The sequence below is a fragment of the Scardinius erythrophthalmus genome (genome assembly GCF_964197995.2).
Source record: "Scardinius erythrophthalmus genome assembly, chromosome: 19".
In the NCBI taxonomy this organism is placed as follows: Eukaryota; Metazoa; Chordata; class Actinopteri; order Cypriniformes; family Leuciscidae; genus Scardinius; species Scardinius erythrophthalmus.
This window is the reverse complement of record NC_138239.1, coordinates 24,964,996-25,092,539: the sequence shown is the minus strand read 5'-3', so window position 1 is coordinate 25,092,539 and position 127,544 is coordinate 24,964,996. Positions and strand designations below refer to the sequence as shown.

The window sequence follows — 127,544 nt, the reverse complement described above, 5'->3', positions numbered from 1 at the left end:
GCATTTCTTGGAAGTTATTATATAAATACATTTCCTTTTTTTTTTTTTGCAGCTACTGGTGTCAATTAAAATATGAAAGTACAGTACCTTAATTCATGATCTAGAAATCAAAGCAGCTTCTAAGACGATTGAGACTAAATAAGCTTTCCATGGGAGCTACTTTTACAATGAGACACAAAATATATTCATTTACTTTTTCCCATATTATAATGATATACGTTCATGAAAGAACCTGCTGAGAACTTCAAGCCCAATAGGTTTGATGTCTTTCCCGCTATAAACAGTTTCATGAATGAAATTAAATTGGCAACATTAAGTACTTTTTAAGGGTAACACTTCATAACTTTATCCACAAAATTATTATCAGAGTTTCAACTAGAGATGGATTAAACATTTCGGTGAACATAATATACATGTGAATACATAATATTCACATTTGAATGTGAGAACTAATGTGAAAAGAATTATACAGAGTTCCCACAGTTGTGGAAAACTTGGAAATTTCAGATAATCGATATGTGAGGTTTGGAAAAGGCACAGAAATGAATAAAATATTTGAAATTTTTAAATAATAAAAATACAAAATAAAAGCAATATTTATATTTCTCAGCTCTAATATATTTAATACACTAGAAAGTTCTATTAAAATGCATTCACAATTATATATATATATGAAGAGTTCAGATGCAAAAGCCTCTAAATGTCATCTGAAATTTTCTTCTAGAATGATCATTTTTATCAAGCTCGTATATTTAAATTCAATAATTTCACTTAAATGGCAATGAAGATTACCTATTAATTGTCATTTAAGTGAAATTACTGAACTTAAATACACAAGCTTGATAAAAATGATCATTCTAGAAGAAAATTTCAGATGACGCTTTTGTATCTGAACTCTTCATATATATATATATATATATATACACATGAAAAAGTCATGATCAAAAGTGTAGGAACTCCCTATAATGTCTGTTAATAAATTGGTGTACTTTTATTAAAAGTTATTCAGTGTTACCCAAGATTATCAAAGAATACATAAACTAGCTCTGTTATCAAAAAGAAAACCTTGCAAAGTTCGATATTCCCACATAAAGACACTGGATGTAGTCTATTGAGTGATAATATTAACAACAAACCGTTAAGACATGATCAGAACTGTTTCAGAACTGAGCTCAGCACCCCGGCCTGACGGCCATCTGTAAGAGCATCACCTGTCTGTTCTCTGTGGGGTGAGATTTGTTGATGTGTCTGGTCAAGCCTGGAGAACTGAAGAACGTGGAGGGACAGTGTTTGCATGAGAATATCTGCTGTTCTCCAGCGCTCAGAGTCAGATCGGGTCTGAGGAGCAGGTCGTCTCTGACCGCGTGCCAGAGCCTGTGTTTGTCCCTGATCTCCGCGGAGGGGAAGTGCGCTCCGCACAGGTGACACGGGAAAGTGATCTGCCCGCTCTCGATGTGACTGTACGGGGATGCTTTGATCGTCTCGTGCGCGGCCAGGTGTTTCCTCAGGTAGGCTTGCCTGCGAAACTTCTTGCTGCAGTAGTGGCATTCATACACTTCTTCTGGGCCGGGCGAGGGCAAGTAAGGGGTGGTGGACCTGTCGGGCTCATCGGGGCAGTGATCGAACAACCTTGAGCTTTCCGCGGGGCCGATGTGCATCTCAAAGCATTTCTCGGAGGATAGGTACCTTTGATCCAGAGGAGGGTCTTGGGAAACCCTGTGCATCATGTTGCTGTCCGGTGCTGATCTGTGATGCTGCTGGGAGCTGTCCGGGCTCAGCTGGTGCTGATTGTTTCCACTCATCTTGCTGGCGTTCTCCTTCCCCTCCACTGAGGTGTTCTCGTGGTTACGCGCCTCCAGCGGGGGCTTCTTCGCGTCTCCGGTGCTCAGACCACGAGGTTTGTGCCATCTGCGATGAGACGCGAGGTTAGCAGGACAGCTGAAAACTTTGTCGCACTCCGGGCAGCGGTATTCAACCCGCACGATTCTGGAGCACTTGTGCTGGGCCAGAGAAAACGGATCAGGGTATTCTTCCTTACAAAGCTGGCAGATGAACTCACCGAGCGGCTTCTTTCTGCCACTTTGCGGTGCCAGTTTTGACTCGGGCATTTCTTTTTTGATTTTAAGCCCGAGGACCGGTGAGGTGGTGACTTCGTCTTCAAAGTTGAGCTTTCTGATTACTTTAGGCTTTTTTGGTGCTTTGCTTTTGCGCTCTGTGTCCATGAACGCACGTTTTACGCATTGATGAAACGCGGGGTAGGTGGGCACCGAAGAGGGCACCGGTGTGCCAAACTTCATGTCAGAGTGGTTCATTAGCAGACGCTCGATTGAAGACACCGGGGTGGCCAAGGGAAAGGACTCTGCCATAGCTGGTGAGCTCAGACACCTGTCCAAAAACTCCGTGCTGATGGGTTTGATCGGGCTGTAGGAGTCGGTGCTGTTGCGCGGAGATGACGCGCTCTGTTCCGGGTGGCTGAAGTAGTTCTGCGCGTCATCGACGCTCTCTCCAACAACCCCAGAGTCCTCCAGAAGACGCGTCTGCTCATTTTTAGAGCTGATACCACTTGCCCATGATTCTCTCATAGGTTCCAGCACGTCCAGGACACTTGCATTTGGAGTTTGGCTTGGCAGGTCCTCTTTGCGCGGCTCTTTTTCTTCTTGCGCACGCACCTTGTAAGATGCTGATGAGGCACGTTTACTCCTTTTCACTAAAAATCCTCGTGGCATCTTCTCGTCGGATTCACCCAGAGTCCAGATGAAACTTGAAGAGAGGATGAGGGGCTGGACACTGTCACCTTGATGCTTCCCGCTCGCGTTTTATCCTTTGGGTCGCCTTCAGGTTCTGTGTGAGGTCACTGTCAATGACGCAGTCGTGCCCAATCAGCGCTGGCATTCGAACGAAGGGGCGGGACGGGCATTAATGAGCTGATCCAGTTACAGATTCATTTCTAATGGACAGCAGATTATCATCTCAAAAGGTCTCAGGGGATCGATGGGCTCTTTAACCTTCCCATGTTTTCAGTTTCCTGCTCGGTAATGTGAGATCGGTCCATCTACATGCACTGAACTTTCTTTTTATTATTATTAGAAATGTCCATCTATACCTATACATAATGCATATTTTACATACATTAATACATACATACATACATACAAACATCATTACATACATACATACATTATAGCATAATTTATTTTATAAATTTATATGTATTTATTTTCATTTATCCTGAGATACTATATCTCTGGATAAATAAATAAAAAATGGAAAAAAGAAAAAGAAAATACATATAAATTTATAAAATAATGTAAATAATATCATATATATTAATTTACTTTCCTACAAATAATAGGCCTATATGAAAATGTTCAATTTAAATGTTTTATTTAAAATCAATTAAATATATATATATATATATATATATATATATATATATATATATATATATATATATATATATATTAAATTAAGTTAGAATCAGTTTTTTAATGATCACATTTCATGTTTATCGCTATAATTAAAACATAAAAATTGTATTCAGTTTATCGTGTTTAGCTATCATTACCTTTATCTTAACGTTTTTTTAAGCCAGATTTTTTTTTTTTATTATAAATATATTTAATTATATTTTAATAATTAAAGTTAAAATAATATGTTGTCTCGGAGGACAGGGAAGCATATTTCAAATGAATAAACATGTTTCTAATAATATCATAGCTAATTCAAGCTAACTCGACTAATAAATAATCCCCTCTAAATATAAATTCATACTTTTTCTAAATCACTTTTAAGATAAATGTCCATATAGACATTGCTACATAAATAGCAATCTATTGCTGTCTTAAAGTGACCGCTTGAACAGGTGTTTTTATTTATTTATTTATTTTTACCGTATACAAGAACGAACTATTAATATTCAACAGTACAATACAAGAATAGGTTATACTGTAATTGGTGGCCGAGCACATGTGTCAGTGATGAACACATCTGTACAGTGAACGATGGGAATGTGTTCCACTGTTTTTCCCATGTGAGTGTGTTTGGGGTCAGACAGGCTGCTGATAACCCGCAGAATCTGCAGACGCTGATAAGAGACGCATCTCTTGCTCCTGTGGAGGGGGTGGATGCTGAAGCCACAAACCTGTTAGGATCCCATTATGTTCAGCTGGGATTCTCCTCCCAGGACACTCATCTGTGCGGCAAATGAGCGTGAGAAACCACTAGTGGAGACGCTTGGCCAGTTTGCTGAGGTTAGTAGCCTAGAAAGTTATGTATTTAAGAAGATCGCGCTACCTGTAATAATCAATGACTACACTGTAAAAAATTTGCTGTAGTTTTGCAGCTGTTTGCCAGTAACTTACTGTAGATTTAAATTTATTTTATTTACTGGCAACAGTTTGTTCAAAGTTAAATGAACATTAAACATTAACAAGTCTTTGTCTTTAAAGAATAAAATTATAAAATAACAATCTAATGCAAAGCATTCTGGGAACCAGAAATCTTCATCAACCTTTTTCTGTTTTTTTTTTCCTTCAGATTTTGGTTCCCAGAATGCTTTGCATGAGGATGTTATTTTAGTTTTATTCTGTAAAGATAAAGACTTGTTAATGTTTAATGTTCATTTAATTTTGAACAAATTGTTGCCAGTAAATAACATCAATTTAAATCTACAGTAAGTTACTGGCAAGTAGCTGCCAGTAATACTGTAATTTCTACAGATTTTTCTAACAGTGTATATTTATAACCAATTATAGTTTATCAGTATACAAAGGACATATTAGCATTTTATAAAAAGATGAATGGATGGATGAGGCTGTTCCGTGTGGAATGATGTTTTCACACAGATTCTGGCAGCTTTACTCAGACAGACTGTTGAATAATTCATATCATATCTAATTAGGGCCCGTGTTGTATTTATCACTAACACAGTTTTTGTCCATTAGCTCAAAATGATCACATGGACATCATTATATAATTAGAAATATTTTCATAATTGAGTATGTTTTAAATAAGCATTTGCAATTTTTTTTTTTTTTTTTTTTTTTTGATAGTAGCAATTTTATCATTTAGGCTAATAATGCTTTGTGCATTGGATAGGCCTACAAAAACTTTCGATTTCAATGTAATGGCTCAATTTTTTTAAAAAATAATTAATAATTACGGACAAAGTAACAAAAACAAAACATTGTGTAGCCTACATTATGCTTTTAGAAAAGAGTGCCTGAAACCAGTTGGCTATAAATCTGGAATAAATATAAATAAATCTGAATATGTAGATGAATCTATAAATCTGAATATGAAGATTATATTAAATATTAAATTATTTGCTAAAAACATAGTTTGAGAGGTTATTTACATATTTAATTGAGAGAGTATCTTTATCTTGCACGGAAACTGGTCGCGCGCTGAATCTGAATCCACTGTTTCTTACAGTCTGTCGCCATCTCCTGGAATATTCGAGTAGTCGCGCTTTTCTAATACAAAGAATGTTGCAAAACAGCCCAGCTTTTATAAATATATAAACAGATATTTTAAAATGTTTTACACACTCGTTTCGTAAAAGCAATATACAATTTTATTTAAGGACATAATATATGTATCGTTTTCGAGAATAAAATATTACTCTATCCAAAAGTATCAAGAGAATATGTATCCGTTAGAGGGCGCTGTAGGGCACTAGTGTGTGTAAAATCCTACATAGATTACATCTGGGACTGTTAAACTGCACCAAGAGTTCATAAAACTAAATATTTTTATAAATATTAGAGAGAGAGGAGAGAGAGAGAGAGAGAGAGAGAGAGAGAGAGAGAGAGAGAGAGAGAGAGAGAGAGAGAGAGAGAGAGAGTTGTATCTAGAGCTGAATTGTCTCTAAAGACAACAAAGGGAAACATCACCCACACTAAACACTCTTTGCGTGAGAGAAAACCTGTGAGGTAAATATGCAGGGAATGCACTCGATACAGCCCAAACTCTCCTGCTTTAAAGGTTAAACTACTCATAACCATTACATAACATGGAGGACTACTGCACCCTTTCAGGTGAGAAGTCACATTCCATTCAGTCTGATTGACCTGTGTGATTCATGGACTGAGCTTCAGGATTCCCCACTGCATGGAATGTCCACTGCTAAACACTGGGAAAACTGTGATGACTTGTTTAAAAGTCCTGTGCAGTGACACACACGGCAGAATCCCCATTGACACCTCTGGGATTTTGAACAGTATATGTCTTTTGAGGGAAAGATGGGGGACGCCTAAAGAGAAGATATAATCAGGTTAGTGATTTACCCTGTTTTCAGTTTTGAAATGTCATAGCAGCCTATATCTCCAGTGTATATAAGAAATGTAAGTGACACTAGAGGAGTCTGGAAGAAAATGGAAATTCCAGTGGCGTGTGGAGAGGGCGGGTCACACATGTCCTCCCTGTATCTAAACATTCAGTGTCATTCACTATGAGTCAGCAGATTGTGTGTCAGAACATGCTGTTTCATGTGAGCAAGTTTCATATTAAACTACACTATGCTTACACATGAGTGAAATGGCATTCTTTTAGCCTGACAAGCTATTGGGAAAGTCACCATCATGGTATACTGATTAACCAGTTTCAGACACTGGCATGAATTTATATCAGTTATACTGTTCAAAAGTTTAGGGTTGGCTGAATTTAATTGAACAAAAATACTGTACAAAGAGTAATACTGTGAAATATTATAGTGTCACGTGATTCTTCAGAAATCATTAATATGCTAATTTGCTCAAGAAACATTTTAACAATGTTGAGAACAGTTAAGATTTCTTTTGAAACCATGATCCATTTTTTTTAGGATTCTAAAAAGCAAGTCACCTAATAGCCTATTGTTTTTTGAATTGTTGTATAAAATCAATATCACATTTGGAAATGTGCTGGTATTCAGGAAAACAGCACTTTTGCTTGTGTGATATTGCTTATATTAAATACAAGAACTTATACAGACACTTTTTTTGCACCATATCTTGGTTTATGGAAGCATTTTTATGAATTTTAATGGCTTTTTTGCCCCAAGCTCCTTTTAATTTCACCCCTGGTGTGTGTGCAGCGTGTAATGGCAGAGGGCGAGGCTCTTTTTCGACAGATTACGGAGGCCTCTTCTGTTTTGCGAGTGTTTTTTCAGCAGTGCAACATTGCATATCAAATCAATATGTTACTAACAACAATTTTAGTCCTGTAATTTGACTACAATTTGTAAGTAATTTACCCAGCACGGGTAACAAAATAGGCTACTGGTTGTCCATGCAAGCTGACAAAACGTCTTTCCGGAAAGAAAAAGAAAAAGAAAAAATCCGTCAACAAATACTCCATAAAATAGTTTTGAAAGGTGCGAGTTATGAAAATTACGTGATCTAGGACCTTTTTTTAGTGCGCACTACTTTTTTTACTAAAAAAAAAAAGTTGCCGCCTTAATTTTTTTAAGTCATTTCAACTTAAAGGAACACTCCACCGTTTTTTGAAATAGGGCTTATTCACCTTCTTTCCTACATTTAGATAGGTGGGCAAATGCATTTTTGTCTCAGTGCATGCATTGTTTTAGTTTGACAGGGTCGGCGCTAGCTTAGCTTAGCATAATGAATGGAATCCTTTGTTGCCAGCTAGCATGTCCTCAGTAAAAGTGATATAAAAAATAAAAGAAACCCACCTAATTACTTCTTGTGGCCTGTGTATTCACAACAGGTACAAATAGCGATGCAGATTAACACTAGGTGATTTCCTATGTAGATATTGACTTGGGACTATATTAGGGGGAAGCACAGGCGAAGCACTGCTACTTGGGCGCAGAGATATCACGCCCAAGTAGCAGTGCTTCGCCTGTGCTTCCCCCTAATATAGTCCTTAATATATAAGTCAATATCTGCCTAGGAAATCGCCTAGTGTTAATCTGCATCGCTATTTATACTTGTTGTGAATACACAGGCCACAAGAAGTAAATAGGTGTTTTTTTATTTTTTGTATCACTTTTACTCAGGACATGCTAGCTGGCAACAAAGGATTCCATTCATTATGCTAAGCTAAGCTAGCGCCGACCCTGTCAAACTAAAACAATGCATGCACTGAGACAAAAATGCATTTGCCCACCTATCTAAATGTAGGAAAGAAGGTGAATAAGCCCTATTTCAAAAAACGGCGGAGTGTTCCTTTAAATTACGTTAAACTGATTTTCAAAAAAAAATTCTTGAACTTTGAAATTTGCTTAACCTATTTTGATGAGTTACAGCAATGTAAAAACATATGTCGTCATAACTCACCGATCATATAATTTTTCCATGCTGTAAAAACTGTAAGTCTATTCCTTTACAGCATCGTTTTCAATGGTGTCCAACCTGACTAAGGCCTATTCCTTAAGCTCCACATCCATATGTGAACTTATTATTGTTTTCTTTTCTATTTCAACAATGCTACATATGAAGTACATGACATACGGTAAATGATGAGTCAATGGTCATGTTTAAATGTGCTGGACGGTCTTTGTCTTGGCCTGCGCTCACTTGAGGAAGTGTGTGTTTATGTTGCTTTAACATCTGCCTCAGCAAAAGAGGTTTAGTAATGGTCAGCCCACTGTTCTCCCACCAAAGATTCCCGTTCATAAACACGCTGATGACAGCTATCTATGTAAGAGCTGTGTTTGGACAGGACGTCCTATCCGCACTGATCACATGATACCGAAAAGGAACATTTTCAGAGTTTCCAGTATTTGATCAGAATAAATGAGTTGGACTTCCTGATATATCACTGCAAAGCAGATGCATTGTTATTTGTAGGTCACTTTGCACTTATTCGTCCTACATTATCCACTCCACATCTTGTCTTACTTGAATTAATTATTGTATCAGAGACAAAACCCTTCATCAAGTCACTAAGCCTGTTTGTAGGTCACTGGTATAAGATTACAATAGTAAAAGCATTCCCTCATGGGAGATATAGCTTTCTGTTGCGCACAATGTACATTGCAAATGCAGTTGCGTTTTAGAGGAACACCCTCTGCCCTCGGGGTTTACCACGCATAGCTACTGTAACTATGGTAATTGTGTTTGAGAACAGGCAGTCTTGGAGTTTACACGCATGCGCCTCGAGTAAAACACATCTCGACACATTCTTTGCTTCTTCAGAGTAAATGACTCTGTGGGCAAACTCTCACGGCAGAACTACACATAGAGGAGTTTCCCATTCTTCAGACTATGAGGAAGCAAGATATTGGCACCATACAGTCTACTTCCTTTACTTTACATTGATGTTTAAGAACTTATTCTATTATATATAGATTTTTCCTGATTCCACTAAAGCACTTTTAGTTTTTGTTTGCTTGTCTATGCATTTACTTGACTATTGCTGCCATTTTATATATATATATATATATATATATATATATATATATATATATGTGTGTGTGTGTGTGTGTGTGTGTGTGTGTGTGTGTGTGTGTGTGTGTGTGTGTGTGTGTGTGCAGTGAATATTAAATTTAATATTTGACTAAAGTTGTTCATTTATAATTAAAGCAATAAAAAAAAAATACAAAAATGTAATCCCAAAAAATAAATAAAGTTGCTGCCTTAAATTTTTAAGTACAATCAACTTGGACTTTAAGTCATTTCAACTTAAATTACATTTAACTGACTAAAAAAATAGTTGAATATTATATAACTTAATGGTTAAATATATATATAAAAAATTGCTAAACTTATTTTAAAGTTAAAGCAATGTATATAGTCAAATATATTTTATATAAAATATTATAAATATTTGTATATTTTTATATTTTATTTTTATATTAAATGTATATGTATTTAACGTATATTATATGTTTTATATTATACAATATTTATACCATTTTCTGTTTTGTATAGTTTTTCATGTTGTTATGTCAAAATTTAATTTAATTATTATTTAAACCATGTAAAATCTATATGCATAATTCAATATCTTTCAGCAAAAATGGTAAACACTATTTAAAATTATTTATATTTTTATATCATTTAATTATACAATATATATATATATATTTTTAATTTTAATAAAAAAATACAACATATGTTCATAGTTTTTTATATTACACATTATATGTGTAATCATATTTTATGTATTATTTTGTCTTTGCAATGTCAGAATTACAGGACCCATTTGAAATATATGAATGATTCAATATCTTTCTGCAAAAATTTTGAGATGTTTGAAAATGGGACTTTTTGCAAACCACCAAAGTACACATTGTAGAGTAGTAGTGCACTAAATATTTTCTTTTCTGACATTTTTTGGTGGTGTTGTTACATTTTAGCCAGCCCTAACTGGATTCTGGAATATTTTGAAACTGGAAAAGACGAGCTTTCAGTATTACTGGTCTGATAGTGTGTTTAACGAAGCACAGAAAAATTCCCCAAACTCCTGGCGCAGTTAATTCCCTCTAGAACACAATTCAGACGTCAATCACACTTTGGAAATCCCCCACTCTCCGATAAGCTCCTCCTCCCTCTTCATCTCTTTTTAACACTCCTGAAACTCTCACAGTCCACAAGAGCTACACAGACTTCCGACACAAACATGGAGCTTTACCGAAGCAGCAACACCAACCAAATGGATTATAATGACGATGGCCGCGGACCCAAATCTGGGAAAATACTTGCGAGCAACGACGACCGTTTAGACAGCGGTTTGGATTCGCTAAAAGAGGATGAATACCCGGACGTGGTGTCTGATTTCAGGCGGATGAATGTGGCCGAGGACGAGCCCTGGAGGAAAGAGCGAACCGAAGACGGAGACACGTAAGTTTTTCTTAAAAAACAGTCTCGTGCAGATCATGCAAAAGCAATTTTGTGCATCTGATTTTTTCAAACAGTTTACATAATGCATGACGCATGGGAAAGACAAAACTTTTAGGTTGCAGAGAACTGTTTATTTATTTATTTATTTATTTATTTAATTAAAAAAAAAAATCTTTTTTTTTTAGCAAGTTATCAGTATAATACTAAAAAATGTGAAGGTTTATGATTGTTCTTTCAAACATTAAATGACTAAAATAATAACTTTTAGTTTGCAAAGAACTTTATTATAACTTTATTTATTTATATACTTAAATATAAAATTGTTTCACAGTACTTATTGTAATGCAAAAAAAAAAAAAAAAAAAAAAATTCTTCAGTGTTCAAAGTTGATTGTTCTTAAGCACAGTTAAAGTCCTTCTCATTCCATTCACAAACCGTAGTGCGCATGCGCAGGTCACAAAACCTGCAGTCATAATGGGCTTTATGTAAACAGAAACGCTGCATCAGTACGGACTGTTCTCTGGCACCGCGTCGATGTGGGCGGGGCTTCTGTCCTGGCGTCAATGAGGGCGGGGCTGCGCCAACTCGGAAAGTCCCGGGCAGCGTGCCAGACATTCAGACGCGCGCGTGCTGCGCATGCCCCTACTAGGAAAAATACAGTTCTCTGCACACCCAAAAGAGTTGATGTTTTATAAATAAAAATGTTCTCACGGTTGCATAACAACATTTTTTTATTTTTTTTAAAGGTATTTACATCTTGCCATTATTCACGAGGCCAATGATGCTGCATTAAAAATGATTGATTTATCCTATGGTGACCCCTTCCTCAACACACAGAACAACCAGAGACAGGTACATAAAGGATATTTGTTGTATTATTATTATGTGTGTATATTAGCATACTTAAACTCCATTTCTGGCTTTTCTTTCACACTAAACCACTCTCTTCTCATTTCAGACTGCCTTGCATTTGGCCGTCATCACAGAGCAGCCTCGTATAGTAGAGCGGTTACTGAAGGCCGGCTGTGACGCGTCCCTGGTGGATGACTGTGGGAATACCGCCCTCCATATCGCCTGCAGGAAAGGTTCAATGGCCTGTTTTGGCCTCCTAACGCAGGGCTGCCCGCAGCACCTCCCAGCCATCCTCCAGACACCAAACTATAACGGTAAGAGGGGGTTTGCTATGTACGTTTTGCTTGCGATCATCCTCTCTCCATTTATTTGGCCACATCTGATCTGACTTTCCTTTTCTCTTCAGGTCAGAAATGCATCCACGTGACCGCCGTCCAGGGCTACCTGTCGTTGTTGGAAAGCCTCGTCCAGCTTGGCGCGGACATCAACGCACAGGTAAAAAATGAGATTTTCTCTAGCTATCCAAAACAGTTTGCGCCTCACAAGTTAAATAACCGCATTTCAAAAGCAAATGGCTAAAAATGCTCGTTTGTCTTTAGGAGCAGTGTAATGGGCGAACCGCTCTACACTTAGCGGTGGACCTCCAGAACTTTGAGCTGGTTAAACTTCTAATCAGCAAAGGCGCTGATGTCCACAGCTTCACGTACGGCGGTCACACGCCTTATCACCTGACCTATGGCCGGGCAAACGCAGACATCCAAAAAGTCCTGTATGAGCTCACGGCGCCACACCTTAGGGAACTACCAGATAGTGAGTCAGAAGATAGCGACGAGGATAATGAAGACCAGTGTACATCTGATGATGATGATGATGAAGTAAGTAAGCTTATCTGATGGTCAATTTTTTTTTTTTTTTTTGAAAGTAATCATGCTTAGGTTTTCCTAATTTGCTTTTTGTTCATTTCACAGATGTATGATGACATTAAAATGATGGGGCAGTAGGAAAGAGGACTAGTAGGACTTCTGTTGAATGGAGAAAGATAGAGATGTTCTCACTCAAGGTGCCCAGGAACAAGCCCGCCGCGGAGCTCGCGGAGTCACAGGCGGCTCGCGGCTCGTTGGCGGCGCGAGTACAAGACAAATGTACAAAGGAGGCCTGGAAACAAAGGGTGTATTAGAGCAACACTGGAGAGAGGCCGACAAAACCCTACCGTTGGCTCTCTATGATAGACTGTACTGTCAGCTGAAATCAACGGCTGCGTTTCTGTTGTACTGTGATGTAAAATATTGTGTATACAGACAGATTTATTTTTATATTAACATGTAAATGTGTATATAGAAGATTGAAACGTAACGCATTTTAAATTAAAAACCTTAAACTTCACTTTGTGTCCTTCCTTGGAAATGCATGAGAACGGTTCTACCAGAGAAATGAGGAAGTTTAAATATCCTTTTGTGTCACTGAGGAGAAGTGCTTGTAAACCGAAGAACTCGTACTCTGTTTTCCGTCAGCTGAGTCGACTGGAATTTCCTGAGCAGGAAGAGCCATTCTGACAAAACTGGCAAAGCTGAGTTCCCCGACTTCCTGAATTCCCAAAATAAGGAACGGCGTGTAATTGCACAATGCTGCTTTATGCAGAATAGTTAGTCAACAATTCACCCACAGGAAACATTTTAGATTGATTTATTACTAGAAAGTTCCTCCCCTGTTGATATTCTTGGGAAAGGGTGTAGTGTTCATTTGGCAACATTGTTAACGCCTCTGGCCTGAAGAGAACTGGTGTTCATCTATTAGTATATTCCTAGCGTTTGCCATTTCGATTTAAAATGGACTCAAGCCAACAGTGTGAAGTGAAACTCCTCGAAAATTTCCTCAAACTTTCACATTCACAACCTACAAGTCATGCAGTTCAACTCGCAGTCACACTTTACTTTCTGCCTTGGCCTTTACAGTAAAGGAAAGTCAAGTGTGTGTGGTTTTCTTGATTTGAATACAAACCTGAGATCTTTAAAGGGACTCCACCTTCAGCTTAACTCATCTTATTTCCGAATGTGAATCCGGACAGCACGCCTTTTTGATTTTGAGATACCGTTGTGCCTCTTCAGTCCCTAAGACACCTCTTAAAGAGTTCCATGCAAATGATTTAGTCATAGCGCTCCATTTGCGAGCCCTGTGGAGTCTGGTTAGGAGACGCAGGGCTCTTCGCAGCTCCTGTGACTGCAGGATAATACTCGTATGATTCAGCCAGCTCCGAGAAATGACAGCAAGCCGGCGCTTGGAAAATCCGGCTCTTGTTTGCCGTCTCTCTATTAGGCGAGCAGCGCTACGTTTATGCAAATACCACGTCTGGAGGGGATTCTGTAGTAAGAGTTTAGGAAATGCTATTAACATCTTAAAGAGAGTGTGAGGAAACCAGACAGGTGCAAACGCACACTGCTTACCATAAATGAAGGGGATTGAGACCCCAGGAGGCTTTCTAGTGCTTTCGTACAGTAAATTCAATACTGGCCCTGAATAAAATACATTATAAAGAGCAGGAGATCGAGGCAGCAGCACATCTCCTCAAAAGGAAACAGTTTGCAATATAATATGGTGCGCTTAAGTTCAAGTTACAGATTAATGTGTGTGTGTCTGTATTTACAGTGCTGGTCAGAATTATTTGCCCCTTGGTAAATATGATCAAAGATGGCTGTAAAAAATAAATCTGCATTGTTAATTCTTTTGATATTTTATTAAAGAAATAAGCAAAAATCTAACCTTTCATTGAAGTAAAAGTATTGAAAGTGGGGGGAAAAATCACATTATGAAATAAATGTTTTTCTTGGGAACAATTATTTGCCCCCTTTTATTAAATACTTTTTGCAACCAGGATAACTGCTCTGAGTGTTCTCCTATAATGCCTGATGAGTTTGGAGAACACCTGACAGGAGATCAGAGACCATTCCTCCATACAGAATCTCTCCAGATCCTTCAGATTCCCAGATCCATGTTGGCGCTTCTTCTCTTCAGTTCAGCCCACTCATTTTCTATAGGGTTCAGGTCAGGAACTGAGACGGTCATTGCAGATGCTTGGTTTTGTGCTCAGTGACCCTTTTTCGTGTTGATTTTGATGTTTGTCTTTGGATCACTGTCCTGTTGGAAGATCCAAACATGGGCCGTCATAAGATTTCTAGCAGGTTTAGATTTTTTATCTGTTGGAAAGGACAGTGATCCAAAAACAAACATCAAAATCAAAACAAAAATGGGTCACTGAGCACAAAACCAAGCATGTGTTCTCCAAACTCATCAGGCATTATAGGAGAATACCCCCACTTTCAATTATTTTACTTCAATGAAAGGTTTGATTTTTGCTAATTTTTTTTAATAAAATATCAAAAGGATTAACAATGCAGATTTATTTTTTACAGCCAACTTTGATCATATTTACTGTACCAAGGGGGCAAATAATTCTGACCAGCACTCTGTGTGTGTGTGTGTGTGTGTGTGTGTGTGTGTGTATATATATATATATATATATATATATATACACACACACACACAGTAGTCAACATTTGAAGTGGATCAAAAAAGTTGCCTAAAGAACGGGTATTGTTCAAAATTTATGTATAACTTTGTTGAAAGGCTTTGATCCACTTCAAATGTTGACTACTGTGTGTGTGTGTGTGTGTGTGTGTGTGTGTGTATATATATATATATATATATATATATATATATATATATATATATATATATATATATATATATATATATATATATATATATATATATATATATATATATATATATATATATATATATATATATATATATATATATATATATATATATATATATATATATGTGTGTGTGTGTGTGTGTAAATATGTGTGTATATATACACATTGCCTTGGTAAGTCCCAAACCTTTTTTTTTTTTTTTAAGTCTCTTATGCTCACCAAGGCTGCATTTATTTGATTGAAAATACAAAAAAAAAAAAAACAGTAATATTAAATATTATGAAAATTTAAAATAACTTTTATATTTGAATATATTTTAACATATAATTTATTTCTGTGATGCAAAACTGAGTTTTCAGCATCATTACTCCAGTCTTCACTGTCACATGATCCTTCAGAAATCATTCTAATATTCTAATAATTCTTTTAAATACATTAAAACTCTTACCAATCCAAAACTTTTGAATGGCAGTGTATATACACACACAGAAATATATATAAATGTAATAATATACACACACATATATTATGTAAACACGCAAACTTTTCTGTTAGATGTGATTAATCACGATTAACTGATCTGATAGCACTAATATCTCTCTCTCATATACATATATATATATATGAAGAGTTCAGATGCAAAAGCCTCTAAGTGCCATCTGAAATTTTCTTCTAGAATGATCATTTTTATAAAGCTTGTATATTTAAGTAATTTCACTTAAATGACAACTAATAGGTAATTTTCATTGCCATTTAAGTAAAATTATTGAACTTAAATATATGAGTTTGATAAAAATGATCATTCTAGAAGAAAATTTCAGATGGCACTTAGAGGCTTTTGCATCTGAACTCTTCATATATATATATATATATATATATATATATATATATATACAACAAATATACATAAATACACATTAAATTTGAAAAAATAATAGTAACACCAGGGAAAAAAAACAGTTTTCCAAAAAATTATTTTTATTGTATTGTTGCAAGAAAAAAGCTACATAAACAGCAAAAAACAACAGTTGACCTGAATATTGATGACATGATTGTAGTTCTCAGACTTTTTTTGTGACAGGGTAAGGACTCGTGCAGATATTCTCAATCCCGTTCAGTAAGAGCCATGAGGTGGGTGTCAATCTCGGACTCTGACAAAATTCTGAAATATATAGAAATATACATTACTACAAAATGAAATTTCACAACTTTAATACGTGTAGTCAATCATTTTTACACAACATGACAAAAAAAAGTTAATGACCTAGTGGTTTGAAATAAATACACTTCTGTCATGACAACATGAGTGTTTGGCATTGGTAATGGGTCTGACAATGTTGATATATTTGGTCTTGGCGTAATAATGCTGTTATTGCTGCTGCAGAACAAGCACAGGACTTGCTACTGCCAAAACACACGAGAGACACACTGCTGTGAGCAAGTAAGACATGCTGCTGCCGTACAACATAGCGTACATGAATTACCCGTACCTATACAGGTGGAGCTGGGGAAGGTGGAGGGTTTCTGCTAAGGCAGATGCTGAACAGTATATAAAGGTTGAGCAGCGAGTTCATTGGCTACTGATACAGCAGGAACCAATCAGCTGTGCCTTATAGAGAATGATGCAATTGCAAGGACCTTTCAGCCTATCCCTAGACCATCGAGTGTTTCATTACAGAATTTTGTAAAAGAGTTAAAAAATGTGGGGTCGGTATGATGTTTTTTGTTAAGTCTCTTATCCTCACCAAGCCTGCTGTTATAACACTAATACTGTGAAATATTATTACAATTTAAAATGACAGTTTTCTATTTTTAATATATTTTTAAATATAATTTATTCCTGTGATGGCAAAGCTGAGTTTTCAGCATCATTCCTCCAGTCTTCAGTGTCACATGATCCTTCAGAAATCATTCTAATATGCTGATTTGCCATGATGCACTTTTTCAGGATTCTTTGATAATGAAATAACATTTATTTGAAATGTGTATTTAATTATTTATTTGAAATATGTGTATAAATGTCTTAACTGTCACTTTTGATTCATGCTTACTTGAATAAAAGTTAACTTCTTTAAAAAAAAAAAAAAACTATTTTGAACTACTGTAAGCAGATAGTATGAAAATACCAGCTTAGTACTACTAACTGGAAGTACCTAGCGGGGATTTTTCACCAATTATAGAGTATGGTTTGGCTGTTGACATACGTAAATATGTAAATGCTATGTAGTGATATGTAAATGTTACATCCTGTTTCACTTGCAACGTACAAACCCACCTGAACTTGGGCTCCTCTGTGGTCACAACCCCGATCTCCAGCTCTGAAGGCTTGAAGTCGATGGACAGAACGGTAGACAAGCAACTTATTGCAGTCTGTGAGGATGACAAGTGCATAGAAGAACTCAAAATAAGAGGACACAACATAACAAAGGGCATTGATTCCATCGGTGATGCAGAAGGAACTTATACCTCCACTGTTTGTTCAAAGGTCCAATCCAATTTCTTCTTCACCTTTTTCTCCAGGAAGCTTGTGGCCTCTGTTTGTTTGACGCCCGCAGCAGTGGCCTTGAAGCCGCAGTAGTAGCCTGCAGGATCACACTTATAGACCTGCGGCCCCAGCTCCTCATCCACGCCAACCACAATCATACCTGACATGTCCAAACAATATTAAGAGACAACATTAAAAACAAAGTTATTTATATAACAATAACATTCCATAATATTGAATTCTGAAATGTCCTGAATGGCCTACGATAGTACTCTTCTTAGTAGGCATGTTGTGTGTATACTTGCATAAATACATGATATACAGGTGCAGTATACAACCAGAGAACATTATATTTAATACTGCATGACACAATGCAATGCGTTAGACTTGATATTAGATACTATCTACTTCTAGGCTCAAGAAACATTTCTCATTATCAATGTTAAAAACAGTTGTGCCACTTGATATTTTTGTTTCTGGATTCTTTGATGAATAGAAAGTAAAACAAAATAATAATACTTGAAATAGACATTTTTGTAGCCTTAAAAATCTCTTTACTGTGACATTCGATCAGTTTAATGCATCCTCGCTGAATAAATGCGTTAACTATTAAAAAAAAATCTTGCTGACTACAAACTTTTGAACACTAGTGTATGTAGATAGTATGAAAGCACCACCCTTGTACTAGAAACCGATAGTACCTTGTGGGGATTTTTCACCATTAATATATTATGGTTTGGTGGTGGATATACAGGACATATGTAAATGCTATCTAGTGGTAAATGTAATATCACACAATGCAATTTAATAGAGATTACCAAATATTAGTCTCATGATGACTTCACTGGACTACTAAAATTTAGCATTTTACCCACACATATTGGACTAAACGGCAAATATGGCCATATTGATTTATGAGAGAACTGCACACTTCTTGCCGATGCTGAACAGCGATGTGATAACATTTTAACATAACACAGCATTTATTGTTGCATACTACAGATTAGGGCTGTCAAACGATTAATCGCGATTAATCGCACCCAAAATAAAAGTTTGTGTTTACATAATATATGTGTGTACGGAGTATAATTATTTTCTATATATAAATACACACACATGCATATATATATATATTTAAGAAAAATGTGTTATTTATATATATAATATAAATTATATATATGATATAAATATATATACACAGTATATACATGCAAATATTTCTTAAATATATACATGCATGTTTGTGTATTTATATATAGAAAATAATTATACTCCGTACACACACATATATTATGTAAACAAACTTTTATTTTGGATGCGATTAATCGCGATTAATCGTTTGACAGCCCTACTACAGATTGTTTCACACTCTACTGCATAATATGTCGTATGCGGCCTGTCTAGACACTAATTCGGTTAATGCTAATAAAAGCCACTATTGCTTTCTGTAGAGCTGCCTTTGACATTTTGACCTTTGCAACACTGACACAATTATTATAATGAACTGAATCAACGCTGAACTAAATTGAGCTGAATAATGACACTGTTTTAAATCAAAACCACTTTAAACAGTCTGTATTGTATAAAGCGCTATACAGATGAATGTGACTTGACTTGATTCGATTCAGAACAGCTTCATATGCAGACTGCAGACTTACAGCAGCCCAGAGGCCTCATCTCAGCGTTCTGTGTGTACACCTGTGAGATGTCTGCAATGCGCTTGCACAGCATGTCTACTGGGATCTCATAGCCGTATTTATACTTCCAGTTAGCAGCTTCATATCGCGCCCTCTGCACCTGCGACCTGCTGTCAGCTTCAGAGAGAAACATAAGACGTCACACGTGGTGTAAATTAATACACAGTTTAACATTTCACCACACAAAAGGAGATTTTCCAAACTTAACGCAAGCTGGACAATCGCGGTGTACAGATAAGTTTACCTGTCATGCCAGACATCACACAGCCAATGTTTTCTGTTATTCTGAATAGATGAGTGACAGTGGACTCATCGAGAAGCTTATCCTGGGTGATTAAAAGAGAAAAGATTACATTAGTATTGCTCATACAACTGCCATTGTCACTGAAACATTTTTTTTTTGCATAGTTAATATGTTACATGGAGATATAAACACACTTTTTATAAAATAAATTACATTAAATACAATAGTTAATATGTTACATGGAGATATAAACACACTTTTTATAAAATAAATTACATTAAATACAAACAGACTCACTGGAACTTTCTTTTGAGTTATAACAACCGCACAGTCTTTCCCTCGAACGGCTAATGACGTAAGACCTCCCTGATTAATGGCCTTGAATGCATATTCTGTGGAAAATAAAATGAACATTTTAACAATGGTCATAAATTCTTCCTAAAAAAAAGAAAAGAAAAGAAAAAGGTAAAATTCTCATTTTAACAACCAGATGTTTTATTATTAGTCTTTTACTAATATACAAGAGAAAATTTACCCATACGAGAAATACATATATATATATATATATATATATATATATATATATATATATATATATATATATATATATTCTATTTATTTTAATTCTAAATGTATACAGTTATTTGCACAATATTATATAGGGGCAAATAATTCATAACTGATAGTGATTTTGCATGCAAGACATAACCTAGATTTTACAGGTGAAACGGTTTCACATGTGAACAGTATTAAATAAACCTCTGCTTACATAATTGTTAACATTATGAAACCAAAAATACATTTATCCATATTGGTAAAAACAATGAGTTCAGATGGATATGTCATGTAAGTGAAAGCTAAAACGAGTATTGATAAACGTGTCAAAAAACGAATTAATTTTAACAACATATTCCACTCATACTTATTGTCGTCCGTTTTAAACAAATCAATGTTTAATGCTGCTGTAAATACAATAGCATGAGCTAAAGAAGGTGCAGAATGAACATGTTGCAAAATGACTGAGCATTTATTCTTTCGACTTAATAAAGACACATTTTCATCGATACGCACCGACTTGATAGAGTCTCCCCTCTGGGGAAAAGATGGTAATGTGTCGATCAAACCCCGCGCTCGAGCCTCGGGACATAATGCTAGAGATTTAGGGTTTAATATCTCTAGTTTGTAAACAGACCTAAACCACAGCTCTGTTGTACACCGGAAATGATACAACCGGCTCCGGCATTCATATCCGGGTGAGATGCCATCATGACGCGCCGCATGGGCCTGTGTGTGAAAAGCACTTGATATTAACAAGGACAGTTAGCTTGTAGTTTTAGAAAACTACAAAAAGCAGTTTATTACATTGTATTTTAGTACAATTTTATGAGGGGTTGAATGAGCGAGGTTATGAATACTGGTAGTTCTGACAGAGTGACCAAAGTTTAATTAAAGTAAGCATATAGTAGACCTATCACATGTAATCCTTGTATATGGCTCCTTATTAACACGTTTAAATCAATATAACTAGTTTAAATAAAAGTACAACCAGTGTCAGAAATTAAATGGGGTTTTAAGAAATTGTAAAATGTATTTATCCATTTGAACACAAATAGGCCGTTTTGATTTATTGATTTATCTAATAAATCACATTGAGAATTTCTGTTTTATTAGGCTACTAGCCTACGTGTTATTGTATGTCAACGTGTTAAAACCTGACAGTTGTGAAAAACACCCTTGTCCCGAGAACACAGTGCAAATTTTCAGTTGAAATCTATCTTTATAAAATAGTTGAACCTTGCTATAATGTATGCCATTAACTATACATGGAAAACACATGCTATTGAAAATAAGCATTTACGCAATCAGACTTCATATTCAGGTATAGTTACTTAGATATACCGGTTTATGAGTAAATATATGAGTCTCTGAAGATTTTTAGATGATTATGATTATACATTAGGAGCAGTCAACGTTACCTGCTAGTGCAACTAACATAAAAGTAGGTATGCAATAGAAGAAACAGAATTGGACATAATGGATAGCGGGGATTTTTGTGATAATTGTTATTACATTTATTTATTATTTTAGGACCATTACACACACAGACACACACACAAAGGTAGGGGTGTGCCCGAAAGGTACACATTGCTTCAACCCACATCCTATCGGAAAGTTTTCAGGACCAATTGTAAAGACCTTTCAACACTCCCATTACTCAGTTTCCAACAAGCAGATACCCACACTTGCCTCCTGCAGAAGTAAAGCACCCCGTAACAAGACTGACACACCTCCACGCTTGACCCTGCAGGGATAGTGTTCTTCTGGTCATAACATAAGCCATGACTTTTTTTATGCCAAGCATACTGCTGATCCATGGTTCTTGCAGGACTATCAAAAATTCCTTTAGTATATTCAAGCTAGCCTTTTATGTTCTCTGTCTGGCGTTTGCCAAGGTGTCCGGGCGTGAAGTCAATGATTGTTTGTGTTCTATTTATAGTCTGCAATGTTTTTTCCTATGTTCATCAGGTCATCGAGCAGGTCTTTGGCAGTAAATTGAGGGTTTTTCACAGCCGCTTTGATAAAACATCTTTTTCCTCTTGATAAAATTGTGCTTTTTCTTCCAAGCCTTGGAAGGTTTGTAATGGTACCATATGTTTTAAACTTAGAAACGATGCTGCCAACTGTGTCTCTGGGAACTTTTAGTGTCCAGGAAATGTTCTAGTCGCCATAGCCTTCTTCTCTTAGCTTTTGTGAGAGCTCTTTTGTCTTGGCCACATCTGCCACTCAACTTCAGCACATGCATGGGCGAAATTTATACATGCGTCAAAACTAAAGCTAATTAAGTTTTTCATTGAGTTTCCAAAGGGTTAATTATGTTTTAAAACAATTTTGTACCATATCATTCTAGTAAGTGATTTATAAAACAGCAATGATGAATAATGACATGGCTGTTTTATGAAAAAAATAAATATATATATATATTTTTTTTCACTTTTATATGCCACTAAAGTGTTATATACAGTGCTATGCATAAGTTTAGACACCCATGCTAAAGTTGACTAAAAAGAGGAATAAAAAATCCTCTTTTGGAAATTGAACTTAATGCCTTAATTTAAAAAATGAGGAAAAATCCAACCTTTAAGGACACCAATTTTCTTTGTGAATGAATAATGTATCGTAAATAAATAAATGTTCTTCCTTAAAATACAGGGTGCATAAGTCTGGACACCCCTATGTTAAATTCCCATAAAGGCAGGCAGATTTTTATTTTTAAAGGCCAGTTACTTCATGGATCCAGGATACTATGCATCCTGATAAAGTTCCCTTGGCCTTTGGAATTAAAATAGCCCCACATCATCACATAGCCTTCACCATACCTAGAGATTGGCATGGAGTACTTTCCATAAGATCATCTCTCAATGCAAATCAAACCAGCTATTAGGCTAACTGAAATAAAACCATGCCAGTCTCTAGGTATGGTGAAGGCTATGTGATGATGTATGGCTATTTTAATTCCAAAGGCCAAGGGAACTTTATCAGGATGCATAGTATCCTAAATGCCTCTATGGGAATTTAACATAGGGGTGTCCAAACTTATGCACCCTGTATTTTAAGGAAGAACATTTATTTATTTACGATACATTATTCATTCACAAAGAAAATTGGTGTCCTTAAAGGTTGGATTTTTCCTCATTTTTTAAATTAAGGCATTAAGTTCAATTTCCAAAAGAGGATTTTTTATTCCTCTTTTTAGTCAACTTTAGCATGGGTGTCTAAACTTATGCATAGCACTGTATGTATTTAGAAAAGCTTACATTTGTAATGGTCTCTGTGGGGGTTGAATCATTTTTATTGTTAGTGTATATGTTACCGGCAAAGTGTGTAATCCGGCATGCTATAGAATGCCTAGGTAATGTATAGAATTAGGTAATGTATTTTTGCCAAAAACCATCAGGCATTCTATACATTGCCTAGGCATTCTATACAATACCGGGATTTCACACTTTGCCGGTAACATATTGTATAAAATAAAAGTAGTTAAGCAGCAGAAGAAACACAATTGGACATTTTGCAAAGTATTTTTTTTATTGATTCTAATTTCAATTTTGAAATTGATTTAATTTAATGGATTTTTTCAGCCAGCACACTAGCAGTAACTCAAGCCTCAATGTTCTTGAGTGAGGCAGAGCCATTTCTGAGGAATTTCATATGAGGCTCTATCTCTTCCATTCTCATCGTACGGAATGTGCCAGGAGCTGCCGGAGGTCTGAACGATGGTGTCATAAGCAGACACCCTCTGAAAAACACAATCACGTCATCAGTCATCCTAATGATTACGAATGATTACACAATGTCTCTCCCTTCCGAAACCTACCTGAAATCGAACCCTTTTTCCTGGGGCATAATGACTGATTACCACCTGATGTCCACGTTGCCACTTGAAGAAGAGGCGTCTGGTAGCTCTGTCTGGCAAGCAGGCTTTGTGATCCCTCATCAGATCACGACTAAGAAAGTTACAGTGAACGCCAGAGTGCAAAGCAGCATACAGCAGAAACGGGTCGTCTTCAGACCTGTGGCAGTCATCCAAGAAAAACAGTGCACTGTATCAAAAATACCTTTCATGCTTAGTGAATGAAATCATTGTGGGGTTTATACTGAATGACGAAGAGAAGGGAAGTGATCGGGTACATGTGTTACTAACACATTTGACAGAAACTGTAACGAAACAGTGAGGACTTCTAGATAGCATGATAACGGAACAGAATCTGGAAGGATTACATAAGGACCAGGATTTTGAGTGTTCTATATAGGCAGGATTCTGAGGATCTGAGGAATTTGGAGGCCAGAGCAACACCTTGAAACTCTTCTTCATGTTCCTCAAATCATTCCTAAACAATGGGGGCTTTCGCACCGGGTAGTTAGTTATAGGAACTTAGTTCTAGGAACTAGCCACTAGGATGCTTCCCAGAGAACTAAATGTTCCCCTAGGGCCATTTTCCTGGTTACATTCGCACCGCCAGTAGGAACTCTGAAGTGACGTAAGCCACGCATGTTGTGACTTTTATTTTGACAGCGCTGAGAACGCTAGAGCTTGAGCACACAGCTCCCATTCTCTGTCTTCATTAGTTTACAATCTGTTTAACATTCCTGTCTAATGCGTTATTAGATAGAACTGTAATACAAAGAAAGTAAACAGTATATGAAAAGGTATTAGCGTTTGCTGTGTGGTTGATGCCTGGTTCCCTAAAGTTGCGTTGGATTTTCTCCTTAGCGTAAAAGTTAAGAGGCCCATCTATCACTGTTTTCCATGTTCATAGAGTTCGTGGAGTAAATATATAGGCTATAAACTGTGTGTACACAGCTTTTTTTTAAATGGCAGGTGCTGGTGTTTTGCATGCATTCAGCATACGATGTGCTGGGTCAGAGCCTACTCTGAAGTAGGAGCTAATTTAGTTCCCCCAAAAGGTGTTCCTAGAACTATTCCCAGGTCCTGCAGTGCGAACACACCAACAAGCGGGTACTTCCGTCATTAGTTCTAGGAACCATGGAAAGGTTCCTTCAGTGAGAAAGCACCTAATGTGTGCAGTGTGGCAGGGTGCAACATCCTACTGAAAGATGCCACTTCCACCAGGGAAACCATTGTCATGAAGGGTTGTACCTGGTCTGCAAAAATCTTTAATTAGGTGGAACGTTTCAAATTAACGTCCACATGAATGGCCGGACGCAGGGTTTCCCAGCAGAACTGCCCAGAGCATCACCCTCCCTCCACCGGCTTGTTGTCGTCCCACAGTGACCCTGGTGCCATCCCTCCCCAGGTAAACGGTGCACATGTACACGGACATCAACGTGATATAAAAGAAAACTAGACTCAACGGACCAGGCGACCTTCTTCCACTGACCCAAGGTCCAGTTCTGACACTCACGTGCCCATTGTAGGTGTTTTCGACGGTGGACAGGGGTCATCACAGGCACTCTGATTGGTCTGTGGCTACGCAGCCATACTATATGCAATGCACTGTGTGTTGTGACACATTCCTCCCATAACCATCATTCAAATTTTGTGGGACTTGTGAAAACCTTGGGCCCCCAACATCCTGTCACCGGTTTGTGGTTTGTCCCACTTAGGACCACTGTTGATAAATTTTCACTGTTGACCGGCAGCAACCAACAAGGCCTGAGGTTTCAGAGATGCTTTGACCCCGTCTAAGTTTGGCCCTTGTCTAAGTTGCTCAAGTGTTTACTCCTGCATCCAACTTGTTTCTACAAGAAATGATAGTTTGCTTGTATCTAATCTACCCAGACCTTGACATGTGGGCTAATTTGGAGATATTTAAAGAAACCTGCTTCACCTATGAGTGCTGCTTAATATTTTTGCGGAAACTGATACTTTTTTTTCCTTTGATGAATATAAAGTTTGAAAGAACAGCATTTATTTGAGTGGCAAATTTTTTAGAACATTATAAATGACTTTACTGTCACTTCTGAATAAAAGTATTCATTTCTTACTGATCCCTTAAACTGCTGCTTGCGTAGGCAGCTTTGGAACAGGGTGTACAGTATGCGATTGAGAAAACGGGGGTCATACTAACATGTTCTCGGTGAAGAAGCAGTGGGATTTCTGCTTGATCTTGTTCATGTTTTGTCTGTCCCAGTTCCGGGAAGGTTGTAGCATGTGCTTTCTGCCGAGGACCAGAATGTTCAGACCCTGACGTTCCAACTCCGATACGACTGCAAGCAACTGCGGAGATAATTCACACTCTCAGTGACCTTTTACCATTTCCATTCAGATGTTAGAAATAAACGAGGTCATTCATGAGTTTTTAATGAATGAGAGACCTCAGTTCATTCATCATTTTCTCTATGAAATGAGCTGCGACTTGTGACTTTCTTTTTTTTTTAAAGAGGAATTTCCCTTGGCACTACAGATGAATTTGGGACCTTTAGCAGGTCAACTGTGGGAAAATTATTCTTGCTCACATTGTTTTAGCCTACTTCAGTGCCACCCACTCACGCACACACACCATGAGGGGGGAGTTTCCTGATTACACAGGAAGTTGTTTTTCCAATACCCCCTGCGGTCAGTAAAGGTTAAAAGCTCTGTGCTAAAAATATCTAAGGTTCTTTGCATGTAGCTGTTTAGATTTAAGACCCCGTACATGCATCATGATATATCATTGTTATTTTTAATATATAATATATGATATTTTAAAATAATTTAAGTGTAGATATTTGTTTTTCTCACTCTTTCTTCCAGGAGATACACAAGTCTTTTGCAGCGGGCACCATGCAGGAAGTGACTAATTAAAAAAACTTTTCTGAAACCATGATAAGCATACATAATATCTCTGTAAGTCAGTTTTAATTTTAAAAGCATACAATTATTATACATTTAGGTATTTAAAGATTTACATCACAATTAGTGCACAATTCCATTTAGAAACTAAATTAGTACACAAGATTAGAACACTAGAACAGAAGTGAATTATAAGTATTACATTAATTAATAAAATAATATATTGGGCTTTTTTTACAAACATTATTTTTCAAACTTCACAATTTTTTTTTTTTTTTTTACATTTTAACAAAGAAATTGTAGAAATACTTAATTAACATTCACCTTGGACCCAGTTGGTTAAAAGACAAAACAATTAAGAGTTAGTTCTGCATATATATATATATATATATATATAAAATGTGTGTGTCTTTCAATTTGAAGCCCAATCAAAGTTGCAGAAAAGTTAATCTAAAATGAACATACATGCAATAGTTACATGCAATACACACACACAATTTTATATATATAGTTTTATATATATGCAGTAGAGTCATGTATATATATATATATATATATATATACATGACTCTACTGCATCAACCAGTTCCACGGTATTAACCTTCTAAATATATTTCATACTCAAATTTAGATTAGAGTATAATATCATCTACAGTTTGAATATGCAAAGTCAGTTCCAATGAATTCCAGTCTATCTTGTATCCTTTGTTATTTTAGACACAAGGAAGTACTAATTGGGGAATTGCAGGTGCGATCTTTTCTGCTAATTCATGATAAGGAAGTGGACGGTGAGCCACAGATGGGCTGGTTTACTCTGGAAAGCACCGTACACATGATAGTGTCCTGTTTCACAATCCAACTTTGACCTCTGCCTGTAATCACCTTTGCCTAAGCATTTCTAGATAAAGAGACACTTTTCCTTCCAGCATGTTAGTCTTGTAAATTTGCACTCGGTTTCATTTCCCTATGCTTCTTGCATACAGTCCGGTTACTTATCTTGTAAACAAAACATTTAGGTATACTTTGGCCACAAGTTAACTGAACTGAAGCTCTCATTTTCACACACGGACGGCCCTGCTCAGACTGTGTGCAGAGAAAACCGGTTAATACTAGCGTTTCATTGAATGTGCCAGTTAGCGAGGAAGTGGGGTAAATGTTACCACCAAAAATAAACTTGACCACAAAAGGCACATGTCTGATTTAAAATACAGACTTAGTCATATCAAAATGAGTGTAAAATCCCCTGCCTTCGTGCTACAATTGCTATGGGGTATGTTTGTGTTAATAATGTGTGACGCGAGTCTGAGGTGAAAAAAAAAAAAAAAAAAAAAGAAGTGCCAAAGCCATGGATGAGTGAGCAGAAAGAAAAAGGATCCTTGAACAGAAATGTCAAGGAAGTTTGTGTTACATCATAATTTGTAGATTAACGTCAAGTGAAGGATTTAATGTTAATCATATCCGTTGTGATAAGATACTAAAGCGAAACCATTGTTTTTCATGCACTGGTCAATTTTTAGATTTTGGCCTGTTTTACTTCCATAACATGTCTTATTTCAGACTTGTGAAAAGAAATCCAAAATGCACATTTAAGCGTTTATTTTATTTCATTTCACTGCATCTATTTGCACCAGTAGATATCAACTATCTTTAAACTCTAAATGAGTTTTTTCTCCTGCACTGAGCCAGAAATCTCCAGTTCAATACCACTTGCATACACCAAATGTATAATCTGAAGGTTTTTACAGGGATTGTCCATATATCTAATTCATAATATACTTTTAATTTATTATATGCATATTTCATTAGATAATGCCTGATTTGCATATTTAAACAACATTTCAGAAAGCTTAAAGTACTGTGATTAATCAATGGGGGAAATGTAGTGAAATGATCCTCTATCTGCTTTTTCAAGTCATTAGTTTTCCGTTAATGGGTGGTTGAGGGTGCAATGGGTGGGAGTGGGTACTTATCTAAAACTTCTAGCCTATTTGTAGGCAATAAAATCCCTTAGGTACTATTATGAAGGAGCATAACTAAATGTAAAACCACTACTGGGACTGATCACCACCTCGTAGGTGGGCTGATGTGTAACACATTCTGTGTAATATTATGGACATTGTAATTTCCCTTTTTTTCATTTGAGTAACTGTGCTGGGTTTTGTGGGTTTGGGGTCTTTTAGGTTGGAAACTATGAGAAATCGGGGCTGTTCCCTAAAGCTGTTTTATTGCATAAAAAGTAAGAAGTGACAACCACGCTCAGCATCGTCCCCCCCTGGTCGATCCTCTTGCACTCTTTTCTGTTTTCTTGACTTTAGAATGCCGACTGATGAGTTTCTATTTTCTGCCTTTAGTGCTTTAAATCAGAGTAGGTTGACTGTCTAGCCAGTTAAGCGATTTAAAAGGTCACCTATTACCCACATAGAAACCGGCCCAGTCTTGGAACATCCAAGCAGTTAAAGTGACCCGTCACTCACCGTCTCAGAGTGGGTGGCCTTGGGTGTAGTGTTAGCCACATTAAGACCGTCAATGACAATATCAAAGGGAGGCCTCTGCTTCACGAATGCTTTAAAGCTTTTAAGCTCCTGTACAGAACAAAAACAAGTGGTTATTCTCATAACCCTGATCACAGTGAATATATGCTACTGACAAATAGACTGGTACAGACAATATGCATAATTCTGAAAAAAGTCACAATCTTGCAGTTTAGTAAAAATCTGTTGAAGCTTTGCACTATTATTTTCATGTTGTTTATTCTGAAGCTAAAACTAACCACAATTTTAAAGTCCATGCAAGCAAAGAAACAAAAGGGGCAGTAAAGATGCAACACTATGCACTCTTGTAACCGTCCTTCAACAACAGCAACGGATGGTTGCCTGGATGGACGGGGGTCTTCTATGTAAATTACCTCACTTTGGTGTTGTGCAGCGCATTGCACAAGAGAAGCGCAACCGGTGTTGCACAAGACAAGGAGGACAGCTGAAAACCTTTATGCTGAATTACATTACAGCCATCAGGCCAGTGTTGTAATTGTTAACTATAACTAATAAAAATTGTGTTTGTTAATTGAAATAAAGATGAAATGAAAGCTATATAGAAATAAGAAACAGAACTGTTGCCTTGATAACTAACTAAAATGAAAGAAGTTATAAAAAATAAATGACAGAAAAAAATGACAGAAACACGCAACAAAATACCTAAAACTTAAACTAATTAAATTAAAATCATAAAAATAAAAGCTAATAAAAAATATAAATAAATGCTATAATAGTTTAATACTAAAATAAGACAATTAAAATAAGTTAAAACTAAATAGAACTATTAAAAATGATACAATTATATAAAAATAATAAAATAGTATACTATAATAGTCATTTTCTTGATTTAATAGTGTTACCTTGAGAATTATTAATATACTATAAGAACAATTCACCAAATGAGGATTTTAGCCTTCTATAACAGATGAGGAATCTTCTGTTTCACAAACAATCGTTATTTTTGCATTTTTGTTTTGTGATGCTATAGTGAGACTGCACAGATATTACTTTAGGCAAAAACACGAGGCCAGGCGGGTGACATTTACTGCAGACAGACATATCATTGGAAGTGCCCCAGCCTGAAACTCATGAAAGTCTACATATATTATCAGATTAAGTGAGGAGCTGAGATATGTGCATTCATGAATGTACAGGAAGTATAAGGGCGAAGAATGCAAGCAACCATGAGATAAAGGAGTGTGTTTACAGATAGTCTGGCAAGAACTGAACATACTACTTCTTTTCTGTCAGAGCATTGTAAAACAACAACTTCATAGTCAATTCCATGAACCCATTTCATCCCAGGACCAAAGAATGCTTGACTTTTCCTATCTGTCTCAAGGGATATCAAAGCATTTGTTACAGTCAAACAACAGAACTGCAAACAGAACTTGACCACACCTGGCTCACCTTCAAAAGCGTGATCAGGTTGTGTTTAGCTGAATAACCAAAGAGCATAAGGGGGATGGGGGGATTGGGACTAGAACTTCCTTCTCCTTTGTTGTTGTTTAAGAAGGGGCTGAAAACCCTTCACAATTGTCCTTGGAACAACATGTAAACATCTGAGGGAATTTCCAGCTGGATTGGGGCCAAGTCACTCCCTCACCTGTCTGTCCTCAGGCCTCGTGCTGCAGACGGGCTTTTGATTCTCTAAACATTTGCACAGTCACGTACTGTACACTTAAACCTAGCTCATCATCAGTGGCGGTCAAAGTACACAAATACTGAGTTAAAATACACAAACCTTGATGAAATATTAAACAAATAACAGTATGAAGTACTAGTTAGCATTAGACAATAAAAGGATAGTTCACCCAAACATTTTAATTATGTCATCATTTGCTCACCCCATGTTGTTTCAAACCTGTATGAATTTCTTCTGCTCAATTCTTTAAAATGTCTTCTTTTGTGGTCAGCAGAAGAACTTCAAACAGGTTTGAAACAACTTGAGAAACAGAATTTTCAGTTTTGGGTGAACTATCCCTTTAAATACGCATGATCAACAATTAGGCAAACAAATCAACACTATTATTTCAAATATTCAACTTTCAGTATCATCTCAAGTTCAAGTGAGTTCGTTCAAGGAAGCCGATCGTTGTATTGCTAAATGCAACAAAAACTATTAAAAATAATTTTGTTAATTTTAATATAGCTGAAATAAAATGAAATATACAAATTAAATGATAACTTTAAAAATGTAAACAAATAAGAAATGTTGCCTTAGCAACTAACTGAGAAGAATATTGAGGTTTAAGTAGTAAAATTACTAAAACTGAAATAAAACTAATAATAAATATGACAAACAAAATTGCTAAAACTCAAACTAAAATTAAAATGAATATTGACAATATAAAAAGAAATTAAATTATCAATAAGTACAGTAATGCTATATAAATAATAATCAAATAACACGGGGTGCTTCTCGATTGGAAGGTTGCGTTCTCCAGGCTGCCACGTCAACAAGCGCCACAGATATTTTGAACAATTTACTTAAGTTTAGTTGTTGAGTTATTGATCATTAGTTTAGGGTCCAATTCTCACTATAAACTAGTTGTAGTATTAGCATGCATATTACATACTGGCTGTTTATAAGTACTTATACAGCACATAATGACTTATTCTGCATGACCATATTCTAAATCCATAATCCTACCCAATACCTAAACTACCTTATAAACTATTAATAAGCAGTAATTAGGAGTTTCCTGAGGCAAATGTTGTAGTTAATTATTAGTTAATACTGAGAATTTGACCCTAAACTAAAGTGTGACCGAAAATCCTTGCATCGCTGCTCATTGCTTTGAGGGAACTGCAAACTTTGTTGAGGAAACAACCGTGTGGTAAAGTTTAGTCCGATAGCTAATACAAACGCCTCTGTTTAAGGCACACAGATCTATGTTTGTCAAAACCAACAACTATTCCTGGACTGTCAGGTGGCTGGAAACCAGCGCTTTCAGTTCTGCCTGGAGCGTGAGAATTTTTCCCTCTAAAATTCCAATTCCCACCCCTCCAAGCCACCTATATGCAAAAAGCAAGACAACAAAAATAAGTGCAGCTATTTTGCATGCTACAAATCTTGTTAAGAGAGTGTGAAGTCTGTTCTAGCGGGTGAGAGAGAGGGTGCAAGACTGGGGGAGGGTTGAGCGCCAGAAAGAGGGGGGAGGGGAGCTGGATATTTGGGGAATTCCTTTTTGGTTTTGGTGGGGGTTAGCAGATGGTGATCAGTTGTTCAACTCTCTAAAACTCTTGCAGCGTTGAGTAGGGTTAGGGCTCTCCGCATTGGACTGAATTAATCCAAATATGCGATTTCACCTGATTTTAACGTTGCACATTCAATAAGATTTTGACCATGAAGGTCATGCACCGTATGTGTTTTTGTTTTCGCTCCGCATCCTCTCGTGGTCATGGAGAGGTTGGGTTGAATGGGAACAGGAACACTGGGGATTCCCCAATGGTGTCGAGAGGTCACGTGTATGCTGTACCAGCATGCTGTGCAGAACTTTGTGTACTTACAATGGGTGTGTTTGGTACACGTACGTTCATAGGTTTAATCCAGATCTGATAGTGGCCAGTTTTTCTACTTGGAACATACACAATAGCCCATGACAATTCTTAACGCAAACGTTTGTTTGAATCATTAAAAACAAATGAACAGCATTTCTTTAATACTCTAAAGTACACCGTTTTGTTCAAAGCATGCATGAAATTCCAATTAAATGAAAGGCAGCCACACAAAAATAGACGGAGAACAAAGAAATTTGAGTATGTGAAAACTTCCCCGTGCCCCACAGCAGACATTAATGAAAAGGCATCTGCAAGTCCTGTACTTTTCTTTATTACAGGCTTGCTCTTTTTGAAACGGGAAAAACAGGCTTCCCAAAGCTCACGCTTGACCTGAAAAACTGCAGGCCACTGAATGCACGGAAACTAAACAGGGGCTTTTTAACATTCAGCAATAAAAATGGTTGACGTGCTAATTTTTTAATGTGTTATTAACACTATGGCCACATTCAAAATCCCTAGTCAATTTAAGTTTCATATATTAAAACCTACTTTAACGTGTGTATGGTGTGGGAGTGGCACAGGTTAGTTGTAAAAACAAGCGAGAAAGGTTGGTAACACACTCAAACTACAATTAGTTTGCCCGCAAGGTCCCCCTGCTCAAGAAGGCACATGTTCAAGCCCATCTGAAGTTTGCCAATGAATGATTCAGAGAAGGGTTGGGAGAAAGTACTATGATTAGATGAGACCAAAATTGAGCTCTTTGGCATCAACTCAACTCGCCGTGTTTGAAGGGAGAGAAATGCTGACTATGACCCCAAGAACACCATCCCTACAGTCAAGCATGGAGGTGGAAACAATATTCTCTAGGGCTGTTTCTCTGGTAAGGGTACAGGACGACTGCACCGTATGATGGACAGGGCCATGTACTGTCAAAACTTGGACGAGAACCTCCTTCCTTCAGCCAGAACACTGAAGATGGGTTGTGGATGGGTCTTCCAGCATGACAATCACCCAAAACATACCACCAAAGCAACATAGCATTAGCTCAAGAAGAAGCACATTATGGTCATGGAGTCTCCTAGCCAGTCTACAGACCTTAATCCTATAGAAAATCTGTGGAGGGAGCCAAAAATTTGAGTTGCCAAGCGAAAGCCAAGAACCCTTAAGGATTTTTGAGAGTATCTGTAAAAAGGAGTGGACCAAAATCCCTCCTGAGATGCGTGCAAACCTGGTGACAAACTACAAGAAACGTCTCACCTCTGTGCTTGCCAACAAAAGCTTCTCCACAAGTACTAAGGCATGTTTTGCTACTGTAACGTCTTCAGCTAGTCAGCTTAAGATCCTTCTCATCTAAACTGGTTATATCTCTCAAACCTAGTAGTGAATGTTTTATGAGCAGAAGGATATTCATCTGGACAGTCACACAGAGCCGAAGCGCAACCAAAACAATGTTCTTCTGCAAAATGCAGTTTTGTTTTTTAACCGCTAGAAGGTCAAAAGTTACATAGTGCACTTTAAAGAAAAAAATCACTTTATATACACTACTGTTCACGCATTTAAGATCAGTAAAATTTTATTTCGTTTATTTTATGAAAAAATAAAAAAAACTTTGTCAAACATTCTACAAAAATATTAAGCAGCACAACTGGACAATAATAAGAAATGTTACTTGAGCAGCAAATCAGCATATTAAGGCCAATTCACACTGACAGACGGCAACAGACACTTCCTTGAGTTCTGTCGGATCGGTGTATTACCTCTGTCGGAGCTTGTTTTCGCCGATTGAACATGCTGAATTGGCGAGAAGTGACGTACTGTAATCTGCCGACTGTCCGCCTTGGTCGGTGCAGTGCGAATTGGCCTTTTGAATGATTTCTGAAGGATCATGTGACACTAAAGACTACAGCAATGGCTGCTGAAAATTCAGCTTTACCATCACAGGAATAAATGACATTGTATTACAATAAATTTAAAAGTTTTAAACTGTAATAATATTTCACAATATTATTGTTTTTCTGTATTTTTTATCAAATAAATGCAGCCTTGGTAAGCATAAGAGACTTCTTTAAAAAACATTTAAAAATCATACCAACCCCAAACATTTGAATGCTAGTGAATATGCATATGTTGTGGAAAAAAGTAAAAAAAAGAATCATGTTTACAAGTGCAAATAATCCTTGTACTCTCAGGTCATCTATGCAACATTTAAAAGCTGTTAACATTTAAAATGTTGCTTTTGATGAAGTACTGGATGTCACACAGCAGGACACGGTTCTCATGTCACGTCAGCCACCCAAAAGCACCATTTTCTTCTTTTTTTTTCCTTTAAAGGCAAAATGATTGTCTAGGGGTTGTTAAATGCTTGTGGAGAGTTTAGACTGGGGGTGTTTTAACTGCCTTGCACTGGTTTCACTTCATAAAGCGCTGCTGCAGCGATGGCGGGGGGCTGGAGTCCATGCAGCGCTGCAGACAGGGACTTTCCAGGGTCACTCATGTGAGAGGCTTTTGAGGGCTGAAATGTGAAAGCCCATTGTGTTGCGTTTTACAACAGCAAAAAGCACACAAGCAATACCCATGCCTCAGCATCAATCATGTGCATGACCAAAATTAGAGATTGTTTATGGCTATACTGAGTACTTTGTTTTTCCAAGATGTAGTGTATAAAAATGTCCCTTTCAGAGACAGTGCTTGGAAATGTAATGCTTTTCCTATGCGTGAGAACCGCGTTTGCAAACAAACATGACTGTTCTTTCTGGCAAATGGAATTTCATAGGAGTCGCTTGCCTTGTGACCTTGTGTCTTCAGTTGGACTGCTTTCACGAGCTTGCTAAACCGGGGACCCGACAGACACATGAAGGAACATGTGTTGGAAAGCCCCTACATCATGGCTAAATGTGGAACTAGACAGGATCACATGCTTTTGACATCTATAGACCCCACAGCCTGAAAAAAGCATCAGTCCGGACAACAACATCATCTAATTCAGGGCCAGACTCCACTTAATACGGAGCTCAAAACTGCATGGAACGTCTTCTAATTCTGGATGACTACACAACTTGCCTATCACGTAGTTGCAGCCTATTTAGTGCCTGGCAGAAAGCTGCTTTAGTTTTTATCCTATGTGCGTTTTTTAATATTATTTTCTCATTTACAAGGCTGAAATTGTCTAATAAGGTTTTTTTTTTTTTTTTTTTTTAAACGGCTAAAGTTCAACATGTATAACATGTTTAATCAGTCATGTAGATAGAAAACGCTCTCGTATGTATAGGACGCTATCGCCATCTAGTGGAGTCAAACGGCACGAAATAATAAGACCTTACTTAACTTCAACCCACACTTCCTTTATATAAAGGGGAATTTCATACAAAACACAGTTCACATTTCACTGCAAAATCGAAAAAAAACAAAAAACAAGAAAAAAATGTTTAGTATAAAGAAAATTAAACCATTTTTAAGGCCATTATAATTATTTGTGACATGATTGTCACTAAACTTAAGCACATTTACCCCCAAAAGTCTGATTATATATATTTTAATATGATAATACATTCTGCTAATATATGTTATTAATATTTATGAAAATATATATAAACACATATTTCATCATTGAAATAATATACTGTGTTTTTCATTTATTATGAGAATGAAACCTTTGTATGGGGTGGGGTTTATGTCAGTGCTATTTTAGTATTATTCATGTACTACAAGGCATTTATTAATATTTTGAATTTTAGCTTTTACTTTTATATTTTCAGTTTTAATTTAAATTGTGCTTTTTTAAATTGTATTCATTTTTTTAAATCTTTTTATGAAGCTTTAATTTATTATTTATTTTTATTTCAACATTAGTTTTATTCATTTTAGTAACTTGAACTTTAGCTTATTTAAGTTAGTTTCCAGGCAACATTTTTTATTAAAAAAACAAACAAACAAAAAAACTTACATTCAATATTCCAGGAAATTATTTTAATAGTTTTAGTTTAGTTTTAATTATCAATAACAACACTGGCTTAAATGTTGATTTTATCTATATATCTATAGATTACATTAACAATGGTTAATTAACTCAGGCAAAAGAAGGATATAATATGGCAGACAGACCTCTGGGGTGGTTTTGTAGAAGATGTCGCTTCCCTCTATCACTTTCTTCATCACTTCATCCTTCAGATGAGCATACTCTTCCTCAGTCAGTTGAATGGATTCCAGTGACGCCTTGCAATTTTTGCACTCTCCACTAAAACACAAGTTAGATCCACACCAATACTCTAATAAGAATAGTCTTTATGATCATTGTATTTAATTAAAACTTAAAAATGAAATTAGTACCTGGGGGCGACGAATGAGAACTTCCCACTCCATTTCTGATCCGGTAAACTGTGCAGATAAAAAAATTAAAATAAAACAGTTCAAATAAAGATTTACAATAATGGAATGAAAAACATATACATAGTATAATAATAATCAGGTTAGAAAATTATAACACCTTTAACATGATAAAATTATTATAACTATAATTATTATATATATATTAGTGCCGTCAAATAAATTTATCACAATTAATCACCTGTAACACAAGTTTGTAAATATGTGTGTGTTTACGCATATATATATATATATATATATAGGCTATATATATATATATATATATATATATATATATATATATATATATATATATATATATATATATATATATATATATATAGTACCAGTCAAAAGTTTGGAAACATTACTATTTTTAATGTTTTTGAAAGAAGTCTCTTATGCTCATCAAGCCTGCAGTAAAAAAAACAAAAAAAAAAAAACAGTAATATTATGAAATATTGTTACTATTTAAAATAATGGTTCTCTTTTTTAATATATTTTAAAATGTAATTTATTTTTGTGATGCAAAGCTGAATTTTCATCAGCAAGTACTCCAGTCTTTGGTGTCTTATGATCCTTCAGAAATCATTCTAATATGATGATTTGATACTCAGTTATTATCAATGATGGAAACAGTTGTGCTGTTTAATATATTTTTTTGGAATACTTTTTTCAGGATTCATTGATGAGTAAAACGTTAACAGCATTTATTCATAAAAACAGCATTTATTCAAAATAAAAACATTTCTAACAATATAAATCGTTACCATCACCTTTTATCAATTTAACGCATCCTTGTTGAATTAAAGTACTAATTTCTTAAAAAAAAATAGTTATTGTTCCCAAACTTTTGAACGGTAGTGTATATTGTTACAAAAGATTTCTATTCTAAATAAATACAGTTCTTTTTAACTTTTTATTCATCAAATAATCCTGAAAAAAGTATCTCAGGTTATAAAAAAAATATTAAGCAGCACAACTGTTTCCAACATTGATCATAAATCAGCATATTAGAATGATTTCTGAAGGATCATAAGACACCAAAGACTGGAGTACTTGCTGATGAAAATTCAGCTTTGCATCACAAAAATAAATTACATTTTAAAATATATTAAAAAAGAGAACCATTATTTTAAATTGTAATAATATTTCACAATATTACTGTTTTTTTTTTGTTTTTTTTTAACTGTAGGCTTGATGAGCATAAGAGACTTCTTTCAAAAACATTAAAAATAGTAACGTTTCCAAACTTTTGACTGGTACTGTATATATATATATTTTTTTTTTTACAATTACCTCTCAAACCAAGCTTTGATAGTTTTAACCAGCGGCTCCTCTGGGTAGATTTGATTATCTCTCATATATGACAGGACAGAAAGGAGTTTGTCCTCCTGTCCACGCTGAGAGATGCCGCTCTGAAACAGGCACTGCCAGGTGTCCTGATTAGGTACGATACCCTGTTCCAGGAGCTCGTCGTACAGCTTCCAGCTCGTCTCAGTGTCTCCATGAAGTGCTGCCCCAGCGATGGCATCACCATAGTTCCTAGGAGACGGCAGGAGGGCCTTTTTCATACCCTCCAACACGCCAAGCGCCTCCCTCCAACGTTCAGTTTGACTGAAACCTTTAATAAACAGGGACGAGGCTCCAGTGTCAAGGGTCTTAAAGCAAGTTCTCATGATGTCGTAAGTGTCAAATACCTCAGAGTGGTGCCCAGCTGTGACACACAGCGTTAGATACCTCAAAAGGAGTTCGTAAGAAAGGGTGCCTTTGTCTTGAACCACGTACGCCAAGAGAGATTTGGCGATGTTGACATCTGCATTAGCCGCCAGCAGTCCTTCCATCATTTGCATCTCGAAGCGCTCAGCTTTGGAGGAACCCTCTTTGAGTTTTGCCCATTCTGATGTGGTCAGCGGATGGTCAGGAAGGGCAACTTTTAGAGATCCTCTGCCTCTCGCAGGTGTATTATTTGACAGCTCTTCTGTATCAATCCCAGCTCGCTTTTTCATATATTCAGCAGTTTTTTTGGCCGTTCCAGCTGCGAATACTGACTTTGGGAATGCAGGCCTTGTTCTAGGAGTGAATCCCTTTTCTTTGGTAACTTGGCTGTATAATTCTGCTTGTTTGTCTCCTTTTGTGCAGTAAAGTTGTGTGTTTGGATTTATGATAAACCTGACAGCAAGCATAATGTTATGTTGTGGTAAACCAGCCAATGCAGGCCTGGAATACAGAGGGTTGACAACCCATGTGCATAGATGCTTCATGCAAGTCCTTGAATTTGACACAAGAGGTCCCATTTCCTAACAAGTCTACTATATTACTCAGACTATGCACTACTTTAATGGTTATTTATGTAAATGTCCCGCCACAAACAAATGTGCAACATTAAGTTTTACTGATCAACACATACAAAACACATTAACTTTTTAATAGTATATTTCCCTAACATTAATAGATATAAATAATATTCAGCAACTTATCTGTTAAAGAAATGTCCTTCTGTACTTAAAGCACACAATATTGAGATCCTCAGATAGATAAACTCGCTAAGATATCGCATTATTTTCATTTAAACGCAATTTTGTCGAAGCAATCATCGGTATTTTGAACAAGAACATCTAGCTTACAGAATCTAGTCGAAGGTTATTGAATTCTAACCAGAAAGCAAGTTCATGCCAGTGCGAGCAGCCATTCACTCTCATGTGTTGTCGCACTTCAATTACGTCACTCGTGCGACTTTCGTTCAGAGATGTAAACAGTTGATCAACCGCCTAGCCTACTCGGAACATATTACAGTTTGATTAATAATCAGTTTTGAGCTGGTCAGTTTAAAACATATTATGACCGAGTAAAGTTAAGAATGGCAAACGACAAAACCGCACATTGGAAAGATTTACTGCGAAAAAGACTCGCCTCTGCGAAACAAGGTGAGATTATGACTTTATCTAATCAATAACTATAGAGATTTATAGTGAATTCAAAGAGAGAAAATGTATATAAATATTATAACATTTATATAGAAATCTCCCAATCAATGGGTATATCCATCTATTAGGATTAAAAGTCGCTTGCGAAATTGTAACGTTGTTTTACTTAACGCCATTATATTTAATGAAAATTTTGTAGATTTAGACTAACGTTATACTAAATATTATTTTAGGGAACTGACTTAATGTACTCGGCCATTAGTTACAACAATTACTATAGTTTGTTGTATAGAAACCATAGTTACCCTATCCATGGTGATAAATGAAAACCGGCTAATATGATTTCCATATGTAGCCTAATAAAATATTGTAGTAAAAACTTTTGTGCTACTCAGAAGTTTAGTATTTATCCAATATATTAAAATATAAATAATGTGGACATTAAAATGCATTGCAAAGTAGGTATCACCCTGGTAATGAGCAGTGTTACATATTCAACAGTGTATTTAGATTACTGTAGTAATTACTCTCTCTAAAAAGTATTGGATTACTTATTGCTTATTACTTTATAAATCACATATCAACCTCGACCAGTTGAACTGAACAAAGATAGACACGGAACTGCAATTTAAATTATTTTAAATAAACAGAATACAATTGGATAAATTGAACTGACGTTACATTAAAACATACATTTTAACATTAAATGTTAATGCTAAATCCACTGTTTTATATAGAATTGTTGTTGTCTATACAGTATTTAATCCAATTACATCAGAAGTAATTTATTAAATTACAGAAAAATTAAGAGTAATCCCTTACTTTACCTTTTCAAGGGAAAAGTAGGCTAATACAATTACAGTAATTAAATTACTAATTACTGTACACAACACTGGTAATGAGGAGCCATCCATGGTTTTGCTCATGCTTACTATGATTTAACTATTAAACTAAGCTGGACATAAATATTCATGCTTAATACCTAAATAAATACGGATGAGGATTGTACAGTATGAATAATCATAATGTGTGTGTTAATTGTATTGAACAGATGGCAAAACAGAGGAGGAGAAGAAAGCAGAGGAAACTGAACTGTTCACCAAGTATTACACTGAATGGAAAGGAGGCGAGAAAGGAGAAGGTGACTCATTTAAACACATCCCACGCTTCTACTACAGGGTGAGTTGTTCTAGGTTTAATCAGTAATGAGAATACAGTGTTGTCAGTGGTTGTGGTATATTATATCATATTAATTTTTTTACAATTACATCCATTTATCATAGTCTGACCTATCATGACAATGATAAATGTCTTAAAGCTGGCATAAAGTGCTCCACTTTTTCATATTGTTCATCAGCTCACACTACTGTTCAAAACTTAATATTTTTAAATGTTTTTGAAAGAAGTCTCTTATGCTTACCAAAACTGAATTTATCTGAGCAAAAATACAATAAAAACAGAAATATTATTAAAATTTAAAATAACTGTTTTTATTTTAATATATTTTAAAATGAAATTTATCCCAGTGGTGACCGTCTTCAGTGTCACATGATCCTTCAGAAATCATTCTGATATGCTGATTTGCTGCTTAACATTTATTAGTATTATCATCGTCTTGAAAACAGTTGTGCTGCTTAATATATTTTTGCGTAAGGGATTCTTTGAAGAATAGAAAGATCAAAAGAACAGCATATATTTGAAATAGAAATCTTTTTAACATTTTAAATGTCTTTACTGTCACTTTTGATCAATTTAATGCATTTTTGCTCATAAGTATCAATTTCTTTAAAGTCCCCCTGTAGTCAATCATTTTATCCCTTAAAACTCATCTTTGATCACCAAAATTACAAATTTAAACGTTTTTTCCTTAAACCATTTTATTCATGCCATAAAATAGCATGAATGTAACTCTACACCCTTGCCTTGTTTAATATACGCGGTTCTATGAATATGTAAATTAGCTCCGCCTCCACTCATTCACACCAGCTCAGAGATCCACTCGTTGATGATCACAGGTTGACGTGATTGGTTACAAGGTGACGTCAGAAACACCAGCGATTTCAAATCATGTTTTTGAGACTGTCTTTGTTTCACTGCAGTTTTAAATGGTGTTGACTTATGAATTTGCACATGATTTGTCTTAAAGCATATTAAAAACACCACATAAACATATAAACAACATTAAAAACTTTATTTTCACCACAGGGAGACTTTAAAACAATCTTACTGACCCCAAACTGTAGTGAATGTACTACCTTCTTAACCTTAACTTCATAATATTTCACCTCAGCTTCCTGCAGAAGATGAAGTCCTGCTGCAGAAACTCAGAGAAGAATCGAGGGCAGTGTTTCTCCAGAGGAAAAGCCGGGAACTATTGGACAATGAAGAGTTACAAGTAAGAGAGCATTGTATTGGTTCCGTGTCCCAAACGAAACATTCGTTATCAGCTTTTGTTAAGTTATTAAACATGTCTGTGTTTTCTATTTCCTCTTGCAAATGTTTTTTTTCTTTCCTACAGAACCTTTGGTTTCTCCTCGATAAGCATCAAGTGCCGCCCACGACCGGCGACGAGGCCATGATCAGTTATGAGAGTTTCCTAAAGGTTGGAGAACAAGCAGGCGCCAAATGCAAGTAAGTGCATCATTGAAAAGTGTAGTGACCAATTAGTATCACTCGAAAACCATGAGTTTATGAGCTGATAACTGTATTCTTAGTCGATGTAATTCGTAGGTGGACAAAGCTTATGACTCACTGAGATGTTTGTTTCACAATCATTACACCCCCATCAGGCTTTTCTTCACTGCCAGAGTCTACGCCAAACTACTTCATAATGATCCGTATGGGAGGATATCAATTATGCAGTTCTTCAACTATGTCATGAGAAAAGGTAGTTATAAATTCTGTGATGTGTGTTCTCATTGCATCCTCGTCTTATGACGGCAGTTAATTATGAGTCTTTTAGATCTTTTAGTTGAACACTATAATACAGATGTGTAGATGAATCACGGTTTCTTCTCTGGCAGTGTGGCTGCACCAAACCAGGATTGGTTTGAGTCTCTATGATGTAGCAGGTCAGGGTTATCTTCGTGAGTCTGTAAGTAATCTCGTTTTACCCTTGGAACGCTGTGAAAATCACAGTATGCACAATATCTTCTTAGGAGTAAAGCTGTATTGTTTAAAGGAAAGACTTCAGTGTGTGACTGTTTCTTTCTGCAGGATTTGGAGAACTACATCCTAGAGTTAATTCCCACACTCCCCCAACTAGATGGCCTGGAGAAATCCTTCTACTCGTTTTATGTTTGCACTGCCGTTCGCAAGTTCTTCTTCTTCCTTGATCCTCTACACACTGGTAATTCTCCTGTGGTCGTGCTGTTTTTAAAGATTCTAACTTTGCCTTTAAATTGAAGTCAGAGCACCTGGAGACATCATTCAGATTTTATCCTGTGGAAAAAACTGGAATGAAACCAATCATTCTAATGTTTTGTATTTGCTCTGCAGGAAAGATCAAAATTCAGGACATCCTGGCTTGCAGTTTCTTGGATGACCTACTTGAGGTAGCGTACAGACTCTCACTCAAGTTAACCTATAATTTATACATACATTATATAATAATATCTATATACTTTCCTGTTCACAAGTTTGGGGTTGGTGAATACTATCTATCTATCTATCTATCTATCTATCTATCTATCTATCTATCTATCTATCTATCTATCTATCTATCTATCTATCTATCTATCTATCTATCTATCTATCTATCTATCTATCTATCTATCTATCTATCTATCTATCTATCTATCTATCTATCTATCTATCTGTCTGTCTGTCTGTCTGTCTGTCTGTCTGTCTGTCTGTCTGTCTGTCTGTCCATCTATCTATCTATCTATCTAACTGTCTGTCTGTCTGTCTGTCTGTCTGTCTGTCTGTCTGTCTGTCTGTCTGTCTGTCTATCTATCTAACTGTCTGTCTGTCTATCTATCTATCTATCTATCTATCTATCTATCTGTCTGTCTGTCTGTCTGTCTGTCTGTCTGTCTGTCTGTCTGTCTGTCTGTCTGTCTGTCTGTCTGTCTATCTATCTATCTATCTATCTGTCTGTCTGTCTGTCTGTCTGTCTGTCCATCTATCTATCTATCTATCTATCTAACTGTCTGTCTGTCTGTCTGTCTGTCTGTCTGTCTATCTATCTATCTATCTATCTATCTATCTATCTATCTATCTATCTCTTTGTCTGTCTGTCTATCGTTCTGTCTGTCTGTCTATCCATCCACCCTTCTATCCATCCATCCATCCATCCATCCATCCATCCATCCATCCATCCATCCATCCATCCATCCATCCATCCATCCATCCATCCATCCATCCATCATCTAGTTAGCAAGCTATTTGAAAGTTTTTCTGTGCGAGTGACCTGCGACATTAAGCTAATCAGATTTAATCATTTATAGCTTCGAGACGAGGAACTATCAAAGGAGAGTCAGGAGTCCAACTGGTTCTCTGCACCTTCTGCTCTTCGTGTTTATGGTATGCCTGCAAAATACACTTAATCAGTATTATAATATAATGTAAGTTATAAGTATACATCTCGTATGCTAATCGTCATATTTCCTATTTACAGGACAGTACCTTAACCTGGATAAGGACCATAATGGGATGCTCAGTAAGGAAGAGCTGTCTCGCTATGGCACCGGAACTCTAACTAGTGTTTTTCTAGACCGTGTCTACCAGGAATGCTTAACCTACGACGGTGAAATGGTATAACCTTTTGACTTAATTAATAATTTGCATCACAGTAAGAGTGTCCCTTAAGACAAATGTCTGCTGTCAGAGTCACAGCTTGTGGCACAGTAGTGCTTCGGGAGACTGGTACACTTTTTTTTTTTTTTTTTTAATGAATGTTTTTGAAAGAAGTCTTTTATGCACACCAAGGCTGCTTTTAAATACAGTACAAACAGTAGTATTGTGAAATAGTATTACAATTTAACACAACGTTTTTAAATTATTTTAATATATTTAAAATGTGTTTTATTCCTGTGATGGCAAAGCTGAATTTTCAGCATCATTACTCCAGTCTTCAGTGTCACATGATCCTTCAGAAACATTTCTTATTATTATCTTATTATTATTTCTTATTCTTATTATGCATGTAATTCGACGTAAACATTTGCAGTATCTAAAAACATAAACATGCATTTCTGTTGTTTTAATTTAGGACTATAAGACCTATCTAGACTTTGTGCTGGCTCTAGAAAACAGGAAAGAGCCTGCAGCCCTCCAGTATATTTTCAAACTGCTAGACATGGAAAACAAAGGCTATCTCAACGTATTCACCCTCAACTACTTCTTCAGGGTAAGTAGAGGTGTTTGTTAGCTTTTTTGATTATATATATTTATATATATATATAGAGAGAAAGAGAGAGAGAGAAGTAGAAACTAACCTATTCATCTGTGATATCAGGCGATTCAGGAACAAATGAAAATCCATGGGCAGGAGCCAGTTTCCTTCCAGGATGTTAAGGTAAACTGCCTTTAGCTCTTCTTTATATAAGAGTTAAAGTCCATTCCCATTTATCAGCAAGTAGAGAAATAGTTATACGATGACAGTAATGTATTATAATTCACTTTTTTTGTCTGTTGTCTACAGGACGAAATCTTTGATATGGTGAAGCCCAAAGATCCGTATAAGATCACACTACAGGACCTGGTGAACAGCGGTCAGGGTGACACCGTCACTAGTATCCTCATCGACCTGAATGGCTTCTGGACTTACGAGAACAGAGAGGTGCTGGTGGCTAATGACACTGACAGCAACACAGCTGATTTAGATGATTCATGACATCCCTCTGTGTAGCCAAGTCAAGTTGTGCTATGGGACCCTAACCCTCAGCCAAGAGGAATACACAGAATAGCTCAGTTGTATATAGAATTGTTTATTAAGTAATATTATGTACAAAACAAACTGTATTTTTTCACCTACATTATAGAAAGGTCGGTGTATTTTCACCTACATAATACAAAATTATTGTACACAAATAAATTACACACTCTTCAAAATGAAATGCATTTGTTTGTGTAAGGGGGTCGAATTCAAAGCCCATGGGTAAAGCACAGATTTATAGCGCACACAAAACGTGTTCACATAAAAAGAATATTTAGTTAGAAAAATAACTGTTTGAAAGAGAGGGTCTACCCATCTGACCATTTACACTACCTTCAACAACTCATCAGTAACATAGAAATCTCTAATATTACAACTAATGTCTCGGCATCTTCAGAAATTTTCGATCCATGCAGTTTTTAATGTGATTAGCAGGCTTATTAGGTGTTTATAATTATTAAAATGTGCAATGAATTGTTGTAGTGACTAAAAGAGGTTTTATGTATGGCTTCATAAAATGATTGTTAAAATAGTTCTGCGTTCAAAGCAGAAGCATTGTCAGCTATGCATAAACAACATGTTACCTTCATGTTCAACTTCATGTTTGATAACTTTACTCCCCAATAAAGGAAACCAGCACACCTTTAGCCTACGCTAAATATGGTAGAACCGTCTAATATTCTCAATCCACTGAACAATATTTTAGGAGGGAATGGGTGCAGGCACTTTATTTGCATCAGGTGTAGCATGTGATTCCTGCTCCAGTTCAAAGGTCACATTCACAAAAGAAGCAGTTGCTTCTGGTTGCTCAGTCTTTGGCTGCTGGCCCTCCTGATTGTGCTGTTCGTCAAAACGACGTTCTGCCTCCTCAGAGAGATGGTTCTCCTCCTCTTCTTCTTCCTCCTGCGGATTACACGTTATTAGGGTCTCACAAGGCCAAAGCTGTTCAAATCTGGTTCAAATCCCTCAAGAGTACACAAGTATCTGTACATGCTACTTTTTGAGAATATCAGCTGATAAGTGAAGGCTGAAGAATAGTAATACTGGTGCACATACCTCCTTCTTCATCCTGTAGTACTCATCAATTGCATACTGATATTTTGGTGTTGTGATTCCCAGCAATGAGGCCATTCTCTCTCCAAGATAGTCACAAACTGAAATATTTGGGTCAAAATGTTACATTTGAACCGTTTTCGTAGAACAAAATGTCACTGGAAAGATATTCGTTACCTGAGATGGTTGAGGTAGCCACTCTCCACATTTGGAACCAGACGTATGGACCCCAGGTCAACTTTGCCTATAATCAGAGATGCAAAGTGACTATAAGTTTAATATGATAACTAACTGAAACTACATTCATATTTGATGATTTGATGCTACTCACTGGATCCACAGTCCTTAAAGTGTTCTTTTTCTCCAGTTCTTCTTCCTCCTCTTCATCAGTGCTGTACTCCTCCATGGTTTCACCACTTGCAAAGTAAATTGTTCTGCGAGGAATCTTTGGCTGCTTTTTGCCCAAATCTCCAAGTTCCACATTTTCAAAGTCTTTCACTACAGTTGAACTCTAAACCAGCAGATAAAGAACATTTACACACTGTTATAGATAGATAGATAGATAGATAGATAGATAGATAGATAGATAGATAGATAGATAGATAGATAGATAGATAGATAGATAGATAGATAGAACAGCACATAAGATAGATAGATAAAATTTACATTATATTATTATATAATATATCGTTATTATTGTAATATAAATAACATTATATATTTAGAGATTACATGATGTCTATCAACATATCAGGTTTCCTCGGTGGACAAAGATGTAACGAACAAGGAAATAGAATAACATATGTCGACTGTAACGTTAGTCTATAGCAAAAGAAAGGCAACTGCTTGTTATATTTAAAAATGACTTTACCTTTTCTGTGTCCATAGTTTGTCCCAGAGACACGTTAACGTTTGTGAGGTACAGTGACAGTTCAGCCATGTCTTCTTCAACCTTTTCTTTCTGTTGCTTTCTTCGAGCTCTTCCTTCTAGCGGCGTCAACCAGGAAGTGACGTCACATGTAAACAATTCCATTTATTTAGATTATCAGAATATCATTTATTTTATAAAATACGTTAACGCGCTGACAAATTTACATAAGGCGTCAACAGTATACATTAACATATATACAAAGTTATGTTAAAAGATGTTTTATTCCCTAACTCCAGCAGTCTGTTGAATGTAAGTTGATGTAGAGATCCGTGTGAATTTTTTGCTTCAAATGTGTTTAGGTTTTGTTTCAGCGTAGTTTAAAGCATTTGAAGTTCTCTCATTTTGTCATTTTGGTAGTACAACAATTATAAAAAAAAAGGGAAAAAAAGATTCTTTATCTAGCTGAGACTCTATAAACAAATGTATACTGAATTATTTTGGCTACACTTCATAAGCACACTATTAGACTTTAATTGCATGTTTAATTTTAGGCATCATCACATGCCACTGCTTCTTTTCTTCATTCACCCTTTAATTTAATTCTTTTTTCATCCTTTAATGTGTTAATAATAACACATAAATGAGAACCTAATTGATATAACTCAAAGTCAGATTAATTGTGCAAATACGGGACTTGTTTTGTTAAGCGTGATTCATCTTTGACTAAGATTATAATTTCACACAAAACAATTATCAAGATTTATTTCTCTCTCCTTGCCCGGATTAAGTGCAATGGGAAAAGAATGGCTTTCTGTTGTCTGCACTTCCAGTAAAACTTGAAATGACTAATAAATTAATTGAGAGCAAGCACCACCTTACTCAGACCTTTTTCATGTATATTTCTGCCTTTATTTTATTATGCAGTTTGTTACACATTTAATCAGAAGTTTTAAGCCGGTTACTGCTGGAGTCTGTAAAATATATGCTGTTTACAGAGTAAATATGGACTATTTTATATTCAGATTATTTTTTTTTATAATTTCTTTTGGCTGTAACACAATGACAATTTAAATGCGCAAACATGTTGTCTTTATATCACATTTTTTATTGTTCTCACATAGTCTAAATGAGTCTTTGTACATGGAAATAAATGTATTTTTAATTATTAGGAAGGGGGTCCCTTGCAGAGGATCATCATATTTAGGGAGATCAAAAGATTTAGTTGTGTTTTTCACTACTAAAGTTATTTTTGGAATCCTAAAATATCTAACCCCAGTTATTAGAACATGTATTTTGTTTATTTGATCCTTTCCAGGTCTCCACAAGTTCTTTCCTCATGTTATGTGCACATTTTATTCCAATGATAAAAGAGTCTGAGTACATAAGAAAGCAAGTAGAACGTCTTCAATTCGTAAGAACTTCAATTTATTGATGTATAGAAATTTTCTCTATCTTTTATTTTGCTTTAGTTGTTTTTGTTATTCTGTTTTCTGCCTCTTTTTTCTTTTGTGTATTCTGATGACATTGAACATATTATTAATGCATTTTGTTTATTGTATACAAAGTTGTACATCATAAACATCTCTGTATTTTTTGCAATCATAAAGAAAAGAAAAAAGACTGAAATTACTTCTTGCGCCCTCTTTCGGCCACTCGTTGTATGGCAAAAATAAGGCATTTTCGGAAGAAACCACTGCATCCACCTAATTGACTAAAAGTGCGACACACGAAATACACATTTAAATTAACATTAGCAGACACAAGTTTAGTCTAATGGTATGTGCGCTTCAATATAATATATTTCCACCACATTTTCGCTCAGTACGCGCACATTATCTTCTGACAATTTTCCAGCCGCCCTGTAGGAGAATGAAAGTGGACTGATCCAGTAGTATTGAAAGCAAAGCTCATCGCGCAGTTGTTTGTTTTCACTCAGCGCAGTAAAGGAGAGGAGAGGCAAGGCACGGAGTTTGTGTAACGGTTTCGTTTTTAATCTTCATTGCATCTCTTAAGCCTTCTGCCATGGCTCTGTGCAGTAGCGTCGGAGCCTTGGCGTTACCCAGCGAGCTTATTGTCCACATATTTTCCTTCCTGTCAGACCGAGACAAGCTCCGGGCCTCGGCCGTGTGCTCTCGCTGGAGGGAGTGTCTCTTCTACCCTGCGCTGTGGACGGAGCTCAAGCTGCGCGTCGGCGGAGGAACCAACGGCGGCGGCTCTGGGTCAGAACAAACCCCGCGCTTAGAGTTCCTCATGCGCAAGTTCGGCTCGTTCGTGCGGGAGCTGCAGCTGGAGTTTGCCCCGGTGGACGGATACTTAAGCCCGCTGCAGCGCGGAATGGAAGCCGTCGAGAGCGACCCGCAGTTCGCGAAAGATGCGATGGTGACATATTTGGATCAGGTGTTGTGTGTTCTCGGCAGCCTGCGTAATAACAGGTAGCTATATGGATTAGCGCTCGATTTGCATGCATTGACAATACAAATCCTTTCTGTCTGCTTTGCTTACATTTGATCAGCAGCCATAAACAAACCCTGCGCATTACGTAACGCTCATGTTTGAAGCATCGCATGGCTGCCTGCTTCGTGCTTAACCAAACTGCGAGCACTTCCTATGACAAGCACAACCCACTACTATCTATTTTTGTAGCTATGATTTTGTATGACTAATAATACTTTATTTACTAGTAGGCAATCCAATAGCGATTCGTATCTTTCTCCGTATCACTAATACGTATTCACTGGATGCTATTCCAATGTAACTGGTAACAAATTGCTTTTTTCCCCCTTCTTCTTCATTGAGTTCTATGAGGATCTGTGTTTCAGATATCAATCTAAGATATTTTCTCTTTCAAATAGTCTATTTACATTGTTGCTGGTGCTTATTTCTGTTTAACTTCTAATAACGTCTAATAGTATCTATTGCAGCACTAGTACTTTAGTTGATACTAGTACCTATTTTTTTAGACATTAATATCTATCTCATTTGTTACTAGTGTCTTATCATCTAGTTATAATTGCTCATTTGTCACATGTAATTAGTTTGAATGACTAATTTATAGTTAAATTAAGCATCTAATAAGTGTAATACGATTAAAAACTAATTACATTAAAAATGTTACTAGTGATGGATGGATGGAGACTAGTGTCTGTTCACTTGCTATGTAGGTAAGCTATAGTATTAGTACCTAATGATAGTAATTAGTAAAACTGTAATAGAATTAATAGAACAACTGGGATACATTCTAATATAATCCACACATTCTTAATTTCAAAATTTGGGATTAGTAACAAAAGTGATATTATCTAATGAATATTTGCTAGTGAAAGTGAAAAACATTCTCAGCACTATTGGATTACTGGGGGAAAAATAAGCACTTGTAACACATAAAATAAATAGTTGGTTCTAAGGAGTAAAACCGCTGGCTAAACTCCCACAAGCCTTACTGCATTGTTAACATTCTAACGGAATCTTACAAAACAACGTTCAAACAACACTGGCTTTGTTTTTCCTGCTCTTCATAGATGTTTCCTGATGCTGATCGTAACCTACAATTCTGTTTATGTACAATAGAAACGCACTAGAAGGACTCATAGCCCAGAACTTGCCATGTAAACAATAGGCTTTAGTTTGAAATGTGTTAAGAACAGAAAAAAGATCTGATTATAGGTTGTTTGGTGTAGCGAGAGTTTGATTTATTGGTTTAAAAATGTATATTCCAAATTACTTGGCGGATTATTTGTATCATGCTTTTATTTATGTATTTTTTTGTAGTCATTTACAGTTATATACACTGTTATCATATAGGAATATAATTCAAGTCACATAATATATTGTATTATGTTTACATTGGCAAGACATAAAACTGAAAATTCCTCTTTGTAATTTTTCTACCCTCCAGAAACCTCCAGAAGCTGTCTCTCTACGGGGACACATGCATTCTTCAGGATGACGGGATTCTGGACAGCTCTTTTCTCAGCCAGGTCGACCAAGGCGGCAAGAAAATGAAAGAGTATGTTTTAAAGCTTCCTTTCACTCTGATTACATGCTGGCTTTGCAAATAATCTGACCATCTTGTTAGTTGTAGGTACTCAGTCAGTCTTGGGCTGTGTTCAGAATTGAATAGTAGAGTACCGCAGTGTGTATACTGTACACTTCCTGCTATTTAAAGGGGTCATAAACAGCATTTCATAAAAAAAAAAAATATATATATATATATATATATATAATGTCTGAGGTACATAAAAAAAAATCCTAATTTAGAAGTAATGAGCTATTTTCTCTCCTGTTTTTTTGACCCTCTTTTTCACACACACTGTTTTGATGGGCGTGCCGCATTCAGGACTTGGAAGTAAACGCCCACTGCTATGATTGGGTAACAGTATTGCATTTTAAAATAATTTTCATTGTCCCCACCATTTCACGTACGGAATTGTTTTGGAAACTTCCGATGTTGGAAAATATCTCGTTACATACATAGTTGAAACGTGCCAACAATGTGAAACATTTATGTGTATTAATTATGCTTAAACTTCATTTTCCACATGCAGCAAGACTTAAAGTACCGAGTTACAGTTGGCCGGACACCTAACAGTGTTTTCAATGAATTTACAATTGTTTGTTGTCGTTCTTATAAGCTATTGTTCATCTATTTCGATAAAGTGAAAAACATAAACATTGTCATTTGCAGTGTCGTGTTTTAAATAAAATGAAATGTGTTGTAATGTCTTACTGGTGACAAAAAACATGTCGCTCACTGAGGCTTTTATTCTATGTACAAGAGGCAATGATGTAGAAGTGGGCGTTAATCTTCTGCAGAGGTGGTCTTTCGTCGCACTATTACTTAATAATGTGACAAAATCCAGAACGAATGAGGACTAATGAGGAAGTTTTGAGTTCTGAAACTTACATGATATTTTTATGCTACAATGACCTCTTATATGTAAAAAAAAAATTAGATTTTTCAATTCATGACCTTTTTAAAATAGCATGAATGGAAATGTTTAAATAAAAAAATAAAATAAAAAAATGTGTATGATACATAACTTTCTACATTGTATGTTTAATTCAGAGAGTGTTTAGTTTTCTGACACTAGTGACAGAAATTGCACACTATGACTACCAATGAAAAGTTTGGGAAAGTCTGTAGGATTCATTTATTTTCACAAGTCTGTAATGTTCACCAATGCTGCATTTATTTGATTAAAAATACAGTAAAAACAGTAATGCTGTGAATATCATTACGATTTAAAATAGTCATTTTCTATTTTCATATATTTAATTCCTTCATATAGTTATTCCAGTGTTGGCAAAAGCTGAATTTTCAGCATCATTATTCCAGTCTTCAGTGTCACATGATCCTTCAGAAATCATTCTAATATGATGATAATATGAAACATTTCTTATTATTATCAATGTTGGAAAAAGTTGTGCTGCTTAATATTTTAGTTTTTTTTTTCCAGGATTCTTTGCTGGATAAAAAGTTTGAAAGAACAGCATTTGTTTGAAATGTGTTTTTTTTTTTTTCTGATCAATTTAATGCATCATTACTGAATCTTTTTTTTTATTTTTTATTCTGAATGGTAGTGAATGATTTTGTCAAATTGTTCTGCCTTTGCATTTATCCTCCTTTAAAAATGATGATTTCTAACTATATATCAAACTGTTCTAGGATCCAGCAGCTCTTTGAAGAGATCCTGTCCAACAGCAGGCAGATGAAGTGGTTGTCATCTGCGTTCATGCTCTGTGTGGTGACCCCCTGCTCTCTGGCCTCTCTCTCCAACGCCAGCACCAGCTCCCTCGAGCACCTCAGTCTGATCGACAACCAGCTGCCCAGCCTGATTTCCACAGTGGAACTGGAAAGGCTCGCTCACCTGCGGTCTCTGTCGCTAGACTTCTGCGACTTCACCTCGGACATGTGCCGCCTCCTGGCCTGCGGTGACCGAGCGCCCCTCCACCGCCTCTCTCTCTTGCTCAACGGCGCTGCTTTGGATGTCAAGCCTTTGGATGGCACTGCCGCCGAGGAGGACTGGAAAGCCCTGGTCCGTCACAGCACGAACCTGCGCGTCTACGTCATGGCGATGGATGTGTGCAGCCAGGACCTTCTGCGTGTGCTGAAGCCCAGCGTGCCCCTGGAGCGGATCCACCTGGACAGCTACAGCACTCTGGTGACGGATGGGGTCGTGGAGCTCATCTCGCAGCAGTACCACAGAACCCTCAGCCACTTCATCTTGATGAGAGACGACGCCGGATTCCCAGACCTCAGCGTCAACCGCAATGAGGACCCACTGGTTCTCCTCGCCTGGCGCTGTGTGCACCTCGCTGTCTTGATCATCCATGGTAAGTGGACATTTGAATAATTTATAATAAATAAATAAATAAATAAATAAATAATCTATTTGGGAAATCATGTCTCTTTTTTTTATATATATATTATTTTTTAAAACCTTTCATTAACAAAAGGCATTAACAAAAAGCCCAATACAGTGTCAAAATTGGACATTCCATCCAAATGAATGATTATTATAATCATAATAATATTATTATAATAATAATAATAATGTAAAATAATAAATAGAATTTAACATATAGCCTACACATTTACAAATGAATATCAAGAAATGTCAAGAAAATTGCATAAAATATATTTATGCACCATGTATCCTAATCTGTTACATTTGTAGTGTGTATTGTGACTATTAGACAAAAATTAGATGATTAGACTTAAAATTAGACATTAGGGTGATTTATTTAATATCTAATCTGTTTATATTTCTAAAATTATTTTTTATTATGTAGCATTTTTATTTATATTTTATTTAATAACATGCCCCCCCCACACACACACATTTTCTATACTATATGTCAGCTTCATAACATCAATGTTTTTAGATGATTTCCCCCCTCTTAAATGGGTGACATTGGTAGCCAACAATAGCAGTAAAACAAAATGGCTCCTGGATTTAAAATGTGCTATGCAACACTGTTAGCCATCAACTATGTCAGATTTTCTGTTTGAATGTGGTGACGGTTCAATATATGCAGCTAAAAATCATTTTCGATTCTAGAAATCATGTTCAATTAATTCATTCATTAATCTAAATACTAGATTTGCAGTGGGAATACACATTGTTTTTGAATCTTTGCTGAAAATAAGGATTTTTGCTGCTTGTTCAAATTTAATTATTAAAATGAGCTAAAGTGACACAATTGCTATACATTTTGTTCTAACTTAATTTCATTGTGTTCAATCAACTTAAATATATTTAAAATTGAAGTTTGCTTAATCCACTTGTGTTGGGATTACATTAATGATTTTTGTTGCATTAACTACAATTGTGTGGAGGATTTTTAGTTCCCAGCATGCTTTGCATATGGCTGGATCAGCAGAGTAAATGTTGGAATTAAGTGTTATTTTATGTGTTTTTGAGTGAAGGGAAAGACCTGTTAAAGTTTGATGTTATGTTTGACATGTTGAAGTTTTTATGGTTCCATTGTGCTGAAGAATAGAGCTTATGGTTAGTTGCGATGGCTGCATGTACAAAGACTATGACACACGATGAGGTATCTTTCTACTTGTTCTGTGCAAGTTGCAGACAGTCTTTTAATTGTACAACATAACTGAATGTCAAATATAAACGGGTCTTTTCCATTTACTCAAAATCACAGACTTGAATATAATGGAATCTACTCAATGTTTTTAGTTATTTCAATTCAAATATATTAAGTTCAACTAAAAATATATGCTTAAAATTAAGATATCTAAATTGTGTAACCACTTTAATTTTTAGTAAATTCAAAAAGCCATTTTTTTTTTTTAACCGATTAATCAAATAATTCCTTGGTATGTCACTTTTGGATCCTGTAGTTTTTCCTGTAGTTTTACCGTGCAAAAGTAATTGTTCTTGCTTCGCAGGCTACACCGTGTGGTCCCACAACCTCGTGGCCATCTCTCGCCTGCGTGGGTCCAACCTCAAAGTCCTGGAGGTGTCCGAAGAGAGCATTGACTTTGACCCGGACCAGTCGGTGTACATCGAGGGAGATCCCGTCCACAATCTAGTCAAGGAGGTGTCCCTGGGCCTGGACCGCGTCTGGCATCCCTCCATGGACAACAGCGTGGTCCTGAACGAGCCCACTCAGCACTTCCACCGCGAGATGCAGAGTTTCAGCGCGGGCATGTAGACTCACCAAACGCCCTCTCTAACCCTGTGCTTGGTGATCTTTCACTAAATGGGCCCTTCTCATTTTACATATTGTTTTATTTCTTTCATTGCTTTTTGATTTGTTTTTGTTTTTTCTTGTAGTGTGAATTTAATCCTTTATATGTGCTGTGTTTAATCAGTATTAGCTCTATATTTATATCTATATCTATATATCCTGCTTATTACTAGGAAAGTATAGTTGGGTATTGGTTTAGTAGCTAATTGAGTGAATGGTAGAGATGGACTTTTATACAGCTAGCTTAAAAAGTTGTACAGTGAGCTGTTCATTCTCTCGCTTTGTCTGTTTGTTGGTTTCCCCTTAGAAAGTGTGGAGTTACCTCAAACTATCAGTTGATCCTTCTTGGCTTCTGCAATGACGAAATCCCATGTTCACGTTGACCTTTTTATAGGGAGATTAGTCTTCCAGCCAAGGGACACGGCTGATCCACAATTACGAACCTTCCTCTTTGTTCATCGCTTTGTAATTGTTATTCAGAAATGAGGATTGGTGGAAACGACGTGTTCGGGACGCAGATCCCGCTGGTTTTTCTCAACCTGGAAGTAGACGCACCTCTGCTGGTGAAACCAATCGTAGAGGTTTTCAGTCTGGTGTATGACACCTGCATGCTGACCGCCCTGCAGCACAATATCTGGGCCCAGCCATAGGTGTTTTGTTCTTTTTTCTTTTTTTTTTCTTATGTGTGTTTTTGTTGTAAGTCCTTCCCGTCTGTCTCAGGTAGGCAAGAATTATATGACAAGGAAGATGAAGATGATGGTTATGATATTTTGGTAAGAGTGATAACAATCAGTTGATAATTGTTCTTCTCGAGTCACAGTTGCCTTGAACTCCCCCTTTCTTCTTCATAATCAATGTGTTTTTGGCCTCGGACTCGGTCTGTTCAGCGTTATCGTCGTCGTAGTTCCCCAACCGAAGTGCAAAATCCTCATTGGATCGTTATTGAGGGCGAAAACACGCTCCGAACGGATTGAATCCAGGCCGTGGTATTTCATCTGTAAAACATTAGATGGCGGGAGACAGACGTTTGCTTGTTCCATATCTCAGGATTCCTGCACTTGCGGTACTTTTCCAGAAAGCTTTTGTTGAAGCTTCGTTCAAATGGTTGGTGTGCTCGACGGGCAAGATTTTGTAGTGTTTTTTGGAGGAAAGAGAGCTCTTCCAAAAGAATGTGCTTTAGAAGTTGCTGGTTTTTATTTTTTCTACCTGTTTAATTTCCCTAGTTTAGCATTTGAAGGTCAGTGTGTTTTTTGCTTTTACATATATTGTCTCTTCGCTCCTTTATTTTAAAATCAGTCGAGGTAGATCGTGGTTGCTTGCATAGCTGAAATAAGTGAATGTCAAACTAAAGCCTTCTTGAAAGCGGCAGCGTTTTTGCTCTGCAGAATCCCCCTCTTTCCTGAGCATATCTTTATTTTCTCGTGCTCTAATAACGAAGCGAATCGTCAAAGAGTGGAGTACTTTTAAAACCGTTAAGTTGCCTCGCTAACTGTTACTCTGTCAGGCCTCAGAACTTCCTGTTATTTGGCGGTATCCACTACCCGAAGCCAAACCAGGTTTGAAATGGAAGCCATCGCCCCAATCTTCCTGGAAGATCCGCACTTATGACAAAAACGAACAGCCAAAGCAAACCTTCGCAGCGTGAAAACGATCTTTATATGCAAGCTTATCAAGTGAGCGGTGACCTAGATCTTGTCAGGATTTGTAATATGTGGTCCAAAAAAAGATTTGAAGCAGTTAACCAATGAGGTCGAACAACTCTTGGCACACGAAGGCCTGTTCGTAGGGTTGATGTAAAGAGATCCAGCTTGACTAATTGTTGACAAGTTTACAACCTATTGTGGTACCCATGTCAACATTGGTGAAAACGGCAGCTTTCTGTGGTTGGTGGCACAGAACGCAAAAAGGGTCGTGTGAAAAGTCATTTGTGGATTAAAATCTGTTCAGTTCGCTCCCTTTTTGAACAAACCACGGATTAAAAATGTTGTTTTCAGGTGCGTTGACATAGGTGCCAAACATCCTGTAATGATTATGTTGGAATGCTCTTAAACGCATGCTAGTAGTGGGATTCTGTGTTTTTTTTTTTTTTTTTTTGAAAAGTTCTTCTTAGTACAGCACCAAAAAACGATTTCAACAAGTGTGAGCTTGTTTGTTGTACATCGATTTTGCCGAAGGACTTTAGTTGGCGGAGAAAGACTGCGCATGACACGTTACAAACTGCTAAAGCATTCATACCGTGCCTAAAACCCAGAATAGCTTTCATTTCAAACCCATGTCATTCGTACGTCCCTGGTCGACCAAGTCTACGAACCTTTACAAAGACATAGCATATTTAAAACCGCCAGTGTTTTCTTGTTTGCGTCTCGTTTTGCAATCTTTCTGTCTGCGTGTGCGTGTGCGTGTGTGTGTGTGCGTGCAAATGTCGTGTAAGCGTTCAAAAAGTGCATACATCAGAGAAGGAGGTGTGTGTTCAGTACAAAAACGTACCACTTCCTCAGCAGTGAACAGGAAACAGCCATTCTCAGGGTTACTGTTAGACGTGTGGAGGAAACAAACAAGAGTCCAATAGCTCAGGCCTCTCACCATGAAAGTTTCCATTTAGTGAAGAATCTTCTTAACAAAGTCACTGGATTTAACTTCTGTCAGCGCATCATCTGCGCCAGCTGCCAAAGATAACGGTGATACGACTCTTTTTTCGAAGTGCCCACATGCTGGCAGAGGGCAGGGCCAATGGCTGATGGGCCCAGATGTACTACTACTATCGTATTACGACAACTACTATTAGATAAATGTACTAACGGAGGGAGGGGAGGTTGGACTTGGGCGGTGGTCCACAGCTGTGCTGTGGCTTTGGTCAACATACGTTAGATCTCTCTTAACATGCACCTGTTTCACTGTGAAGAGTGAATGTAATTTAACTATTGAAAATCAAGGTTGGTTCTATCAGACCTATAAGCTGCTATGAGACGTGTTAGGAACATTCCACTGGGGAGTTAAAAACAAACTAAAATGGCCAAATGTCTGCATGAAATGATTATTTTTTTATTCTTTTCTGTTTTGTTTTGGGCTGGGGCGGGATCCTGGAATCAGCGTTCGACTGGTCCTACGAGGAAATTCTTGAGCCATTTGAGAGCGCACGTAGGTTTTTATTCACGATCGATTCGACCAGTCGGTTGTTACAACTCAGTTGGATCCCAGTGTTTTTTTTGTTTGCGTTTTTACTTTCAGAAACGTTATATGCATTTCACAATCTCGTAGTAAAGAGAAAGAGGGCTGCTATGACCCCATCTGAGACGGTCAGTGTTTTACAGCTTTTTCCGACAGCTACCTTACCGATTATGAACCTCACGCCAGCCTTTGGTAAATCGAACCGTTACCATGTTTCCACTGCAGGTCAGATCTCGAGCTCGACGCGGGCCTCTCTTTCTCTCTCTGGTCGGCTTGCGTTAAAGGCGAAGTCAAAAACTATGCAAACGGAATGCATACGATCCAATGGCTCTTAACTTCGTTTTTCTTTCTTTTGTGCTTTTCTTTTGCTCCTTCTGTCACTCAAATGGAAATAACCTAACTTGCAATGATACTTGGCCTTATTATTGTTATTATTATTGTTTTAAGATCTTGATTCTTCGGAAGCCGGCTCCGTTTCAAGGGCGACCGTGGGTTACAGACATGGTCTCTATGAGACTGGCCAGAAGGCCCCAGTTATAAGTGGTACGAATGTTGTGCATTTGTATAAAATCAGGACAGTTTGCAATAAAGAAGTGGCCATCATGGGGCACCAGCAGTGATAAGACCAGACTGCTACCTTATAAACTTAATGGGGAGTTAAAAAAGATAACATAAATCTGCATATGCGTATATATATACCAACGTATATACTTTTATGCAACACATGTCCGGGTTCTATTTATGAACATTGAAAAAAAAAAGGTTTATAAGCGTTGTTGTTTTGCAAAAATGGTTTTACCATCTTAAATGTTTAATATTTGGGCAGGTGTGTTCTGTCTACTATTTGTCTCCGGTGAGCACATAGCATTGGATTTTATATGTACATCTGCAAACAGGAAGTACTCTGGCACAGGTGTGAACATGCCAGGTGGGAAGATTTTAATGAGAAAAAAAAGTGATCTCGAGGTTCCACGATAAAGAAGAAAAACCTTTGAAAAACTTAACTGACAGATATTGGGTAAACCAGCCGAATGTTGATTTGAATTAATGTTGAACGAATGCATTTTCTTTTAATCGGTAAAATAAAAGCATACAAAATCAATCTCGTTTCTGTGTATTCGTACAGTTACAATGCATTTTGTTTTCTTCATTCTTCACAATGGGAGACTGAATGAAAAGTTAGAAAGAAATTAAATTTTAAACCCGCAATTTCTACTGGTTTAAGTATTTTAGAGCTTGGCCTACCTATGTTCATTATAGCAATCTTTCCAAAAGCTTATCCCCATCTGTAAATTATGGACACATGGTATGTCAGTGTGATATTGGTTATCAGATATTTTATTCTGTGAATTTATCAGTTTCATGGTTTAATTAATCTTACTTAAAATGTATAAAACATGTTCCGATCACATTGTACTTGAGCTCAGTAAAGCACATAAAACCAAGGTGATTGTTGAGTGGCTGTAACCAAACCAAAAACTTATATTTGTTAGGCATTTCCTAAATCACCACATTAGTTTATTCCTAAATTGCTCAAATATGGGTAAAAAGTGTAATCGTACAGCATTAAACTACTGCAATTGCACATATTTAGATATTCAATTGCAAACGCTCAGTTTCCCTGTTTACATTTACATTACCTTTGTACACTTGTAGTTAATCTTTACACTTAAATATATCTTTAGCAAATCACAAAATGTATGTCCATTTTTCATACCGTACATTGTTGTGATGCATACATTTATGCAAAGCATTTAAAACAATTGATTTAATTAATAGTATACTTTTTTTTTAATATTAGCCAGCCGTTTATCGGATATCGGGCATAAATAATATGAACACTATTATCAGTATTGACCAGCACTTAAATATTTCTGAATTTTATCCTGGATTTTAAAAAGTTTTTCATGATTGTGGAAACCATGAAGTGTTTGCTTTATATCTTAGCACAGAAAACTGAAAGTAATCCAATGACATCTTTATTATTAATGTATATGATTTCATCAGACCATGTATTTTTTTAAGGCATGAATTGTTATTTGAGGAAACTATAAATATATATATATGCGCTACATGGACGGTTCTCTGGACTGAGTAGTTGGATTTGTCGAGTTAGTTACCAAAGTCTGGGTTTCAACAACATCCTATTCACAATATATACTTAGAGCACTTTCTATATATACAGTCTGACAAATAAGAGGACCTTTCATCAACTAGCTTCAATTTAAAAAAGCATCATAATATTACAATCCTGAGCACCTATAATCCTATAAGGCAGTCTCATTGACTTTTTACACTTTACCTACAGGTTCAGAAAGGCTGCACACTTGCACTGTACCTGAAACACAGACATCAACTTCCTCTTTGTAAAATAACCAGTGGTATGTGCTGTATCCTTTGCCATGCTTGCTCTTTCAAACAAGTTTCGACTAAGACAAAATAGATAACCACAAGGCTACTGTGGTTACATATCAAAGGAAACACCCCCTGAGCACAACAACAGGAAGCTGAAAACAGTCTGCAGGAAGAGAGCGTGAGATGGGAAGATCAGATGACATCATGAGGAGAGGGCGACTGGTTGGGCGGCTGCTCGCTGCCTGGTGGAGAGGGTCTGGGAGGCGGTCCGGGGGGGAAACTGTCACACAGATGTCGTGGTGGAAGATATCCCATATGTTGAGGGAGCGGCATTGGAGCTCTGGGAAACATTCCAGGGGGAAGTGGCCCTCGCACTAGAGGAAATGGTGCTAAAGGTTATCAGTTTGTACGCAGTATACATAGAATTTAAATAAAGGTGTAAAAAAAGAAATCCTAACTCGTAATAAATCAAATGGCAAAAATTTAAGTAATAATAATGATCATATTTTATCAACTTGTACTAGGACACTGGCAAATAATCAGACTGAAAACTCTGAAATGATGCAGCCTTTTGTACAAATTCCCATGAATGTAAATAGATTAAATAATTGAATAAATAAATGTGTAAAAAAATAAAATAATCCATATAGCCGTTATTCCTATCATGTTATAAATCCAATGGCAAAAGTAAAAGTGTAATAATAATAATACTCAAAATTCTACCTCATATTTCCATTAGAATATATATATTAATGAATTAATAATACATATAAACATCCAAGTAGCTTCTTATTTTGTAATAAATGAAATGGCAAAATTAAAGTCTAATAACATAATATTTTATCAATTTGTACTAGAACACAAAACTGAAGTGATGCAGCCTTTTGCGCGCACACACACACATTCATATATATATATATATATATATATATATATATATATATATATAAATTGAGCTAAAAGTTAAGTGTAGTAGTAATGATGAGAATTGCTCGATTTGATCAGTGTCAAATAATAAGCAAAATAGCAAAAATTGAGTAATAATAAATTACTAAAAATTATATAATAATTACTAAATAATGTTAACCAATAATAATCAACTTATCAATCAAATCATTTATCCAATTTATTTATATTTTTTTCAAATCTAAATTATTTCCCAATAAATTTCCCAAAAAAAACCTCACATTTCAGAAGCTAAATTTGCTTCAGATGTACTTACACTTTGTCTTTAATCTGACATTTTAACAAAAATTTCCACCTGCACAAGTGGAAAAAGTGAACTTACTGCCCATGGGGGGAACTCCTGGCCCACGAGGGGGAAAGAACTCCGGAGGTCCATAAGGGCCCCTGTGTGGGAAACGTGGGTCCCTAGGGTCCATCGGTGGAGGTATTCCCATTAACGGGGGACCCGGAGGAGGTCCCATTCTTGAATCTGGATCCGGGGGCAATCTCATGTCACCAGGCATCGTGGGAGGACCCTGTGAGAAGACACATTTCAGTTATGGCTGTGTACAAAAACTCCATCGAGTGATATAGTACAGAGAGGTTTACTCACTTCTCTGCTCTCATTCTCACCCATAGATGAGCTGTTTCTTAGAAATGATGGATCTGAAAAAGAAAAGCAGAGAGAGTAAATAATTTAAGGATCTGTGAGCCAAACTCTCAATCTTACATTTTCATTTTCATTTAATTCTTGAGGATTGTTGAAAAAAAGTGCTCATTCATGCTTTGATAATGCCATTACATGAGCTACATAAAAACAAGTTAGCAAGGAGTTTCTGCCAATAATGGTACTCGAATTACCATGGGAATATGGAGCTCAGTTTTTCCCTATTATTTATGATGTTAGGCTTGTATATATGAGTCATATGGGCTATTTATAATTGTACAGTTACAGTTGACCTTTAAGAGAAGCAGAGGAGAAGTCAAACATATTGTAGAAGAGGTCACATGGAAAGGCTCACCTGATTTGTCACCCAAGTACGGAAATCTAGGAGGCAAAGGACCCATAGGATACAGTCCTGGAGGAGGCCTTCTATATGCCAAACCTGGATCTGGGAGAGGGTGACCTAAACATATTAAACATATTAAAAAAATACATTCATTTAGTTAATTATTATTATTATTATAACTAAACCTAGAGCCTTTTGAATGCATATTATGGCATCAGATAAAACATTTATATATTTAGGTAACACTTTATTTTACAGTTTCTTTGTTACATATGTTACATGTACTTACCATAGTAATAAGAGTAAATTATGCATAATTACATGCAAATAGCCCTCAACCAAATCCTAATCCAACCCTAACCCTATAGTAAGTACATGTAGTTAATTAATATTACACAGTACTTAAATATATAATTACACTGTAAAAATGACACCTTAAAATAAAGTGTAACCTATTTATTTATAAAATAAAAAATGATATAAATATAACTAAACACTACAACCTTTCAAACACACTGTACATTACGGTTACACTTTATTTTAAGGTGTCCGTGTTACAGTGTAACTATACATTTAAGTACTGTCTAATAATAATTAACTATAAGGTTAGGATTAGAATTAGGGTTTGGTTAAGGTTAGTTGCATGTAATTATGCACTATTTATAGTAATTATTACTATAGTAACTACATGTAACAAGGCCACTGTAAAAAAAAAGAAAAAAAAAGTGTTCCCTGCATTACAAATAAAAACTTAAGTTATTATACACCTAAAAATAACTGGCTGATGAACACAGAGGATGCAATGGTAATGATGCACTACACACAATGTAAAACCATCACTGTAGGTTTGGCAACGATGATAATGACATTAAAAAATACAGTGATGTCCTGTGCTCTTCACGCCTGCAGTATGAAATAACTAATGACTGCGCTGAAGCGACAGTATTAGGCCCAGCAGTGAGGAGCAGCAGGGGGCAGTGGGACAAAGCCTGACGCACTGGCCAAAAACGCAGAAACGTCTAGAACAAAGAAGGCCCAGTTCTGCGACTCTTCAATGAGCTGTGCGGCTGAGTCAGCGCTTCTCAGCGACCTCTGAATAACTGAGTTTGAGCTTCAGTAACAGAAACACCTCACCTTCACACAGTTGGCTAAATTACAGGCACAAGACTGTTCAATAATTGGTATTCAGAAATAAATAAATAGCAAACTGACACTGAAATGAGCAAATAAGCCTCATTGTTTGCATATTGTACATTTTTGAAGTCAATTTCGGTAACACTTTACATGAACTAACATTGAACAAACCATTTGTTACAGTATTTATTAATCTCTGTTAAAGTAAAAATACAGTCGTTCATTGTTTGTTCATGTTAGTTCACAGTGCATTAACTGATGTTAACAAATACAACATTTGATTTTAATAAAGTATTAGTAAATGCTGAAATGACTATGAACTAAGATTAATAAATGCTGTAGAAGTATTGTTCATTATTAGTTCATGTTAACTAATGTTAATTAATGAACCTTATTGTAAAGTGTTACCTCAATTTCAATTCAAGTCAATTTGTAATATTAGTAAAAATGTCTTGCATTATAATCTAGTTTCACACAACCATTTCCTCCCTCTCGCTGACTGTCATAAATAAACAGGCGGTTTTTGCTATGCATGTAAATGACCTGTTATGATTGGCTAACCTCAGCGTATATGTAAAAATGAGAACTTATGTTAATGTGCTCATAGTTCTTGACTTTTGAGAGCTAGAGAAGCATTTCCTCCTGCTACAGGACAGCCAGAGCAGTGGGAACATCACTGTACCTGGAGGGCCGGGAGGGCCCCTGCGTTCCCTGTCCCAGGAGGGAGACAGTGAGCCACTATCAGAGTGAGGGCCACTCCGCTCAAAGTCTGGCCCACCACTAGGGGGCTCTACCATGCCTCGGGATGCTGATTATGTGACAGTGAGAGTGAAGGAAGATGAATGGAGTAGAGAGACAGCACATCCAAATATTTGAGGAAGTTAAGAATGGAAAAGGGAGGAAAGGGAGACAACCAACAAAATATTAACGAGGTAATAAAACATGAAGAGACTCGACTATATGCAAACTTGGGGAATGGTTGGTTGCCCACGGTTTAGTGTGCGTTTTGTACCGTTTGGTACATCTCAGGTGTTTAATTATAATTGATATGCAATAAATAACCTAAAGAGGATAAAAAAAACTCAAAGATACTAATAGTCACTTGAGCAGTTGGTACTGGATATATCAATTATATTCCTGTGATGGTGCTGATGATGAAGCTGAATTTACAGAAGCCATCAGAAATAGCCACGCATCAAGCATTTACCAAACCAAGCAAAGCAAAGCAAACCGTGAGAAATCAGACCCGTTACCCTTAATGCAAACATCTCAACTATATTTTATGGGAACATGCAGTTTTATAGGATTCATGAAGGTGATACAAACACACACACCCAAAATATAGCAAGATAACCAGCAAGCTAAACTAAAGACTGAGAATGCAATGAATAAATCACATTGCTCATACTAGCTAAGAGACATTTCCCAGAATATAAAAGGAAGGGATCTGTGTATATCACCTCTGCCTGGACCCATAACAAACTGAGGTGAGAGTCGAGGGGGGCCGTCCATTAGTGTAGGAGGGGACAGGAAGGCCCGTGTTTCTGAGGATGGTCGGCCAAGAGGAGAGGGTCCGTATGGAGATCTTTCATCTTAGACATGGAGAAATGCATCTCATGTTTAATACCATTTTAAACATAGAGAGACATGTACTATGCAAGGGAAATGCAGAGAATCTGACCTCTAAATAAAGGTCTGCCTTCTCGTATATCCTTATCAAGAATATCAACTTTAAATTGGGCATCAGTCAGCCTGTAATTGTAAACACATTCATATGAATGAATAAATTCTGCTTCTCTTGTATAGAAAACACTAAAGTAAAGTAGTCTCTAGCCAATCTCACCTCTGGCGGAGATGAGCGTTTTCTCTCTTGACATCAGCCAGGTCTCGATCCGCGGCCCTCGCGGCCAGCTATAACACAGACAATTCAGAATTCAGAGAGTATCAGACACAGAATACATCTGTAAGCTACTGACAACTGATATAGATCAAACTTAAGTGGTCTGAAAACAACTTACCCAGTTATCATGCGCCTTTTTCTCATGAGATGTAATCTGGTAGAAAAAAGAAAAAAGTATATAATAAATACTACAAAAAACAACAACAGGATATTATAAATTGGTCAGGTTTTGAACATTTTAAGATTTGTGTCTGATTTGAAGTAAAAATATTTGTATAATAAATATTTATTTATTATATAAATAATAAATATTTATATAAAATAATTGTATATAAATATATTGTTTTAAATTATTATATTTTTATTATTTATTATATCAATGGTCTATCATCATATTATGCTAATATATATATTTATTAGGGATGTCTAGCGATTAAAATCACCTAATATGCATGTATATATATATAAATCATGGGCAGAGTCTGTAACTCTGTAAGTAATGAATTTTAAGTGTGTCACCTGATTCTTATAAGCTTGTGAAGTCCGGTCCAGTTCCTCCTCTAGTTCTTTGGCTCGTTGTCTATTTAAACATAGTGAAAGAGACTATAATGTAAACTTCCTGTTTTGGTGAACATCCATCTTGCATTAAGTTTCCTGCCTTTCTCATAGCACATTTCCTTTTATTTTAACACATACTCAAACATACTTAACGCGACTTCCTCAAGTGTGCTAAACAAGTTGCTCTCACCTATAAGTGACGAGCCCCTCTGCAGCGAGACTGATCTTTTTGCCTGCCTTGTTGAGCTTCTCCTCCTTCTGCGAGCGCTCCTTCTCCTCCACCGTCAACAACCTGACCAGAGTTTAAGAAATAATTGAATTATTGGCATTAGTGTTTTCATTTCCAATGAAAAAAGAGACTGCAAAGTGCAAAGACAATGAGTGGAAGATGAAGTTTGTGTTTTATGAGATGTAGCTTCTGTGCTCCGGACCAAACCTGTGCAGTTTGAGTTCATTCTCCTGGTACATCTCCGTCATGATCTGGAGTTTCTGCTGGAGTTTCTGGCTTTCACTAGAATAGCTGACACTCTCTGACTCCAACGCCTCCTTCTGCCCCTCAAGTTGTTTGATCCCCTCTTAGAATACAGAGAAACAAGAAAACAAGTCTAATCTTCATTTGGAGTCTAAATGATACTGTTTGATATAATCAGGCTAAACCAAATAAGCTCCAGTTGTACTGCTCATCATACTATTTGCATAGTAATTGCTATCCTATAAAAACTTGTAGGAAAGATCTGCCAACCATTTCCTTCTGGCCGTTCCAAGAGCAAGATTGAAAAGCAGGGGAGACTGTGCGGTTGCTGTGCCAAAACTATGGAATAATTTGCCTCTGTATGCTAGACATGCCCAAATCTAGACCTATTTTTATCCTAAGGCGTTTAACACAGTATGAGAGCTGTTGTGTTTTATGTGTTTCACTTGTTTTATTGTGACCCTGTGTTGTACAGCACTTTGGCAAAAAACAGTTTTCTTCTTAAATGTGCTTTAGAAATAAATTTGAATTTGAAAGCAAATCCATCGTGATCCAAGATAAGAATACAAATGAATCGGAAACACAATCATAAGGTGCCTAAAGATCTTACCATGTATGAATGGGTCACATTGTCTTTCTACAACCAATCAAAACTTTTAAATCAACAAAATAATATATTAAATGAATAGTTTCATGCATCTTAAAACCTGTTTGAACGGTTGTGGAACAAAACGGTTTACCTAGGAGATCTTCTTTGGCTTTCATTTCATCTGCAAGTTTGGCAAACACCCTATTTTTGTCCTCCTCCATGGACTTTAAGTCTGCACTCATCTGTGACAAAAAGGACTCACTTTTTATAACATAATTTATATTAGTAATCTGGATGTAGACAGGCATTATTCATTTAATCTGACACATAAGGGTTGTGTTTCAAAACCTAATGAGCTGCCATCCTAGACATCATGTTTGGCAGTCATATGTGCCATCTAGGTGGTTCACTATGTTTGAGACAACCAGGATGTAAGTAGGAATACCTTGGCTGCTTCAATGAGTTTCTGTACTTTTTGCTTCTTATGGGACTCTGCAAGAATAACAAAATTCATGAGACGATACTTCAAGACTTGACTTAAAAACAGACTAACAATATTCCCACCTGAACTGTCTCCATTCTCAGTTCCAGCTGTATTAGTGCTGCCATCAAAGCTGCTTTCATCCTCCGAATCCCAATCTCTCATCTTCAAAAGGCACTCTGTCATGGACTGATATAAGAAAAGAAAAAGACAAACAGATTTTTAGAAATGCAGTTTTACTGAAATGTAGTTTTGAGTGCAAGATTGTGTTTACTCAGTGTTTTACTGTCCAATTTCCAATAAACAAACATGCAATATCATTAGTAACTGCACTTATTAATGCAAAACAATAGTCATTTTCTGATTATTAATAAAACTTAATAAATAATATAATATTATCCCCCCAGCACCGCCAAATTAGGTGCTAGCACCACCATCTGTAGAACTGAGTGGCAGAGGTGCTACTGCTCTCAAATGCTAGTCTGGAGACCGGTACACATGATAACTGCTCTCTCTGGATCAGCAGCAGCACCAGCCAAGATTTATGTTTCGCTGTGATCGTACTTGTCAAAGGTTTAATAGAAATAGCGAATCGTTGTCATTTAGGAATAAGAAATACGTGGGTGTTTGAACCGAGATTGCAATAATTTTAATTTTAATTTTAATAATTGCAAAAATAAATTTTAACAATTAATCATGCAGCTCTATAATCTATATATATATATATATATATATATATATATATATATATATATATATATATATATATATATATATATATATATATATACACAATATGTGTACATCATTAATTTGTTATCACTTTATTATATCACATACACTACCGTTTGGAGTCAGTAATATATATTTTTTTAAAGAAATGTATTATTTTATTCAGCAAGGATGCATTAAATTAATGAAAAGTGAGAGTTAAGACATTTCAAATAAATGCTGTTCTGTTTTAAACATTGATAATAATTAGAAATAGGGATGCGCCGTTTAATTAGCACTTCTCCGATGGCATGTTTTGATTTATTTCCTGCACACAAGGTGGATAAGCTACAACAGTCAGCTGTGTGGACACTAGCTCTGAATTGTCCATATTAATTTCTCGATTTTAATCTGAAATTGTATGGTTTCTGAAATCTAAATCTATTTTCGGTTGAAGCCTGAACAAAATTTCACTAAACATTTGTTGCACGCCTGCCAGCCATCCAATAATCGTAAAAAGCTTTGCCCTTTGTTACTTTTAATATGAAGCAAAGTTTCAACTATAAAAATATTCGATTTTTATATGAAATTCAAACAAAAAATGTCATTTTGGCGCTCTTTAATACGGCATGACAGATCACTGTAGCCTCCTTAGTTCAAGCGGCAGCATGGATCAAACGTATGTGAACCGATCATCTTATTTCCTCTTTACTACTAGTTAGCACAAAATAAACATGGGTGAACATCAGAAGGTATGTTGAAAAATACACTACAACTTACCGAAATTAATCCTGTCTCATGTAATCGCTCAATTTGTGTATCAACGGGGGAAAGACGTCAATAAAACAGCTTGTAGGCTATACAATGTCACTAAATGTTAAAGGGATAGTTCACTTTGAAATTAAATTTTGGTATGTTTTAGCTTACCTCAAGGGCATCCAAGATGTAGGTGTCTTTTTTTCCGCAGTAGTTTCAATTTTTATATTTTTAGGTCAAACCGTTCTTGTCTGTAAGTCATATAATGCAGGTCTATGGTCACGGTCTCAAAGAGCTGCACAGAGTCCAAATTAAAACAATTCCCCATCGTCCAAATGAAACAATTCCCCATCGTAAGTACACATTGATGGCCTAAGACACGAAACGAGTATTTATATCGTTTTTACCTCTTATAACACAGCCACGTCCAAGTGATCTGAGGGCGCGGGCGCTTCCTGCTGTGTGACGTGTGCGCAGACTGGTGCATAGATATATATACACTAGATGTCACCTTAAAGACATTCGTTCCAATGAACTGCCATAGCCAAGGCGACATCTAGTGTATATATCTATGCACCAGTCTGCGCACACGTCACACAGCAGGAAGCGCGCGCTCCCTCAGATCACTTGGACGTGGCTGTGTCACAAGAGGTAAAAACGCTATAAATACTGTTCGTTTTCTCACACAAACCGCTCGTTTCGTGTCTTAGGCCATCAATGTGTACTTACGATGGGGAATTGTTTAATTTGGACGATGGGGAATTGTTTTAATTTGGACTCTGTGCATGCTCTTTGAGACCGTGACCATAGACCTGCATGATATGACTGTCAGACAAGAACGGTTTGACCTAAAAATATAAAAATTGAAACTACTGCGGAAAAAAAGACACCTACATCTTGGATGCCCTTGAGGTAAGCTAAAACATACCAAAATTTGATTTCAAAGTGAACTATCCCTTTAACCCCAAGAAAGCTATTCAATGTTCATGAACTCATTAGTTAACAGGAAAAAAACAGCAACTTTGGCTTAATATATGCAACTGTATTACATATTCATTACATTTTTGCTTAACCTGTTAGTGATGTCTTCATTATTTAATGTATGAATGAATAAATATGTCATGAAAACAAGTTATTACAGTTTATTGTCTTTTAAATGGTTATATTTCACCATCAAACTGGAGTAGAAACAATTCTGCTATTAAAAAGATGATATAAAAACGGCCTCATGTGCAGTTTAAACGTTTGTACTCAGTTTTAGCTATCTGAGTGTTTGATTAATTATTGATTATTTATTGATTCTTAATTTTGTGCGTCTTAAATTTTCATTTCATTTCGTACATTTTCATTTCGGTGCATCCCTAATAATAAATGTTTCTTGAGCAGCAAATCAACATATTAGAAAGATTTCTGAAGGAACATTCGACACTGAAGACTGGAGTAATGATGCTGAAAATTCAGCTTTGCCATCATAGGAGTAAATTAGATTTTAAAATATATTCAAATAGAAAACAGTTATTTTAAATTGTCAAAATATTTCACAATATTGCTGTTTTACTGTATTTTTGGTCAAATAAATGCAGCCCTGGTGAGTACTTCTTACAAAAACATTGTTAAAAAAAATCTTACCAACTCCAAACTTTTGAACAGTGGTGTATATACTGGCGTATATACTATAAAAACCCATACTAGTCAACTTCTATTCTGGTGTCGATGTGTTTTTACCTTGATGCGTTCGTCTTTATTTGTGCAGTCCTCCTGCATGCCAGAATGAGATCTTTCACACATTTTCATCTCCTCCTCCAGCTCACCGAGGCGTTCACCCCAGTCCTCCGCTTCTTGCACAAGCTGTAGTGGTGATAGCCATACACACACGCATGGTAAATGTAAGCCATGAAACGTCTTGCATTACAATGATTTCATAAACAGTTCTCTAAACTAAACTAAACACACAAACACAAATCTCACCTGTGCTTTACTCTCGAGCAGCATTGCATGTTCTTCTTTGGCCGCCTGCAGGTTTTTCTGTAGTCTCTCTGTGTTGATCTCATGAATCTTCAGTGTTGTGTTGTCCTGCACATGAAAATACAGGTAACAGTATAGAATTAAAAATGACAATTATAGAGGAATATGACTGAAATATGCATCATATACATAGTCAATACCTGTTCTAACTGTGACTTTCGATCTTTAGCTTCCTCTTCTAAATTACTTAAAATCTGCTCGAGTTCAGCAAGCTGTAAAACAGATATAAAAGCCGATTAGACAGATTCAGGCAACATAACGTGCATCTGTGTGTATGACAACATTACCTGATCCTCTTGTTGTTTTCTTGCTTTGTTTTGTTGGGACAGCTCTTCTTGTAGCCTCTTAATTTCCTTTTTCATCTGAGCATTTGATTGTTCAAGTTTCTTTGACGACACCTAAGGGCAATATAATTGGACAAGGGTCAGGTAACAAGTGAAGTGGTCAGGGAGACACGTTTTTTTTTTAAAGTGCCTCTATTATGCTTTTCCTTTCATTCAGTGTGTAATATAGCTGTTTGTGAACATAAAGGTCTGCAAAGTTTTAAAGTTATCGTCTCCTAAAAGAAAGAATAGATTCTGAATTGCCGAAACGAGTTGTCACCAATTCCAGTCTCATTTCCTGCATAATGTCCACTGTCCGTCAATGGTCTTCATTGGCTGCCCGCGAACAACGTCTACTTTGACCCGCCCTCAAACACTGTAATTGTAGCTGCGGGCTAAAAAAGTTTGGTTTGTGTTGTCGACATGTTGAGAAGACGCTGTGTTTTGCGCTGCAAAGCAAATCCACTTAGCATGAACTTCCAAAGGATGAGGACTTGAATTGATACGGTAAAACTGACGCCATTGTTACTGTTCGTATAACTATGTATACAAGTGCTGAGGAAGTAATTTGGTAATGGTCATTTTGTTTTCGAAAAGCACTGTAAGCGATAGACCAATCACAACAGACTGAGCCGTCTGACCAATCAGAGAAGAGCAGGCTCTCAGAGAGGAGGGGTTTAGAAAGACCGGAACCTTGATCAAGCCATTTCAGACACTGTGAGAAAAGAGGTGATGCTGCGATGTATATTATGAGAAAATGAAAGTGTTTTTTTGACCTTGGATGCATGTAAACCTATTGTTGGAAACCTCCAAAACAAAAACAGGAACCTTTAAAATAGCATAATAGGGGCACTTTAAACATTAGTGGCTAAGTAATTGCATGTTTTTTTTTACAAACAGGTTTGAGTGGCAACTATGTGTAATACAATCTCAATTGCACTTTATTTTACAGTACGTGCACTTAAGTTTACTTACAGTATACTTACCTAAGAAAGTACTGGATAATATAAGGTAACTACATGAGTTAAGGTTAGGTTTAGGGGTAGGTTCAGGGTTAGAACCAAGTTATTACCCAGTTATTGCAATTACTATAGTAAGTAAATAGTATGTACATGGGGAACAGGACTGTAAAATAAAGTGCTACCACAATCTCTAATATATTACATTTGAGGTTATTAAAACAGTAATTAACACTTCCTAAAAGACAAACATTTTTGAGAAACCAATATTTAAAGGGTGGAAAAAAAACCACACATAATGGTCGTCTTTACCTCTAAAGTGTCATTTTCTGCAGCTTGCGTAGACATGCCATTGTTCTGCAGTTTGGACTCTAGTTTGTCAAACTGTTGAGACAGACAGACAGCATTGTTTAGAGTAGGGGTTTTCAGTCTTTAAGATGCTACACCCCCCCAAATATAATCATTCTCATGCAAGGCATATACATAGTTTCTTGTACAAAGACCCAATGTATATTGTGAAAAATATGATAAATATGTTTAAAATATAATTCAAAATTATTTTGTCAAATTATTGTCTTTTCTACCCATTACAGTACCGTACTGTTAAACTCATTATTTACTTATTTATTTGAATCTATTTTTTTTAAATCTATTTGGTTACACTTTATTTTAAGGTGTCATTGTTACAGTGTAATTATATATTTAAGTACTGAGTAATATTAAGCAACTACATGTACTTACTATAGGGTTAGGGTAGGATTAGGATTTGGTTGAGGGTTAGTTCCATGCAATTATGCATAATTTACTGTTATTACTATAGTAAGTACATGTAACATATGTAACAAGGACACTGTAAAATAAAGTGTTACCATCTATTTTTATCTTCGTTTCTATCACAGTTTGAAATGAAGTGTATAACATGCCATTTCTCACCTTCTGTTTAACCTCACTGAATGTCTCCAGCACTTTGCACTTTTCATCCAGCAGTTCAGCCACTTTATGTGCCATTTGCTTTTCTTTACCTGCAAAAAAGCCAACAGCCAGGATCAATTGAGAGCTCACAGTAAGTATCAGTTAAACAGATAATAAAGACAGGTTTAAAGAAAAGAGCCAATAAGATAAAGAAATGGGAAAACACCCACTTGCATATAGTCGACTTTTCATCTGCAGAACAAAATAGAAAAAGCTCATGATTACTTGGTGAAATGAAGACATTCATAAAGTATGCATGTTTTATTGTGATTCTTGAGCAGAAATGCCTGACTTACAGAATGAATGAACCTGCAGCTGAACAAAAGCAGTGTGCATAAACCTAAAAATCCTGTGAAAACCACAGCTTCCCATGGAAGTCCATATAAGTCAGGGCCAGGCCGTATATCGTCAGGAAGTGAAGACACAACCTAAAACAGAAGTTAAACAGTTATACTGATTCTCAAAAAAATTAAAGTATAAAATTAAATATAAACATTTCTTTCCCTTTGTCATACACACACATACATGCATACAAGAGAACACAAGCTTTTAAATGGGATGTCCTATAGATAACAAAACACCACTTTCCTATGATGATACCTTTTAGACCTAATAGTTGTTCCGCATAAACTTTTATCACTTCTAAAAAATAATAATAATTCATATCACACAAATCGACCAATTTGCAAAGAAAATATTTTAGCACTTTTTACTTTACTGTTACACCACCTGACATTAACTCATTAAATTAATTACATTAAAATCAAATTAAAACTATATAAAGGACTATAACAACCTACCACGTGTTTAAACTAAAATATTTCTCATTTTTATAATCTCATTTTGTCATTGACCAGCAGTAACGTTAACTGACCAAAACCAATGCCACTGGAAGATGTAAAAGAACAATAGACACTAACGTTACACAATTTAAACCGTTATAAACTGGTAAATAAAGTCAGCTGTTGTAGATATGTAAATAATTACGTTTAATAAATCAACGATAAAATAAGCTGAAATGAACAACGAACCAGATGCATCAATGCTAACCAGCTATATGCCTTAATATAGAGCAGTTTACACATTTAAAAGCCAGCATACATCTAGTTAATACTACACTCTAGTAAATTATGTGTACTATAATAGTTAACTTAGAAATAATATGTGACACCTGCTGACAGCTGCCACACATACACACTAACGCTGTTTCATCATTCACACACCGACACATACATCTTTGATTTTCTCCACCGCGAGTGTGTAGTAAATATTCGCTGCTCCTTTCATGTCAGTCGCTTCTGTGACGACCGACTCGACCTGAAATTCGTCTGCCATGATTATATTTAAACTGAATTCTTCTTTAATCTGTTAATTTATCTGTTGTTATGCCATGGTGCCGCCGGATGCTGCTCTACACTGCTAGTGCGCATAGAGGAAGAGCGCACTCTTCCTTTTTAGGGGGGGATCCTTAACGCATAAGAGCTTGTGTCGGTAAAATTTAAGTAGGACACTTGATATATATATATATATATTTTTTTTAAAGATAAACATACGTATTTTGTTCATATAAACAGTATTTTGCTTTTATGCGAAAAACTGTAAATTCCACAAAACATTAATACCCCCTATAAGGGTCATGGTTTCTTCCACACGTCACCAATTGCTGAATGCCACAACGTCTCGTTCGTGTTTTAAAGTGACAGACTTACTTAACGACACTGAGGAATTAGTCAATATGCATTCACGAAAAAAAAAATATTTGTCATGGGCTGGTTATGAAACGTCTATAGTTTTGGTTTGTGGGTAAGTATGTTTCATTAGTGGGTGTGTCAGGTAAATATAATATACCTCTATAAACAAAGTCACTGAACTCTAGAGACCGGTTGAGCAGCTCAAGTCTGTCTGGATTCGACTTATCTCAAAATGACTACTTAATTTACTTTCTAAGTATTTTATTTAGTTATATAAAAGTAGTACTAAAAAAAATAGTTCAAACTGTTAAATATCATTAACTTGGCTTGAGTGTGAAATATGACACTGTTTGGCGACATGTCAAGACAGAAAATAGACTGTAGTCGTCGGCAGTTTCCACGAGGTACACAAAACATGGCATGAAATGCTTATATTATATATTTTGAACAAATAGTGGCTTCAGATTATTGCTTCTCAGTATTATATGGGATAATCAGGAGATAAATAGCCTATATGTAGGCGGCCTACTGTACATTTACTGTAGGCTACTGTACATTTACTGTATAGGCTAGTTAAAAACTGATTTAGGTGATTTTGTAATTTCCTAACAACAAACATAAAATAATGATCATCATTAAAAAGTTATTTTTTGTATAAATTATGACATTGTGTTATTTTAATTGTTAAACAGTCAAAAGGGATTGATCAAAATTATAATTTTAAAAGGCAAAAAAATACATTGGTGTTTAATCTTTTTTAAACACTTAAAAACACTAGCTATATATTTCACATTAGGTTAATATGTTGATTTGCCTTTAATATGAAAAAAAAAAACACCAAATGTACCCTTGTCTAAAATAGCAGGATTCTTTTCCTACACCATTTCACATGAATACCTACCTTGTCCACTATAGATGCAATTTCATTAATTGTGACTTCAACAAAAACTGCCATTTGATAAAATTTCCATTCACCTGTCAAAAAGAACAAAAACAAATACATAAGTGTTTAACATTTACTATTTAATAGGGTGAAATGTCACGCCTCAAAAGTAATTTATTCATAATTGTTTAGGAACAACAGGTGGATGAGTAAATTATGACAGTTATGACAAAATTTTAATATTTTTATTTTAGGATGATATAAAAAAAAAAGTGATTACCGTTCTGTGATTCAACATGCTCCTCGGAGATCAGTCCATGGTTTTGGGAAGTAGTTTTCTTGATTTCAGAAGATACCCAATCCTCATGCTTTCTTATTTCCTGCTCATCAGTCTGAACACCCTCCACATTAGCTCCATTCGCTGAAAGGTACTTCTCCTCTGTGACTGGCTCATTTTGAGGGTTGCTCAAGTCATTTATATCAGATCTGTCTTGGGTATCTTGATTATTTTTAAGCTCTGTTGAGGAGATTAGTGTATTCTTATTCACATCTAGACATGATTCATGAACACAGCCATCTTCGCTGATCCCTGTGATGAAAGAGGGAAAATGACAACTTTTACGTTATACCATAACTCAAAGAGTAAGATCACAAAACCTAGATTTCCCATCAATCACATATGCAAAAGTTTTTGTCCCATGCAATATTCACCACAATTATGAAATCTATTATCTGCCATGCTCTTAAGGAATTCTTTTTTTTAAATGATCAGTTTCGAATCATCAGTACCTGGGCTTTCTACACTGACTTCTGTTATCACTGGTGAATATTTCTCTCTTAGAGTAGATAAGAGGGTATACAGTTTTTGTAGTGCTGGGTATTCATTAATATTATTCTTGTCAGGAAAACTGTTGAGTTGTTGATTACGTCCTTTTGTGTTCATCTTCATATGGTGTTCCAACAGCTGTTCAAAGTCACTGAGTTCTTCAAGATCTGTATTAACTTGGCCTGCATCAGTGTTTCCTAGTTTGGAATCCAGCCAAGATAACTTGTGGTCTCCGAATAAATCTAAAAGATCTTGAATATTCTGTTCACTCAGATGAGGATATAAGTTTGTATATTCTTTAGAAGTTTCTGTAGAATGGTTGACAGTCTTTTTTTCTTGAATTTCAGGGCTTCCAGGCCGCTCTTCATCACCCTGTTCCTCTTTATCTTCCGACTGCACCGCCATGTCACTATCATCACTTTGATCCCAGGTGGCACCAGTGTCACTTTCCTGCCTTTTCGTGACACTTTCTGAATCGGTTTGATCACTTTCCTCCCTTTTCGTGACACTTTCTGAATCGGTTTGATGCTCCATATTTGCAGTGTCAGTCTCCTCTTTGTGTTCAACACTCTGATTTTGATCAAGCATATTATTAATACTGCCACCCTGAACTGGGTCATTATCCGAGAAGATATCATCTGTTAATTTTGTTTCTTTGGAAGGGGTATAGTCACCTGGTTCTTCAGTACTAACAGCGTTAAGAATTGTATCAGTGTCTGCATTTTCTGGTAAATTGAGATCATGACCACCATCTTTTGAATTAGTAGATCCATCAGATGTGTTCAGTGATGGGCTTTTTGTATGGGTTTCCTCTATCAGAGTCTCGTTTGTGATTTGTGTGTCACTCTTTAGCTCTTTTGTTTCAAAATAATTATCTGTAGGTTCAGAAACTGTACCTAATTCCTTTTGCTCTCTATTCACTTCAACCTCATCTGCATATTCACCTTCTGAATCATTATCCTTAACAATACTAATATCTGCTTTTTGTATCTCCAGTAACACATCATGCGAGTCGCTGGCATTGTCCATGTCATCATCTGTGGCGTTTAGGGCTGAATTTGGCTCAAGGTCTGTATGTAGATTTTCTTCACTAATAACAGCTGATTCATCTGTTCCAAGAGTGGGAATATGAGAAGTTCCTTCATCAGAAGGCCTTGCGTTTGTGTCCAGTTTATGTTTATTGCCCATTTCCGTTGCAAGAGCTTCTGAATCTGATAACTTTTCGTCTTTTGATAATACTTCATCTAATTGTGCGTCATTTTTGTCCATAACTAACTTGTCATTTTTGTCCATAACTAACTCGTCATTTCTGTCCATAACTAACTCGTCATTTTTGTCCATAACTAACTTGTCATTTTTGTCCATAACTAACTCGTCATTTTTGTCCATAACTAACTTGTCATTTTTGTCCATAACTAACTCGTCATTTTTGTCCATAACTAACTCGTCATTTTTGTCCATAAGTAACTCGTCATTTTTGTCCATAACTACCTTGTCATTTTTGTCCTTAACTAACTCATCATTTTTGTCCATAATTAACTTGTCATTTCTGTCCATAACTACTACCTTGTCATTTTTGTCCATAACTAACTCGTCATTTTTGTCCATAACTAACTCATCATTTACGTCCATAATTATTTTGACATTTTTATCCATAATTAACTCGTCATTTTTATCCATAATTAACTCGTCATTTTTGTCCATATCTAACTCATCATTTCTGTCCATAACTAACTTGTCATTTTTGTCCATAACAACCTTGTCATTTTTGTCCATAATTAACTTGTCATTTTTGTCCATAACTAACTCATCATTTACGTCCATAATTATTTTGACATTTTTATCCATAATTAACTCGTCATTTTTATCCATAATTAACTCGTCATTTTTGTCCATATCTAACTCATCATTTCTGTCCATAACTAACTTGTCATTTTTGTCCATAACTAACTCACCATCTTCTTTCGATGTACCGTGGTCATCTTCAGCTAAACATTTTTCATGTTTCATGTATTCTGATAATGCATCCACAGTCGGTTTCAAATTTAAATCTGCATTTACACTTTGACTAACTGTTACAGTCTTAATATGAGAGTCAATGTGCAAATCTGAAACATTTGATTCTTGTGTTTTTTGATAATGCGACTCATTATGAATGTCTGTCTCTGGCAGTTCAGATGCATCAGCACCAGCTTCAGTGTCTGTGCTAATTTGATCATAATCACTTTTGTGCGGTTTGATAGTGTCTAAATTGTCTCGATCAGACAGACTTTGTGTCAGCTTGTCCTCTGACATGTCATCAGGTAAATCAGTCGATTTGATTTTGCTTTGAATAACATCAATTAAATTATTTGCAGATTTAACATCATCATCATTTTGGGTGTCAGATTTTTGAGAAAAGCCATCTGTTTCTCTAATGTCATCAGATGCAACACTGTCTTTTAAAGTCGTTGTTTCGTCGGATAGTGCCTGAGTTTCACTAATTAAATCAACATCGTTAACATCAGACATTTCTTCCTTTTTCAACTTCTGTTGCTCAAGAAAGTCCTCCTTACCTGAATCTATCTCCTTTGCTGTCTTTTCCTCATTACTTTGCATGTCTTGCTCCACCTCTCCCTCTAAACCATCAGCATTGTTTGCACTTTTACCTTCTTCATTTAAATTATCTGCTGACTTGTCTGTGCCGTCTTCTGTCATATTAGATTCTTCAGTGCTATCAAATGCAATGCTATCTTTTGTTTTATCAGACAGTGACTGAGTTTTACTAAGTACATCATTGTCTATTGGGTTTGAGTCCTGCTCATCAATATCACTCATTTCTTCTTCTTGATCCTCACTATTATTTTGTTCCTGATCAAAGTCTTCCTTAACAGGATCTTCTTCCTTTGCTGTCTTTTCCTCATCTCTCTTTACTATAGTGTCTGCCTGAAATGGAAGTTTAAGCACTGATGTCAGGCCGCTGACTGAAAATATGGACTCTGAGCTTGATTCTGACTCTTTGGTTTCCATGTTCTCAGTGTTTGTAGCGAATCCAGGGCTTCCTTCCTCAGACAAACTGTCTTTGCCTCCATCATCCTCATCTTGTTTAGTTTGTTCTTCTTTGTAAAGGTTTGTAATTCTGTTGTACATGTTGCCGTACCACCCCGTCTGTTCCTCTACTTTTTCATTTTCTGATCTCATGTTCTCCATGGGACCATCCTCATTCTCCACACTGTCATCAGGGTTGTTTTCATCTCTCTGTATTTTGTCATCCACATCCATATTCTGACTGGGGTTAAGAATGCTTTGGTCCTCCATGTGTGTGTTTTCATCTGCCATCTCAGCTTCAGGTTTAGTTGCAGCTGGAGTATTTTCTTCACTAAAGCCCAAGACATCTCTACCCATAGTCAAGGAGCTAGACTCCTGAGATGAGGTGTCTTTATCATTTGCTGGGTTCTCAATATTGTCCTCAGTGTCAGTCTTTAGATCCTTGTTTCCAAATCCAAAAGCATTGGTCAGTTCACCCCTGATCCAACCAAACGTTCCAGAGTTCGTCTTCTCCTCCACGTGGTTCTCCTCGATATCCATCACTATTTTTCTGCTTTTGAAGGATTCTTCACTGCTTTCATCCTGTGGTTCATCATTGCTTTGTTCATTCCTGCCAAACCATCCATTAACAGCAGAGCCTATCCATGAAGACCCACCTTTTTCTGTTGTCTCGAGGCTGTTTTGATCAGAAACATCTTGAACAGAAATTGTTCTGGGTTCACTCTCTTCTCTATCAGTAGGGTTATCATGGACTTCATTCATATCGCTTTCTTGGGTTTCTTGTGTGAAATCTTCCAGATCATCAAATGCAGTGCTGTGCTCAATGACTGAACCATTTTCATCAAAGCAGATGAAGTCATATTCCTGAGGAGAGAATTTATGATTAATATTTATGTTCTTGGAAGACTCTTTTCTAACCAAATCAGCATACAAGGAAGAATTAGATCATTCAGATTTCTTCGTCAACACACCGGCTAAGTTGAGTCAGATAGCTCTGTATACTGAAGTGAAAAATTATCTATTTCTACCTGATCCGAGCCTTAAAGTTTTGAAATGACAGAAGTATTGACAGATCTTTTCCTCTGTATTGTGACACGGGTGAAATGGATTATCGAAAAATAAAATACAATCTTAATTAAAAATGGAGGTTACAAGAAGGTTTTTTTTGCAGTGAAGCCATAGAAGAACTATTTTTGGTTCCCCAAAGAACCTTACAGTAAACAGTTCATAAAATAACCATTATTTTCTTCATTTAAAGAACATTTTGATAATCTAAAGAACCTTTTACAGTTTAGGTAAAACTTTTAGGTTCATGGTTAGTACCTAGTTATACCCAATTATTGTATTTGCTATAATAAGTGCTTAGTCTGTACACGCGGAACAGGACTGTATAATAAAGTTTTTCTCCACTATAAAGAACCTTTGGTCCAGTGGAAAGGTTCTACTGATGGTAAATAAAGAACCATTATTTTTAGGAGCGTAGGGTGGGAATCCATCGGTTGTTTGGATGGAGGCAAATCTGAATGCAAGATTGCAGTCAATTGTAAGAAAGGGGTGGGGGTTTTGCAGGCAAAATGATTGGAGAAATTTATTTTTTCTTTTCTTTTCATTTCACCGGAAGACTTAGTTATGACATTTTGAAGTTCAAAAAAAAAAGAAGAAGAAAGAAAAGAAAAGAAACCTATGCATGGATGAATCGTTCAAAAACAGGGTGAATTTGCACTTCGTGATGTCATGAATTGTTTTTGTTGCTGTAACTGATTGTATATGTTGATTTGATTATATTAAATAATATTTTCAGCCTAAAACCAGTTAATGTAGATGCATCACAATGAAGCATATTTGTTAGGTTACCTTATAAAACCTTTTTTTTTAAAATACATTACCTGGGTCGGCACCTGGATTTCCTTTTTCTCATCAATAAACAGTTGATCAACTTTGATGGCATCTTTTGGGAACAATCCGGACAGCTTTTCTATCTGCAAAATGTAAAATATTATGAATATAATGTTTTTATTTATCAGTAAACTTAATAAGCATACATGTATATTTTTAATTCATCAACAATTTAATTAATCAAGAACAGAACCAGAAAATGGTAGACTCACGCTTCCTGCCCAGAGATCATTTCTTTTACCAGTGAGTTTGTAGTAAACGGTGATCATATCCCCTTTTTTGAGGTTTAGAAAACGGCAGTCTTTAGCTGTATGGTCTCGCTGTGCCTGCACACGACTTATCATGCCTGAAGAAATGAGAAATGGAAAAAAAACCTCAAAGATAAAAAAGCATGACAATAACTTGCACTTGAATCACATAATTGAAATATTTTGCACAAAGCCACATAATTATAAGATGAACAGGTAAACGCACATCACAGTTTCAGTCTAATCTTTCCTTTTATGGTATTTAAATATAAATCAACTTACTTTCACATTCGGGGTCTCCACATAATTTGTAGTCTGAAATCAGTCCCAAACCGTGATGTAAAACGCCAAAGACAACATGAAACAAAATGAATGAACGCGCAGCTGCCATGTTTAGATTCATCCAGCAATTCCTTCATCTCAGTAGATCATATACATTTCAAAATCCAATAGTCAGAGGGAAAGCCAAGCTAAATCCCAGCTAAATGTCATTCCCTCTGTCTTGTCAGACAATGAGCCAATCTATGCAGATCACATATTCTGACAAGCAGAGATTGGGTTATAGGTTACTGTCAGTAAATCATTAACATCACAACACACCACATCACAAACTCGCATTGGACCAAAGCCACATTCAAACTGATAAGGTTTCACAATGTTAGACTACATGAAGTAGTAATATTTTTTTTTACCTTGTTTGGATTTTACTTGAGATATTATTAGTGAGTAAATGCCCATTCACACCAAGGACGCTAATTATAAAGATAAAGTTTAAAACATTCTAGAACAACTAGTTTAAAACAACTAGTCCACAACTAGGCCTATTCAATAACAACATAGAGAAACGATATAATTGGAATAAGTTTTACAAAAAAAAATTCCAGCTGATGAATGATAAAAAAACAGTGACAGCCAATTAGAAACTGCAGAGGATGCTTAGAATAAACAGAAAGATATTGTGTTTTTGGTGTGTATGCTAATCATAGTTTTCCTTCCTGGTGTGAACAGGCCTTAAGACTTGGAAAACAGGCACAGTAAATATCAGGTCAGTCACTTAAGATAATAATTGTGCGACTAAAAGTGTGGTCGTCTACTCTAGAATGAATAAAGAAATTATGAATACAGAAAATATTCAGCAAGAAGGTTAGCCTACAAATGCTTTTCATAACCCATACCGGAGAGTGATTCAAAGATACAGGTCAGAATCTTTTCATTATAGTTTTGAATATAATAGATCGAGTGGTCTTTCCAGTACAATAATAACTTATTCATAGTGCATCACGGTAACATGTCAGCCCACTCAGTTACAGAGTTGTTAGAGGAACGATAGGCTACTGATAGGAGTATCAGAATGAGCAAAGGTCTGCAGAGTCTGAAGTTCTGCCAGCAAAACAAACCCTTATTTAATTGATTAGTCTAATGGGTATTATTTTCATGCTTAATTTAATTCATTCAATTCACATAATATAGCATGGGTGACATTATGGGTTTTTGTGTGTGTGTGTGTGTGTGTGTGTGTGTGTGTGTGTGTGTGTGTGTGTGTGTGTGTGTGTGTGTTTTAAAATCCCCTCATATGAAGTTATCAAAATGCCCCTGAAATTCACTTCCAGGGGGGAAATAATGTCACAAAGTATGCATAGCATTGAAAATTCTTCATATTCTAAGTTACTTCTTTATTCCATATAGCCTACTTATCCATTATGTTTTCATAGGCCATTCGCCTTCATATCTTTTTTTTTACGTCTATGCTCCCAAACAACAGATGTCACTACACATCTTTCCATCTGTATCGTAGAGAGCGAATAAGAGACTCACCACGGTAACCGTCGCGTCCATTGGGCGTCATCGTGCCCAGTGTTTTCAAAATGGAGAGGTTGACAAGCACATAGAGAGCGTGCAACAGCGACTTATGAATGCTGATTTATTTTAATCGCGCAGAGAAAATAACGCAAAGATATGAAGTCAGATGAGGAGGAGTTGATGCCCAGACTTCTGCCCGTGGAGTCCTGCGACGCAGATGAATTTAATTTAAACGAACCGCCCAGAAACCCACAAGAATATCTCAGACAGGTCCAGTAAGTCATTCTGCATCTTCTTTCTTCAATATTATATATGTTCAAAGTAGACGCAAGTAGAACCTTATTTATATAAGCACCAGGTTTACTTATTATTGAATATGAATATGCCTAAACATGCACAATTTAGATCATTTAAATACAACTTGCAAAAAAAAAAAACTTATATAACAGATGCTTTCTTCTGTGTTTATTTGGTTTTGCATATGATGTATTATTTTCATCTATTTTATTCTATTATTTTCTATTATATTTATTATTTTTTTTATATTTGCTCCTTCGGTACGTAGAGTACTTTGTGTTCATGTTTAACCATCTTGTCCAAGATAGTCCATCTTGTATTGAATAGATACATAATAATCACTGCAATTATGATCCAATCATAGACTCTTAAGTATTTGTCTATTTAAATCCAAACAGTGACTTTTTGTTTTTGACAGGGAAGAGGATATTTCTTATAAGATACTTTTTGTCTAATTATTTTTCAGATGCAACTATATGTTTTTTTGGGGTTTTTTTTTACAGGAAGGAAGCGTCTCTGTTCCCAGATGTTGTTGTGGCACAAATTGATCCAAAGAAGCTGAAGAAGAAACAATCTGTGAATGTGTCTGTGAGTGAGACGAGTAAACAGTCTACAAGTATGGTAGTATGTTTTAAATCTTATGCGTGTAATCATTTTGCATATTTTATTTCACAGATCACAGGTTGTCTGGCCGCACCTCAAGGTTTCTCTCCTAGCTTGAAATGGCAGCAGCAAGAAGTCAGCAAATTTTCAGAAATCAGACAGGTGTTCAATTTTAACTGCATTGGTTACTTTTACTTTTATCATTTGTTTGTCAAGTATCGTCAATTGCTTTCTTGTTTTCAGAGTGTTAACAAGCATCGTCAGCATTGGAAAGCTCAGTTTTTGGATGATAATGTTGTCATGGTAGGACAATTAATATGTGGACAGAAGTTTAAAATGATTTTTTTTTGTTGTTTGTTTTGTTTTTATAAAAAAAGCAAATACTTCTCCCCCCTTTAGCCCAAAACTGAAGATGAGGATGGATGGAGGAGGTTCTGCTTGGGTGAGAATGTTTGTCTTGATATTCAGCTGAAAAAAGAAGACAACGTTAACCCGGGTCTTGATTATGTCAAGGTACCTTTATCAGATTATCAACACATTTCAGCATGAGTGGATTACATGAAGTAGATTTATTATCACACCATGAGCATTCTGTCATGATTTGATGTTCTTCAATCCCTTTTTTATCAGACTGGTTTCCCTCCTTTCCTGAGCATTGTCAGCAAACTAAACCAGGTAACTGTCATTTAATTGCTGCTGTACTGATTAATATTAACATATAAATCACGTATTAATTTAATAGTTAATTGTCGTTTCATTTCTATTCTCTGTTCAGTCAACCATCTCTGCGGTGCTTGAGTATTTAATCATTTGGTTTGAGGAGAGAGACTTTGTACCACAGTTGGTGAGTTCAATTGCTCCAGTTTGTCATATCCATATGCATCAGGACCTGTCTTTGATATTGGTCTTTTGAGAAATGTTTAACAGGTTTTTTGTATTTAAAGTCACCATGAAACAGAAGTTGTGATAGTCTTTTCTTTACTATTCTGATGTAGTGGTGGACAGTAACATATTTTTACTAAGTAAATTTAAGTAAATTTTTCAAGTATCTGTACTTTACTGGAGTATTTTTATTTTGAGAAACTTTTACTTCACTACATTCCACTGCATAATACCGTACTTTTACTACATTTCATTAAAACAAATCGTTACTCGTTATTTTGAACGGAAGAAATTGTCAGGTGCTCCGAGACGCAATAGCAGTGTCTGATTCGTGAACGAGCTGATTCTTTTCAATGAACCTGTTAAATCGCTTCGCTAATCGCGCCAAACTATCCTTTTACAAATTGGACTGTTCTTGAGCAAACAACTCACTGATTCAGTGATCCGTTCAGTCTCCAGTTAACTGAATTTACAAGTCTGACTCAAAATGAGCCAAGAACTGGGAGTTCCTCTGAGTTTGAGAGTACATGTGACCAAAGGCGCGAAAGGTAAGTTACAAATGACGAATTTTAGGATTTATTATTGTAAATGAAAATCATATTTAGGTCACGACACTGTTGTTTGTAAACTAAATCTGCTGTAAAAGGGTGAGCTGTAATGCTTGAATGTGGGCATGTCCATATTACCAGCTCAACAGTATAGATTTTAAAGGTCCTATGACATGAAAATTTCACTTTATGAGGTTTTTTAACATTAATATGAGTTCCCCTAGCCTGCCTATGGTCCCCCAGTGGCTAGACATTTTGATAGGTGTAAACCAAGCCCAGGGTATTTTTGAGAAAATGAAAGCTCAGATGGTCGAATCTAGAATATTCCCCTTATGTCGTCATAAGGGGAAAGGTCACCTCCTCTTTCTCTTCTTTGCCCGCAAAGAGAATTTGGCCCGCCCATGAGAAAATGAGCTGCGCGAGCGCGATATTGGTTTTTCCTTGAGACATTATGGCTTGCAAACGAGCGAAGCATGGCAGTTGCTCAGTGTTTGGATGTACAAATGAATACAAAAGTATTTTTTTTTGTTCCTTCATCCAAGCCTCTGAAGAACCAGTGGGTTATGTGAATTTCTGATGTGTAATTGTTCAAGTTCAGGCAGATAATCTTTCTCTCAAAATCGTTCAATACCGTTTATACATCAGTAAATCAAGCCAGTGACTAAAATCTCAACTTCATGTCGTTTCTCTTGGTAGGATGAAAATAATCTTATTTAAACTGTGATTAAAATATATACAGAAAGCGATCAAAGAACAATCCCTTTCCAATCGCCCAAGCTGTCAATCACACAGCGCGAGTTTATCTGGACACTTGCCAAAACTCCTTATGAAATCAATGACGCTGTTACGCTGCACAACGAAGCTCTTACTGTACTTTCCTCATGTTTGCATTGGTGAACTCATTAGTGAGAGTGCAGAAACTGCGTTGCAATGATAAGATCTTCATTCACGCGATCAACAGGCTGTCATCTGCTCAATGCTCATCACTGCAACCTTTTATGTGATGGGAATAGATCTAAATACTTAAAAAAACTTCTCACGATTCGTTAATCTCGATAGCTGTAATAATAAAAACATGCAATAGCTGTAATAGTAAAAGTATTCGAGAGAGTTCCACATGTAATGCTAGCTATTTCATATGCAAGCATGTCAGCCAATCACAGCAGTGGGCGTTTACACTGAAGTCTCACAGCAGACACACCCCTTCAAACAGAGTGTTCAAATCAGAGGCTAAATTCAGGCTAGGAAAAATGCCTTTTATTTCTAAATTATTACCATTTTTGATCTTAAAAACATACTAACATTATAAGGGCACCCCAGGAAACATTATAAAATAATAAAATAATCCATGTCATGGGACCTTTAAGTAATTAAAACATAACATAACATTAAAATAACACAAATATTGCACTTGCATTCTTCCCCGCCATTTCAAATGATATAAAACTAGTATGTTTGCATGGCGTTCATTTTAAAATGTTATGCATTTAGCCCTATGTGATGTTTGTCTTTATTATTTGTCAACACACAATACATATTATGTATCTGCATCCACTAATCTTTTTTACTGACTATTGCTGGCAACTGACAATTCATAATGATGTTAACCCAGCATTCCCCCTCCCCCAGGTATTTTGATCAGTAGGATTATAGAAATTATATAATATAAAATTAATGTAAAAGTATATGAAATCAAAAAATAAAAATTCATTGATCAGTACTTTTTACTTTGAATACTTAAGTACATTAAAAATCAAGTACTTTTAGTCAAGTACTTGATTTGTGTATTTCGTCCTACACTGCATATATCTGAGTGAAACGGCCTCTTGAACAAGAAAAATTTTTTAGGGCGGGACTCGATTTTGTCCATCAGAAATTGATTGGATTGTTGTGGTTTTCTATTGGTCGATCTCAGGTGAGTGACAGGTAGCCCCACCCTCGCACCAGTGAACACGTCATCAGAGAAGAGTGGAAGTTATTTTGATAAAGATCACGTGTGCATGAATTTAAAAATAATGATGTGCACAAATAAATCATTTATAATAAATACTGCAATGTTCCATAAAAAAACAGGAATTTTGATTTCATGGTGACTTTAATAGATTGCATGTACAATATTAAAACACCATGTTTTCCTTTAAAATGTAAAGGTATTATTAAACCGTATTTAACTCAGTTTATCTGTACATTGCATTCACTAACATTTATCTTCACAGGGCAGATGGCTATATGCATTACTAGCATGTCTTGAGAAGCCGCTGCTTCCCGAAGCACATTCCCTTATCAGAGAGTTGGCAAGACGCTGCTCAACAGTGCGTGCCAATCTGGTAAACACCTTTTGGTTTGCTCTGAATTAAAAGCTGAAGTATCACTATTTTCTCCCTTGCTTCCATTGCAGTTGCGCCAGTGAAGGCTTGTTTGTTGACAGCCTAAAATAGGTTGTCTAAAATAGACTGAATATTTTTCTCTTCCAGGAGAGCAAAGACGATGATCGTTTGTCAGCTCTTAACTTGATGATTTGTATTGTTGCCAGGTAACTGACATGTGCTGTTATAACCAGATTTAGGGTTCCCTGAAATGTGTGCAGGTGTTCTTGTGAAGTATAATCTCAATTCTTTCTGTTAAAGGTATTTTGAGCAAAATGATTTGGCTGACAAAGATTGAAAAACAGATGGAAGAGCCTTTGCGAAGAAAATTCATGTGAATCGGAGCAACTATGAGATATATTGTGGAGATTTTGTAGAATAGAGAAAGACTATTTTGCCAAATTTCATTTAATTCTGTGTAATATTAAAGTAGACCTGTTACAACTACAAATGACTGTCATTTTGAATCATTGGTATTGTCAAATAAAAGTTCATTTTTGACATAAAATGCAAACACAAATTTGACTTCTTGGCATTTCTTTGTCGTGGTGGTGTTGTCCAAAACCACGCAAAGAACTAACAAATAATCATCCAATTTTATTGAAAATGTAATGAAAATGAAAGAAATGACCCTTGCAAAAAAACCACGATGATTTCAGCCAAAATTGTTTAATAGCTAATTTAAATAAAAAAATATATATCTTTCAAAAAGTGTAAGACACTTTAAGAATGGTTATTTTTGGATGTTACTATTGACTTGCAAAATATTGATGCTTTGAATTCAGTTCAATTTTCTCACACAAGTAATTATTAGCATGTATTTAAATGAGTGAAAATAAATAAAAAGATAACTAAATGTCATAGAAGTGATATGCAAGATCATGAGAGATTTCTAAAGAAACTACTTGGTCAATATTAATAATAAAACAAAATAATATATAGTTAGCTCATTTATGGGGTTTCTTGCATATTTGTAATATGTTTCATGTTTGAAAAATCTAGGGACCTTTGTCACTGTTATCAGCCATATTTGAAAATCTGAGAAAATGTTGCAACGAAGGGTAAACAATATACAGACCGAAAACTATTTGTATCTCGACGATGATCCTGTCAATCACATTATCGGCTCTTGCGCGCCACCTGTGTGTGGGGTTTCGATCTGCAGGAACGCCCATGTGATCATGTGATCAGTGCTACTCGCCTTCATTGAGCCGAGCGCGCGCACGACGCTCCACGCGCAGCTGCTGGAAAACGAAGAGCAAGATGGCGGTGGCCGTTCGAAGTTTGCAAGACCAGCTGGAAAAAGCCAAGGAAAGCTTAAAGAGCGTGGACGAAAATATTCGAAAACTAACCGGCAGAGATCCGGGTGAACTGAGGTATTACTTGATGAAAGCGTTTTAATCAGTAACGTTTATTTGGTGGAAAATAAGCCAGGGCCTGTTAGTGTTAGCAAGCTAAGATTGCGGCTAGCGCACAAGCTAAAGTATCACATGTGTTAAATTTCAGCGATTAAATCATCGACATATTACACTGATCAGTCTTTATTTTTGTGCAGTGATCTCTCAGAGCTATCTTAATCACCCAGGCCCCATAAATAATTATGCTGGAGAGCAAGCATCATATTTGTTTGCGAGCAATGATACGCAGCATAAAATAGATTCTGTATAATGAAGGCTGGTTGTAAATCTGGCCTTAGTAACGTGTTAATTAGATAAAAAGTGAGGTTCTCTTCGAAGATTGGTTAGAGTTTAACTACTTGCAATTGAAATTAGTAAAGGTTATACATTAGTCCTGCAAGGACTTCCTGCTTTCTTTTTGTTTGAATGGAAAGTGATGCGTGTTTCTGGCTTTACATCCAAATCTTTGGAGACCCAACACAGTATCGTAATTTGTTATCCTACAAAAGTAACAAAATGTCTTCTGGATGCACTAACCCTGTTTATCTCTTATTGAACCTGGACGAGGGAGGTATTGTCTTTATTTTAATATCCAATAGGCTTTATTATTTACGTGACAGACTTGAACGTGGTTTGGTACGTGTCAGTGAGCATCATGGGGCGGGTCATTCTTTAGGACCGTTCACACACAAAACTTGTGGTGAAAGTGATTCCAAAGGTATCGTTTCTCTATGCCGTTATAGTTTTGGTGTGGACTCTGCTATTATTTTATATTTAGAACGAATTTTAGAACTATTTTTATTGTTATAGGCTTTTATTCTAGAGTGCGTTTGATTTGACACAAATCTATCTAGTGCAATATTAGTCATCAATAAAGTGCAACAGTGCCCACTTTTATTCAGCAGCTTTGGTTCCAGAAGAGTTTATTCATTCCCCCCCTCCCATTGTGATATTAGTTATAAACCAAACTAACCAGCTACGAGGTGAATCTCGACATTAGAAACAAAGCAAAAAAAAACAAAAAAAACAGTACTAGTAGTACACTGTATGTATATGTGTGTGTATATATATATATATATATATATATATATATATATATATATATATATATATATATATATATATATGCATACACACACATACACACACATACATACACATACATACATACATGCATACATATTAGGCTTATAGTTTTGAGTGTAAGGATACTGAGTATACATTATTCAGCGCTTCATTTGAGTGGGCAAGTGTTATTTTGCCAGAGGCCAGAGTTTGCTGCTTGTTTCTTTGATTTGAAATTTATTAGCAGAATCATTGCTAGCTAATGTAGTTTTCACCAGGATTTCTGCTGGTAAACATGATTATTTGAAGTTGAAATAATGTGACCTGACAGCTTCAACAAAAGTATGTATGTATCATTTATTAAACTTGTTGACCACAGTAAGTCTGTCTTTAAAGGTTTACAAGTTATTGTTCAAAATCAATTTACCTATGAAGAAAATGAATGGGATTTTTACTTCCCGAACATGCCAGTTGCACTCTAGTTTTGCTAAATTTTTGCAGAAGATAACTTGTGTGTTAGTGTGTATTACTGTATCTGCTTCTTAATTTATTTTTAAATTATTTTTAGTTAGCTTTGAGGCTTAAAGGTTACAAAACAATATTGTGATTTAATGGGGTCTGAAATTAGACAAGGTTTTGTTTAAAATTACAAAATTGCAAAATACATTGTGGTTGGCTTTAAAGGTGAATTAAGTAACTTTTTTACCTTAACTGAACAGCTTCAGAGTCATTGGAATGGTTATGACTTATTTCGGGTTGAATGGTGGTCGTTTCGCACCCCCCTGGTGCCCGTGAGCGGAAAATTCGCACTTGCAACTTTGAGACGGCGGGCCGCCGGCAGGAAGTATCGCGTGATATCAGGTCTCGCGATGTAAACAATTGCTTTACGGCCAAAAGAAATCTGCTCAAATACTGTCATTATTGCACTCCCTCACGCTGTCCGAACCCGAAGGAAGAAGACGTTTTAAAGAATGTCCCATCTGCTTTGATGTTGTTGATCTACTAGCCTCTGGTGTCTGAGAATCGGCAACGAGTTTTTACAACAGTGCTGTCAAATATCTATTCCGAAGCTGTGGGGGGAGCTCTAGAGAGAAACCTGCGAGCAAAAAGCGAGAATACAGCGAAGAAATCCCGAAGCTACTGAGTGCTGCTTTAATTCATGTTGCATTTTTTTTTTTATCCTTAATTTTTTTTTTTTTTTCATGGTTTGATTAGTATTCTTTGTGCTGAATGAGATGAATTTGTGCCAAAGTATCATAGAATGAGTGAATGCAGCAAAAGCAAAGCGGTTTCTCTTCCATTTTAAAGGTTGCTTTTACTGTTTTCTATGTCCTTTGCCTTGTCAGTTAATATCCACTGACCTAGTGATTGTGAAGCTTACATTATGTTTCTAAGCAATAAGTTGAAGGTCAAATTTGCTGTTCTTTTATTTAAAGCTACGCTTATTAGGCTAACTGTGCGTCTTGTAACTTTTGCCTTTTTCAGACCGGGTCAAAATAGGAGGCTGACCATCCCAGGCCCAGGTGGAGGTAGGGGGCGTGGAATCAATTTGCTGAGGTAAGAATCTGTTCTTTTCTAGGTAACTGCTTGTAATAAGTACTTGTTGGATTTGTCCTTAATTTCTGTCAACCCCTCTCAGGCGTGGACTCTCAGATAGCGGCGTAGGACCCCCAGCCAAACAGAGGGACATCGAAGGGGCACTCTTGAGGTGAGATCTCTCACCAATTACCTTATTTTCTGGATATGTTATTAATGTTCATGTTTGCAGGTTTCCAAAATGTATTTACAAATTGTCTGTCAAACTAGGCTGGCGGGGGATCAGCGAGCCAGGAGAGATTCACGCCATGACAGCGACGCTGAGGATGATGACGATGTCAAAAAAGTATGCAGACCATATTTGTCCCCTCTCCCACCTCCCCCATTAATATTTGTCCCCTTTTTGAATCATGTTTTTATTTTCTATCTATAGCCAGCGTTGCAGTCATCTGTGGTTGCTACCTCCAAAGAACGTACGCGCCGAGATCTTATTCAAGATCAGACCATGGACGAGAGAGGAAAGCAGAGGTACTGCTTTTGTTTTGGGCAATGTCTGCAAAGCTTTTTTAGCATTTATTTCCTTGTTTTTCCACTGCAAATTTTCTTGAATTAATTTACAAATTATTTTATCTCATTCAGAAACCGGCGCATGTTTGGCCTATTGATGGGAACATTGCAGAAGTTTAAACAGGAGTCTACTGTGTCCACAGACCGGGTAGACACATGCTTTCAATTTTGTACTAGGTCTTTTATTATTATTTTTATGTTTTGTCCTTTTGTTTGGTTCCTTTATGAGTCTATTTTCTGATAAATTTGTCTAGAGCATGGATGTGGAGAAACTGTCCTTGAGGGCCACTGTTTTTGTAGAGTTTAGCTCCAACCCTGATAAAACTCACCTGCCTGTAGCCTTCTAGTAATCCTGAAGACATTGGTTATGTGGTTCAGGTGTGTTTGATTAGGGTTGGAGAAAAACTCAGCAGGGCAGTGACCCTCCAGGAGCAAGGTCGCCCATCTCTGCATGGTGTAGAATGAAGAATATTTTTTTCAACGGGTCCTTCAAAGCTGAATTATTTCCAATCCACTTTTTGTATTCAGTTCATGCTGATAGTCAGCGAATTGCACACAACACTTAGTCAAACTGCATCTGAAACGAAGTGCTGCTTTAATTTTAAAACTTCATGTTTTTTTTTTCCTTCCAGTTAAAAAGACGCCAAGAAATTGAGCAGAAATTGGAAGTGCAAGCAGAACAGGAGCGTAAAAAAGTTGAGGGTGAAAGGAGAGAGCTCTTTGAAGAAAGACGTGCCAAACAAACAGAGCTGCGACTTCTGGAGCACAAAGTGGAGCTCGCTCAACTGGTATGTGTCTCAGCTGCAGGGCTCTTTTATATTGTATGCTTGCAGACAGTAATTTTTTTTTTTGGATAGACTGTCCTTGGTCTGACTTTTGCATGCATGCATTGGTGTTCTCATGTAATTCCAGCAAGAAGAATGGAATGCACATAATACTAAGCTCATCAAGTTCATTCGCACGAAGACCAAGCCCCCGATCTTCTACCTGCCTGGGCGAATGTGCTCCGCTACTCAAAAGCTCCTGGAGGAGTCTCAGAAAAAATTAAATGGTAAGCTTGTCTTGTTACTTGTTTTCTTTCTCCATTTTCACAGCTTATATTTTAGATCCTGTTTACATCTAGTATATTTACATTTTACCTGATATTTTCAATGCACCAAAACCAAACATTTAAGTAGCTTTAAAGTATTTATGAACTAAAACAGTGAAAATCTGAAACGATTCGAAGTGTGTTTTCTACTACATAAAGAACTACATAGTTCTATGGGATTATTAGTTTCCAATAGTCTATTTCAAATGAACTAATGAAGCTAAAAAGGTGTTTTAAATTAACTTGTGAAATGCTACTACCGCATCTTTTTTCCCCTACTTAAAATAGATGTTGATTTAAAAATAAATAAATGTATGGATATAATATTTTGTCAAATTTCCAGGTGTGTTTGATGAGAGACGTGAAGCCTTTGCAGAGCAACTCAACAAAATGGAGGCTCGGCCAAGGCGTCAGTCCCAGAAGACAGGTGACAGAGAAATGGAGGATAGCCGTCGGGCTGAAGAGACGAAGAAAGAAGATCCAGAGGAGGGTAAGGCTGGAGTAGGGCGGACAGGTAACAGGCATGATGTGGAGATTGAGGACGAGGAGGAAGATTTAGTGGAGGTGGAAGCAGAGATTAGAGAGAGGGAGGGGGAGCAGGAGCAGGCAGAGGAGAAAGATAAACATGAGGAGAGTGAGAGAAAGGCAGAGGAGGAAGATGAGGAGGAGGAGGAGGATGATGTGGGAGCGGTTGAGGTTAAGGAAGACGAGGAAGAGCAGATGGAGGTCACGGAAGTTGTGAGGGAGGCTGAGAGACAGAGTAAGTTGCAGGTTGAGAGTCCAGAAGCCATAGTTGAAGAGGTAGGTAATGTGAGAAGGGAGGAAGAGCAGGAGACAGAGAATGAGACTCAGCAGGACGTCGTAATGGACTCTCAGCAAACCCCCGAAAGCCACATGGAAACACAGCCTGAAGAGTGTAAAGAGTCTCAACTGGATGTCCCAACTCCTGCTGTGACGCATGACACCAAACAAGATGACACTGCGCCTGAGACCCAACAGCCACAGCGTGAACCTGACCCAGTAGTCCCGTCTCAAGAGCAGAGCCAAGAACCATCAGTCCAACTGCAAGGAGCCAAAGCTGACACAAAGGAAGCTGGGGAGGAGGCCGATGACGCTCGCGGACGGGCCAAAGTCCGGGAAAAGAAGAGCAAGAGCCGAAGTAGCAGCAGCTCTTCTTCCAGTTCCTCTTCAAGCTCCTCCAGTGGATCCAGCTCTTCTTCTAGTGGCTCCAGCAGCAGTTCCTCTGGCTCCTCCTCGTCGTCTTCCAGTTCCCGCTCCCGCAGCCGTGGCAGGGATAGAGACGGCCGAGACCACAAACGCCGCCGGAGACCGTCGGACAGGGAGCGCAGGAAGAGCGGCAGCGAGAGGGGACACAAGTCCTCCAAAGGCAGCGGACGGGAAAGCAAGGGGTCTAAAGACAAGAACTCCAAACCTGACAGGAAGAGAACGAGTTCAGAAGGAAGAAGGTCCTCCAGAAGCGAGAGAGATCGGAAGTCTGATCGAAAGGATCGACGTTAAGAACATGATGCTTCCAGTCTTGCATAATTTCTTCAAGACCGTCGTGTGGTTACTGTAGTTTTTTGAGGTGCAGTTGCCTTATCGTTTTTGAGTGGGTTTTACATATGAAGTCTCCATCTCCAATGTTTTTTTTTTTTCCTTCTAGTTTTGTCTGGCAACTGGTTATTTCAGTTCATCTCAGAATTTTTAAGATTTATAAACTGCTTTTAAAAGCCATCACTCTAAATCTATTGGTTTCATGCTATATCAGACCTTTCACTTTATATGACAAAAACAATGCTTGAAATATGCTTCTTGTGCTGATCCACCACGGTGTTGCCAGTTCCTGTTATACAATAGCCACTGACGTTTTCAGTTATGTGATGCCATTCTAACGTGATTTTTTTTATTTTTTATTTTTTACATTCAGTGAATATGAAGCATCCATTCTGACAGTATCTTTCAGTAATTAGGTTCTTTTTCTTGTTGGAGCAAAGTTGTCTCTTTTTTGTATAAATCATTCATTAACATGGGGAAAAAACATTAAAAACAATTTCTCTTCATGATTCTGTTCTTGGTTTTTAATGTTTGCACATGTGTATTTTAAATGGTTTATTTACATAATTTTAGCATCACTTGAAATTGTGTATGCAGTGACATTACTTTCAGTATTATTACTGGTAAAACAAACATTTATGCTGTTTTTTTTTTATTGAACATTAGAATTAACAATTTTAGCCTAAAAGATGTATGTGGTTTTATTTAATTTAAAATTAGAATGAACTATTTTAGCTGAACAGATTAAGTTATGAAAAACTATTGTTGCATACATGAAACCGTAAAATTTAAGAGAAATGCACATTTATTCTTGGTTAATATTTATAGATATATTTTCCAATCACTTGTAGTAAAAGTTGCTCTATTGTATGCAGCTGTTATTGAGCAACTTCTTAAAGCAAAAACATATTTAAAAAGCATGGCTGATCCAAAGAGAAAAATACATAAAATCAAAACTGAATAAATGGGTATTAAATGGTTTCATGTTTATATAAATTTCTTGTAGACGCATATATAATTCTGTGATAAAACCGAATGTTCATGAGACAAGGTTGTACTTGAATAGAAGTGCACTAGTAAAATGCAGCCATAATGAAATATGCAATAGTAATATGTTCTTTTCCCCACCTCATGGTGGCAGTAGTGCTTTGCAAAGCACCATAAGAACGTGCTGTATTTCCCCAGGTCTTCTGCCGGGTTTTTGTCCGTTGAATGAGAATCTGGTTATTTCCACATAGTTACACACAACATCAATGCAACTGTGCATAACATTCCCTCCTCAAACTTGGCAATATTGAAATAGATATAAAATATGTACTCTCGCCTGTCATATGCAAGAAAATGCTTTTTTTGGCCAATCAGATTGCCAGATAATTAGCTCTAGAACAAATTAATTACAGTCTCTTATTCACTCACCATTAAAAGAATGTGCATTGTTTACATCTGATAACTACGCAGCATACAAAATGGTGGCCACAAGATAGAAATAAAACTATTAAAGATAAGGCCTATAGTGTGTAGAAATGTATGAAAATATTCTGTCTCCATCTTAAAGACAGCATGGCATCAAAACTGGCAGTATTCATTTTCTTAATGCACATTTGTGAGAGGCAATGGACAATGTTATAATGCTTATGAATACGGTATAGGCCTCTACACAATTTCACGCAAGTAAAATGGTTGACGAATGGCAATTTACGTTGACTTTAAGTTATGTGCTCACCTCTAAGGGTGGTCATTACTTCTCGCTGGATCTCTGTTCCTGTTTCCAATGTAACCCTTCGTGCCCCCTACGGTCGTTCCCGCTCAGTGAAAGTGAGCAGTCAGCTGTTCTGAGCCTCATTAGCGGTGTCTGTCTCTGATGAAGCCCTTCTATTGATCCGTCTCCAGAGGAAAAAGTGCTGGGTAAACAGGACAGAGTTACAGCTCAGAGGACCGGCTCGGGCTCGACGCTCACAGAGGTGATGCAGGGGAGAGAACAAAAACTTTATCATGCTGTCTGTATCTCGTTTGAACACACGTCTTTAGAAAGTGTGGTAGGCTACAGTCATTGCTTTCTGTGAAATGTCGAAGAAACGCCAATTCAGTTCAACCTTTACAGTCGGACATACGAATCAAAAGATATTGGAAGTTAAATTTGATATGAAGTAGGCTACACAATTTGATATTTAAAGAGGGCTTTATAGTCTGATTGTGTGCTTTTTTTATACAGTAGCCTATAGTAGGCCTATAGTAGGCTATGCTACTTTAAATCAGATGATATATCTGAGTGCAATCTCTTATTTTATTTTTTTAAATGGAAAATGTTATGAAAGTTCATAGCAATCAAAGGTGTGTGAACAATGTTCAAAATGACTTGTTTCCAACATGACATTTTGTTGTTGAAAACCATCTATTCCTTCCTCGAACCCGCAAATATGATGATTCCCCATTCATTCATTTTTAATGTATTTTTTTTTTCTGTTAAAAACAAGTGTCCATTTTCTCTGACACCCTGAGTCGTAAAAACTGCTTTATATCTTAAAAATAAATGCAGAATACAATTTCTGACAAATTGAGTCATAAACAAAAAACATGTAGGCCTATGGCTGAGTGGTCAAGGTGACGCCCTTTAGGAGTCCCCAGACCCCAGTTTGAAGTTTTCAAGAAGTTCAAGTCCTTTTAAAGAATCATATAGTCAAATGAAATACTCTACAGAAAAAAAATGGTTCTTCGTAAGAAAAGGATTCTTTGCAGAACTATTGACAAACCTTTATTTTTAAGAAATGCCTCATAACACCAGATGTTGCACTACTGCCAAGAGTAGCGATAAGAACAATAAAATAACAATAAAATAATAAATGTTCTCAATCAACATAATATAATGGTTTACTACCTCTTTAAAATGGGATTGTGAACTGCTGTGCGGGTAATGCTATAGTTTGTATTCACTAAATGAGTCGTTGTAGTTATAGAACAGGACATGAATTAATGATTTTCTTCCACACTTTGTCTGTGGGTGATCGTGCATTGCTAGCTTTCTGTCAGTGGTCAGTGTTTTTTTCTCAGCGGTCATGTGAGAACAGTTTGATTTTTAGATCAATAGCAAGATTCCTTCCCCCAAGCCTCAAAGGCAAAATGATTGAGCACAGCTCAATGAAACCAGGGTCTTTTAATAAGCGGGTGTGGGAGTTCCTTATAAATGGCTTAACTGACTTGTTCACTGACACTAAAGTGTGTGTCACTTAGGCTAGTTTAACAGTTTGTTCTTTCGAAAGCTGAGTTGTGAGGCTCACAGGCGACCGGAACAGACTCTAGTCTCAAGAGTGCATCTGTTCGTGACTCTGGTTGTAATGGAGAAATTAAACTGACCGGATTGGTGTTAAGTTTGCTTTGGTGAGCTCGGTCAACTGGTGAGTTTCAACTAGACGTCTGCTGCTGCATCGATCAAGGCTACAATTCACTCATCATGTCAACGTCCTTTCTGCAAAATGTATTCACAAAGAAAAACATAAAGCATTTCTACATTCTTTAAAAGTCTAGCTTTTATAAACTTGCCTTTGAAAAATTCTGCTGTGCATCTTGAGACAAAACAATGGCAGTGTCATTTTTTTAAGATATATCAGTGCAAGTTGTTTTCAGTGTAGACAGCTCAAACATGCATTTTAATATGGGACTAGACTTGTCTGTGAAACCGGGGGATACTGTTCTATATGTGTTTTCTGTCCTTCTTAAAACAATCCAACTGACAGCTTTTCAAACTATGAAGTAGTAATATCATGAGACATTAAACTGACTGGAGAGGCTTTCGGAGTTGACCAGGATGGTTGGTAAACTTAAGATCCGAAAGATAAATGTCCTTAAAGGAGAACTCCGGTCAATTTTAACATTGAGCTTAATTTTTTGTACATTTGGAGTGCTGTCAATACAGAGAACAACGACAAAAATCGGTGTTGCCTACATCGTGTTATTCTATTTTTAAAATTTGCACCCTGTTGACTTCAATGGGGCAAGTACTAAACCTGCTTTTAGCCTCTTAACATCCTTGATGTGTCATTACAAGTGCACAGCTAATGTGAGTGATTCCTTCTGAGTGAACACGAATGAATCTGACTGCAATAGATGTGAAAGATATGTATAAAAATGATGTTATTTAAGCCAGCGCAAATACCTGTGTTTACATCCTGTTTTCGGTTGAAGTCCAAAGTAGTCGATTGTCGAGTTCACGCGCATAGGTTTAGTTACCTATGATCACGCGCGTGAACTCGGCAATCGATTACTTTGGACTTCAACCGAAAACAGGATGTAAACACAGGTATTTGCGCTGGCTTAAATAACATCATTTTTATACATATCTTTCACATCTATTGCAGTCAGATTCACCCGTGTTCACTCAGAAGGAATCACTCACATTTTCTGTGCACTTGTAATGACACATCAAGGATGTTAAGAGGCTAAAAGCCGGTTTAAAACTTGCCCCATTGAAGTCAACAGGGTGCAAATTTTAAAAATAGAATAACACGATGTAGGCAACACCGATTTTTGTCGTTGTTCTCTGTATTGACAGCACTCCAAATGTACAAAAAAATGAGCTCAATGTTAAAATTGACCGGAGTTCTCCTTTAAGTTTTTGCATAATTTGTTTTTAATTTATAAATGCAAAATGCAATTTCTGACTGCACGAGTCACAGAAACTGCTTTTTATCCGTAACAAATAAATACAGAAAAATTGTGCACGTGTAACCGAGTGGTTAAGGCATTGGACCTAGGATCCAGTGGACAAATATCTGTTTGATAATGCATAATAATTTTGCATTATTGCAGAATACGATTTCTACTTGCTCAGGGCATTGAAACCAGTCTGAGTGGTTAAGGCTTTGGACTTGAGATTATGCATACTTTTGCATTAATGCAAAATACAATTTCTGACTGCATAAGTGAGTGAAAGCAGTTTATGTCTGACAAAAATAAATGCAGAATACAATTTGACTGTTCAATCCACTGAAACCAACCAGGATGGCCGAGTGGATAAGATCCAATGGACAAATGTCCTTGTGGGTTCAAACCTCACTACTGATAATGAAAATTGGGTTTCCATGTTGATGTTTAAGCACAAAAAAGCCAATGAAATTACAGAATAGATGATTTAGTTTAAGTGTGAGGGTCTGTTGCAGTAAAAAAAAAAAAAAATCATTGACCACTACAACCAGGATGGCCGGGTGTTTATAAGACGTTGAACTTAAGATCCAATGGACAAAACCCCACTCCTGGTTAAAAAATAAATAAAAATGTGTAGTATTTTGTAAAAATAAGTGCAGAATACAATTTCTGACTGCATGAGTCTTTGAAACCAATTCATCTATGTAAAAATGAATGCAGAATACAATTCTGACCGCACAAGTAATTGAAGTTGACTTTGAGGTGTTGGATTTAAGAACCAATAGACAAATGTCCTCATTGGTTCAAATCTCACTTCTGGTTCAGAGTTTTTAAATTGAAACTGAAAAAGACCTATTCACACTGGCTGTGATTGAACCGCTGGAGTTCACTGAGCAGTGGATGCTCCACTCAAGGTGGTGGATAACTTTCTGTACTTCCAATATATTGCTGGTCATTTGCATGAAGTTGAAGGTCTTCCATAAAAGAAATGCCAAGGTATGGCAGAAACAGTAAGAGAAAAATGCTAGAATGCGAGTCCAAATTCAGTCAATGAGACCAGAACAGTGACTGTTTATGTTTAGATTCATGTGAGATACACTGTTGATCTTAGTATTTGCAATCATTTGAGTGTTGAATGTGGCACTGCGGCTGTGTTCCAGTGGGAGATGACATTCAATTTTTCATTTTGATGTGGTGTGAAAAGCCCTAAGGCACAGAGCAGAAATCTACACCATGTGTGAACCACCGCAGAGCTTTGCGATTTCTGATCTCAAATGCTTCAAAAAATATCCAGTGTGTTTTCCTCATAGACAAACCCAAAGTGTAAATTAAAGTTCCCCGCTAATTTATATTCTGATGGGCTCCCTTTAATGCCATACTTTACTTTTAGACTTTTTGTCTGGCTTGGTTGAGTTCCTGCACCACCATCCAGTCGAGATCCTTGAAACGGTTTGGAAAGCAGCACACAAATTTAGACATCATATGAAGTGCCATGGCAACAGCAAATCTGCAGTGCAAGTTACACTTAGCCGAGCAAATGCACATAATTTCAACTGAAAATACCAAATGTCGTTTCTCATCACTTCCTGTGTTTTGTTTAAGTGACCTTACTTTGAAAGCTGTGAGGGAAATTATCTGAAACCTTACCCACCATGAGCATGAAAACATCTGAATGTGGTTTTACCTTGGAACCTTGTGCCCGCTTTTCCAAGAATGTGTTTGAAATGCCATCAAGTACTGTAGGGCATAAAATGAAATACAGCTTAATCTTTAAATACAGTCTGTTTAACAAGAAGATTTGCAGTACTTTCTCATTTAGAAAATCATTCAGAGTATATACTAATGATACACAAGTTATTCCATTTATTTATATACATATATCCTCAAGAGCCGTGCACACCCACATGATGTCCACAAATGCCCACACAGAAAATAAGAGAATAATATCTGCGAATGCACATCCAGCACACTGAGACCTAAATATCACAGTCTTTTTATCCTGAGGTGGGCCTGATACTCTAGTTCTCTCCCACTCGAGAGTTCTCTCCTGCGGAGCAAAGGACAAACTCATGCTTATATTGTTCTTCTGACAAATCCTACTACAAAGCTCTGGCCTCCTCTCCGTGCTGGCCTAAGGCTTAGACTCTGGATTTAACTCCAAAGCCACTGGCTCAAGTAGCCGCAGTGGGTCTCCAGAACCATGTGCGCTGACCCGTTGAAGGCTGCTGAAAGGCCAGTTCTTTCGCCCCGATCTTGCACATACCACCCTCCTAGTCCCTCGAGCCGCAAAGCAGACAAGTCCGTCATTTGTTCTGAAGTACAGTAATCTCTGTGAAGGGCCGGAGCAATTGTTTTGCAGTTGTTCAATCTTGGAGCAAACTCCAAGTGCACTGCTTGTCTTTTTGGGTGGAAGGAAAGCACTCAGGTCGATGCTCTGCTCTTCCATTGAAGCGCACTGACAGCGATGAACTGAAAATAGGCAGGCAGGTTTATTTACTTGGACAGTCAGATTTCAGTAGCCTATACTTTCCCCTTGCAATGTGATTTTCACGTTTTTTTTCAGTTTTTTTTTCTTCTTTTTTTATAATAGAAAGGGCAGCTGATTTCTTTGTGAATGCATGTAATTCCATTCACTTTAAGTATATAAGTATAATCATAATATTATCATAATAGATTGCTGAATGCTTAAAAGTTTATAATATTATCATAATTTTTATTTATATATAGTATGCATAGTTTATTTATTTATTTATGCATAGGCTACATACAGTCAGTGTTCGAATTGTGTCAAAGCTCTTGGGGGGTTTAAAAAACACACGCACGTGTCCCGGACAAGCGTTAATGCCGAAATTCTATTCAGTTCTGTAAATTACCAAACAATCATAAAAGAAAGAAATATTATCTTACCGTCATCATGAGGTGAAAATGAAGATCCACTCTGCCAGACTCTCGTGAAAGTGCTTATCTATAGTACGACATTTATTTCTCGTACCATTTATTCGCCAAAATTAGTTTTTGCGTGCATATGATACGCACTTAATGGCGTGTAATACGCACGTAGGCCACTCCACACCCCTAATCCTACCCAAGGGGTTTGCAGTGCGTATTTACACGCAAAAAACAAACAAAAAAAACACACTATTTTTGGCGTATAAATGGCACGATAAATAAAATGTATCTGTTTATAAATTCAACAGTCTGTAAATTCCTTCAGAAAACAGCGTGTGGCGCACATAGCGTCTTTTCAGACGCAAATCTAATTTGAATTACTTTTTAATGGGAGCGGCAGCGCAATACTTTGATTAAAAAAAATTATATATCTTTTTTCTATACCTGTGTGTATATATATATATATATATATATATATATATATATATATATATATATATATATATATATTAGCCTACCTAATAAATTATGTTTATATTATTTTAGTTTTAATGAAAAACGAGGGCAAAAGCAAAAACCTTGATGCTTATGGGAGGTCCCAGCCCCCCCTCAATTAGAAAACTGCATACAGTAGGCTACATACATGCATATCACATTTGAAACTGATTGGTTGACTGGTTGCATGATAACATAATTATTCTAAGTAGGTGGCGACAAGTGACGGACTTTTTGAGTTAGCCAATAATTCATTCATTACGCTGACTCATTCTAGAATGAAACAATTGTAGAGTATATTTCACAAGATATACAATAATCTCCACCACACAAAAAATTGTCTGATGCTCAAAATAGTTCACTATATAAGGGGTAATGAGGGCGATTTAGGACACAATACCCTTATTTCGTTCCTGAATGAATCAGTGTGACTGAACAAACTGGGAGAGATTGAATTATTGATTCACAGACTGACAATTGTTTAGTTCCTAAATGAATTAAGCGCCTTTGAACGAATCGGACGACTATATGACTCATAAAAACTTTCATTTGTTTCGTTCCAGAATGAGTCAGCTTAATGACTAAATTATTGACTAACTCAAAAAGACTGTCACTTGTCGAGATAATTATTGGCTAATATTGAAAAAAAAATCGATTTAATACCAGTAGCTATTGGTATCGGTGATGCTGGCCTTCATTTATAAAAAGATGCCAAAAAATATGGTATCTTTTTAAAATATGCTGTCTTTATGTTGTTTCTACATTAATTTGGAGAATAAATGTGAAATTATTACATTAAAAACTTTGATGTTAGGTGCAATTAATTCGAGAAAAATGTGCGATTGATTATAATTAATCATTTTGGTTACACTTTATTTTAAGGTGTCATTGTTACAGTGTAATTATATATTTAAGTACTGAGTAATATTAAGCAACTACATGTATTTACTATAGGGTTAGGGTATATTAGGATTTGGTTGAGGGTTAGTTGCATGTAATTATGCATAATTGTATTACTATGGCAAGTACATGTAACATATGTAACAAGGACACTGTAAAATAAAGTGTTACCATCATTTTTCTCTAATTAATCTCAACTAACATTAAAGTTTTTAACATAATATATAAAATTTGCTCACACATGTGTTCAGGACTGTACTTATACGGAAGAAAAGGACAAAATGTTTTAAGGGAGATGTGGACCCAAAAACTGACCATGGCAACCTGGTCAGTTTCTACAGTAATAGTTCCTCCAAACATAAACTTTTTAAATATTTCTGTAAAAAAAACAAAAAAGATAACTTAAGTATATGACATTATGGTAGAAACTATGGTTACCATGGTGCATTTTTGTAAGGAAAAGTGATATTTATCTTAAGCCACTGCATGTCCACCTTTTTTTTTTTTTTTGTCAAACACTTTTGTTATGAGTCATAGAGATAAATACAGGTTAGAACTGACTGATTGAAATTAAAGTGAGGTGAAATTGCATTTCTAGTGTCTGATTAAATCATGTGGGCCCGAAACTGTGAATATGAACACATTTACTTTTTTCAGACACTCTGAACATCTTGCCAGAACATGATTGCTAATTGTATGTGTCCAAAAACAACCTGTTTTGACATTTTTTCATAATATGCCTGATTAAGTAGACATTTAGTTTTCGACTTTCCACAAGATAGCTTTTCACGCTGACAATTACACTTAATGACAAACACCGAAATCACAATTTCCCTCTCATCCAGAAACATCACCCACGTTAAAGATCTGATTCTCAACTCTTGTTTTCTGCGCTGCGACAGGTTTCACGGACGCTAATTCGATGGTTTCTATTTTTAAACGCCTCAGAGCCTCAGGTGAGGTTTCCTGCACAACGAGGTTCCAGTCAGCCAACTCCTATCAAAGAGATAACGCCAGTTGCTATGGAAACCCGCTCTCCGCTCAGGTTATAAATCACAGACACGTGTATACACACTCACACTTGTATCTTTGTGGAGTGCAGGTTCACAAAAGCGCTATCTTCATGACGGCTCTCCCAGCAGACCTGCGTTTTGGGTATAGCGCCTACGAAACAAACTTTCCAAACTGCTCCATGCAATCTTTTGTGGTCCTGCATGGAGAAAAATACCTTTTCTTTTTTGCAGGTTTCTGTGGTTATAACTTAACAAAACTAGCTTTGTGTTTCTCTTTGCTCTCTGTTGGGCTTCCTGGCCCAATAAATCAGGTTCTCCGTCGCCACAGAGAGAGAGAGACGAAGACATAGGGACTGCTCCATGTGACAAGATTGCAATTCTGTCCTCTAATCACATTACTCTTCCCATTCTTTGCCACCGCTGTTCCTGGGCTGTCATTACCGATACTGCCAGGGGGCCGACACTGGCTAAGGCTGTTGGCTTTAATTGCTTGCCTGTCACTAGGTGAAAAATCTATACATTGGATGTAGGCAGTAGGACTGGAGATGTAATGCTGAATCACTGGGTATAGTATGTTTCCCCTTCCTTCCATAAAAGTGAGATTGTCTCAAACTGTGGCCACTATGCTTTGTGGTTGAGACGGTTTCCTTTTAACTAGCGCATTGCATTGCATACCTGTTAAAACCGGTCAGAGTGCGGTCACTCTCGGGGCTTTTGTGTTGCTGCCAAAAACCGAGTGTCCCTGATGTTTCGGAACTTAAAGGGGAAGTGCATAGGCTACACGTTCTGTATTGCAAATCAAGTTCATTTTACTTAATTCTGCTGTTGTTTACCTTTAAAAATAAATAAAACTAGACGCTAAAGTCGGTTTTCTCAGGTAAATTAGTAAGTAAAAATTATCTAAAAAAATATTTTAAGATTGAAGTTGCAATGTGCAGGTTCATATGGGACACAAATGTGCAGTCTTCTGTAATGTAATGTAATGTGACCACAGTGCTCAAAGCAGTTGCCAACTGATCATTTGTGTTAAGTGCAGTTTTGTTAAATGAGCTGAAACTGAATGTCTGGTTGAGTCACAAAACGTTCTAGTTGTTGTTGTTCATATACAGCCAATTAGATTAGGAAAACTGAATATGCAATGAGGAAAAATGAATTATGAATTGCACTGTAAAAAGTAATTCTGTAAAATTTCATAATTCATTATATTCGACATTCATAATAATCTATATATAGGCCTACATAATGTATTTATTATGTAGTATAGTAACGAACACACCAAACGGGAAGATAGCATTAGGGCCCAAGTGCAGGAGTTTATTAACAGCAGTTAATAACCCCTGATATCAGCAGGTGAGTATCACAGGTAAGCATCTGGTAGACTGGATGTAGGATATCAACAAGTGAGTATCACAGGTAAGCATCTGGTAGACTGGATGTAGGATATCAGCAGGTGAGTATCACAGGTAAGCATATGGTAGACTGGATGTAGGATATCAGCAGGTGAGTATCACAGGTAAGCATCTGGTAGACTGGATGTAGGATATCAACAGGTGAGTATCACAGGTATGCATCTGGTAGACTGGACGGAGGATATCAACAGGTGAGTATCACAGGTAAGCATTTGGTAGACTGGATGTAGGATATCAGCAGGTGAGTATCACAGGTAAGCATCTGGTAGACTGGACGGAGGATATCAACAGGTGAGTATCACAGGTAAGCATCTGGTAGACTGGACGGAGGATATCAACAGGTGAGTATCACAGGTAAGCATCTGGTAGACTGGATGTAGGATATCAACAAGTGAGTATCACAGGTAAACATCTGGTAGACTGGACGGAGGATATCAACAGGTGAGTATCACAGGTAAGCATCTGGTAGACTGGATGTAGGATATCAGCAGGTGAGTATCACAGGTAAGCATCTGGTAGACTGGACGGAGGATATCAACAGGTGAATATCACAGGTAAGCATCTGGTAGACTGGATGTAGGATATCAGCAGGTGAGTATCACAGGTAAGCATCTGGTAGACTGGACGGAGGATATCAGCAGGTGAGTATCACAGGTAAGCATCTGGTAGACTGGATGTAGGATATCAACAGGTGAGTATCACAGGTAAGCATCTGGCAGACTGGACGGGGGATATCAACAGGTGAGTATCACAGGTAAGCATCTGGTAGACTGGATGTAGGATATCAGCAGGTGAGTATCACAGGTAAGCATTTGGTAAACTGGACGGAGGATATCAACAAGTGAGTATCACAGGTAAACATCTGGTAGACTGGACGGAGGATATCAACAGGTGAGTATCACAGGTAAGCATCTGGTAGACTGGACGGAGGATATCAACAGGTGAGTATCACAGGTAAGCATCTGGTAGACTGGATGTAGGATATCAACAAGTGAGTATCACAGGTAAACATCTGGTAGACTGGACGGAGGATATCAACAGGTGAGTATCACAGGTAAGCATCTGGTAGACTGGATGTAGGATATCAGCAGGTGAGTATCACAGGTAAGCATCTGGTAGACTGGACGGAGGATATCAACAGGTGAATATCACAGGTAAGCATCTGGTAGACTGGATGTAGGATATCAGCAGGTGAGTATCACAGGTAAACATCTGGTAGACTGGACGGAGGATATCAGCAGGTGAGTATCACAGGTAAGCATCTGGTAGACTGGATGTAGGATATCAACAGGTGAGTATCACAGGTAAGCATCTGGCAGACTGGACGGAGGATATCAACAGGTGAGTATCACAGGTAAGCATCTGGTAGACTGGACGGAGGATATCAACAGGTGAGTATCACAGGTAAGCATCTGGTAGACTGGATGTAGGATATCAACAGGTGAGTATCACAGGTAAGCATCTGGTAGACTGGATGTAGGATATCAACAGGTGAGTATCACAGGTAAGCATCTGGTAGACTGGATGTAGGATATCAGCAGGTGAGTATCACAGGTAAGCATCTGGTAGACTGGACGGAGGATATCAGCAGGTGAGTATCACAGGTAAGCATCTGGTAGACTGGACGGAGGATATCAACAAGTGAGTATCACAGGTAAGCATCTGGTAGACTGGACGGAGGATATCAACAAGTGAGTATCACAGGTAAACATCTGGTAGACTGGACGGAGGATATCAACAGGTGAGTATCACAGGTAAGCATCTGGTAGACTGGACGGAGGATATCAACAGGTGAGTATCACAGGTAAGCATCTGGTAGACTGGATGTAGGATATCAACAAGTGAGTATCACAGGTAAACATCTGGTAGACTGGACGGAGGATATCAACAGGTGAGTATCACAGGTAAGCATCTGGTAGACTGGATGTAGGATATCAGCAGGTGAGTATCACAGGTAAGCATCTGGTAGACTGGACGGAGGATATCAACAGGTGAATATCACAGGTAAGCATCTGGTAGACTGGATGTAGGATATCAGCAGGTGAGTATCACAGGTAAACATCTGGTAGACTGGACAGAGGATATCAGCAGGTGAGTATCACAGGTAAGCATCTGGTAGACTGGATGTAGGATATTGTTACGGAATTATGTAATTCCGTATAATGTTTTGAGTTTGTATATTGTTTGTATTTGTATTTATTTTGTTATTGTTATTTTTTGTGTGTGTGCTTATTTTGCTGCTTTGTTTTAGGATTACAATGATTAGCTGTGAGCTGGCTCCACCCCTTTACGTGGGTTTAAGACCGTGCTTCCGTTTCCAGAGGAGGAGTTGTTGCGATTCCGGGCCGGTCGCACTTCTCCTGGCTCCTCTCCAGCCGTCAGACCCTTGTTGTAGCAGCTTATGTTAATTACTTTTTTGTCTTTGTTTTCAGTGGTGTTCTTTGTAGGGTTGACCTGCCCTTTTTCTTTTGAAATCCCGTTCGTTCTGTTTTGTTAGAGTATGGAGGGTAATTTGTTGTAATTTTGATTTTGGATACTTTGAGGGAAGTTAGTTGCTTATTTTATTTATTATCTGTTTTGTTTGTTATTTTGGGCCGTGGGTCTTCCTGAAGACTATAACACCTACTGTTTTTTTTGTTTGTTTTGTTTTTCTTTTTTCGTTACTTTATTTGAATACATTCAACTTTCAAATTGTTCAAATTATTTTTGTCTTAATAAAACGTTTATCGTTTTTCTTGATTTTTGAAGTCATTTGAGTCCTTTGGGTCTGACGACTGGGCGTGGGAGACATGTTTATTTATTTTATTATTTTGTTACGATTAACCCTAGACGAATCGTAATAGATATCAACAGGTGAGTATCACAGGTAAGCATCTGGCAGACTGGACGGAGGATATCAACAGGTGAGTATCACAGGTAAGCATCTGGTAGACTGGACGGAGGATATCAACAGGTGAGTATCACAGGTAAGCATCTGGTAGACTGGATGTAGGATATCAACAGGTGAGTATCACAGGTAAGCATCTGGTAGACTGGATGTAGGATATCAACAGGTGAGTATCACAGGTAAGCATCTGGTAGACTGGATGTAGGATATCAGCAGGTGAGTATCACAGGTAAGCATCTGGTAGACTGGACGTAGGATATCAACAGGTGAGTATCACAGGTAAGCATCTGGTAGACTGGACGGAGGATATCAACAGGTGAGTATCACAGGTAAGCATTTGGTAGACTGGATGTAGGATATCAGCAGGTGAGTATCACAGGTAAGCATCTGGTAGACTGGACGGAGGATATCAACAGGTGAGTATCACAGGTAAGCATCTGGTAGACTGGACGGAGGATATCAACAGGTGAGTATCACAGGTAAGCATCTGGTAGACTGGATGTAGGATATCAGCAGGTGAGTATCACAGGTAAGCATCTGGTAGACTGGACGGAGGATATCAACAGGTGAATATCACAGGTAAGCATCTGGTAGACTGGATGTAGGATATCAGCAGGTGAGTATCACAGGTAAGCATCTGGTAGACTGGACGGAGGATATCAGCAGGTGAGTATCACAGGTAAGCATCTGGTAGACTGGATGTAGGATATCAACAGGTGAGTATCACAGGTAAGCATCTGGCAGACTGGACGGGGGATATCAACAGGTGAGTATCACAGGTAAGCATCTGGTAGACTGGATGTAGGATATCAGCAGGTGAGTATCACAGGTAAGCATCTGGTAGACTGGACGGAGGATATCAACAAGTGAGTATCACAGGTAAACATCTGGTAGACTGGACGGAGGATATCAACAGGTGAGTATCACAGGTAAGCATCTGGTAGACTGGACGGAGGATATCAACAGGTGAGTATCACAGGTAAGCATCTGGTAGACTGGATGTAGGATATCAGCAGGTGAGTATCACAGGTAAGCATCTGGTAGACTGGACGGAGGATATCAACAGGTGAGTATCACAGGTAAGCATCTGGTAGACTGGATGTAGGATATCAACAAGTGAGTATCACAGGTAAACATCTGGTAGACTGGACGGAGGATATCAACAGGTGAGTATCACAGGTAAGCATCTGGTAGACTGGATGTAGGATATCAGCAGGTGAGTATCACAGGTAAGCATCTGGTAGACTGGACGGAGGATATCAACAGGTGAGTATCACAGGTAAGCATCTGGTAGACTGGATGTAGGATATCAGCAGGTGAGTATCACAGGTAAGCATCTGGTAGACTGGATGTAGGATATCAACAGGTGAGTATCACAGGTAAGCATCTGGTAGACTGGATGTAGGATATCAACAGGTGAGTATCACAGGTAAGCATCTGGTAGACTGGATGTAGGATATCAACAGGTGAGTATAACAGGTAAGCATCTGGTAGACTGGATGTAGGATATCAGCAGGTGAGTATCACAGGTAAGCATCTGGTAGACTGGACGGAGGATATCAACAGGTGAGTATCACAGGTAAGCATCTGGTAGACTGGATGTAGGATATCAACAGGTGAGTATCACAGGTAAGCATCTGGTAGACTGGACGTAGGATATCAGCAGGTGAGTATCACAGGTAAGCATCTGGTAGACTGGACGGAGGATATCAGCAGGTGAGTATCACAGGTAAGCATCTGGTAGACTGGATGTAGGATATCAACAGGTGAGTATCACAGGTAAGCATCTGGTAGACTGGACGGAGGATATCAACAGGTGAGTATCACAGGTAAGCATCTGGTAGACTGGATGTAGGATATCAGCAGGTGAGTATCACAGGTAAGCATCTGGTAGACTGGACGGAGGATATCAACAGGTGAGTATCACAGGTAAGCATCTGGTAGACTGGATGTAGGATATCAGCAGGTGAGTATCACAGGTAAGCATCTGGTAGACTGGATGTAGGATATCAACAGGTGAGTATCACAGGTAAGCATCTGGTAGACTGGATGTAGGATATCAACAGGTGAGTATCACAGGTAAGCATCTGGTAGACTGGATGTAGGATATCAACAGGTGAGTATAACAGGTAAGCATCTGGTAGACTGGATGTAGGATATCAGCAGGTGAGTATCACAGGTAAGCATCTGGTAGACTGGATGTAGGATATCAACAGGTGAGTATCACAGGTAAGCATCTGGTAGACTGGACGTAGGATATCAGCAGGTGAGTATCACAGGTAAGCATCTGGTAGACTGGACGGAGGATATCAGCAGGTGAGTATCACAGGTAAGCATCTGGTAGACTGGATGTAGGATATCAACAGGTGAGTATCACAGGTAAGCATCTGGTAGACTGGATGGAGGATATCAACAGGTGAGTATCACAGGTAAACATCTGGTAGACTGGACGGAGGATATCAACAGGTAAATATATGTATACAGGTATGCATACAAAAACAATAGAAATGCATCACAGTAGAATGCAAAAACACATTAGGTGGGAACGGCCTCTTCAGTGTTTCAAGTGATTTATTTTGATGCAGCATTTTTATTATTCAACACTTATTTTCTTTAATCGATCCATGAAACGTAGCAGGTAAGTTAACTTAATACATTTTGTAAGTTAAAATAGGCCTTCAAAAACAATTTCGTTGTTTAGTCCCATTCAGCCTCTTCCCAGCATGCACCGTGGCATGAATATTGACTTTCTTTGTCAATATTGATTAAATTGACTTTCTGATAGAATTATTTCCATTGTTGTTATTTGTTGTCACATTTAGTAACTCGTTTTCGTGTGATGTCAGGTTGAGTTTGTTTCACTACTCAAAAGGATCAGGTAGATTGTTGTAAGTCTTGAGGTCTCTGTGGTGTTTCAAGGTATTTCATCAGTTATTTATGTCTTTATATTTTATTTATGAGTTTCTTGTGATGTAGTTAATAGTTTGAGACAGCAAGTATGTTGCTTTTCAAGATGTTTGTCATATTGAGTGTGAGCGGAAGCACATATTGGACAATGACCATGTAAATAAAAAAAAGTTTTAAAACAATTTTTAACTCTTTTTTTAAGAAAAAGTTAAGTATTCTTAATCTAGACGGGCATAAATCAGTGCAACTTTTTAATATAAACGCAAATTAAAAAGCCATGCAAACTGTCGATGCAAATTGCAACGCAAATTTAATAAATCATATTAAATTATGTTTTTTGAAAATGTAAAAATGCAGAAAGGTTTCTGTGAGGGTTGTGTTTAGGGGTAGGGTCAGGGTTAGGAGATATTATATACAGTTTGGACAGTATAAAAATCATTATGTCTATGGAAAGTCCCCATAAAACATAGAAAACCCTACGTGTGTATGTGTGTGTGTGTGTGTGTGTGTGTGTGTGAGTGAGTGTGTGCACTCCTGCAAATGTGAATGGTCTCCTTTCCTTGTAACGTTTCATCCAATTAACTGTAAAAATGACAACTTATTGAAGGAAAAGGGAACTGCATGCTCTGATGGTTCACTGGCTGTGGTAAAGGTGCCTGTCGGTGTAAAAAAGTATAAAACAAGAGACATCCTCAAAGTTTGACTCTCTCTGGAGTAAAAGTTCAGCACATGTTAAGGCACACGAGACAGGAATATGTAAAGTAAGGCCTGGTGTGCTTTATATAATGAGGTGTAAAATACTTCCTCTGTAAGTGCTGAAAGATAATTAGTGCAAGGAACTTTGCTCTCATTCTCACTCAATTTCAGGTACTTGTCACCTTTTCAAGATTTTTTTTTTGGTCAATTATGAGTTACATTTCAGTCAGTTCCTTACACAGAGCTATTGTATTGAATAAATTCAAGATATAAATGAGGACCATATTGATCATTGGCCGTGTTTTTACATTCATCAGTTTTAGCATGTATATAATAGATATTATATATTTAATTGGTCATGTTCATTTCCCATATTTTTACATTTAGATTACCTTTGCCATTATCAAACACCCTCTTAAAATTAATCTTAAAAATACTAATAATTTACACTGATAAATGTAATCTTTAGCAAGTTTTCCTTTTTCCTTTGCGTTTTCCTCGACAAAGTTGTCAAAAACGATCCCCATTCACAGATCTCTGAAAATGACTAAAAATGAGTTTCACAAATACACTTTTATTGTAGTTTACACGGAGATGAAAACAGTATCATTTTTAAAAACTTACTTTGTAAGGTACTTTGAAAGGGCCAAAACACATAAAAATTGTAAAACTAAACTACTGATTACATTTTTTAGTTAACTACTTTTATATTTACTGTCATAATATTTTTTCTTTAGCTTAGCAGTAAAAATCATGTTCCACTTTCATTTTATGACAAACAGCAGCTTGGATATTTTGCTTAATATCTCATTTTGAGTTTCACAAAAAGCCACACAGATTTTAAAACACCTGAGGTTGAGTAAATGTTACAGAATTGTTATCATTTTTTGGGTGAATTAGATATCCATGTTGTTTCCTTGGCTTTTAGTACTGAAGTATACATACTAGATGTAGTATCCTTTACATGTATCAATTAAATATATACAGTATATATATATATATATATATATATATATATATATATATATATATATATATATATATATATATATGTCTTTCTGTAACAAGTCTGTGTATTAACAACACTGTCTATACCAAGCATCCAGACTGTCATGCTCTAGTGGGACTTTAAGCCTGAGAATCATTCACCTATCTTTTTCTGCCTTGAAAAAAAAAAAAAAAAGAGGATATAGCAACATGCAACTCAGTTTGATTCCATATGCCAGTCATGGGATTTGAGCATAAACCTCAAGGACTATCTATCTATCTCTCTATGAAGCGTGATTAAGTCACTCTAGAATGAAGAACTGTGCACTGAATGAAGCTTTAACAATCATGTATGGAGTCTGAAGAGCGGTTTGTGTTGCCTCTGATCAACAGCAGTTCAACAAGGGCAAATTTAATGGTGGATTGAAACCATGCTATTTTTCTTCAGGCAGCAGGGTATTGATCGACCCCATTTCTGCTGCTCTATTAATCTTGGTGGCCAGAGGTCATGTGATCTGCACCAGCCAATCCAGAAACAAGTCTCATCTCCCAGACAAGACTCTACAGCTTCAAATAAGACACTCAGCGCTTGAACCAGCGCCCTCCTCCTCAGTTCTCTGCCTTTATAAAGATGTAAACATTCCTTTGACCAATTGATCTTATCGTACAACCCTTAAGACTCTTAGAGGTTACAGCCAAAAACACATATCTAAATTGTGATCGAACTATCACAAGTTCTAATCTGAAACACAGTTTTTATCTGCGTTTGGACACATTTGAACATCCACAACACAAACAGTTTTTGTCAGAGAGTTTAAGCCACAGATGAACCCACTGATAAATTCCACTCATTTTCTCTTTGCAAACAAACAAAGTGCTGCCAGGAGTTTATCGGAGCACTCGTAACAAAGCCAATCTCATTCGTGACGGCAGATGTGGCAGGGTAATCCACATGTTCAAACAAAGGTTAGCACACATCGGGTCTCTGTTTAAGAGTCTGCTCCATAATTCTCATCGGTCTCAGGCACCTGGTGGCAGACGTTTGCAGATCCGCCAAGGCTGGCTTTGTGGCTGATCGTTTGAAAACTTGCCATTTGTGGCAGATCAAAAAGTCTATCTAAGTCTATTTAAGTCCAACTAGCCTGAGGTTTTCAGGTGCCAGTTGAATAGATCAGCATTTTCTCTGTAGTTCTCTGTATGTGCAAAACAAAGTACTTCTCCTTTATCAGCTTCACCCCGAAATGAAAATTCTGTCTTTGTTTACTCAGCATCATGTAAATTTAAACCTGTGTGAATTTCTTTCTTCTTAAGAACACGAAAAAATATATTTTGAAGAATGCTGTAGTCCAAACAACAATTTATTCCATTGGCATATAAATATAAAAACATTTTGTTTAAAATATCTTTTATCTTCTGTTACGTCCCAGGACGTATGCATTTGTGTTTTATAATGTGTAAGTGTCATTCATTGATTTATTGAGTGTGTGTGCTGCCAATGGACCCAATGGCCTGCTGGGAGTTGTAGTTTTGTTGTATGTTTTGTCCAATTTCTTGTGCTCCTCCCTGTCCTAATCTAGGTGATGGGACCTACCAGCTGTTCCTCATCAATGGCAAGAGGATCCAGTATTTGAGCGGAGCCGGAGAGAGAGACTGTGAGAGATTTCTTCTCCCAAGAGCCTGAGACTGTTGGTGTTACCAGACTCGGAGTGTTGCTCTTGTTGGTGTATGTTAAGCTTAAAGTCGGCATGAAATCAAATTTGACAAATCTTATTTTTAGATGTAATATTGTAGTGTTTATTATAAATGATTTATCTGTGCACTTCATTACTTTTTTAAAATTCATGTACCCTTATAATCTTTAATCAAATACATTACTCCTCCCCCCTTGAAACGACCTCTCTTCTCTTTCGGTCACGTGCCATGGCGAAAGGGTATAGCCAGTGCTGATGAGGGTGCGGCTATCGGTCTGTCTGTCTCGCCCCCTTGGCGGGCTCTGAGAGGCGCCCGCGCTATTGGATGCTGGTTATTGTTATGACAGTTAAGGTAAATAATTAGATTTAGATAAGATAGATACCATTCGGACACGTCGAGATGCTCTCGAGGGTGAACTTGACTGATGACTTGACTCATCTTGGTTCGCGGGAGGCTCATATAAATATGGGCTGATTCCTGCCTGAAAATTTAGCTGCTCGTCCTCGTCGCCGGGCTCCTCAATAAAAAAATCCTTCATGGGAGGGTAACGGTGGTGAGTCTGGTGGAGAGAAATCCTCCACAACTGAATGTAAACTGACATTCAAATCTGCCTCCATTTTGTTTGCAACGCCAAACCTCCAACAATCCAATCAATTCCCGAAGGACGAAATCAAGCCCCACCCTACATTTTTTTTCTAATTTCAGAAGCCGTTTCACTCGGATATACGTCACAACAAGGAAAAAATGACAATCTCAACTTCCGTTTCATGCCGACTTTAAATGTGGTGTTACGGCTGTAGTGGCAGCTTTGATGTGTTAAGCTTATCAACTTAAATGTCTTGTGGCTGTAGTGTACAGCTTTGAATTGCTTGCCCATCATTGAGTGTTGGAGCAGTAGGGGGTGAGTGCCATTTTTTTATTTTCTTATTTTCTCCTGTTTTTGTTAGTTAGGAAGTAAGGTAAGAGTTCTGTTGTTTATTGTTGTAGGTTAATTAGAGTTTCCTTCTACCAGGTAGTGATCTTTTGTTTGTTGTTTTGGCTTTACCTGCTCCTGAAGAACACGCTTCATTTCTTTTTCTTTTGGAGCTGTTTGAATAGGATTCTTTTTGCACTGTATTTATCACTTATTGTAAATAAATGTATTGGAAATCTTACTTTGTGTATTGTGTGCTGGGACTGAGATAGGTTAACTTCTCTTTGCCGCTGTTAATTTTAGCTTTAAAAGGTTACTTCCCTTTTGCCCCTAGAAAATACCAATTGGGAACGTAACACTTCCACAGAAGAAATAAAGTCATTCGGGTTTGGAACAACACGAGGGTGAGGAAATGATGTTCAGTTTTGAGGGAACTGTTCTTTTAACATGCAGAGACAAGTTTAGTTTAACAGAGATAATTAGTTAAAAGATCTTGCGCTCAGTTCTTATACCTGATGAACTGTTTTCAGTAATCGGGACTATATATCAGCAAACCAGACAGCTCTTTCTGTTTCAGCTCTTTTTGTTTGGCCAAAGCTAGAATGGTCCCGTCGAAATCATTGAAGGTGTGTCTACACCATGCACTTGCCGTATACAGATTTTTTTTTTTTATATAACAGGACTGTTCCAGGTTTGTCATGTTGCTCGCTTGTAGATTATATGGAGCTTCAGCTTTTCCGTGAAATTCTGAGTTAATCAATAAATCATTATTGTTCCGGTCTATCTGCTACTTTTTAAGTCTAATTAGAATTTTGTTGCATCTTACAATAACAATTAGATTATACACTCTCTGTCACACCGAGCTCTCAGAGAAGAGCAATTTATTTGAATAATTAGCCTGGGTTTTTATTCACGCTGCTAGGCAGCCTGGACACCATGGACCAGATTTTCCCCTCAAAAAGGGAACCAATCACAGAACGGGGAGGGAGCAGCAAGACGATGACGATGTCTATGCGACACACCGAAGCAGTTTGTTTATATCTATGGATCCAACATGGCAGCAGACGCGAAGTTACCTTTCAATGCAGCCTTAGATAGTGTTCTAAGTAGTTTAGAACGCAAGTTTATTTCGTCTTCTTCCTCGTCGAATTTCTGTCGCTCTACATACGTCATCTGGTATAATTGAAACGAATGGCAATGAGCTACGTACAGGCGCATTTGATAGACATTCGTAGCACCCAATAAACGGCTCTGGGCATTCGTAAACCACGCCTCAAATACGAGAAAATGAACATATGGTTCCAAGACCACGTCTCAATGAGAAGAGGTCTGACGTTAGCCAGGCTATAGAATAATAGCAAACAAACAAAATAAACCAAACACAAGAACATCAGGAAGACCAGAGAGCAGGACTGAGACCAAAGACTTTGCATCCACCAACGGAAAAATCCAGACAACGAACACAGCACAAGGGCTTATAGACACACAGGGTAATAGACTATAACAACAAGACACACCTAGGGACAATCAGGGAACTCATTGAACAAGAAAACTACAAAGGACTACAAAAATGGCACATAGGACAGGAAACAGGAACAAAACCAGGGCTAAATGCAGACTAAAAGACCACATAACAAAACACAAAACCAAGAAATAACACTGTCATTCAAATGTTTGGGGTCAGGGAGATGTGTTTGAAAGAAATCTCTTTTAGGAGTTTTTTTTCGACTTTAATCTCGAAATGCTTTTTTTTTTTTTTACGGAATTTTTACATTGCGGTTCAGGGCTTCAGTAGTTTGCTATGTTAAAACATATTTAAAACATTTATTATTATCAGTGCTATTATCAATGTGGAAAACAGTTGTGCTGCTTAATATTTTTGTGGAAAATATGATCCATTTTTTCAGGATTCTTTTATGAAAAAAAGTTTAAACAAACAGTATTTTTTGACATAGAAATCCTTTGTAACAATGTCTTTACTGTTACTTTAGATTAATGTAATGTATCCTAGCTGATTTTTAACAGCAGTGTAAGTTGAAATGAAAGAAGCTCAAACAGTGTCTGCACAACTCAATCTCCAATGAACTTTGAACAAACTTTTTGCAGTGAGATTCATTTGTGTCCTGGATTTCAGGCCTTGTTGCGTGTCCATGAGGCTGTTCAACCTTTTGATTTAGTGTCCAAATGCCATCTCACAAGCTCTACCCCATGCGCACGTCCTCCTCATTTCATCTTTTTAAATGTCAAGTTTTGCATAAAGACCAGAGTGATGGGAAAATTACCACAGCAGCTTTCAGAGCTCCAAAATATCTCATTGTGATATAATCTTTTTTAAATGTCTCCCCCTGCCAGCTTTGCTTCTCTTAGCGGTCTGGTCATGTCAAGTATAAAGGACTTGTGGAGATGTGGATAAATTATTGAATTGTTTAAAATTTGCAAATGAGTTTCCTTTGTTTTAAGGGCGCTTTAAGCTTGAAAAGCTCCATTCACTGTAATTGTGTAAAAAAAAAAAGACCACACATTTCTTTTGTGTTCAGCTGATGAATAAAAGTCATGCAGGTTTGGAACAACATGTGGGTGAGTAAATGATAATAGATGAAATTACATTTTTTGAGTGCATTATTACTTTAAGATGATTTGAGATGATCAAATAGATCATGACCTGTGCCATTTAAGAGTAATGATTGTCCTTTACTTTTTCTCTTTGAATTTCCATCTGCTCACATTCAGTAGGCCTATGTGCTTCTATCATCAGGGGTTACAGAGGTTGAATCAATAATAGTTTATGTGTCTGTTCATATATGTTTTTTTTCTTTTTTTTTCCTCCAGTGTAGGTGTTCGTTTGTTGTTTCAGGGAAGGAATCTTTAAGGTTAAAGGTCCTGAAGGAGCTTTTGAATTTCAGAGCGAGCACCACGTCAGCCAATGGCAATTCATTGATTTGTCTAATGCTTGATTCCTGTGTAGGACAAAGAGGTAAAGACGTATCCAAGAGCACAAGGTCACAAAATTGCTGTAATACATATTTAGTTGTTTTATGAAAGGTATTGAACACAACCTGAGCATTCAGAGCAGAATGACAATGCTGTTTATTTATTAAGCAATTTATTAAGTAAAATAAGATGCCCATAGAAAAAAAAAAAGAGATTTCTTTATTATCCCAGACGTTCCTCCTACTCTAAAATTAAATGGAGAGCAAATGGAGACTTTTTTTCTCTACACTCTCGGTGTGTCTCTAGAAATTCAGAGGGTATCTCGAACTGTGCTCAGATTTACTAAGTATACAAGTAATCAATTTCAATGTGAATATTGAATATTCATTATCAGATTATTCCAATGCTATCCATTTTCTTTCACATGTCAACATTTGTCTCATTTGATTCTTTCTATTTCTCCAAAGGAATTTAAGAAGAAGCACCTGACGCCTAGATGAATCTGAGCCTCCTGAGCAATGAAAGCTCAACCTCTGAGCAACATAAATTTCTTCTTGGGTCCACAATCCTTTTAATAAATGTTCTTATGTTTCTTGTTTCAGTTTTGTTAAAGATTCCCCAACTTGTAACATACATTTAGAGATTATGTGTGTCATTCAAGCTTGGTAAACCAATGTAGGAACATCTAACTGCAAATAGAGACTATTATCTGGGGTGCGTTTCCTGTGCAATGACGTAACTCGCATGCATAACTACCATAGTATGATGCATTGTTGAAGAAATCAACTAGCTAGACTGTTTCCCGAAACCGTAATATCGCAAATTTGACGTTCAACCACATTGGTTAATGAAACATAAGTTGAATTAATGGCATTTATTTTGCTTTATTTCCAGATTCAGTTCTTACAGCACATATGCACATGCACACTACAAAAACAGTTCTTTAAATCTCTTGACAAACTAAAAGACGTAAATTTGTATATATTCGAAATAAAAGATATAGCGTGTAGCCTACTGAATGTCAGCTTGCTTATTTTTCTCAAGATAAGGATTTTATTAAGTCTACAAGTCACGTAAACAAGAAACTATGCTTCTAAGCACAGGTTGAAAGCTTTCGTTCCAACCACACAACTTTGCGATGCTGTTTACGAATGTTCGTTGGAACTATGGTTTCGGGAAACACCGACTCGTCGAACTATACGGATAACGGCGGATCTTGCGCCCTAGTTGGCTGACAATGCTTTTGGGAAACACACCCCCTAGTTAGTCCAGACTTGACACAAAAAGTTAATTTCATTGTCTTGCTGCAAAAATAGCTGCGGCTGGAGAATGTCACTTCCACAGATGTCTTTTGAAACGAGGATACATTCATTAGGAGGGTTAATTAAGCTAACAGCGGGAGATACATTCAGGTTTCCGGCCTCTGATGTGGCTGTAATGAGGGAGAGGAGCAATGTGCAATGTCCTGTGGCAGGCATTCACACGTCCAGCACCAGATTGGGCTCCTCTGATGTTCCTTTGTCTCGTCCCGTCCTCCTAAAGCTTCATAATGCAGAATGGGTACACAGATGGCAGCCTCTGCTGTGCTTTGTAAAACTTTATGTTGAGTCTCGGAGAAAAGTAAAATCATTTGCTCCTATAGTTTTATGTAGGTCCTTGGTTTTAGCCTTTATATTTGGAAGCAAACTAGAACGAAAGGATTGTGTTGGCAGCCGTATATAGAATAGCTCACCTTGTTTTCATTTTGGGTTATTGTTTTTTTTCTATCAGTGCTATTTTTCACCCTCATCCAGGGGCAGGGCAATAAGAATCTCTCAGTCAAGGCTGCCGAGTGAAAATATTGCGGAGGAGAGAGCAGTAACGATTTCAATAAGGCCTATCATCTCTCATTCCCAGTGTGGCTGAACTCCGAATGGGGACAGCTCTCAGGGGGATGGATATTAGAAAAGATGTGTCAAGGTCTCCTTCCGCTGGTTCTTGCTAGCTCTGGAGCAAAGGGTGCCAGAGAGAGGGGAATAGAGGGGCTGGCTGGGGGAATTGTGTGCAACCTTTCCTGGCTCTAAAACAATCAAAGGCAATATCCATCTGGGCAGGCTATAATAATCAATTTCAGATCTGAAATGACTCCATCATTGACAAATATAGCATGGGATGGCAGTAACACAGTTTTGCTAATCTTCGACATTTGTTATGAGAACGTCTAGAGGTTTGCAGTCTGAATTTTAGCTAGTTTACTTTGCTTTTGCATATTTTAGCACCAAATATGGCCATGTTTTTCTTCCTTGTCGACTTTAAAGAGTTTAAATGTAGATAGTTTCTTCAGGGCAATTTTAGAAAAAAAAAAGATTCCTCAATTAATTCTGATTTATATGTGATTTAAAAAAAATCAATCCTTTAATTCAACATTTTATTTCTATCTTAAATAAATTTTGTTCTTTTATACTTTTTATTCATCAATCCTGAAAAAAAAAAAAAAATTAAGCAGCACAACTGATTTCGACATTGATAATATATTTCTTGAGCATCAAATCAGCATATTAGAATGATTTTTGAAGGATCATGTGACACTGAAAACTGGAGAAATGATGCTGAAAATCCAGCTTTACCATCACAGGAGAAATTACATTTTTAAATTTTAACAATATTTCACAATATTATGCATAATCAAATAAATGTATAGCCTTATTGAGCATAGAATGAAAACCATGTTTTGTAAGTTCAACTTAGAAAATGTACTTCATGTGGTTACATTTAAAATAACTGGTTTTGATTTAACTAAACTTTTTACTTAACTTTTTACTTAAACTTTTCAAGGTTTTACTGAAGCATACCTGTCAGTATAGATATAACCTGATTCCTCCAGCAATGTCACATTACTTAATAAGCTTGATATAATCTTTTTATGTTTTATATGATGAAAGTCCTTTTCCACTTTGATGTAAATATACACTTAAAAATAATAATAATTCATTACCCTTACTTAATTTAATTGAAGACATTTTTTTCACACAATTCAATTAGTTCATTCAAAATTAGTTGGATCAACACTGGTTTAGGTAAAATTAATTCACTCTTGTATGTTAAACTTAACTTTATTACATTATTTATTACATTTATGTTGGTCCAACCTAATTTTAAAATTAATTTACTGAGGCTTAATTTTCAATCAAGTAGTGTCACTCATAATTATACACAATGTACAAAGAAGACATAGACTGAACACAAGCGCTTCTCTTCAGCACAATGGCAACACAACATTTTAAATCCTCTAAAATTCTGAAGTTCTAAATTCAAAAAAATTCTCGATAAACTCTAAATGTCCAATATAACTGAACATTAACAAATTAACAAACTACCAACATCTGTCCCTTTACTGAAAAACACATACAATAACATTAGGTGGAGTGAACACTATTAAAGGAACACTCCACCCATTTGCATTAAGCTTTGCAATGTTAGAAACCCAATCATACTATTGAATGGTCGTGCAACATTTTGTCATTTTCCCCTGAGACGAGAGAAATCTGTATTTACCTCTTTACACTTCCTCCTACAATGAAACAAAAATCGTCATTTTGTGTCATTGTAGGAGGAAGTGTAAGAGGGGGGGATTTCTGTTAAGACTACAAGCACACCCTTTCAAACCCGCCCATAGGGGGTTGGACCTAATGCGCTAACAGACCTATCACAGATCAGTGCCAGTGCGTTTGATTTCACCATTCATTGTTTACATGCACACCTTTTGTTTCAATCTAACTGAATTCATTCCGATTGGTGAATTTGAATGTAGTGTTTACATAAACGCTAAACAAGTGATCGGTTGATGTGTGTTTTACCCTTGCTAAGAAAATACCCGCTCCTCTGTGAGAGATAGCCCACGAGACCGGTGCATGTGCATCTCACAGGCGCTCATCAGTAATCACGCCACCGGCTTTTGCGTTCTACAGTCGCCATTCATCACGTTTACTGTGGCGAGCAGGACGACGCGAGGCCGGTGGCGTGATCGGTTGATGTGCGTTTTACCCTTGCTAAGAAAATACCCGTTCCTCCATGAGAGATACAAGACCAGTGCGTCTCACAGGTGTCGGTCATCAGTAATCAAGCCACCGGCCTCGCCTCATTCTCCCGCGGCCCTAGTCTCGTCCTGTGCGCTACTGTAGAACGCAAAAGCCGAATCCCGGACATTTTGTGCGATTTCAAAAACCCGGGCAGACTCACGGAGACTAACGTTAGTACTAGCTTAGCTTTGTTGTTTACAACTGCTCTCTAACTGGTAGGCGTGGCTTGGGAGTGGCCTAGTAGAGCAGAGAAGCAAGTGCATTCTGGGAGTTGTTGTCTTTCATCCACATGAGCCAAAAATTTTCTGGCTTTTCTCAGTCTAGAAGGCTCCAAATTCAAAAATAATTTCACATTTCTACTACACAAATGACCCAATTTAAATACACATTCATCTTTCCAGAGGTGGAGTTTCCCTTTAAATTAAGTTGTGACAAAATGTTAAATTGTGTTACTTTAGCTCATTTTAATTAATGAAACTGAACAAGAGGTTTGTTTGAGTGTATATTTGTTTTACAATTGTGATTTTCACTTTGATGCAACATAATCTGTACAATAGCTTCAAATCACAATTTCAAATTTAAGCAAAATTCATCAATCAGCAAGAAGCAGCCCAACACAAACACATTTTCTTCTTTCTGCTTCAGATGTGTAGCTGACACAAATCCCGACTACTGCCCTCTATAGATCTGGTGCAGTCTTGCGCATGTGTCCATCCTGAGCTTTATTGGAAATTGTATGGGTCAATAACTGAATGACTGAATTAGGTTACAACAACAAACTTTGAATTTAAGTAGAATCAATTAGAAATACCTCCTTAAAGCAACAACTGTACATGTCATGTCAACTGTACAGTGTAAAGCAACTCTTTCAAATACATACAGGCTTTGTTTTAACCTATTGTTGTACCATATTCAGTTCATTTTATCGGGCATTACATTAAATCTCATAAATCTAGAGTTGTGTATCAATATAATTTGTCAGAATGTAAAGGTCATGCGTAGTGCCCTCACTCTGCAACTGCCGATTTTCTGTTTTGTGGTTTATGCTGACATAGCCAATATAAATGTATGTCACCCAACCTTTTTTCCCACAGACTGAACTAAAAATGGCTCTGGGAATGAGAATTATGACATAAGCACATTCAGATGGTGATTGTTTGTCAGGGGAACGACAATAAAAGAACATTTGCATGGCTCATCCTTGATAAAACTGCATTCATTTGGCAATTAATTCACAAGAACAATGGAGCTGCACTGTAATTTTTCATATTCATATACTGTTGGACAAGTACACCCTGCCTCCATTGCAGACCAAAGAGAACATGATGTTGAAAACAACATAATCAAAACGCGCCGCATCTGTAGTGTATTTAGTGTAGTATATATTTAGCGGCTATATCCCTGATTAGCAATATCTTACATCAAAAGGTTAAACAGTTGCCATACATGTTTATCTGGTTATCACCCTGCTGAAAAGAAAACAGCCTAATCCAGATGGTTTGCTGGTCTTGGCTCTTGGCTAACCAGCTTAAAGATGTTTTTTTTCTTTTTCTTTTTTTTTGCAGCATCAGCAGCAGGGATATATAATTTGTCCTGAATTTGTTGTTATTGTAAGTTAAAAGTAAAGTAAAACTATAAAAAAACAAAATTTCACAGTGACTTTTGGGCCAGTTCCTCCTTTTCAACTCAAAGAACACAAAGCAAATTGAATTACCATATGACCCTGCTGTTTGTCAAAATTTGGCTGGGAATTTTCTCTTGGGTAGTGCAAGAAAAACAGATTCATATTCGGAAAGCACTAAAATCACCTACTAGCTTGTTAAAATGCTGAAATTACAACACCGTCCAGTAAAACAATTACTGTCTGAATACAGCTATAGAGACCTATACGAATCAATTTGCAGCTCCTTCATGGTGAAGTAGAGAGTCAGAGGGGCAGTCTGTGAATTGGAGCTTACAAATGCTAAATAGTACCATTAATATTTGATGTAATGCATTTACCAATTGTTTAGACTGTTTTGTAGCATTCTGCATTATAGTAATACCACAGGTCCTTAGCAAGGTTTAAGAGAGCAGCACA

The 127,544-nt window shown here is 36.9% G+C and overlaps 10 protein-coding genes across 14 annotated transcripts; 5 read left to right on the top strand and 5 right to left on the bottom strand.

Annotated features, from left to right (window-relative positions):
- Window positions 1-1,172: 1,172 nt before the first annotated feature.
- On the bottom strand, window positions 1,173-2,726 carry insm2 (insulinoma-associated 2; the record flags this gene model as incomplete). The annotated part of the gene is made up of 1 exon (XM_081394031.1): window positions 1,173-2,726. The coding sequence occupies one exon, from the start codon at window positions 2,724-2,726 to the stop codon at window positions 1,173-1,175; it is 1,554 nt and encodes a 517-aa protein (XP_081250157.1).
- A 7,590-nt stretch (window positions 2,727-10,316) lies between these two features.
- nfkbiab (nuclear factor of kappa light polypeptide gene enhancer in B-cells inhibitor, alpha b) lies at window positions 10,317-13,022 on the top strand. The gene is made up of 6 exons (XM_081348037.1): window positions 10,317-10,787; window positions 11,534-11,639; window positions 11,746-11,953; window positions 12,046-12,134; window positions 12,239-12,514; window positions 12,608-13,022. The coding sequence occupies exons 1-6, from the start codon at window positions 10,567-10,569 to the stop codon at window positions 12,638-12,640; spliced, it is 933 nt and encodes a 310-aa protein (XP_081204163.1). The 5' UTR covers window positions 10,317-10,566; the 3' UTR covers window positions 12,641-13,022.
- A 1,340-nt stretch (window positions 13,023-14,362) lies between these two features.
- psma6a (proteasome 20S subunit alpha 6a) lies at window positions 14,363-21,059 on the bottom strand. 3 transcript variants are annotated; one of them, XR_014032170.1, is made up of 8 exons: window positions 20,853-21,059; window positions 20,079-20,173; window positions 19,782-19,863; window positions 19,499-19,654; window positions 17,822-18,000; window positions 17,631-17,725; window positions 16,389-16,517; window positions 14,363-14,830 (listed from the first exon to the last, which is right to left on the bottom strand). XR_014032170.1 is itself a non-coding variant. In XM_081394024.1 (7 exons), the coding sequence occupies exons 1-7, from the start codon at window positions 20,926-20,928 to the stop codon at window positions 16,460-16,462; spliced, it is 741 nt and encodes a 246-aa protein (XP_081250150.1). In that variant the 5' UTR covers window positions 20,929-21,059; the 3' UTR covers window positions 16,313-16,459. The 3 variants fall into 3 exon arrangements, 1 of the variants encoding a protein (XP_081250150.1); XR_014032171.1 differs by having other exon boundaries at window positions 14,363-14,771; XM_081394024.1 differs by lacking the exon at window positions 14,363-14,830 and having other exon boundaries at window positions 16,313-16,517.
- A 2,793-nt stretch (window positions 21,060-23,852) lies between these two features.
- On the bottom strand, window positions 23,853-40,255 carry prorp (protein only RNase P catalytic subunit). The gene is made up of 7 exons (XM_081347297.1): window positions 38,775-40,255; window positions 37,440-37,487; window positions 37,215-37,347; window positions 29,550-29,657; window positions 26,372-26,520; window positions 24,157-24,352; window positions 23,853-24,078 (listed from the first exon to the last, which is right to left on the bottom strand). Exons 1-7 carry the CDS (start codon window positions 39,770-39,772, stop codon window positions 23,947-23,949), a joined length of 1,764 nt encoding a protein of 587 aa, XP_081203423.1. The 5' UTR covers window positions 39,773-40,255; the 3' UTR covers window positions 23,853-23,946.
- ppp2r3c (protein phosphatase 2, regulatory subunit B'', gamma) lies at window positions 40,152-46,931 on the top strand. Of its 2 annotated transcripts, none has more exons than XM_081347298.1 (13): window positions 40,152-40,402; window positions 41,454-41,581; window positions 42,693-42,797; window positions 42,921-43,033; window positions 43,192-43,289; window positions 43,426-43,496; window positions 43,619-43,751; window positions 43,901-43,956; window positions 44,851-44,926; window positions 45,021-45,157; window positions 45,615-45,752; window positions 45,861-45,920; window positions 46,047-46,931. In XM_081347298.1, the coding sequence occupies exons 1-13, from the start codon at window positions 40,336-40,338 to the stop codon at window positions 46,236-46,238; spliced, it is 1,374 nt and encodes a 457-aa protein (XP_081203424.1). In that variant the 5' UTR covers window positions 40,152-40,335; the 3' UTR covers window positions 46,239-46,931. The 2 variants fall into 2 exon arrangements, with proteins under 2 accessions (XP_081203424.1, XP_081203425.1); XM_081347299.1 differs by having other exon boundaries at window positions 40,206-40,402; window positions 41,454-41,543; window positions 46,047-46,452.
- fam177a1 (family with sequence similarity 177 member A1) lies at window positions 46,314-48,364 on the bottom strand. The gene is made up of 5 exons (XM_081347300.1): window positions 48,205-48,364; window positions 47,665-47,844; window positions 47,511-47,577; window positions 47,337-47,434; window positions 46,314-47,183 (listed from the first exon to the last, which is right to left on the bottom strand). Exons 1-5 carry the CDS (start codon window positions 48,271-48,273, stop codon window positions 46,983-46,985), a joined length of 615 nt encoding a protein of 204 aa, XP_081203426.1. The 5' UTR covers window positions 48,274-48,364; the 3' UTR covers window positions 46,314-46,982.
- Window positions 48,365-50,081: 1,717 nt separating this feature from the next.
- On the top strand, window positions 50,082-60,683 carry fbxo33 (F-box protein 33). Its single transcript, XM_081347755.1, has 4 exons — window positions 50,082-50,636; window positions 52,100-52,210; window positions 53,870-54,537; window positions 56,114-60,683. Exons 1-4 carry the CDS (start codon window positions 50,227-50,229, stop codon window positions 56,377-56,379), a joined length of 1,455 nt encoding a protein of 484 aa, XP_081203881.1. The 5' UTR covers window positions 50,082-50,226; the 3' UTR covers window positions 56,380-60,683.
- Window positions 60,501-83,870, bottom strand: mia2 (MIA SH3 domain ER export factor 2). The gene is made up of 30 exons (XM_081347828.1): window positions 83,627-83,870; window positions 83,309-83,442; window positions 83,087-83,179; window positions 80,729-82,064; window positions 78,137-79,282; window positions 77,628-77,936; window positions 77,366-77,439; window positions 75,070-75,201; window positions 74,944-74,965; window positions 74,735-74,823; window positions 74,114-74,185; window positions 72,807-72,917; window positions 72,660-72,731; window positions 72,463-72,567; window positions 72,220-72,342; window positions 69,111-69,216; window positions 68,992-69,038; window positions 68,698-68,788; window positions 67,922-68,060; window positions 67,676-67,777; window positions 67,447-67,507; window positions 67,046-67,081; window positions 66,871-66,938; window positions 66,709-66,779; window positions 66,488-66,619; window positions 65,710-65,835; window positions 63,906-64,010; window positions 63,497-63,549; window positions 63,227-63,419; window positions 60,501-62,312 (listed from the first exon to the last, which is right to left on the bottom strand). Exons 1-30 carry the CDS (start codon window positions 83,745-83,747, stop codon window positions 62,131-62,133), a joined length of 5,451 nt encoding a protein of 1,816 aa, XP_081203954.1. The 5' UTR covers window positions 83,748-83,870; the 3' UTR covers window positions 60,501-62,130.
- On the top strand, window positions 76,459-90,351 carry gemin2 (gem (nuclear organelle) associated protein 2). Of its 2 annotated transcripts, none has more exons than XM_081347756.1 (11): window positions 76,459-76,576; window positions 85,283-85,419; window positions 85,945-86,029; window positions 86,117-86,206; window positions 86,288-86,347; window positions 86,444-86,557; window positions 86,675-86,719; window positions 86,820-86,888; window positions 89,691-89,801; window positions 89,949-90,007; window positions 90,102-90,351. In XM_081347756.1, the coding sequence occupies exons 2-11, from the start codon at window positions 85,301-85,303 to the stop codon at window positions 90,136-90,138; spliced, it is 789 nt and encodes a 262-aa protein (XP_081203882.1). In that variant the 5' UTR covers window positions 76,459-76,576; window positions 85,283-85,300; the 3' UTR covers window positions 90,139-90,351. The 2 variants fall into 2 exon arrangements, with proteins under 2 accessions (XP_081203882.1, XP_081203883.1); XM_081347757.1 differs by lacking the exon at window positions 76,459-76,576 and adding an exon at window positions 84,353-84,389.
- Window positions 90,352-90,988: 637 nt separating this feature from the next.
- pnn (pinin, desmosome associated protein) lies at window positions 90,989-97,558 on the top strand. Its single transcript, XM_081347245.1, has 9 exons — window positions 90,989-91,216; window positions 93,788-93,859; window positions 93,942-94,010; window positions 94,109-94,184; window positions 94,272-94,366; window positions 94,478-94,553; window positions 95,038-95,193; window positions 95,318-95,456; window positions 95,839-97,558. The coding sequence occupies exons 1-9, from the start codon at window positions 91,104-91,106 to the stop codon at window positions 97,011-97,013; spliced, it is 1,971 nt and encodes a 656-aa protein (XP_081203371.1). The 5' UTR covers window positions 90,989-91,103; the 3' UTR covers window positions 97,014-97,558.
- The last annotated feature ends 29,986 nt before the right edge of the window (window positions 97,559-127,544 follow it).

Excerpts from the sequence above, each read along its gene's own strand:
- fbxo33 (XM_081347755.1), top strand. The coding sequence starts at position 50,227 with ATGGCTCTGTGCAGTAGCGTCGGAGCCTTGGCGTTACCCAGCGAGCTT. Across the intron at positions 50,637-52,099 it reads GGCAGCCTGCGTAATAACAG|AAACCTCCAGAAGCTGTCTC; the intron begins GTAGCTATATGG and ends TCTACCCTCCAG. Across the intron at positions 52,211-53,869 it reads GGCGGCAAGAAAATGAAAGA|GATCCAGCAGCTCTTTGAAG; the intron begins GTATGTTTTAAA and ends AAACTGTTCTAG.
- pnn (XM_081347245.1), top strand. The coding sequence starts at position 91,104 with ATGGCGGTGGCCGTTCGAAGTTTGCAAGACCAGCTGGAAAAAGCCAAG. Across the intron at positions 91,217-93,787 it reads AGAGATCCGGGTGAACTGAG|ACCGGGTCAAAATAGGAGGC; the intron begins GTATTACTTGAT and ends TGCCTTTTTCAG. Across the intron at positions 94,011-94,108 it reads ATCGAAGGGGCACTCTTGAG|GCTGGCGGGGGATCAGCGAG; the intron begins GTGAGATCTCTC and ends CTGTCAAACTAG.
- fam177a1 (XM_081347300.1), bottom strand. The coding sequence starts at position 48,273 with ATGGCTGAACTGTCACTGTACCTCACAAACGTTAACGTGTCTCTGGGA. Across the intron at positions 47,845-48,204 it reads AAACTATGGACACAGAAAAG|AGTTCAACTGTAGTGAAAGA; the intron begins GTAAAGTCATTT and ends CTGCTGGTTTAG. Across the intron at positions 47,435-47,510 it reads GGCTACCTCAACCATCTCAG|TTTGTGACTATCTTGGAGAG; the intron begins GTAACGAATATC and ends CAAATATTTCAG.
- mia2 (XM_081347828.1), bottom strand. The coding sequence starts at position 83,747 with ATGAATCTAAACATGGCAGCTGCGCGTTCATTCATTTTGTTTCATGTT. Across the intron at positions 72,568-72,659 it reads GAAAGTCACAGTTAGAACAG|GACAACACAACACTGAAGAT; the intron begins GTATTGACTATG and ends TTTCATGTGCAG. Across the intron at positions 67,778-67,921 it reads AATGAACTCAAACTGCACAG|GTTGTTGACGGTGGAGGAGA; the intron begins GTTTGGTCCGGA and ends AACTCTGGTCAG.
- ppp2r3c (XM_081347298.1), top strand. The coding sequence starts at position 40,336 with ATGGCAAACGACAAAACCGCACATTGGAAAGATTTACTGCGAAAAAGA. Across the intron at positions 43,290-43,425 it reads CAACTATGTCATGAGAAAAG|TGTGGCTGCACCAAACCAGG; the intron begins GTAGTTATAAAT and ends CTTCTCTGGCAG. Across the intron at positions 43,752-43,900 it reads CCTTGATCCTCTACACACTG|GAAAGATCAAAATTCAGGAC; the intron begins GTAATTCTCCTG and ends TTTGCTCTGCAG.
- nfkbiab (XM_081348037.1), top strand. The coding sequence starts at position 10,567 with ATGGAGCTTTACCGAAGCAGCAACACCAACCAAATGGATTATAATGAC. Across the intron at positions 11,640-11,745 it reads CACAGAACAACCAGAGACAG|ACTGCCTTGCATTTGGCCGT; the intron begins GTACATAAAGGA and ends TTCTCATTTCAG. Across the intron at positions 12,135-12,238 it reads GCGCGGACATCAACGCACAG|GAGCAGTGTAATGGGCGAAC; the intron begins GTAAAAAATGAG and ends GTTTGTCTTTAG.
- psma6a (XM_081394024.1), bottom strand. The coding sequence starts at position 20,928 with ATGTCCCGAGGCTCGAGCGCGGGGTTTGATCGACACATTACCATCTTT. Across the intron at positions 20,174-20,852 it reads GGGGAGACTCTATCAAGTCG|AATATGCATTCAAGGCCATT; the intron begins GTGCGTATCGAT and ends TATTTTCCACAG. Across the intron at positions 19,864-20,078 it reads TAACTCAAAAGAAAGTTCCA|GATAAGCTTCTCGATGAGTC; the intron begins GTGAGTCTGTTT and ends TTAATCACCCAG.
- gemin2 (XM_081347756.1), top strand. The coding sequence starts at position 85,301 with ATGAAGTCAGATGAGGAGGAGTTGATGCCCAGACTTCTGCCCGTGGAG. Across the intron at positions 85,420-85,944 it reads GAATATCTCAGACAGGTCCA|GAAGGAAGCGTCTCTGTTCC; the intron begins GTAAGTCATTCT and ends TTTTTTTTACAG. Across the intron at positions 86,030-86,116 it reads AACAATCTGTGAATGTGTCT|ATCACAGGTTGTCTGGCCGC; the intron begins GTGAGTGAGACG and ends TTTATTTCACAG.
- prorp (XM_081347297.1), bottom strand. The coding sequence starts at position 39,772 with ATGGGACCTCTTGTGTCAAATTCAAGGACTTGCATGAAGCATCTATGC. Across the intron at positions 37,348-37,439 it reads TTCTCATTCGTCGCCCCCAG|TGGAGAGTGCAAAAATTGCA; the intron begins GTACTAATTTCA and ends CTTGTGTTTTAG. Across the intron at positions 24,353-26,371 it reads TGCTTCTTCACCGAGAACAT|GTCTGAAGACGACCCGTTTC; the intron begins GTTAGTATGACC and ends TGACTGCCACAG.